Raw genomic sequence first — 144,179 nt, forward strand, 5'->3', positions numbered from 1 at the left:
TTAAAATAGTATAGATTTATTGAAATAAAGGTAATGGACGCCCAAACCCTTAAGACTCAGTTTGGAAGGAGTACAAATACAAATGTATAGAGTGCAAAACCCTGTACTTTGTATTATTTTGTATGTATTTACACTGTATATATTTGTATTTATACTATTTCCAAACTGAACCTAATGGTCACACAAAAATACTATAAAAAAGTGTTTTTTTTTTTTTAATTTATACTGTTTTATTGCCAAATACAAATTTCCGTTCAGCCTAGTTTTTGGCAATGCACGTTAATTTGTATTGGTACAAAAGTATAATAGTGCAAGTGATTTCTCAGATGTTATTTTTTTTTTTCAAATTTTACTTTGTTTTGATTAAGCAAAATGAAACTTTACCTCTCGCTGAGAGCTTGGCTCTTTATAGACTTCGCTTGTGCTATACCTAGGCATAACAGAGGTGAAAGTGGAGAGAGTAATAATAAATGTCCCATGAAGCTCAAATAAAATTGATATTCAACATACATACGGTCGAATACTTCCATCCCTAAGAGAGTCATTATATATATATATTAAATGCGGTTAATTCACCTCAAGCATGTTAATAGAAAAATTGAAGATTGTTCACAAAGCTTTGCTTTTCATAAGTTTTTACGTCAATTTTTAAATGTTCAAACTGTACTTCGATTTTGAAAATATCAAGTCCAACTATGTGCACAACCCAAATGCAGAGAAAGTAATTTGTTAAGTTTATTCATGGCAAAAAAAAGTTAAGTTCAGCTGAAAAAGAAAAAGGAAATGAAAGAAAAAAAAAAGAAGAGTCTCTAATACCTATCAATCCAATTTTTGAGCTTCAACAAAATTTTTTCATTATCTTCCTATAGAATTTTCTTCTCTTATAAATTAAAACTCTCAATATCAACTTCTTTGGTCTCATCCCAACTCCAAACAATAGAACTTTCCCTTACACGGTTATAAGTGGGCAGATTTTAAAATGAGAATGAAGGACATATATGCCCACTGTATACTGGTTAGGCAAAGAGGGTAGAAAACATCTAGTGAAATTTTTAGAAAAAAAGGGCATTCGTTCTTTTATAGGTATAGATATATTAAAGGGAAAGGGGTGGTCTCCCCTTTCGCCAATTGCTAGTAGATTTTCCATATATATATATATATATATAAGATTCTTCATTGAAAATTCTCAAATTACAAGAAACAAACATAAGGAATCTTATATCTTATCTACCACCGGTTTTCGAGTCGAGGATTCGATTGTCTGGTTCAAATGGATGACCCATTCTGACAACAAAAATAAAAAAAATGACAAAAATCCATAGAATGGATCAACATGTAGGCGGTTTGACCACTTGGGTTAATGGGTCATTGACCGATTCAACGGTTTTTGGCCAAGGACTAGGATTGGGGGTAAAACAGAACTAGTTGCTTGGTCAGTTCCCAATTACAAAAATAAAAAAATGGCAGTTAGACTATTCGGTTTAAACAGATAGCCCATTCTGACAATAAATATTATAGACAAAAAATTGAGTTTGTGAGGTCCATTAAGCAGTATCATACATGTTATGTCATTCAAGCGTGTGACTCATACGACCCAAAAACGGAAGCATTATGGCCACCAGTTTCCGGGTCGACGGTTTGATCATTTGACTTGAAAGAATGGCCCATTCTAACAACAAAAATTAAAAAAAAAGGCCAAAAACCATTGAACGGGTCAATGGGTCATTGATTGATTCAATGGTTTTTGGCCAGGGACCGGGAAAGAGATAAAACGAAACTGGTTGCCTGGATGGTTCCCAATTAAAAAAATAAAAAACGGCCAAAATCAATTGAATGGGTCAATAGGTCGACGGTTCGGCCCCGCGGGCCAATGGGTCATTGACCAATTCAAAGGCTTTTGGCTAGGGACCAAGATTGGGGTAAAATGGAACTGGTTACTTGAACGATTCCCAAGTTGAAATGTCTGTCCATTCGAATCAACGATAGTTCGAAAACCATGGTTTTTTATGCTTTTGGATTTTTCAGTATTCAAATGTTTCTTCTACTATGGGCTTTATTTGAACGTGCACGGTTTGTTCCATTTTTTCATTTTCTACTTTTTTTTTTGTGTTTGGTCTTCTTCAAGGTCATCCAAAACGGTCTAGAGTTTACCACCATTTTATTTATTCCCTTTTGTTTTTTCTTTGGATTTTTTTTTCTTATAAGACGGTCTGCTTTGTCTCTTTCTTTGATTGCATGTATATTTAGATCTATCTCAAAGCAAATTTTGGACTCGATTTTTTGATTTTTTTTTTCTTGATTTTTCCAGTTTGGTGGATTTATCACCAATTTTTTTTCTATGTTTAAGGTCACTTTTAATCCACCCTTCCCATGACTATGCATACAAAGTTATTTCGTCTAACTAGAAAAAAACAACCAAAAAATGGAACCGTTCTAGCCACCCGTTTCTAGGTCAACGGTTCGATTGTCCAATTCAAATAGATGGCCTATTCTAACAACAAAAAATAAAAAAAATAAAAAAAATAAAAATAAAAGATGGCAAAATACCAGTGAACAGGTCGATGATTCGACCTCCCGAATCAACAGGTCATTGACTGATTCAACGATTTTTTGCCAAGGATTGGGTTTAGGGTAAAATGTAATTGGTTGCCTAGATGGTTCCCGAACCGAACGGTCCTACCATTCGGGTCAACTGGGAGCTCTCAATGTAAAACAAAGGACAACTATGAAGCAGAACTTAGAACTATCACTATATGATCTTGTTCTTTTATATGAGATGCTTTGTTGAAGCAATATTTAAAAAATGAACACATGTTGATCTCTTTTAAGTCTTTATATGAGTTTCAAAACTAGAGTACTTATAATTGCAAGTTTCTTATTAAGAAACAATTGCCTTTTTTAATGTACCAAATAGCATAATATCATATGTGTTATGTCATTCAAGCGTGTGATTCATACGACCCGAAAACGAAACTGTTTTGGCCACCGATTTTTGAGATGATGGTTCGACCATCTAGTTCGAACGAACAACCCGCTCTGACAATAAAAATAAAAATAAAAAGCGGCAAAAAACCATTGAATGGGTCAACGGGTTGATGGCTCGATCGCTTGGGTCAAATGGGTCGTTAACTGATTCAACGGTTTTTGGTTAGGGACCGGGATTGGGGTAAAATGGAACCGATTGCCTAGATGGTTCCCAATTAAAAAAAAAAAAAAATGGCAATTTGAGCGTCCGGTTCGAACAAACAGCCCAATCTGACAACAAAAATTACAGGCAAAAAATTGAATGTATAAGGTCCATTAAGCAGTAGCATACGTGTTATATTATTTAAGCGTGTAAGCATATAACCTGAAAATGAAATCGTTCTAGCTACTGGTTTTCGGGTCGATGATTAGACCATCCAGTTTCACACCATCTTGTGCTTATATATATATGTTAGAGTTTTCTCTCCAACTATTATGTTTTGTAGTGGTTTAGTTTTTTCGCAAGATGGTGCTCTTTTATTGAGTTTTGGGGAAAGGTGGGCTATGTCTTATTTTCCCATAACTTTCTTCCTTCTGATAATGGTTAATAATATTTAAGGTGAAACTGAGGGGTCTTAACAGAAAAATAAAAGATAAAACATGAAGCCAAATAAAATAAACATGCATGCAAAGCTGGACCAAAATTTGCATTCCTATAATTTGCACTCTCATGCCTAATGTTCTAGTGCTAATGAAATTGCATTACAACAAATAGAGCCTTGAAGTATGAAATTGGGTTTTCTCTTCAATGAAGACAACAGTAATACAATAAGAGACTCGAGAAGATCCTCGATGGGTCGATTAGAGGAAAGAAACGAACAATGTGTAGTCGATTGGCTTTCATGACTGCATTATTTGACCAAGTACTGGAGTATTGTGAGGGTGCTTTACTAAACTAACTAGCAATTCCCTAGTGACTGATGAAACAACTTGGTGTTTTAGTAGAAGTCCATTTCGTTAACAACAACTCCTCGTCCTCAAGCCTCGAGCTTGAAGATGACGAACCCGTGCTAACGAGGAATCTGATTTGAAGGTGTGGAAGCAGATAACAGAATCTTAGATACTTGTTATTGGATTTGTTGATAGTCAATAGGAGCCCGGCCCGTTCCCGTTTGTTAAGTAGGTTGAGTGTGTCCAAAAGAGCCCACACCCCATCATGAAATGGGTTGAACAATGTCAATCCAAAGCCAACATTCCATAGGTTTATTTTCTATCTGATGAAGAGTTGTAACAATGCCTCAATGGCTTGGCAGAACTTCTGGAGGCCAAAATCTCTTGGGGGCCTGGGGTTCAACTGCATTGATGTGAAAAGCAATGCCATGTTAATGAGGCTTCCTTGGAGGTGTTCGTTAATGAAGGGCACGAATTATAGAGACCGGATGGGCTGCACATTTTGTTGTTATTTTGGGGAGATGTGTAAAAGTAATGAATTTTTTTTTCTTTTTTTTTTCAAACAAAAAAATGGAAAAAAAAACATTTATCTTTTAAGTTTTAACCACCGCCCTAAAAGTCTATGCAATTTTACCTTTGTCCAAAACCTTCTGCCCACATCCAAAAGCTCAAAGAGAGAAAACACATGTCTTCCATCCAATGAATAAAGAGAACATAGAACCTATTGAAACGCTTGTCTTCTAACATTCTTGAAGTCATTTATTTCTCAGGTATATTATGTTTCTCCAATCATTTGCCTACCGATTGAGTGAGAAGTCAGTTCCTCTCTATCGATTGTTCAAAATCTTCCTCCCAGCAACACAAACAAAATAAGCTCATATACCTTAATAATTCAGTATGGAGGCGTTGGATGTCTTTGACGTCTCTAAAATCACATAGATTTCTTATACTGTATTAATTAGATCTTATTAAACAATATGACGTCAAAATTTATTATGCCTCTTTCTTGAAACAAGACCCTATACCTTAATAGTTGAGCATAGAGGCTTCAAATTTCTTATACGGTATTAATCAGACCATATTATACAATATCACACTAATTCCTTAATCCCTGATGGTTTGTTGTCTTTGTTGCTTAAAACAATCCCCATACTCCAATAAATTATACATAAAGGCTTTGGTTGTCTTTGCAGATCTTTGAAATTTCATACAAGTTTTACCCTGTTCAAAATCTCATAGAAGTTTCTTGTTCAAGCAACTACTTATGAAATCTTACCCTATTCAAAATCTTCCACTCTAAAAATCTAAAACCCATTCAAAAGATAAGTTTCATCCTATTTAAATCCATTCACCCAAGAACCTTGAGAGAGAGAGAGAGAGCTCAGTCTATGTCTTCCATCTGAAGAATAGAAAAAGGAGGTGAAATGAAAGTGGAAGGGGAGGAGAGAGATGGAACTTTGGAAGAAAGGGTTGGTTTTTGGAAGAGGTTGGGTTTGGTCTAGGAAAGCGGACGGAACGTTAGGGCCATTTTGGGCGGTAAGAAAACTGAAGACTCTCTTCGGGAAGGTACGTCAGAATTACAGAAGGAGAGAGAGAGAGAGAGAGAGAGAGAGAGAGAGAGAGAGGTTCGTTGGGAAGTCCGTCAATAGGCAACGAAGAAAGCGGAGAAGGGTTCGTTTGGCCCCTGAGAGACGACGTTAAGAGACGAGAGAAAGTAGGTATGCATGTGTTTAATCGGGAAGAGTTGTAAAGCTCTACCCGGCGGCAATGGTTGTGGAAGGCCAGATACCAAAAGATAAAAAATAATGAACGGTGAGGCGTTTTGTGCAGTGGCGATCATTAGGAGAATTTTCCTCCGCCAGTTATATAACTGCATTAACATGAACTTCGATGGGGGGCCTCTAACGATATCCAATCTTCTGGTCTTGGTTCTGGTGTTTCCTAACCACAGAGGGGGGGAGTCCTGCTTCGTAAGAGCGATTAATGTTCATCGGGATCGCCCTGAAGTCATTGAAGCTCTGGCTGTTAGAGAAGGGTTGCAGCTGGCCAGCCATTGAGTAATGAGCGTTGCGTGAATTTGATCAATATTCTATCTCCTTTATTCACCGTATGGTATGGTATGGTATGGTATGGTATGGTGAAACACGCTTGTACCATCTCTAGGCCAAATTCTTGGTTACATGAAAGATTCTTTGTAATGAAGCAGCCTGTGCAAATGGCGTAGCAAGTATCTTATCGGCAGGGTGTTGATATGTGCCTTTTTTTTAGGGCTAATCTCCAAACCCCTTGTTTAATGTGTCAACTCATGTTTATATCTATTTTTAAGCCCAAATTTTGAAAAAAAAAAAAGAGAAATAAAAAGCATGTAGTACAAAGTCCAACGCACCCCTTCTGCCATATCGACTGCTACATTGGGTGATGGATGAATTGGTCCAATTCTGAAATTATTATTATTTTAGCTAGTTTCAGGACCACATCATCCATTTGATTTGGAATTGGACATTTGTCAGTTCTGCCTTGCATGGTGCCAAGTGCCGCCAACCAGCGGTTTGGTAAGGTTTCCTGGGTGTAATGGGTTGGGGGATGGCTATCCCCGTTGTATAATTCTTCAAAAGAAGTAAAAAAAAAAAAAAAAAAAATTTATATCATGCTAACTCTCGGCAAAATTATAAATGAAATCTGGATCTTCTCCCACAGGAACATTCCCTACACCTACACACAACACTACACCGTCTATTGGGTCCTGTTGTTCATGGGAAACACTACAGCTATGTACACCAAAGCTCTGCTGATGTGGCAGTAGTTTTTTTATTTGGTGGCCTGATCTATCCCCAAGCTTTTGTCAAAGCCTGATCTATCAATCAAGCCTAACATAAGCTAAACTGAATGCAATTGGGTGGGTTAATCAGGCTTTTAAGTTTTCTTAATTATGATTTGTATTTTAATCTTCATTTGGAGTTTTTAGTTTGATTTAAAAAAAAATAATAAAAATAAAGGGTAAATATAATGATGCAAGAAGCATATGATGCAGGAAGAGCTTTGACAAATCAAAACCACCCGTTAAAGTTTAATGAATACCACCTGATTAATTACCATTTTATGATATTGGTCGATTGCTCATTTTTAAGTTTTTTGCATAAGTCGTGGCCTAAATTAGTTATATACATGTGTAAATAAATTCTAAGATAACATAAGAATGGGAACAATGTTATATGTATTCATATATACATGATATAACATATGACATATTTAGGATAATATACTATTAGTGTTGGGTGAACTATTAATATTGGGATGAGCTTAATTTGGGCTTGAGTTAATACTTTTTTAAAAAGATATACAAAGATTTTGTTGTTTTAAAAAGCCCTAACATTTTGGTACCCACTAACGTGTGCACTAACTGAGGAAGCAATAATATGCAAGTATGTCATGTATTCTCTGGGATTGTAATATGAGAAATTGAGAATTAATGAATGAATTTTGGCATTTAAAGCTTCAGAAAGGGAGAAACACCTGTGTCATTTAACTTTCATTTCCACTGCATTATCTCTGTTTCGCTCGATTACGTAATCAAATAATATCTTATTCTTCTTTTTATTATTTATTTATTTATTTGTTTGGCTAAAAACATTAAACTGCGAAAAAACATTACATGCCCATTTAGTTTGCAGGAAAAGGAGTCTGGAATCTGAATCTAAACGGTTCCGATTTCAACTATTTAGTTGAGCAGAATTGAAATCTCATTTTCATTCTTAGTGAAATGGCATTCTTCTGTTTGAGAGAAGAGAATGACCATTCCCTTCCCTCCCCCTCTCTTGGGAATGGAATCTCATTCCATTGATTTTTAATTTCCATTCCGATTCATGTCTGAACCAAACAAACTACGGGAATAGATCATTCCAATTCTTAATTCCTACAAAAATAGATCCTACAATTAGTATGCTGTAAAGCTTAAATAATAAATTATAGTGGCAATTACTATTCCAATTTCAATTTTGTTCGCATATTATTTACTATCATCATCATTATCATCATAAAAAATTGTCACGTGTAAAGCATGCATACACTAGTTTAATAAAGTATGTAATAGGGGTAATAGAACTATCAATTTTACCCTTAGCTTAAAGAATGATAGATGGGGATTTTCTCTTCACGGAGTACATCTTACACCAAACTCACAGCCCTATCTCACCATGTATTGGGAATATCTCCCAATAAATAACAACACAAAGTATGGAAGATATTCCTAATACATGGTGAGATGGGGTTGTGAGGTGTGCTGAGATGGGGCTGTGAGGTGTGCTCTATGAAGGGAAGATCGACACTCAAATAGAGATATATACAAGCATAGGGAACATCTCTCTCTCTCTCTCCCCCCCCCCCCCTCGTATTCTCAAATTCCTCTGCTTCATGAAAGACTTGAAATAGGACGCAGCTAAGCCGAATAGTCTTTAAGCAATCAAAACAATAGAAGCTAAAGAGCATGGTGAACAAGCCAGACGATGAAATCTCTTCACACACAAAGAAACTGTAGAACAGTAAGAAAGAAAAGGAACTTTGAGAACCGATTAACTCATTTGAGTCACTTCTGGTTCTATCAAAAAAATAAATAAATAAATAAAACAATTCATTTGAGTCTACCTGAAATGAATTTACTAAAATAAGCTTTGGAAATCAGTAAAGAAGTTGTGAAGAGATTTCATCAATTAAATAAAGAGGTTGAGATTTATGAAGAAGCCTTGAAAGGCGTGCCTTCTACCAAGATGTTTTCTTGCATGGATGTTATTAATGCCTGAAAAAGATGATCCCCCTAGATTTTTGGTTTCTGAGTAGCTCCAATCATTCTGTAGAATAAATACATATCAAGTCGTTTCAAGGTATATGAAAAAGTCCCATCTTGCATACTGATATATTTCATTTTACTTGCACCTGGGAAAGTTAAGAGGAAGCGATGAAGATGAAAAACTACCGGGCCAAGTGAAACCTGGGTTTTAAAGCTATGTTTAGTTTGAAGGAGAAAATAGGGAAAAGGAAGGGAAAGATAAATAAATATTTATAAATTTTGTATAGGTTTTCTTAACTTTTTCTTCTTTTCCCTACCTTTTCCTTTAAACCAAATATAGCCTAATAAGGATTTCAATGGAGAGAAAATGAGAACAACTACTATTTGTCTTTGAACTTTTGAGAAATGTTTTGACTAAAGTGACCATATTAGAAAATGAGTTGAAAAGCTCCACTTGGTTGAACCAAATCCAACACTTCTAACAGAGTTGTCTTAGTCGATTGAAATCGGAGCAATGCAACACAAAGTATTCATAACAAAAAGAAAAGAAAAAAAAGAATCAAATCAGTCAATTAAACAACTCAAACATAAAAAGAAATGAGATTAAGAAAGGAAAAAATTTTGACAAATAGAATGGAAACCACGATGAATCCTGTCTCATGCCATTGGAATGTCTCTCAAGATGCTGCAGCTGCAGAAAACCAGTCCCGCAGACATCTTCATTGGCGGAGAGAAACCCTAAACAGGGGAGGATCCCAAATAATGCTAAGCATAAAACTGGTATTTTAAAACACAAATGCATAGATTTAACATTTTCTGTCTATAACGGAAGGGAGAATTACGCATTATTTTTTTCAGAATTATAAGGGAGGTTTTTATAACAGTCAAAGCATACAGGGGAGGTTTTTATGATTGTCAGAAAACTTAGGAGAGGTTTTCATATTTTACCCTTTAGGAAAATGGCTTAAAAACGATTCCCTCTTTTAACATGGCCGTTTATTTGAAAAACGGCATCAGTTCATCCCCAAATAAGTGTTTATACCAAAATGCTATTTGGTAAGACTGTTTATTAAATATGCGTTTTCTCGATTTTTGTGAGGTCCAACTATTAGAGGAAACACTATTTTTAATGTTTCTCCAAACACCCAACCATTTATTTACTATTTAGTTTATATGATACTTAATGGAACCTTACTGTCAAACATAACACCAAATAAATGTTAATCAACCACTTTCTTATTTTTCGAGATAAATCCAATACAAAATATTTATTAAATAAATGGCATACCAAATAAGCTCTAAGTTAACCATCAAACCACAAATACAGGATTGAATTCTTTCATCGAAACAATGAAAAATAAAATCAAGTTTTTGATTTGGTTTTCATAATCCTTTTTTTTTGGTAGTTTCTTCATAATCGATACTATACATAAACACATACACATACACATAAAAAACAATCACAAGAACAGATGTAATTTAGAAAGACTACACGTCAAGACATTGCAACTTTATAAGTGCAAAATATATAAATATAAAAGAAAAAAACAGGAAAAGAAAAGCCATATATTTGAAAATATACATATTGGGGTGAGTTGGACCTTGACTAGCCTGAGTGCTGGAAAGGTAATCCACTAGTATAAATGCCAGACAATCTTATAAATTTATTAAAATTTTTCGTTTTTTCTTTCAGGGAGAGGGGGGTGGGGTGGGGTGGGAGCGGTGTTGAGTGGGCTAGTGGTTGCCTGGTTGATTAGGTGTTTAGTTTGAGGACAGGATTTGAGTGGGCTTCTGAAATCTGAATTTCTCACTCGCTGGGCCCTGGAAAATCCAAATATCCTCAGCTTGGTTGACATTATGCCAGTTTAGGACTGGGCCCATTCATGAGCCAGTCTGAAAAATGTTTATGGACTTGAACCCACTTAGTTGTGGGAAGAGAGTAAATATATCCTCTCAATTATATTATTGGAAAATCTATCACGGCGGAAATACATGAAACGGGAAAGGTTTTGATCAATTATAACCCTCGTAAATTATTGTTCTGTACCCGCCCCTATCCTCGAGGTGGGACGGGTTTTTTTTGTTTAAATGATGAGTTTTGGAGTAGTTATGGGTTTAGGGATTCTACAATTTGTATGGGTACAGTTAGGGTATGGTATTAGGTTAAATCTGACCTTCCATAATCCGTATATTGTTGGAAAGCATATAAATTTTATATACTATGTGTTGAATTTAGTAATATATTTTGAATTTCATGTAAAGGATAATTGATAGTTTATGTGTTTTTTATATACCTTAATCAAATAATTTGATACCTTGATGTTTATTTGTGTTATTTTACTATTTATTGCTTATATATGACAAGAAGTAATAGGAAATTAGATACCAGTTTTAAATACGACCCGCCTCTACCCTTGAATGCATGAAGGGGGGGGGGGGGGGGGAAAGTAGGGTCGGGGAGGGTTTTGCACTTATGCGGAGAGTTTGGATTATCAAAATCCAACCAACAATGTGGCAGCCTCAATTTTCTATTGTTTTGTTTTGTTTAAGCTTTTGAATAGGGTGAATGAGTAAGGAAGTGCGATTTGTTTTGGGTTTTGGGGCAACGAGTACTACATTCTCCATTGTATTATTTTACTTTCCTTTTTATGTACGTTGATTAATAAAATTTTAAGGTGGTTGCCCGTTCCCTGTGATGAATCAATTTTTGGTTATGTATCAATTTTTCGTGCTAAGTACCTCGTCATTTGGTCTACTTTCAAGTGAACGATGACTCAGAGGCCGAAGTGGAGAACTTTTGTTGGATGAGGACCTAGATGCCGGGTTGACCAGGCCGAGCTGGGGGCAGATTAGGTGCCGAGCTGACTGAGCCGAGTTGGGTAGGTTAGGTGTCGAACTGACTGGGCCAAGCTAGGCAGGTTAGGTGCCGAACTGACTAGGCCGAGCTGGGAAGGTTAGGTGCCGAACTGACTGGGTCAGGCTGAGCAGGTTAGGTGCCGAACTGACTGGGTCGAGCTGAGCAGGTTAGGTGCAAAACTGACAGAGTCGAGCTGCATATTAGGTGACAAGCTGACCAAAGTGTCGAGCTGCCTATTAGGTGCCGAGTTGACTAGAGGGTCATGCTGGGCAGGTTAGGTGCCGAACTGACTGGGCCGAGCTGCATATTAGGTGACAAGCTAACCAGAGGGCCGAGCTGCATATTAGGTGCCGAGCTAGCCAGAGGGCCGAGTTGACCAGAGTGCTGAACTACCTATTAGGTGCCGAGTTGACCGGAGTGTCATGCTGGCCAGAGGGTCAAACTGGATTGGTTGTTGAGCTTCGTAGTTTTTTAGAGACTTGCAAGGAATCACTGTCAGAGGAGCCGAGGTGGCTAACTCGGCGAAGTCGCTCCAATGCTTAAGTCAGTACTCTTATAGTAGAATGCGAGCTAAAAATCACAAAGTATGAGAGCTAGAATATGCTTACTTGCCCCCTCATCATTTGGGTTAGTGCCTTTATATAGGCATTGTTTGGTGTGGGCTTTACGCACCACATCCGAGATTTTCGGGAGGTTGCCTAAGTAGCCCGAGATTCTCGAAGGCAACCGCCATGCACGTTGACCACCCTCTGGAACGTTCGGTATGTGGGCCAACTTCCAAGCATCATGGGAGTGTTGGGATATGCATGCCAAATTTTTCGGCGAGCACGTCTTGCAGGTCGCCAGGTCGACGCTTGTGCCAAGTCACTAGTTCGGCGCCTGTGCCAGGCCGCTAGGTTGGCGCTTGTACCAGGCCACCAGGTCGGCGCCTGTGCCAGGTCGCCAGTTGGGACACCATCAGCTTGGCTAAGGCAAGTTGTTGCCTACGTGGTTTTGGGTCCTTGTTGTTTTAAGATGCCATATGTCACAATGTCATTTGAAGGGCCAAATTCACCCTCATCACCCTGGAAATAATAATTGGGGACACTAAAAAAACAGAAACAAATATGATTGTGAATTTTGCTGAAAACCACCGAGTTGGTTAGTTTTGTGATGCCATTAGTTTGGTTATATGAGTTTTTGGTATCATGTCTTTTCAGCATAATCGTCGAACCCGCAAGTTTTGGAAAGGGTCAACTTTTGTGTTCCAAGATATTACATTGGTCTATTCGTTAGTTTACTTAGATCAAGGCTTAACAACCTTTATGATATATGTCAATATTTTTTGCTTTTGTAAACGATGTAAATCTCGGATTAGGGTAAATTGATATATGGAGTGTGAATCTAGGATTAGGGTTAATTTACATTTTGGTTCATTTTTGTCTGAACATTACATTTATACATTGTTAAATAATAGAAAATACATTTTTAATGTATATTTGCATTCTAATGAGATTTTGATAAAAAAAAAGGCATATGCATGCTTGTATCCATGGGTTTATAACAGAAAAGGCAGCACTATCAACAAAAGATAATATTTTTATAAAATAATCAAAATAAAGTCACTTTTTTTTAAAAAATATAAAGGGAGGGCAATGATACTGTTCATCATCTTCCTGTTCCTCTGCTTCGCCCTCTCCTTCTCTCACTTGTCTCTCTTACTCTTCTTACTGAGACTGAAGCTCTGGTGTAACTGTGATGTCTCTCGTAGTTATCTCACCGCAAGCTGATCGATTGAATTCGACCCTGTCTTATAACCTCTTCTGCGAGGACGTTGATTAATCGGATAGCCTTCTTCAGCCTTTTCTCCGACCCCAAATTCAACAGCCGCTTTATCTTCCAGATAAGTGGAGATAGCGACAACGCTCGCTGAGATGATAATCTGGACGCCAAATCAAAGGCCATTGCGAAATCTGAGATGGGAAGTTAGCTCCATGCAACCGGGGTCTAGTCCGAACGAGAATCTACAAATGTTATCGAACGTAAATCTTCGAAACACGTCCTCTAAATCTACCACGCGTCCTTCGCCGGCGGCCGACGATAAGAGCGGGACAAGCCGACGCTTGATCTCGGTGGTGACTATCTCGAAGGCGAATGATCTTATCGAGACGCTACCCAGCTCCAGGCTCGCCGGTTTCCGCTGAAACTTCCATGCATCTCCGTTGACGTTGAAGATGCCACGACCCCAGAGGAAGACGATGAACAGTTCCGTATATGAACTTGCTTTATCTCTGCAAGGGCGAAGAGAATGTATCTCCGTCGACGATGAACTATAACTCTGCTAGGGTGGGAATGTATCTCCGTCGACGTTGAAGATGCCACGACCCATTTTATTTCATATATGTGAATCTCTCTTGCTCATTAAGAAGAACAAGAGAGAGAAGAGAGAGAAGGAGAGGGCGAAGGAGAAGAAGAGGAAGACAATGAACATTGTCTTGAAACTTGCCCTTCAAGAAAGATAGGAAATTTTCACTCATAGTCCACTCTCCTTACCCTTGATTTTGCCCATGCCGAAGAGCGACTGGGCCTTATGTGGTGACGAAATCTTTGCCAGTTCGGCACTTTAGCTCTTACGCTCTGGAAGCGACTCGTAGTCCACTCTCCTTGATCTTTGCTTTTGCCCATGCTGAAGAAGCAACTAAGTCTTATGTGGTGTTGAGGTCTTTTATCAGCTCAACGCCTTAGAGCTATGACAACACTGCATCAGCCTCGTTAGTGACATCGGTTACCCACTCCTACAAGAAGCTACTAGGAGCTCAATCTACGGGGGCAGCACTACTGACTTTAGGTCACCAGCTCGAACGGGAGCCTTGGAAGGCTCGACCGGCAGGGGGTGTCCATGCAGTCTGTTGGCCGCCTATTCCCGCGGAAACCACGAAGATCTCATCTTTGTAGAGGGTACCTTGCGAAGAGGATTGATGAGGCTTTATCCGAGTTAAAATAAAGTTGGTACAGTTGCTTAGTCCGTTGGCCATCAACTTTCTGCATAGTCTTTTAGTTAATAAAAAATGGAAAGTAGAAGGTGAGAGCTTTTAGTTTCTAAAAGGTGAGAACTTAACTTTCTGGAAGAAGAGGACTTAGCCTTTCAGATGATGAGAATTTAGCTTTTTGTAGCGTTTCCCAAAGATGACACCAATTGATGAATCAATTTTTGGTGATGTATCAACTTTTTGTATTTAGTACCTCGTCATTTAGTCTGCTTCCAAGTGGTTGATGACTCAGAGGCCGAAGTGAACTCTTGCTGGATGATGACCCGAATGCCGAGCTGGGGGCAGATTAGGTGCCGAGTTAACTGGGCAGAGCTGGGCAGGTTAGGTGTCGAACTGACTGGGTCGAGCTGGGTAGGTTAGGTGTCGAATTGACTGGGCCGAGCTAGGTAGGTTCGGTGCCGAGCTGCCTGGTGGCGAGCTGGATTGATTGTTGAGCTTTGTAGTTCTTTAGAGACCTGCAAGGAATCAATGTCAAAGGATCCGGGGTGGCTAACCCGGCGAGGTCGCTCCGATGTTTAAGTCAGTACTCTCATAGTAGACAGCGAGCTAAGAATCACAAAGTATGAGAGATAGAATATGCTTACTTGCCCCCCTCATGTCATTGGGGTTGGTGCCTTTATATAGCCATTGTTTGGCATGGGCTTCACGCACTATATCCGAGATTTTTGAGAAGTCGCCTAAGTGGTCCGAGATTTCCGGAGGTAACCGCCATGCACTTTGACCACCCTCTGGATCGTTTGATACGTGGGTCAACTTCCAAGGATCGTGGGAGTGTTGGAATATGCATTCTGAATTTGTCGACGAGCACATCTCGTAGGTCGTTAGGTTGGCGCTTGTGCCAGGCCGCCAGTTCGCGCCTGGGCCAAGGCCACTAGTTCATGCCTGGGCCAGGCACCAGGTGGGACACCATCAACTTGGCTAAGGAAAATTGTTGCCTAAATAGTTCCGAGTGTCACCTAATTGTTCCGAGGTGCCATGTATCACATTATTATTGGAGGACCAAATCCGCCCTCATCAGCATCCAAATCATTTGCACCACCATAGTTTTGCATAGTGCAAACTTATTTTTACAACCAAACTTAGTTTAAGTAAATAAAACTAAAGATAAAAATAGATTAGAGGTGCAGCCAGCTAAAAATATATTCTCCGATCCCATCTCTTGGTCCCTTTGTCTGTCTATCATAGTGTCCATCAGTGAGCCTAGCTTCTTCACACCGACAAACCCGTTCATATGTCGTTCTGTTTTGTTCTTTATTCCATCGCCAATGTATTGGCTATATATAAATGTTGGGTTGGTGAGCGGTGAATGGTCCCTCCCCATGACAACAATTATAATTTATAAATGGTGATGAATTTTTTTTTATTATTCATAAATGGTGGTGAGTTGTACACCACAATGGTGGTCCCTCTCCATGCATGCACGTGTGTATTTAGATTGCATAGTCTATTTTGGTTCATACAAAAATGGAAATGAAAATTAGAATCAGTAGGAATGGGATTTCATTCTCAAGGGAGGAGCAGGGAATGGCCATTCCTCAAATATGAGATTGCCATTCCAGTAGCAATGAGAATGAGATTTCGATTCCACTTAACCATCCAGTTGCATTTGGATTCTGATTCTAAACCCTTATTCCAATGAACCAAATGGGGCCTAAAATGACATTATAGAAAGAAATAGAAATTTTAATAATAGTCATTAATTAATATAATGTTGCATCAAATAAATAGGCATGCCTTGGAAATGGGAAAAGTGTGGTTTGGAGCAATACTAAATTCAATGTTTTCTGAGAAAATGGTGCATTGCTGCCAATGGTGCAATGATGTGGCATCATCTTGGATGTTGGATAATATAGGCCATGTTGAAAATGTTGTTGCGAACATTAGTGCCAAACAAAACTAGAGTTGTTTTCTCAAAAAACAACCTATTTGGTAGCACTGGTTCCAAACAAAAAATAAGCAGCTTAGAACTCCACATGCTCAGCACTGTTTTTCTCAGAAAATGGTGCAATGTTCCCAGAACCGATGCCAAACACCTACTAAAATTCCCATATCAGCTTTGTTTAGATGTTTATATTTTGTTAATTGGTCTTAGGTATGCTAATTTTGCTAGTGTTTTCAAATTTCAATCAATAATTGACCCGGCTGGATGAACCATTCGAGAAGTTACCCAGTCTTGATTTTAGGTATGGTTCTTCTAAAATTTTGCATTTGGTAAAAAAATATTGACATGGTAAATCTTCTAATCTGGCCAGTTGATGAACCATTGATCCATTCAGCCTAGTTATCAGGCCATGGATTGCACACTATATGTATGTACAAATTTTTAGATGCCATTACTTTGTGCTAAATTGTCTGGTTGAGGTGATTTTTTTTTATTTTGGGTAACTTTTTGAGATTTATGCATCCCAAGGCATCTTGCCTCTCTATTTTTGCCCACAATCCATTTTTGGCCTCAAACTTCAATTTTTAGCATTTTTATAAATAAAACTTAATAAAATTAAAAACTGAATTATAAATTCAAATTAAACATAAGATAATACTTATATATACATATATTATATGTAAAAATAATTATACATTATTTTATTGATAAAATACATGTTTACACACACATATACATATATTTATAGATGAAAAATGCTGATGTATCATGATCTAACCTGTTTGACCCAAATGATTGAATTGGTGACCCACAACCCGAAGGCAAAATGGTTTGGCCTCCAGGTTGGTTTTTGAAATATTGAAGTCAGAAAGTCTAAAGAATATCAAGGTTGAATAAGACTGTCTTAGCTAATCTCAATGGTGTCAAGCAAGGTTAAAAAATTCGATATGTATCAGGCCATATCTCGACAAGTTCAAGAGGTGGACAGACCTTAAACTGGCCCCTCTAAACCATATTTGAAAAAAAAAAACAAAAAATAATAAAAAAAAAGCTACCTATACTACCCAATACGCCTCTACCGACATATCGGGCATATCAATATTTTGAACCTTGGTGTCAAGTTATCTGTTAGTAGTAGATATTTGGTTCCTTTTGGATTATATTATTGCCAAGTCTTAGGTGTCCTTTGACTAGTCTTTTTATGAACATACTCTAATAACCAAGATGGCCAAAAGATATAATGAGCTTTTAGGGGTTTTAAATTGTCTTTAAAGATCTAGACCAATGGTAAGTATTTTAGCCTACCATGATCTATAGAGATGTTAACCGAGAGATTTTAGGAGTAAAAACAGGAAGCTTCAAATGAGCTTCCAAAAGCTTTTTAGGGCATAGGTAGTCTTTCTGGCTTCTAACCTTTCATTGCCAAAGAGAGAAAAACCAAATTTCAATCTTTTAAACTTAGCATAGGCCAAAACCACATGAAAATACAAGATTTTGCATCTTATATATCAATTTTTTATGTAGGCATTTGTATTTTAATCAGAGAATACAAGGCTGGAGTGAGTGATATTTACGAGGTAGAATCTGTCACACATTTTAGCATGTGATAGTAGTAGTGAATGAGATTTATGAAATTCAAGGCTTGTGGCCCTTGGATCCAAGGATAGGTTCTATGACTTTGATATGAAAGAACAAGCAAACCTCATATCATAATGACCACCATGTATCGAGGTTTTTAAAATTGAATCGGGCAATGAATCAATAAGGGTCCGGTTCTCGGGTGAAAAGGTCCTGATGAAGGGTAATTTGGCCCGACCTGGTAATAGGGGGACACATGGACATAACCTAAACTAGTAGGCCGACAGCTCACTTTGACACGCCAAGTCCACAATGGATGGAGCTCGGATAACTAGACCACCTCGGGACAAGTCTACCTTGGTGCAAGGTTACATCAAGACCACCTCGGTCCCAAGGCACTTCGGCATTCATATAAGGTCAGGTCTAAAGAGCATGAGCTCAGGCAATGTTGACCAACCACCGCATGACAACCCTAGAGATCTCGTCACCGTACTCCGCGTTTTATGGGATTGTACCTTATAACGGCTATATTAGATCATCCACTCCCTGATTCAGGCGAAAATGTGCAACCTTACCGGTTGGTGGCGTTATCCCCACCTAACACGAAAACGGATCCCATCACAGCGAGGATCCAGGAACTGCTCCACCAAACCCGCGAGTACTCCAGTATATAAAGACCTCACCCCCCAGGGGCGAAGGTATGCGTAATCTCTGCTCTCTAGCTCTCTCACAATCTACTATCATCTTCAAGCTCACTACTAAGTGCTAACTTAACCATTGGAGTGACCTCACCGGGTAAGCCACGCTGGGTTCTCTGATTCATCTCTTGTAGGTTCATCGAGCCCGTCGTTGCTGGTAGCCAGATCATTGCCTATAGAGAGTAGCCGAATTGCGCTACATCAGGTCTGACCATTTGAATTGAATGGACGACTCGTTCTGACAAAAAAATAAAAAATAAAAATAGAAAGAAGAATAAAAAAATAAAATAAACGGTCAAAACTATTGAGCGGTTTGAACACATGGGTCAGCAGTTTGCTGTTCAAATCAACATTTATTTGGCAAATTTCTAGTTTTGGGGAAAACGAAACCGGTTCCCAGTTTTTTCGGTCCAATCGCCCGGTCTGGTCCGGTTTTAAAAACCATGCCTTGTATAGGTGTTCCTACCTTTCCCTACCTTTTCTTTCAAACCAAATATAGCTTAAATATCTATCCATATAAATCAAAACTAGATTAACCCTATTGTTAAAGGATTCTTACCATGAATAGATAAAAGCATTTTTTTAAATAAAAAAAATTGTCAAGGCTATAAATATATAGGAGTTTCCATTCTCCCATGAATGATTAGCTGGTATCCTTTTGAACATGGAGGCCTGGGATCAAATTCGTGTAACTGGCTGTCTCCAAGCTCTTTGTGGTTTGTTCTAAAGTTGATGGATGGATACCTGTAATAATAATAATAATTAATAATAATAATAATAATAATAATAATAATAATAATAAGGGCTGATAAACTTTAAGTGAAATATATGGTAAAAGATAGGGATGGCCACGAAGCTCTTCATGAGTTATTCGAGCTTGACTCAAAGCTCAGTTGAAACGAGCAGAACCAAGCTCGAGTAACTCATGAAGAGCTTCGTGGCCATCCCTATCTTTTACCATATATTTCACTTAAAGTTAATTGATATTCAGAAGATTTTAGAAGATCACCATTTGAAAAATATCCCTTAGGCTGTGTTTAGTTGTAGTGCAATTTTATTTACACTAATATAAATACATGGGAGTGCAAATGAAAAAAAAAAAAACACACACACAAATTCTCATTTAATTTTGTTTTGGGTTTTACTTTAGTCTACTTCATTCCTATTACAATCAAACAGGATAAGGGCTGATAAACTAACATTTAAAATAAAAATAGGTCAGAAGTTACACTCAAATCATTTGTACTGCCATCATTTTGCATCAGTGCAAATTTATTTACATTGCAACTAAACACAGCCTTAACCGTTAAAATTAAAAAAATTTGTTTACTTCTTCTTTCAAAGAAAGCCATAAAATCCTCAAATCCTCTAATCCTATTTCTCTCCAAACCCTAGCTACCTCCTCTTATTGCTTTTTGCCGATATTAAATAATACTAGCGGAATTTCAGAATTGCCACAAAACCCATATATAACCTAAACATATGGCAGTCCTCTCACCCCTAAGATCATTTCTGAGTTTTTATGATAACATTTATATTATTTATGTTTAAAATTAATATATTATAATTAACTTAATATAACTTTTTCAGTATCATAAGCCAAAAAAATTATATAACTCCTTCAAAAGAAAATTCCTGGCCCCACCATTATAATTATATACAATTGAATCTGACCCAAAAAACTGATGAATATTAGTCTATTTTATTCAAGTAGGCTTTTCTAGCCTCTTTAGCGACTTAACACTTTGCATAAATCTACATGATGAAGACAAAGAGTCCTTCGGTTTGGGCAAAGTCCAATTGAACAACTTTTACAGAGTTTAAATCTGTGCCCCACAAGGGGCACCTCACAACGTTCCATAACACATCTCCGCCCTGTATTGTGAATATTTTCCGATAATAATATCAGTTTTAATGATTTTATCATTAAAAGATGTTTCTAATACATAACAGAGATGTATTGTGGGACGTTGTGAGACTCTCCCTTATGAGGGTCAGATGTAAACTCACTTTTACAATCAAATATCTCTATGTATTTTATTTTATGGATAAATATTCTCAACGCAAAGATTATATGGCTGTTGGAATGGTGTGAGCACGAGCTTATCCTGACCCAAGCCGAATTGGAAAACAAAAGTGATAAACTCACTTGTTTTAATAATCTTGGAATTTAAATGAAAGTAAAAAATTTTGCCCTCTATTTATAATGCTTACGGGCGCTGTAACGGCTAATCGTTTTAATTTGCTTAGGTTGAAAGAGAGGAATTTCAGGCATGACAGTAGAAAATCCAGATTCATCAATATTACGGTCTAAGTCGGTAGAGTGTTTATAAGCGTGCCCAAGATTGCTTAAGTTGTAATCGTTGACAATGATGTGACGTTTGCTAAAACTGATTGTACATTTGGGCTCTGAATGGTTACAACGTACTAACTGAATGGTTGTACGTTGAGAATCGTTGACAATGGTGTTTATAAGCAAAAAATATATGATTGTACATTTGGCCTCTGAATGGTTAGAATTTACTTTTTTGCTTTTGGATAAAAGACATAAATGTTTTTGTCATATAGAAATCTAAGTGAGGTGATTTTTCAAACAAAAAAAGTTATAGAACACCTCTTCTTAACAGGCTAAACAACAAAGAAATAAAATGGAAAAAAAATGCCTTGAATAGGCTTCGGTTGGGATTTTGTTAAAACTTGAGTAAGCCCGGCCAAAAGCATGGATCCGAAATAGTGTAAATTAAGGCCTTGGATACATTTTTATAAAAACACGATATAGCGTTTGTTTCATATTGCTTTCATATATTCTCAGATTATGATAAATATTGAAAGCACAAAATCAGCTTTTCATATTTCGTGTTTTTGGTAAAATAGTGTTTTTGTTTTGTGCAAACAGCGAGTCATATGTGATTACCCTTCGATAAAACTCTTGACTCTACCTTTATTCATCACTAATAGAGTCAAACCACCGTCGTTGGTCTTAGACCATGAAACCATTGAAAACCATCCCCAAAAGTATGAACATACATGCTTCACCAGAGAAAATGGTAAAAAGGTATTTTATATGCTTTATAATTTTCAAAAGCATAAAAGTAGAGTAAAGAGCATATGGAACTAACAAATAAACTTTGGGGTCGTTTGGCAAGTTTTTTTTGACATATCTTTTGGAAGCTCTGACATTCAAAAGATGATGTGAGCTTTTGTATCAAGATCTTAGCAGCTTAAAGACCATTTGGTAAGGTGTGTCTTTCTATGCAAAGACGGGTTGGAAAAAAAAAAAGCTTAATTTTAAACTTCATGAAAATAGCTTGAAATGGGCTTTCCCCGTCTTTTCGGGATTGCGATTTTCGGCAGTTAGATATTTTCCCAACCAAATGGGAAAAGACCAAAACACAATCTATTGGGCTTCTATAATGCCAATAGTCCACAAAAAAAAAAGCGCACCAAACTGGGCCTTTTCTAAGAAGTAAGATGCAAGGTTGCACTAATTCAGTACCTGAAAATTCAATAATGGTTCATTTGGTTGTCGAGAAAGGACGGGATGGAAAGAGAATATTTATTTTCTCAATCTTGTCGCCTTGTGTTTGGTTGTTGAGAACAAGGTTTCAATGGACAGACTTTGAACCTTCGCCAAAGAACAGGGTTTTAGTAGTAGAACTTTGAACCTTCGTCGGAGAACAAGGTTTCGGTGGTCGGACTTAGAACCTTTATCGGAGAACGAGGTTTCAGTGGTTGGACTTTGAAGTTTGACCTTCATCGAAGAACAAGGTTTCAATGGTTGGACTCCAAACTTTTGTTGGAGAACAAAATTTGAATGGTCAGACTTCAAACCTTCGTTAGAGAACTAGGTTTTAGTGGTCGTGCTTCAATCCTTCGCTGGAGAACAATGTTTCAATGGCCGGACTTCGAACCTTTGTTGAAGAACAAGAAAACGATAACATATGTCCTTGCCTTTTAGGGATCTGAACTCAACTTGAGGGAGGAAGGGAATGAGATTTTCATTGCACCTCTTTCATTTCTCAATGGGGTTGTACTTATTTGGTGAGACCCCACATCCCAGATTTTGAGAAAGAAATTCTTGTCACATCCCAAATATGTCACCCAAAACAAACATTCATCTCAGTCACATGTAGGGTTGTACACGGGTCGGTTTGGTTCGATTTCACTTACTTTTCTCAACCTAACCGACACAATCGGGATGATTATTTAGTCAACCGAAATCGACCCATAAAAATGTAAAACCGTTAAGCCAATTTTGAATTTTTTGACCGGTTTAATTGATTAACCAAATGAAAGTGTATCCTTTTGTATTTTGTGTCAAATGTCAAATCTTCCGTTTATTATTAGATGGGTCCCACTAGAGGTAAAACTTTAGGTTTTTTATTGTTCAATCCACCCTAGAAATCTGAGCCCCACCATACAGGTGGGATGAATCCTGATAGTGAATCGATGCCAAATGCATAGCCAGGATGGATTTATAGAGGGTATTAATAGATTAGGAGGGGCTGTAATTTCACATTTCTGAGGTGAATTGTAGTCTATTTATCCCTAAAAACTTTTCACTTTAATACTAAAAACTGTCTTGTAAGAACTTTATTTGTTAAAATTGACAAAGCCTAAGATGCCAGACCCTAGGTACTAGGACTTGAGTTTTTTTTTTTTTTTTTCATTTTTTTTTTTGAAATTGAAAATTGAAAAATTGAAAGTGGAAGAAAAGAATGAAGAGATAAAATATTGGGCGGCTCAGAATTTTTACATATAAGATATATCAAAGCATAAAAAGAGTCTAAATTAAAAAATAATAACAAAAGTACATTTTCCTCTATCCCATTAATACAAGAGATAGATGTAAAAATAAACGGTCGAATCGGACAGGTTTGGTTGGTTTCTACTATTTTGTGAACATCCCTAATCGTACGAACCAAACGGACCATAATAATGGATGCCTTGAGTCCTTTTACTTTAATGGAAGCATGAAAAAATAATGGCTGACATATCTCTATTATTTAATTTGTCTCGAGATTGTAAACGATGAGTGTCACTAATTTGTGTATGCAGTTGTTTGGAAACCTTAGCCCACGGAAACATAATGAAGGGCCCATGAAAAGTCAGAATTTTATAGTTCCAAAAATAAAGGGTAAATGCATCCTGACCGTAAATCGATGTTAAATTCACGGGGAGGATGTGGTTTATGGGGAAGGGGAGAATTTGTCCGTATTTGTCCGTATTATTTATTTATTTATTTTATAAATAAAAATGAAAAGAAAAAGATGTCAAAATTGCGTAAGCATGGCATAAGCTGGTTGGTTGGTAGCATTCCCAATATAATAGGTCAAGAATAGTTTGTTAAGAATATATTATTTATCTAATATTAATCGGCCAAATAGCAACGTGTCATAAACAGAACGGGGACCCAGGTATCGATGTATTAAATGCTATGTGACACATGCGACAAAACCAGGCACATGTCAAATGGCCATGGTACATTCTTACTCTTATGTGAATATGATGACTATGTTAGCTAGTCTGCATAGGAATTGAGAACTGGGAAAGGCCATAAATTATTATTTCATTCTCTTTTGTTCTGGGGTCATCCTCCTCTCTCAAATCCCAATACTCTGCTTTACTTGTCCACAACCGACACTGCCATTCCTACAAACCTGACTCTGAGTGCTCTCCTCCCGACATAAATAAATAAATAAATAAAACCGTTGCTCTTCTCTGAGAGTGAGAGTGAGAGGACTCTTCTTATAACTTGCCAATTGTCCCCATCTTTATCCATCATTGAAATTGAATTGAACGAGCCTCGACTAATTAAAAATGTTACTTCATTTGAAATTATATATGCGTGTGAATCATCTTTATCTATTATCTATCTTAGCCTGCGTTAGAGTTGTATTCATTACATATCATGCAAATAGAACCAAGATATATAACCTATTTGGGAGGATTTATTCCTTTGGAGTGTTTTGTTTTAGTTTAATTGAGCTGCCGTGGTTGAACACCTTGTTTCAGAAAAGCTACTTGGAGTAAATCCTCTCAAATGGGCACTAATTATATATTCCGACGTAGATTTTGCCTTAATAATGAAGATGCCCACTTAATTGGGTGGTCTTGAATCTTTAATCAACTACTCGTCACACTCTCACGGACACAGTCAGTAGTCATGCTGGCGCTAAGCCTTCAGCCTTTATGACTCACATGGCTGCCAACTATTCTTGATTTCTTTCTTCTAATGCGATATGGGCAGAAGTGAACTATAGCTCAAATATTTTTTCGATTTGAAAATTAATTTCCAACCCTTTTACATTGAATTTGAAACAGATCAATGGAGTATATAATTAGTAACAAATTAAAGCATTATGAATAGCTCTTTCAGTTTAAGAAAACATTTCCCACCTCTTAATGCATTAACCCAAAATTTTGGTTTTCTCATATTATGCTTTACCAAGCTAGAACAGCATAATGAGTTGTTGAGATGCTGAGTTGGAGATTAATCAGACGAGAAAAATAAAATAAAAATAAAACCTTGGTCCTCAAACCAGTTGTGTTTCTCTTTGAACAAAAAAGCATTGAAGACTATCACTTTATTCTGCAATTCATTGAATAAACAGAATCCACGAAACTAAAGAGATAAAAAAAAAATGGAACAAATGAAACAGAAATTGATCAGAGGTGTGGGAAGGCCGGATTACTGAGTATTACACCATGCGAGATTTATGAAGTAACCTCTTTTCTTCTTCGATCCCCAACTACGTAGGAGGACGTAGGAAGGGGCCAGGAAGGAGTTAATTTTATTTGATAATAATGAAGTAATTACACTTGAGCGAAAGAAGAAGAAGAAGAAAAAAAAAAAAGGAACTGACGATATAAATTAAACCATCCGAATGGAATAAAAATGGTGTCGTCAGTTAATACTTATTATGTAGTAGACTAGTAGTAGTACATACGAGTAGCGCAAAGGGTTAATTTTGACTTGGAGGGATGCATCAGAGCCACAACATATGGTATTGTTGGAGAAGAGCGCTACACATTCAATCCATCCAAGTTGCATCGCTCCAATTATAATAATGACACAATTCCGAAGAATTCTCTGCCACTGTCCCCGACCAAACCCGCGTCCCAAAGTTAATCAACTCCGGCAACTCAATTTCAGCCCAGAAGTCGTCGCCATCGCCATCGCTGTCCGATTTCTCGTTATTGGTGTTGGTTTTCTTGCTCCCAGACATTATGGCTGCGGCTGCCGCTGCCGCTGCTGTCTGGATATCTCTAGCCGTGCACGTGGATGGGCGGGGGAGTAATTCCGCTTCCTCCGGGAAATTGAGAAGCGCTTTATGTCCCCTGAGGCAATAAGCAGCGACGTCGTAAGCCCTGGCGGCCATCTCCGGGGTGGGGAAGGAGCCCAGCCATATCCTAGACTTCTTCCGAGGCTCTCGGATTTCGGACACCCATTTACCCCACCGGCGTTTTCTGACGCCCCGGTATACCGGGTGTCTGGTACCCCCGGACTTGATGTCAGATTTGGGGAGGTTGAGTCCGGTGTCGGGCGATGGTGTGGTGGAATCTTCTTCTGGATACGAAAGGTTCTCCATTTAAAAAGGAAAAAAACTCCAGGGGAGGAACAGAACAGAGGCTTTAGTCAGTGCAGTTCAAAGGATTTATTACTTATAAGACGTTGGAGTCGGAAGTATTTTACGATAACGCCCTTCAACGGAGAAAGGTAAGATCTTTAGCCTTTGGATGGGTACGGTAAGATCTGATTGTTGTGTGGGTTCCATGATGCTCAAATTCTAGACGTACAAATCTGGTTGGAGGGAAGGGTTATACAGGAACACAAACTTCTTCCATCATGATGCAACTGCAACTATATATAAGACAGGACAGCATATGAAATTATGAATAGAATAGAATGTTTAAGACTGGAAGAGGGTGGTTGGATAAATGATCCTAATCAAATTTTTAAGGCCTTCATTTTTTTCTTCGTCTGATTGCTGTAATGTGCATGGAGGATATTTTGAGATTAGTTTTGCCAGTTATATTTGATGAAGAAAATGGGGACCTTTCTTAGAATTCTGGATGAGTTGGAGGTCAAAGATGCTTGGTAATCTTAAAGCACCCGGGAGGGCCCTGATGGTATTCCAGCTGCTGTATATAAATCTTTTTGGGAAAATATGACAGAGTATATTATAGAATATTTTATAAATAAAAAAAAAAATATATATATATATATAAGAAGATTTAATCACACTTTCATAACCTTAATTCCTAAAAAGGAAAATGCTTCTAGACCAATTTGGCTAAATTGCTTGCTAAAAGACTTGGGGGGATAATTTAAAAAATTACTTCTCCTTTCCGGAGGAAGGAATATTATGGATGATGCTATTATTGTTCATCAACTTCTAAGTTTCATGAAAAAAAAAAAAAGTGAGAAGCATCTGGGCTATATTGCAATTAAGATTGATATGATAAAAGCTTATGATAGAAGGAATTGGGATTTTATAAATAATATGTTAAAGGCTTTTGGTTTGTATGAAGATTTTTGTCAGATGATTTACTTTAATTTGTATTTCAGTGGTTTCTTACTCTATTTTGGTAAATGGTTCTGTGAGGGTTTTATTATTCTTTTAAGAGGGTTGAGGCAAGGAGATCCCTGTCACCAGTCATTTCTTGTATATTAGTCAAGGAAGAGGGGTTTGGTAGGATTCATGGTATTAAAATTGCTAGGGAGGCTCCTTCTATCTCCCACCTCTTGTTTGTGGATGATTATTTATTTATCTATTAGAACTTCTTGTGAAGAAGTTCATAACCTTTTGGACTCTATAGAAAATTCTAGAGCCTTTCGGGTCAAGTTATCAATTATCAGAAGTCTAGGGTTTATTTTAGTAATAATATTCGTCACAAGTGTAGGAAGCTCCTCTCTAGGCAATTGACAATGGGTAAATTTGATTTTCAATCTAAATATTTAGGTATCCCTCTTTTTTGGAATAAAAATATGAATGCTTCGTTTGCCTATTTACTGGATAAATTTCAATCAAAGCCGAATGGGTGAAAAACATCAAATTTATCTCAAGCAGGTAAACTAGTTCTTTTGAAATCGGCTCTTCAATTCATCCCTAATTATGCTATGTCTGTTGTGGCTTTCCAAATTAAATGGTTTGAATGAGAAAATTGACGAAGTTTAGAGGAAATTTGGGTGGCTTTTTGGGAAATAATAATAGAGGGCATAGTTGGACAAATTGGAATCAAACCCGTTCACCTAGATCTTATGGTGGTGTAGGGAGTAGGAAGGCAAGAGAAATGAATGAGGCTTTTTAGTTAGATTTGGTTTGGACTTTTCTCAATACTGATCATAGACTCTGGGTTAGGTTATTGAGAAGAATGTCCACCCTCAGTGTGTTTTTCCAACTAAGTTGAAGTCTAATTGTTCGAATTTGTTGTTCAAGGTCTCTTTAAATTTTGTGAATTGAATGTTTGGAATGTTCCTTGGATTTGTGTGGATAATTACTCTACTGCACCCATTAGCCCGGTGATAAGGCAAGCTAGGAATATCTCTTTTAATGATCTTCTTGATTCTTTAGGTAATTAATTGGAATGTAGATGCTATCATTCAGTTGCTTGGTGAAAATTGGGTCACTTATGTTTTGAATGTCCATGTGTTTAGAAGTATCCAAGGTGATAGGTTCGATTGGAGGTTAGCCAAAGATGGTTCCTTGATTGTTAAGAATGCCTCTGTAAAAGAAAAGTTAATTAATAAAGGAAACCTGGAAGTTAAGAATTGCTCCTAGGTATAAGCTATTTCCATGGAGAGTAATCTGAAATTTTGTTTATGTTGCTTCTTTGGTCCTTGAGTTTTTTGTGACAATTCAATAGTGTTTTACATTTGTTCTTCAAATGCCCGGTGGAAAAAGCTCTTTGGTCTTCCTATCCCTGGTGTGTGAGAATTGAGAGTTTTAATCACACTGACCCTGCTGATATTATTATTGAGATTCAGGAGTAATGTTACTTTTATTTTCAGTTGGTCGTTTGTTATCTACAATTACTGACTACTGTGGCTTTTTAAGAGTTCCTTAGGCCTTGTAGTCTCTCTGATAGCCCAAGTGGCCAGCATCGTTCTTAGGATGCCTTTAAAATTTTGTTTGCTATAATTCTGATGGGACTTGGGAGTTCTTTTGCTTCTTCAGGGGGGAAGTGTGCAGCTAGTGAAGGACCGGTTCAAATGGAATTATGGGCTATTTGGAAAGCTCTGGTGTTTGCTTGAGAAAACAAGGCTTTATCTTTTGCCTGTGGCAAGAGCGCCTTTGAACTCTGAATCTGATATTCTCTAGGAGGGGGTTCCACTTCCTCCTCCAGCTTTGTTTTATTTATCTCGTCCAGTCCAACCCACATATACAACGACGAGCAGGGAGCCAAGCCCATCTGAATTTTGACATATTTTGGTTTGATTCAACTAGGTTTTATTTATCAAAATTCATGAATGCATTTTGATTGGTAAGTACCACAGATTTTTCAATCAAATAATTCAGACTCAAGTTTCAATCTCGTTTAATCTCAATTAGTTATTTCATATTTGATTTCCAGCTCAACTAATAATAAATTTGAATCAAAAGCCCGCTAGTCTGGTTTGATTAATATATGCATTAATAAGAGAGTGAGAGAGATCAATATAAAATATATTTTATAATATATTATGAAAAGACTAATTTTATATAAAATATATTTTTATATACTTAAACACATATCATATGTTTATAATTTATAAAATATATTCATTTGCAAGCTTTCAAGCTGAATTCAAGTTCATTGATTATTCAGTCAAATTGAACTTGTAACCTAATAGTATTCGTCCAAGGGAATCCGATTAGAATTTAAGCGGCTGTTTGGCATTGTTATCGTTTACTGGAATAACGGCGTCACATCATAAAAAAGTGTTTCAAGAAATAGGCATTTGTTTGGAACCATTTCTTCATAAAAATAGTGCTAGGAGCCATGCCTCTAAAATCGGGAAGCCACGGCTTGGAATAACGTCAAATTGGCATTTCCTAAAGCTACAAATCGTTGCTGCCAACAGGGCAGTGATGTGGTCATGGTTTTTAAAAACAAACCGGTGATCGAACCGGTAAGGGGTCCAGTTACTGGTTCGAACGGTCGGCCCATTTTGACAAAAAAATAAAAAATAATAAAAAAATTTGGAAAACAGTCAAAACCATTTGAACGGTTCAAACGGTTAACCAGTCGGTTCAGTGGTTTGCTGACCAAAATCAACGGTTTTGGGGGAAAAAGCAGTTTTGGAGGAAAACAGTGACCGGTTCCCAATTTTTCCGATCCAACCATCTAGTCTAGTCCAGTTTTGAAAACAATGGATGTGGCACTAGATAATGGGTATCAGTACTGAAAACGTTTCTTAAAACATTGGTACAAAACAGAAAAAGTTGTTGTTGCTCCAAAAAACGTCTTATCTGACAGCAATGATTGCAAACAAAAATAAAGACATCATTTTTTGAGAAAACGTTTTCTGAGAAAATGGTGCTTCCAACCACACATGAGCAACAAATACACCATCAGTGCCAAACATATACTAATTGGGTTGCACCGTATGATTATAGGGAGGAAAACATGTGACACATGGCAGATATATAGGTGGCAACAGTAACTTAATTTCGAGTTCAAATCAGCTCCCCACTAGATAGTTTCCCACAGTATCTCACAATACATCTCCGCCATGTATTGGAAATATCTCCCGGTAATAATATCAGAAATGATGAGGCATCATCAGGAAATGTTCCCAATACATGGCAGGGATGTGCTGTGAGAAACTATCTTGTGTGGGGCTGATTTCAACTCCTTAATTTCTTCTCATTTCTTTGACTTGAAAGAAAAAATCTTCTCATTTCTCAAATCAAACTACCAATAATTCCGCCGTAACCCCTTGGTTGGTTTCCATCAAAAAATAATAATTTGCAAAAATTTTGTATCAGCTTATCAAAATTTTGCAAAAATAAAATAAATAATAAAACCCTGAAGTTGGCATGCTTATGCATCATATCATTGAATGAAATGACAAACCTCTTAGACCAGAAAGCGATATATTAGTTTTAATTTTTTATTTTATACAGACCTAGGCATAGTATCTGTCTCCTTAAAGGCTAAAACATTTAGAAATGCATCAATATTTTGATCCCGAATCTGCCTAGTTAAAAATAAAAAATAAAAAAAGAAAAAATCAAAGTTCTCTCCTGAATTAAACCGATTTTTCTTTATATTTTCAGTTTTATACAGTCAACTTTCATTATAAACGCATTGGGGAGACTAGATTTACTCATTACAAACGCATTGGGGCAACTGTTGCTGTGGTATAGCTAGGTTGCTAGGCAGCACATATATCGTCGGTGCAACTTGCAAAGGGAAGTACGAAAAATGGAAAACAAATAATTAAACTAAAGACTCTTTATATATAAATACCCTGGAACTTTGGCCATTAGACAAAGACCTCCTCCATTAATATTTAGTCAGTGAATTTCAAAAAAAAGTTTTCATTTAACTATTTAAAAATTTTTAAATACCTAAATTATCATTTTCTAAGTTATTTTAGAAAAAGGTACTGTTAATAATCTTTCATTCTTAAGCGAGGAATGGCAAGTGGAAGAACTCAATAGAGCAATTGTATTCCTACAATCAAGAATTCCAAGAAAAGCAGATAAATTTGAATATGAATGCATTCTCCTTGAAATGACTTAAAACTCCTGGTGGAAGAAAAGAAAATCAGGTCTGTTAATTCTTGGCTAACAATTTATCGTGAATGTGAATGAGTAGAATTTTGGGTCCTGAACTCATATCGTACTGAAACCTCAAAAGCTCTACTTTGTTTATCACACTCTTAATGCACAGACGAGCGACTTCCACATGTTGTGATTCAAGGAATTCTGAAGAATCTCAGTCTTTAACTAAGAAAACAAGAAAGGGGAAGATTGTGATTTCTGCCACATGTTATGATTCAAGGAATACTAGAGAATCTAAGTCTTTAAGAAAACAAAAAAAAAGGTGGAAATTGTGATTTCAGCTATATATATATATATATATATATAAAGAGAGAGAGAGAGAGAGAGAGAGAGAGAGAGAGAGGAGTTCTGTCTTTCTCTTTCTTTTACCTCAGCGCTTTTCGTTCCTTATCTGTGTATTATTTTTACATCATATTTTTAACTTTTAGTTTCGTTTATTATCTTTTGGTTTTCAAAATTTTATTAAAGCTAATAATAACAAATAGCTTGTCGTGCTCAATCTTGTAAACTCCTCGTCGGACGGTTGGAATGCAAAGCACATTACTCAGTGTGGTGGTTGGCAGCCGTTACTAATAGTCACACCAACTCATCTTTATCCCACCATGCAATTAATGAAGAGGGGAGAATTGAGAATTTCTAATAATCCTTTAAACACATCGGTGGGAGATTACAAAACGAACTGTGGGGACCAACTGTGGAACTTCACTTTTTATATCTCAGTTTCGCTTATTGTCTAATAATCCTTTAAATGCATCAGTGAGATGGCAAATGTTTTTTGGTGAGAGTCAATGAGATATTTTTTCAGTCAATTAGGTTTTAAGAGAGAATGACAATAAAAAAATTAAAGAAAGGTTAATAGGGTATTTTGATAATTTTAAGGGAAAAGTAGAAGACACACGATGCAGAATTCTGAATTTCAGCCCCCCCCCCCTCCCCCTTATAAACCACATCATGCCCATGGTTTTTCAAAGTGACCCATCCATAAACATCCCCTCACCCCTATGGTTTCATACTTTATAACTATCTTTGCTTAATTTTAAGTCCCCTATACCACCCAAATATAATTTGCATGAGAGATAAGTTGGATAACGAAAGTAGACACAAATTTAATGATAATGAAAGTAGAACGACCCAATAATAATTGCATCAGTGTACAGAATTGCTCTCTCTCTCTCTCTACTCGTTTTTCATCTTGAACCAATGTGATTCACATTTCACTAGATACGACAGACTTTTCAAGGAGCTGCACAAGATAAGGATAGCTCTACTTCAGAAAACAAATGTCCCTATACTTATTTTCAATCTACTTCCTATGTAGTTGCTAAAGCTTCTGTTAGATGCTCTTCAACCAATGCAATTAATGAAACACCATTTCATTCCTACATTACATGAGCGGTGGCCTTCATGTTATTATGAAGCTTAAGCGGGGTGCATACGTGGCAAAAAATGATTGGCCTTATGTGGTATTTGGAATCTTACTTTATACTGATCATTACTACAATGAAATACATGAAACAATGCTATCCAGAGTAACGGCATATTAATGTTAATTTAATTTTAGGATCACTTAGTAAGATACCCCTCATAGTGATTATTGGGATGAATCCGTAGTTGATCTAATTATAAATGAATTGATTTTGGATGGTTTTGACCAAGTTTGAATTTTAATTTAGTGTTTGTTTGGCATTGATGCCATTGCTCCAGAAAACGATAATACATCAAAATGGTGTTTCAGAAAATGTCTGTTTGTTTAGAATCGTTTTTTCATAAAAAATAATGTTCAAAAAGGGACATGAGGTGGCAATGATAGGGACATGACGTGGTACCGGTGCTGAAAATGTTTCCTGGAGTATTGGTATCAAACAAAAAACATTGTTGTTGCTCCAGGAAACGTCCTACCTAGCAATGACATTTCCAAACAAAAAAAAAAAAAAAAACATCATTATTCTCAGAAAACAGTGCTATATCTGCAGCATCGAGGCCAAACGTATACTTAAATTCCAGACAAATAAATACCATTTACAATCTTAAATACAAGTTTTTATTTACTTTGAACCTTGGAGGTAAATATGCATGCAATTTGAAAGGTCAAAATTTTTCTTGACAAACGAGGTTGTAAATAATTGCCTAACGTTCCTTTTTTTTTTTAAGAAGGTATTAGTGGGTAGGGGTTTTTATAGTTCAGTCCACCCCTAGAAATCTTGAGCTCTACTCTAGGGGTGGACTGAATCCTGACTATGGATTGATGCCAAATCAATACGGTTTATAGGGGCTACTGGTAGATTAGGAGGTGGCTGTCATTTCAGATTTATGAGGGGGAGTATAGTGTATTTATCCTGGTGGGTAATTAAAACTTGAAAGAAATGAAACAATGATGAGGCAGAGGTACTTGCCAGTAGGAGTGGCCATGAAAAACCAAAAAACCAAACCGAACTGAGAAAACTAAACCACAAAATGTGGTTAACTGAAACGATCGGTTAAGTTTTGATTCAGAATTTTTGAAAAACCGAAAGACCAGTTTAGTTTTCGGTTAACTTACGAAAAAACCGACAGTTAACCAAACCAACCAGTATATATATTTTTATATATATTTTATATATATACTTTTAATATATGTCACATATTTTCTATATATTATATATTTATAATATATTATATATCATTTATTATTTATAATATAATACTATACATATATTTATATAATTTATATTATATATAAAAACCAAAAAATCGAATCGGTCAAAAATCAAAACCAACAGATCAGTTAACCAGGCCGGGGTACGATTCTCCTGGATGATCTTGGCATGTTACCGACACAGCAAGCGACCTTGTCACTTTAAGGTTTAGAGCCTATTAGCATTATGTTGCCTCCAATTTTCATGATACCGTTGCCTCTTTTGAAAGCAATTATCTTTTTCCTAACATAGTAAACTAACGCCCTCTAAATTACTTATTTAAACTAATTAAATTAGTTGTAATCTCTTAATTAACAAAGGCTCCCCTGCAACAGTACTAATTGATTCAATCAAAAGATGGTTATTGGAGATCAATTTAAGAAGGAATCCCTCTGTTTATCTATCCAAGTTCTTCTTTGACGCGTTCGCGTGCGGTGGACGAGCAATACTGAATGTGCTGCGGAGAGGTGGAGTTGGGGACCTGGGGTTGTGCCGAGGTGAATTGGATGAAACGGGATTTGCTCCCCACTGTTGGGCGCCTCACATGCACATCCACCATGCATTGGGCATCTCCCGTGAAAAATAATTTATAAGTATGGGAGATGTTTCTAATGCATGACAGGATGTGCATGTGAGGCGCCCTGTGTGAGGAGCAGATCCGGTCTCAAATTGGATGCGGTGGCATATCAAGAACAACCTATGACTCTACAAGGAAATAAGGTCAAAGGTCCCGAGGAAAAACACTCCAACACTCATGTTAGTAAAAGAGTTTGGCCAAGTCGAGCTGGTCCTAGCCAAATTGTACACAAGAGCAAGAGAGAGGAGGTATGTCCTATTTATTTGATACACAAGTGAAAGTTTGGGAGGAATTTAAAATTTGGGTCATTTACTAAAATATCTTTACAGTTCCGTGGATTTATTAAAGCTACCCTAGCTATAGTTTTGTGTTTTACTAAAACACACCCTATAGTTTGCAATCTATTTAATTAATGACCTGTCATTAGATTTGATAACAATTGAAATTGACAGTTTTCATCTTAATGTCTATTTGAATACATTTAATCAAAAGAAAATAAAAATGAAAATACTATTTTTGCCCTAATAAGATACAAGCAACCACACTATATGGTTCTATTTGGTCAATTTTATTTTCTATATGAAGAAATGTTGGGGGAAATTTTGGAATTAATAATTATGGGCCCATGCCCTTGAACATTTTCCACTCAGTTTTGATGATCACATTACTATTTTCAGATGGCAAAACAAACATTTCTTAGTGAAAGGTCAATTAAATAAAAAGATTGTGAACTATAAGATGTGTTTTAATAAAATAAAAACTATAAGGTAGGTTTAAGTAAATCCATAAAATTTTTCATAGTTAGGTAGAAAAGAAAAAGGATAAATTACAAAGGCCCCCATGTACTATGGGGTCAGTGACAAAGACACCCCTATATTTTAATTTGCAACAAACACCCCTTAACTTTTACCGTGTGACAAATATCCCCCTAACCGTTAAGTCAGATGACGGAATCTATTAAATTACCGAAATACTCATCAAAAATTTCTTTATTTTCTTTTTATTTCCCTTTTCTATTAAATTATCAATCCAATCCAATAATTCTTTTTTGGTCCCAAAAGAAATAACAAATCTAACTCTAATCACGAGTAGAGACAGATTTGGAAGAATCAGTTCCGGTCTTCTTTGAAAACAAATTGTGGATGTTGGCAGTAGACACCCCTTGCGATTATAACTGTACCTCTTCAAGTGGGGACTAACAGTCATGATTTCATGGACAAGATCTTCTATGCATATGATATTTCATACTTCCCATAAGAGTTTGTTCAATAATTGAATCGTCGTTCAATGCAATTCTTTGTTTGTTTAGCTTCCCATAACTGTACCCCTCTTATAAATCAATTTATAAACACTCTTCAAGGCTCCACCCGATGCAACATGTTCATTCGCCTGCAGGGTCCATACCTCGGTTCCCTTTTTCTTCTTCTTCAACACTGACTTCTTCACCCATCTCTCTACTCTTCACTTGGATCGGGAGAGGGCTTTCAAATCTGCAACAGGTAGGAGAGTAGCTCAGCACCCTCAAGCCATTTGTTACATCTTAGATTTGTGCCTGAGTGAATGTATAACAGAGTTCTATTGGCTAGAGTAGTTTTGATTCTCTTGTCCATGGTGATTTTGTCCATTACTGGTGCTTTTTAGGTGTTATGGTATGTTTAATGTTTAAGTAACTGAGATTATTTCCTTTTCATGGTGTCAGGAACTTTTGGAGAATGATCCATGGAAATTTGGCCCGTGATTTCTTGTCACAGTTCAAATATACAAGAAAATGGTAGTTTAGCAATTCAAAAAAAATTAAACTGTTATATGAGAATCTTTTTCGAAGTTAATTAATGGAATACTAATGGTGGGGAAGCCTTTCTTTATTAGAAAGTAAGGAAAGGTAGGGAAACCTTTAGAAACCTTGTATAGATTTTCCTATTTTTTCTTTTAAACCAAACATAGTCTTAAGGTTTTGCCATGTGTCTAGCGAGACTCTTTTAGGGATAGAGTTTCATTTTTCTAAGGATTCTCGCATAGTACGTGTTGACTATACCATTTCATAAGTTCTCTTACTTTCAATGTTGTGATTTTTGATCAGCTGATGTGTTTGATTTTATTTATTTATTTTTTTTTTTTGCAAGGGCACAATGAATTTTTATTTATTTATTTATTTGTTTTTGCCATTTTTATAATATAATTCATTTGTCTATCTAATAATGCTTAAGAGCCAGGCCCCTAGTTATAATAGTGAAATAATTAGAAGGATGGTAACAGGTATGCGCTAAATGAAATATGAGAAAAGGAGGAAGGGGTTCTATAATACACAGGTATTTGCTAAAATGAGATATTGAAACAATGGGTCAACGGAAATAGTTATTTCTTAGAGAGAAGAGCCTTAATTTTCTGATGTGGAAAACGTAAACCCTATTGGAAAGAACCATAGTAGATTTTTTAATATTTTAATATATAACAATTGAGCCCTCTATATCTATTAGCCCTTGGGAATTCAGCCAATGTTGTTACCTGGGCATGCAGTTTGGGGCTTTAGAGTCTCATGCATTAGTATATCCACTATCTCCGAAGTATCCCGGTAATGCTGATTACGTATCAAATTCAATTTCTTTTTGAGGAAAAGAACAAAGCATCAAGACTTCTTTTCTCAGCTATAAAAGCACAAAGGTGTGAGATAATGATCCAAACCGACAATTTTATGCACACATAACTGTGAAGTTGTCAAGGGGCAAAACAAAGGTGTGAGATAAAATTCATTCTGCATTCTGAATGTAGTAATAATTGCTTAGCAATCCATGACCTGCAAGGCTCATGGAGGGCATTGCTGTAGGGCTTGAGGGTTTAAGGGTTTATTTTCCAAATGGAGTCATCCAGTATTGCAATGTGAAGGGGTAGAGTATTAGGACTAAAAGTCGAATCTGACGTGACATTTGTCAATCACAACTCAGCAATACAAAGCTTATGGCAGTAATCAATTAATCACTAGTATTAATTAATAGAAGGATGACAATTAAGACCCACGTGTCATATTTATTGATGTTAACATTATATATGAGGATAATCAATTACACCACCATCATATTGGTTGCTCCCAAAAGATGAGGCCACAACTAATTGTTGCCTTTTTTTTATTAAACTGTTTAGACTTTAGAAAGCGGATCCATACTACATGAGCAGATATAGGAAATGAGGAAAAGCAATAATTTAAAGATGATGATGATGATTACTTGTGTCGTTTGTTCCTTCCCTTTTTCCTTTGTTCAATGGTTACTTGTGTCGTTTCCTCGAAACTCCTTCCCCAGATGTCGCTCCCTTTTTCTTTTGTTCAACGGTGATTTGTGTCGTTTCCTCAAAACAGAAAGAATGTATAATCCCAAAAGCCAAAATGCGGTGTCATGATTAGGAGAATTTTGGTAGCGCTTAGGGACAATATGATATTTTATTATAAGTAACATGGCTAATATAATCGTCGTAGACTCTTAACGGTTTGTCAAGTCCTCAAAGGTCGAGAGACACGATTGGGAAGAGAGGAAAGAAGAGAGGGATCTTATTGAGAACCCTTAGGGTTTGGGTTATGTGGTAGCGTTTGTTATGGGAGGATGGCTGTCCTTATTGAGAACTTATGAAGTTATTAGTAGAAGATGTCAAAAGAGATCGTTCTTGTGTCCAGTGAGACTCTTCTAAGGATAGACTATAACGGCATACCCCATGAGCTCCGTAGCTTACCAAGGAGCTCGGTAGCTCACCAAAGAGCTCGCCAAGGAGCTAGACAGCTCTCCAAGGAGCTCGCCACCAAGGAGCCAGGCAGCTCAACAAAGCTCGCCACAATCAACTCGGCATAGCTCCCCCGGGCAGCTTGCCACTTGTAGGGTAGCTCGGTACAGAAGAGTAGTTTGGCGTATCACAGGAAGATCTCCTGCCTGACAACCTGACCCAGACACCGACCCGCCGACTGACACAGGCGCCGACCTGACAACCTGGCCCAGACACCGACCCACCGACTGACGTATGCGCCAATCTGACAATCTGGCCCAAGCGCCGACCTGGCCGCCTGACACAAGCGCCAGCCTGACAACCTCGAGGAGTTCACCACGGTACCCCGGTTCTAACGGGATATGACGAGTCTTACCGTTTGAAGGCTTTTCACCCACCTAACCCACGAGTACACCACTATATAAGGACTCCGACCCCCAAAGCCAAGGGGAGGGAAAAATGATGGTAACCCCTACTCTCAGCTCTCTCATTTCTCTCCAACCTCTCTAAAATCAGAATTCTAACTTAAGCATCAGAGAGTCCCCGCTGGGAAAATACCCCCGGATCCTCTGATTCAATTCTCGCAGGTCCCTTAGCTCCCACCGCCTACAAAGGAGAGGAAATCACCTCACGCAAAGGGTAGTCGGGTTGCGCTGCACCAGGGGCTCCACCATCCTTTGAGTTGCAGGCCACCTAGGAGCATGTCAAATGACGGCTAACTTAGGCATCAGAGAGTCCCCACCGGGAAAATACCCCTAGGTCCTCTAATTCAATTCTCGCAGGTCCCTCAGCTCCCGCCGCCTACAAAGGAGAGGAAATCACCTCACGTAGAGGGTAGTCGGGTTGTGCTGCATAAGGGAGCTCCACCATCCTTTGACGAGTCCACTAAGCAGTTCTCCCCCAGGAAGTTCGCCACCAGGCAGTTTGCCACCAGGGAGTTCACCACCAAGCAGTTCGCCACTAGGCAGTTCACCACCAGGTAGTTTGCCACCAGGAAGTTTGCCACCAGGCAATTCTCCCCCAGGGAGTTTGCCACCAAGTAGATCTCCACCAGAGAGCTCGCCACCAAGCAGTTTACCACCAGGGAGCTCGCCACCAAGCAGTTCGCCACCAGGCAGTTCTCCACCAGGGAATTCGCCACCAAGCAATTCGTCACCAAGTAGCTCTCCACCAGGGAGCTCGCCACCAGGTAGTTCTCCACTAGGGAGTTCGCCACCAAGTAGCTCATCACCAAGGCACGTCACCACCGGGTCAAATAACGAGGTACTTAGCCAACAAAACAAATTTATACATCACAAAAAATTGGTATGTGACCAGAAACGGTTACATCAATTGGCGCCGTCTGTGGGAACACGCTACAAAAAGCTAAGTTCTCATCCTACAAAAGCTAAGTTCTCATCCTACAAAAGCTAAGTTCTCATCTTACCAAAGCTAAGTCCTCACTTTTTAGAAATTGAAGCTATCGCTTTGTAGTTTACATTTTTTATGAACTCAAAGACTATGCAGGGAGGTAACAAACTAAGTAGCTCTACCAACCTTACTTTCAATTCAGATAATGCCTCATCAGTCCTCTCCGCAAGGTCCCCCCTACATAGATGAGCTCTTCGTAGCTTCCGCGGGAGTTGGCGGCCAACATACTACATAGACACCCTTACTGGTCGTGCCTTTCAAGGCTCCCGTGTGAGCTGGCGACCTAAAGTTAGTAGTGCTGCCCCCGAAGGTCGAGCTCCTAGTAACTTCTTGTAGGAGTGGGTGACCGGCATTACGAAGCTGATGCAGCAAAATCATAGCTCGACACCTCACAGGCAAAGCCTACGGGCCACATCACTACTTAAGATCCAGTCGCCTCTCTAGCACGGGCAAAGTCAAAAAAGAGTAGACTATGAGTCACTCCCAAAGCCTACAGGCCACATTACTGCTTAAGACCCGGTCGCCTCTCCGGCACGATCAAAGTCAAAAAAGAGTAGACTACAAGTCACTCCCAAAGCCTACAGGCCACATTACTGCTTAAGACCCGGTCGCCTCTCCGGCACAGGCAAAGTCAAAAAAAAGTAGACTACGAGTCACTCCCAAAGCCTACGGGCCACATTACTGCTTAAGACCCAGTCACCTCTCCGGCACGTGCAAAAGTCAAAGAAGAGTAGACTATGAGTCAATCCCAAAGCCTACGGGCCACACTATTTCTAAATATCCAGTCGCTTCCTCAGTAGGAGCAAAATCAGCAAAAGTGAACTATAAGTTGCCCTAGAGCCTAAGGGCTACACTACTAAACTGGCGGAGACCCCCTCGCCTTACTAGCAGCTCGCCACATACATGCAGCTCCCGAAGCGTAAGGAATTGGATCAGCACTTACTAGCTCGTCGACTTACGGGCCAAAAGAAATCTACTCCCATCGCTGAGTTACTCTCAGCTCGGGAGTGGGGGGCAATTGATGAGGGCAGATTTAGCTCTCTAGTGAAATCGCGACATGTGGCACCTCGTGAAAACTAGGCAAACACCCAGGCAACAACTTACCAAGTTGGTGTCCCACCCGGACACTGGTCTGGCTGGCCTGGCGTGGCTTGGCGCGACCTGCACGCGGCCTGGTGCGGACTGCGTGCGACCTGGCGCGGCCTGCGCGCGACCTGGCCGGATCAGTCTGGCACATGATCCGACCTGCAACCCATAAGACGCCCATCGATGAACCATAACGGCATACCCCATGAGCTCGGTAGCTCACCAAAGAGCTCGCTAAGTAGCTCGGTAGCTCACCAAAGAGCTCGCCAAGGAGCTAGGCAGCTCTCCAAGGAGCTTTTCACCAAGGAGCCAGGCAGCTCTGCAAAGCTTGCCACAAGCAGCTCGGCATAGCCCAAGGAGCTCGGGATAGCTCCCCCGGGCAGCTCGCCACTTGTAGGGTAGCTCGGTACAAAAGAGTAGTTTGGCGTATCACAGGAAGATCTCTTGCCTAACAACCTGGCATAGACACTGACCCACCGACTCACACAGGCGCCGACCTGACAACCTAGCCCAGACACCGACCCGTCGACTGACACAGGTGCCGACCTGACAACCTGGTCCAGATACCTACCCGCCAACTGACACAGGTGCTGACCTGACAATCCGGCCCAGGCGCCGACCTGGCAGCCTAACACAAGTGCCAGTTTGACAACCTCGAGGAGTTCACCATCGTACCCTGGTTCTGACGGGATATGACGAGTCTTACCGTTTGAAGGCTTTTCACCCACCTAACCTGCGAGTATACCACTATATAAGGACTCCGACCCCCAAAGCCAAGGGGGAGGGAAAAAAGGATGGTAACCCCTGCTCTCTAGCTCTCTCATTTCTCTCAAAGCTCTCTGTAATCAGAATGCTAACTTAGGCATCGGAGAGTCCCCGTCGGGAAAATAGCCTCGGGTCCTCTAATTCAGTTCTCGCAGGTCCCTCAGCTCCCGCCGCCTACAAAGGAGAGGAAATCACCTCACGCAGAGGGTAGTCAGGTTGCGTTGCACCAGGGAGCTCCACCATCCTTTGAGTTGTAGGCCACCTAGGAGCAGGTCAAATGACAGCTAACTATGGCAACGGAAAGTCCCCACCGGAAAATTACCTCCGGGTCCTCTGATTCAGTTCTCGCAGGTCCCTCAGCTCTTGCCGCCTACAAAGGAGAGGAAATCACCTCGCGCAGAGGGTAGTCAGGTTGCGTTGCATCAGGGAGCTCCACCATCCTTTGAGTTGCAAGCTACCTAGGAGCAGGTCAAATGACGAGTCCACCAGGCAGTTCTCCCCCAGGCAGCTCGCCACCAGGCAGTTCACCACCAGGCAGTTCTCCCCCAGGCAGTTCGCCACCAGGGAGTTCACCACCAAGCAATTCGCCACCAGGCAGTTTGCCACCCGGCAGTTTGCTACCAGGCATTTTGCCACCAGGCAGTTCTCCCCCAGGGAGTTCGCCACCAAGTAGCTCTCCATCAGGGAGCTCGCCACCAAGCAGTTTGCCACCAGGGAGCTTGCCACCAAGCAGTTTGCCACCAGGGAGCTTGCCACCAAGCAGTTCTCCACCAGGGAGTTCGCCACCAAGCAGTTCGTCACCAAGTAGCTCTCCACCAGGGAACTCGCACCAGGTAGTTCTCCACCAGGGAGTTCGCCACCAAGTAGCTCATCACCAAGGCATGTCACCACCGGGTCAAATAACGAGGTACTTAGCCAAAAAAAAATTTATACATCACAAAAAATTGATACGTGGCCAGAAACGGTTACATCATTTGGCGCCGTCTGTGGGAACACACTACAAAAAGCTAAGTTCTCATCCTACAAAAGCTAAGTTCTCATCTTACCAAAGCTAAGTCCTCACATTTTAGAAATTGAAGCTATTGCTTTGTAGTTTGCATTTTTTATGAGCTCAAAGACTATGCAGGGATGTAACAGACTAAGTAGCTCTACCAACCTTACTATCAATTCAGATAATGCCTCATTAGTCCTCTCCGCAAGGTCCCCCCCTACAAAGATGAGCTCTTCGTGGCTTTCGCGGGAGTTGGCGGCCAACATACTACATAGACACCCTTACCGGTCGAGCCTTCCAAGGCTCCCGTGTGAGCTGGAGACCTAAAGTTAGTAGTGCTGCCCCCGAAGGTCGAGCTCCTAGTAGCTTCTTATAGGAGTGGGTGACCGGCATTACGAAGTTGGTGCAGCAAAATTATAGCTCGACACCTCACAGTTAAAGCCTACGGGCCACATCACTACTTAAGATCCAGTCGCCTCTCCGGCACGGGCAAAGTAAAAAAAGAGTAGACTACAGGCCACATTACTGGTTAAGACCCGGTCGCCTCTCTGGCACGATCAAAGTCAAAAAAGAGTAGACTACGAGTCACTCCCAAAGCCTACGGGCCACATTACTGCTTAAGACCCGGTCGCCTCTCTGGCATGGGCAAAGTCAAAAAAAGAGTAGACTATGAGTCACTCCCAAAGCCTACGGGCCACATTTCTACTTAAGACCCGGTCGCCTCTCCGGCATGGGCAAAAGTCAAAGAAGAGTAGACTACGAGTCACTCCCAAAGCCTACGGGCCACACTATTGCTAAATATCCAATCGCTTCCTCAACAGGAGCAAAATCAGCAAAAGTGAACTATAAGTTGGCCCAGAGCCTAAGGGCTACACTACTGAACTGGCGGAGACCCACTCGCCTTACTGGCAGCTCACCACATACAAGCAGCTCCCAAAGCCTAAGGAATTGGATCAGCACTTACTAGCTCGTCGACTTACGGGCCAAAAGAAATCTACTCCCATCACTGATTTACTCTCAGCTCCGGAGTGGGGGGCAATTGATGAGGGCAGATTTAGCTCTCCAGTGAAATCGTGACACGTGGCACCTCGTGAAAACTAGGCAAACACCCAGGCAACAACTTACCAAGTTGGTGTCCCACCCGGGTGCGACCTACACGCGGCCTACGGGCAGCCTACAAGCGGCTTGGCGCGGCCTGCACGCGACCTGGCGCGGCCTGCATGGCCTGTGCGTGACTTGATGCGAACTAGCGCAGCTTGCGCGCGACCTGGTCGGATCAGTCTGGCAGATGATCCGACCTGGCCGACCTGGCAACCCATAAGACGCCCTCCGATGAACCATAACGGCATACCCCACGAGCTCGGTAGCTCACCAACGAGCTCGCTAAGGAGCTCGGTAGCTCACCAAAGAGCTCGCTAAGGAGCTCGGTAGCTCACCAAAGAGCTCGCCAAGGAGCTAGGTAGCTCTCCAAGGAGCTCGCCACCAAGGAGCCAGGCAGCTCGGCAAAGCTCGCCACAAGCAGCTCGGCATAGCCCAAGGAGCCTGGCTTAGCTCCCCCAGGCAGCTCACCACTTGTAGGGTAGCTCGATACAAAAGAGTAGTTTGGCGTATCATAGGAAGATCTCCTGCCTAACAACCTGGCCCAGACATCGACCCACCGACTCACACAGGCGCCGACCTGACAACTTGGCCCAGATACCGACCCGCCGACTGACACAGGTGCCGACTTGACAACCCGGCCTAGACGCCGACCCGCCAACTGACACAGGTGCTAACCTGACAATCTGGCCCAGGTGCCGACCTGCCCGCGTAACACAAGCGCCAGCCTGACAACCTCGAGGAGTTCACCACCATACCCTGATTCTAACGAGATATGACGAGTCTTACCGTTTGAAGGCTTTTCACCCACCTAACCCGCGAGCACACCACTATATAAGGACTCCGACCCCCAAAGCCAAGGGGGAGGGAAAAAAGAATGGTACTCTAGCTCTCTCATTTCTCTCCAAGCTCTCTATAATCAAAATGCTAACTTAGGCATCGGAGAGTCCTCGTCGGGAAAATACCTCCGGGTCCTCTGGTTCAGTTCCCGGAGGTCCCTCAACTCCCGCCGCCTACAAAGGAGAGGAGATCACCTCACGCAGAGGGTATTCGGGTTGCGCTGCACCAAGGAGCTCCACCACCCTTTGAGTTGCAGGCCACCTAGGAGCAGGTCAAATGACAGCTAACTTAGGCATCGGAGAGTCCCCACCGGGAAAATACCCCCGGGTCCTCTGATTCAGTTCTCGCAGGCCCCTCAGCTCCCGCCGCCTACAAAGGAGAGGAAATCACCTCACACAGAGGGTAGTCGGGTTGTGCTGCACCAGGGAGCTCCACCATCCTTTGAGCTGCAGGCCACCTAGGAGCAGGTCAAATGACGAGTCCACCAGGTAGTTCTCCCCCAGGCAGTTCACCACCAGGCAGTTCGCCACCAGGCTATTTGCCACCAGGAAGTTTGCCACCAGGCAGTTCTCCCCCAGGAAGTTCGCCACCAAGTAGCTCGCCACCAAGCAGTTCGCCACCAGGGAGCTCGCCACCAAGTAGTTCGCCACCAGGGAGTTCGCCACCAAGAAGTTCATGACCAAGTAGCTCTCCACCATGGAGCTCGCCACCAGGGAGTTCTCCACCAAGCTGTTCATCACCAAGTAGCTCTCCACTAGGGAGCTCGCCAGTAGGTTGTTCTCCACGAGGGAGTTCGCCACCAAGTAGCTCATCACCAAGGCACATCATCACCTGGTCAAATAACGAGGTATTTAGCCAAAAAAAAAATTATACATCACAAAAAATTGGTACATGACCAGAAACGATTACATCATGTTGCTTGTGGATATATATTATCGACTTTGGCTTTATTCATCGTTTATCACAGCATGAACTACTATTTTATGCTCATTATAGAGTATTGGTGGCATATTAGGTCCATCACAGGCTTGCGGTGTCATTTTATATTCGCTGCAGGTTTCAGATAATACTCTATAAGCCTTGTGTTACCTCTGTAGAGTGTTGTCATGCTATTAGAAAGGTTCATTGGTTGTCCTGGCTCTGGACATTATTTGTAATTTTACTTTACGGTTTCAATTATAAATTCCATGAAGGTGACCTGCATGTACTTACGCTATCAAGCAAAAAATAATTAGTAGAAAAACTGTAAGGAGAATCTTTGCACATAACAATGAATAGTTGCTTTGACTCGATTGCTTCTTTGAATCCCAAATTTGAGCAATTTGATTCAATAGACAAAGGAATGTGGACGAAATTTGACATTTTGAGGGAAAAGATGTCAAAACTAGTATTCGGAAGAGCACTTGTATGGAGAGAAAACTATTGAGATTGTTGGAGAGCTAATCCTCCCCTTTAACTATTGTCTTAATGAAAGCTTAATGGGGGAATTAGAAAGAAAAGCAAGGGTTTGCCGAGATATATCATTCCTGGTAACCAATAAACAACTTTTGGCATTTCGTGAAATGAACCCATGGAGGGATTCGAATTGTTGGTTAGAATGAGTTAACGCTGTGGTGTGGGAGATTCGACACTAGGACGTGTATCCTTCCCGATGTTTAGGGATGATCATTCTTGGTCCAGCCCAGGAACCTGCCCTAACCAGCCTGCAAATTTTCAGGCCTTGTCCCAGAATTTTGTGTGTAGGCCTGGGCCGAGCCTAGGTCGACATCAAGCCCAAAAAATTTAGGGTCAGGCTTGGCGTAAAACTTCAAACCCAGCCTAAAGTCAGACTGGCCCACTGAGCCTAATACTTCACACTTGAATTATCAATTCAAGTATAAGATTTGTCCTTCCAAACAATGCCTTATATAGATAAAGGCAAAGCCTTAATTCTCATTCCCCTAGTAATGTGGGACTCGGGAAAACATTCAATGGTTGCACTAACTATTTAGTGTTGCTCTAAGTCTCGCATTGCCCATGAATAGGAATGAAGGCCTTACCTTCATCTATAAAAGGATAAGTAATCCAAGCCAAATCAAACCTAACAATTAAGTTTGTTTTTGGTTTCATGGGTGTTTATTGCCTTAAATGTTTATTTAAAAAAAAATATTGCTTTTAATGTTTAATGCTTTTGTTGTTTGGTTGGACATTTCATAAGCATTTCATTTCAAGAAACATTGGAGCATTGTGAGAAACAAGAATTTGATGTTTCTCCAAATGCCTCATGCACATAAATCCAAGTGTTTATATTTTTTAGTGTTTATTTAGTAAACATTGAAATCAAACAGTAATTTATGCACAATAAACACCAATGCCTATGTGACACTGATGTAATGACACTTTTTCGGTAAACACCCATAGAACCAAACAAAACCTAAATGAGACCCATGCCTTATTTTTTGTGCCATAGGGCTAAAGCCTAACCAAGCCCAAATTAACTTTTGGATTGTGTAATTCTTTTGTCTATTATATTTACATATTATTTATTTGAAAATTTTAAATAACTACTTTTTTATTATTTGATGTCAAGGGCCCAGAGTCATTATATTAGGCCCAGAAAAGCTCGTAAGCCTGGCCTGGGCCCATGGAGGGTCGAGCTTGGTCTTACAATCTAGGCCGGGGGTTGGCTAGGCTAGTCCTAGGCCTGATTTAAAGCCCTTATCATGGTGCTAAACTCGACCTGGGCCCGACCTAGCCTGACTCATGATCGTCCTTACAATGTCTCAGGGTGCATTGGAAGTCAGGTTGCAATTGAAATCACATCCTCTGTACCCTTGGTTTTTGCATCCGATTAATAGCAATCTGTCACAAAAACCATTTTAATTTTGAAATGGGAAGAATAGTTTTCGTCATTGGTATGGTACAAAAAATTTTCCATACCAGGGTACAGAGGATGTGAACTCATTGCAATAGTTTTCGTCACTAGTTCTGTTTGACTTGGATCACAATCACGTGGCTTTGTTTGTGTGCACTTGGAACTATCCGGATCATGCTCTTGGGTGGTGTGGATTTATCTAGCCCCCTGGTTCGGAGGGGTTTTTTATGTGTAAGAGTGCAATTTAGGTAAACTCAACTCAAGCTTAGACTGACTTAACTTTCAATTTTACGTGGACTGGACTTGGATTTTAGTGTCTTGAGCCCAAAAGTTTGGGCTTATCTAACGACTAGACTTGGATTTTAGTGTCTTGAGCCCAAAAGTTTGGGCTTTTTTATTTTTAAGTCAGCCTCAAGTTACCCTTATATTAGATTTTAATATGGTCTGATTCATTAACCCGAGCCCAATTTATGTGCATAAAATTTCAATTCAGGCTAGATTTACGTTAAACAATTTAGGCTTGACTTTGGACTCAGGCTGGGCTCAGGCCTTATGCCGAATTGTTAAGGTTAGTGCCTGGATTGAACTTAAACCTGGCTCAATCCATCCGATTTGCACCCCTATTTATGGGGGTAACCTTATATATTTGACGGCGCGATTTGATTTGTTTAACCTAAGCGGATATCCAACTTTTGGACTAATTTGCAAACCAGTTCATTGCTAGGGCATGTTTGTTTTTCATGAAGTGAAGGGGGAAAGTCTGGTAAATGGGATTGACCAATTTACCTGTATTCGGATTTCAAAGATATGTAGGACCCACGGAAAGTTTGATTTTTCCGGGTATCACTAACCCTGGTAAATGAAACCCTTGCGAGACTCGGGTAAGTTGGTTTCCCGAGTAGAGGGTAAGTAGATAAAAACTTGAAATCTCAAAGTTGCCCCCACAATCGAGAGCCTCTCTTCTGCTTCTCTCAAAAATCAGCTTCATCGCTGCTGATTCCCTCAGCTGTTGTCGCTACTTTATCAGGTCATCGCTGCTGCTCCGTCTAGTTACTAATGCCAAAGAGTTTGTCCTCCTACAATCTATCATCTTAGTCATCCCTTTGTTGACGGCACCATTGATCCTCCTAGTTGTCGTTGTCGCTACTCTGCCTAGTTGTCGGTACTGCTCATTGTTTTTTCATCCATTGAAATGGTAAGAAATATTACTATTCCTCTTCCCACCGATCCGTCGTTCCTCTGTGATGCACATAATGCATCTTATTTTTTTCATCTCATTCAAAAAATTGTTTCTCATCTTATTGTTCCTCTTTTATTGTTATTTCATTGATTTCCTTTTTTTTTATTTTGATTTTTTGTTTCCAGAATTCTTGGTAATCCAATTTGTTTAAAGGGTACCAGAATGATTTTGGAGGACATTAAACTTATAGTGAAGCGGAATACACATTTGGGAGTGGCGAAATGAAGGATATGCTTATCTCGTTGATCAATCTAGCCAGATCCTGTTTAGTTGAGATGCTATTAAAACAATCTTACTTAAGGCACGTAAAACTTAGAAAACCAAGAAATCTATCCCAAGCAAATTCTCATAGGAGCTCTAATTGCAGGTTGTTGTGTAACAATTTCGAACATACAACAACCTGAAAAATTTAGCAAAATGTTAGCTTTTGGATGGCCAAAAATATAGGAGATACTTATCCAGTTGACTGGGAAAAAATTAAGAGAAAAATGTATCATACACCATTGTTGTTGTCTTTTGGCGTTTCATAGGATATGGTATTAATTTCTTGAGAAATCAATGATAGAAGTTCTTTTTGTATCAAGTACAAGTGCATTATACACCAACATCTGGATTCTTTTCTTTTCTTTTTTTTTCTTTTTTTTTTTTGTTTGAGCAAAAACATATTGTTGTCAGTTTGGAATAATGAAAATGGGAAGCATTTTTTCTTTTATTGGTAGTTGGAGCAGGATTAAGGTACAGTTCTGGTTCCATTTATTGCTCTTTTCCTTTTCTTGTGTGTGATTTTGAATGCTTGTTTATTTTTTTATGGTTCCATATATTTCGGTTTTAATCTATTTTATGATGCAAAAAAAGGCTTATTCATGTCCGTTTCTTTTGATTATGATTGTCAACAGATTTTCATCCATGCAAAGCATATGCTCATTCTAGTATCAATTTTTTTTTTTTTACATTTCTGTTGGCATAGTGGAGATTTTATCTGTTCTATTGAAATGAATAGAACTTTTTATTGAAAATTCAAGAAATTGAGTCATATCAGTGATTGAAATTATTGAGGTTTGGGTACTCAATTGATAGAAAGGTTATTAGCATCTCTTATTAAAATCAAATCTATGATAGAAGAAAACATTTAGGTGCTTCATTTTCAAAACACCAATTAGTTTCTGAATTTTAGTTAATTAGTTTAGTTTTCTTAGCTTTGTCATTTTAAAGGATCACTACCTAATGCTGGTCCCAGCTATCCGAGTCTTGGGAGGGGTTAATCTCTACCTAAAGTCTGTTGCTTTTGCACAAAATGGATGTTTTCAGCCTCAAACCACCATTTTCACACTTTTCTTAGCTTTTCTCATATGACAACAATCAGGTGAATGATGAAAAGCATTAATAGACTTCAATTTGTCGGAAGAAAATTTTAAATACCTATGCAACAAATGATGTTCATCAGAAATAACAATTCTTCCACTATGATCCTACTTTAGAGCAACAATCTTGATTATCTATATTTATGACCATCAAAAAATTTGGCTTTGACTGATGTTGTAATTGTGCCTTCTTGGCCAACTGGTGGTGGTTCAGTTGGTAGATTAGTTATGTTTAGAATTTTAGTCACTAGATAATATTGGATTTTCTTATAATAATGGCAATTTGTTCTGGCTATTGGGAAAAATCTGTCTTTTGTCCTATGATCACTCCTAAACACATCCCAACCCTCTTAAACTCATTCCTACATTTATCAGATTGGAACAAGTGGTCTCAATGAACTTGAGTACAATCACTAGGGCTTGCCTCATAACTACTTATGTATAGTGGAACTAACATTAGAATTGGATACATAATCCTTGGGTACATGAAGGATGAACATCACATAGTTACTAATATTTAGAGTCACAAGCCTTAGCCTCCCCTAGGTCGTGAGGCTTGTCAATAGAACTCAGTGAGCTAGAACCCATTGTGACTCATCTATATCACTAATGTAATCAATCTATGCATTTGAGGTTATTTAGTTGCAATTATGTGCTCTAAGGTGAATGGATATTTCTATAGCTTCTTTAATACATTTTTAGGCAACCACATACAAGCTTTTCTCCTCTTGTTAGTTAAAGATGCATTTATACTATGGAGTTTCACTTTTTCTTTGATTGTTATATTGTTTGTTTAGTATTTACAGCTCAAAATACCATTTGATTACAGAGAGGTAGTGTACTTCCTTGAAAAGTTATTGCTTATCATGGGCAATATCTCAAAAGACAAATCATTTGATGACTTTTGTGTATAGTGAAGCATGAAATGGAAGTGATGTAGTAATGCAAGTTTGAAATATGATTGATTCAAGCTTTCTATCTCCACTTTAGGTTTCTAAAGTCTAAATTTTCAACAATTGCACCAAATGTGGATATATTTGGTATTGCTGATCCTTTCTCTTGTTGCAATAGAAATATAAAGAGTGACTTGTGTTAGTTCTAAAGACTCATCCTGAAGTTCCCATATTATATTACAGTAAAAAGGAATATTACTTAATGTTGGTCCTAGCTATCTAGGATCTTGGGAGGGGTAGACTGGATATGAACCTAACATTCAGGTTGTCAGAATGGGATTTTAACATTGCACTAAACTTGCCATTGTTGAGTAAGGAATATTAATAACATGACAATTAGCTTCCACCCAATAGATTATTGTAAAGGAAGGTTTTGATTTGAGTTCATTAATTCCCTAAAGCCTTCCTTTACAATTTTCTAACATGGAGGTTACTTTAGACCCTCATCATCATCATCATCAACATTATAATCAGACACAGGCTTCCTCTGTAGTTGTTTGTACTGCAGTTCCGACAAGCTTCTTTCTCTCCTCATCTAAACAATTTTGGCATTTGTTATGGGGTTGAAGGAGAAAATGGTGCACTCTACTCATTTGTCTATAATGCCATTGAAGTTTGATGGTTTATGTAGTGATAGAGCACCTGGTATCATCATTTTGTTATTTATGCTCCATTTGTTTGCAGTGCAAATGCATTGCACTGATACAAATGTATAGGAGTGCAATTTTTTGGTCAATTTTTGCTTCAAGTTTTAGTTTTCTTAAAAAGAGAGTACAATTTTTAAATAACTTTTGTTCCAGGTTTTACTTTGCTTGAGGCTCTACTACATTTGCATTGCAAATGAACAAAACAAAGGAATTAATTAGAACTGGGTAATGAAGAGCCGAAATGATTTGACATCTGTTCTGATTTGGAATTGTTGTGAAAATTTGGAATAAATTGGCGTACTGCAAGGGTGTATAGTGCTAGAGTTCAGTTTTTAATAACAAAACATTGTACTCATAATGCATACTGCAATGGTGTTGGAAGCATTGATTTGGGCCCAAAGGGTAAAATTGGCAAGATATGAAAAAATACCAACTTACCCAGGAAAGTGGATATTGCAAAAGAACATATGAAAGTAAACAATCTCATTTACCTAGGTGAATTGAACTGAACAAGAACGTGGATAAATGCATTTATCCAGGTAAATGTGTTTCCAAAAAATGAACATGGCCCTAGTTTATTTTGTTAGCCCTTGTTCGTTGCTTGTTTATTTTATTAATGGATAGTTGGTAATATTAAAGTTTATGCGATTATGCATGCGATGGAATTTTTCAGATTTTAGTCCATATCTAAATCCGGTCATTTGATGGGAGCAGGTAAGAAACTACTTATTTTATTCCCACGAGGGCAGGACCAACCAGAACTGTTTGTTTAATGTTTATTGCTGTATTGTTGGAGCCTTTGGAGCCTTTAGACTTTGAGCTGTCCAACAAAGTATGGACCAACAATGCGTTTTGGGCTCAAGCAATGGCAATTAAGGATTGCATTCTTTTAGGGTTAATTTCCTGAAACCTCCTTTGAAGCTTCTGAACGTTGCTGATCATCTCTAACTTTTTGACACAGTAGCAACTAGGGCCCTTTTATTAGAGGCATGAAAATGTCTATGATACCCATCCAGTTACTATTGTGGCTGGGTTTCATGAAAAAAAAACAAATTTTATGAACAATTGAAAGAGTTTGAGGTAACAAATTATATAGATATTTCAGACGTTTTCATGCTTGTTATTAGAAGATTCTAACAGGAGTCTACTTGCAACTGTTTTAAAAAAATTCAGGAAATATGATTGCAATTACCAAATTTCAAGAAATGTTTCAACAATGGTTAAAATATTCAGAGAGGAGGTTTCAGCAATTTACCATTTTTTATATATAAAGAATGTGGGCGTTTAGAATGAAGGTTACTAATTAATGCAACTGCATGTGGGGCTATAATTGGATTGGACTCAGATCAGATGCAGTAAAATCCGCATCTGATCCAATTACCGATAGCATACATCCGAATTTGACCCAAAATCTGATTGGATTTAAAGATTCGGATTCAAATCCGAATCCTAACCAATTCAAATCGAATTTGAATTTAATCTAACTTCGTTACAAATTTTTTAAAATATCAGAAATATTAAAAATTTATTTATTTATTAGCCTTTATATAATAAGTTAATAAATATAACACACTACATTTATTATATACATAAATTTACATATAATATAATTATATAACTTATATATTAAAATTAATAAATGTTATATTATAATTGGATTCAGATTTTAATCAGGTCAGATGTGGTCAAATCTGAGTTCGATCCAATTATTAATCAAGTGTAGATTGTAACATCCAAATCTGATCCAATTACATATATACATCATTTATATATATATTCATAAGGCCCCCTTTATAGTTTTACGACCACAAATCTTGTGACCCTAGAACACACGACATTCATCTTTTTTTGAGTATTATGTTAAGCATGAAATTGTCATTAATTTTTCTGTTATTGTCAAGAAACTATTCAATCTAAAAAGCTTAAATTGTCAGGTGAAGATGAGATCTTTATTCTCTAGTAGTTATGTTAATTTATTTCCATTATTCATCATATCTTTCCAATTCATACATGGAATGGAATTGGAGCCATTTAAATTGAAATTTGAATTCATTTTTGTGCTTTGTGCGTGTATGGGTATATCCTTAACCATATATGTACAATCAAATTTGGTCATATATATGATTTAAAAAGGTAAAACAACCATTTGAAGAACACCTTTTGTTGGGTTTCTTGTCTCATTGTCTCACTATGAATTTGTGGTTCAAAATCAAACGTTTGATGGTTAATTTGAACCACGACTATATTTACCAAAACATCAATGAGACAAACAGTCAAACACCACCTCAAAGTGGTATTCTGTTGATGTTAATTTTTGTTTGTTGGTCACAAGTTTGGATATCATGCCTTTGCCTTTCCGGTATCATACTCGAACCCTCTACAATATTGATTTTCAAGTACATAAGATTAATCACCTTTGGCATCTTCAAGCCATAGTTGTGTGGCATTAAGCAATGCGTGGAAGCCAAGGTTTTTAAAAACGAACCGGGAACTGAACCTGTTAGGGGACTGGTTTCCGGTAAAGTGGTTCAACCATCTGGGTTGAATGGTTTGACCTGTGACATCATAAATAAATTAAAAATTAAAAAAATATATTTATAAATAATACAAAATAGCATAAAATTAAATAAAAATAGAAAATAAAATTTTCTAAATAAAAAAATACTACAGTACAAAACACATAGAAAATATAAAAATAAAATACAGAAAAAGACACAAAAAATAAAAAATAAAAAACAGAAAAAAAACTAAGTACAAAAATAACAAAGTACATAACAAATAGGAAATACAAAAAAAGTACAGAAACATTCTAAAAAATATAGAAAAAACATCAAAAATATAGAAAAAATAAGATAAATTAAAATCTATTTAGTCATACTCATACATGTGCAAAAAATACAAAAAAAAAAAAAAACTACATAAAAACATAGAAAATTGTAAAAAAAAAAAGAAAAAACACAGAAAATTGCAAATAAATACAGAAAAATAAAACAGAAAATTGAAAATAAATAGAGAAAAATACAGAAAAAAAAAACAGAAAAGTGCAAATAAATAGAAAAAATTACAGAAAATAAAACAAAAAAAGTGCAAATAAACACAGAAAAGATACAGAAACAAAAACAGAAAAGTGCAGATAAATACAGAAAAATAAAATAGAAAAGTACAAATAAATACAGAAAAGTGCAAATAAATACAGAAAAATAAAACAGAAAATTGCAAATAAATACAGAAAAATACTGAAAAAATTCAGAAAAAAAAAACAGAAATGTGCAAATAAATACAACAAAAATAGTGAAACAAAAACAGAAATATAAAACAAAAAGGTGCAAATAAATACAGAAAAATAAAACAGAAAATTGCAAAAAAAATACAAAAAATAAAAAATAAAACAGAAAAGTGCAAATAAATACAGAAAAAAATGCAAAAACAAAAACACAAAAGTGCAAATAAATACAGAAAATTAAAACAAAAAATTACATATAAATATAGAGAAAATACAGAAAAGTGCAAATACATTGCTTGCAGAAAATACAAAAACCATATGTTTGCAGAAAAAAAAAAAGAGATTTTATCATTCTTTGACATCATCTAATCATCATCATCATTCACATAGCAAATAAGCAAGGAATTGAAAAAAAAATAATTAAGCCAATGTGAGTATGTGAATCTCTGTAATTAATTAAGCAAAAAATTCAAAGAATTAATTAAACTCACAAAAAATTCAAAGAAGTAAGCATTTTATACCTTCAGGTCCTTCACGGTCTCACTATCAGTAATGGTGGTGTGACAGTGTTAAATTCACAAAATTTGCCTCTGGTGGGCTCAGGCTTGGTTGCAGGTGATTTTTGCTGCAGCAACTGTTATTTCCGCTAGAAACCCCTTCTTGCCGCTGCAAAATCATCGGCTGCCGGACCTGTTACTGCCAGAACTGTTACTGTTGGACCTACTGCAAAATCAATGCTGGCCGCCATAGATGAATCTCACCGCTATTGTCGGATGCTGTAGGTTGTAGCTACTGTAGGTGGTCGGTTGGCTGTGAGGGCTGAGAGGAGGGAAGGGTTATAATGAAAATGGGGGCCGTTCTAACCCTAAACATCCGTAAGAGGTGGGATCTGGGATATGGGGGCTATTTTATTTTTTTTGTTTTTGTTTTTATTTTATTTAAATCAACGAAAATAAAGATGATAACTTGCAAACTGCTGCCTGGGTCGAACAGTTTAACGGTTGGGCCACCTAGGTTTTAAAGATTTACCGAATTATAGTATAACCAGACCTGGGGGCTGAACGGTTACCGGTTTTTCTGGTCCGGTCCAGTTTTGAAAACCATGGTAGAAGGTATTACTAATTCTCAACTCTGTGAAACTGAAAACTGCTTATCCTTTGCTGTCATTGGTAGAATTAGAAATGATTGGTAAGAAATCGGATTTGATACTTATACGACCGTTCTCGGTTCTCATACCATTGACAAAAAAAACACATAATTAAAGAGATATTTTCAATGCACGGCTATAAGAGGTTATAAGAAATACTGGGCTAGTTCATCCTCAAAACCCATAATCCTCTCAACTCTTAACTCTCCACTACTACCAGTAAGAGACTTTACCAATCAACCAATTGACATCTTCTTCTATGTAAACACGGTACTGTCGAGCACTGCTTAGGGGTAGTGATATTTAGCCCTCCGAAGTCCGAACCTTTGTTTCGAGATGAAAGGCCCTTGTGAATTTTTGAGTTTTCCCTCAGTTAATTTTATGACATACTTCAATAAATATTTTTAAAATCTTAAACTACCCTTATTGCCCTCCTAATAAAGCTTGGTTTCATTCCGCAGAATTGGTTTTACATGATAAATAGATATGCAAATACGAGGAATTGATGACCGACTGAATGTTATTATGCAATTAATTGCAATTCTAGCAAGAACACGGCGGGCCAGTATTGATTGTTGGAAGTCATACTGAGTATGTAAATAAATCGAAATTCCTTTCCAACTTGTATTCTTGTTCTACCGAAGCCTCTTAATAGCTTGCAAAAATATTACTGTGAATTGCAACAATAACACTGATGGATCAAAAGTGACAGAAGATGATCAAATCTCATCATTTGCATATTTGTTGACGTTATTTGATTGTTGTTCGGTCCATAGAATTTAGAATGGATAATTTAGTAATTTTACCTTTATCATTAAATATATAATCCGGAAATTCAGAAGAATATATTATCAGTATCAGTTATCACAAAGCAACAAAACAAAGGGGATAAGCGTTACCACCCACACAATCACAAGCCATACGTACAAACAGGTACAGGGTGATTATCTCTAGGGCCTTGCGCCCTTGGCAGTATCGAGCGTGCATTAGGATTTAGGAATATCTCCGATTCTTGTTATTTGGAGATATTCCCATGCACGGTTTGGATGGGCTGTGGGGCGCCCATAGGGAACGCTGTGTGGGACGCCAATGTGATCTCATTCCATGCACAAGCCACACGCACCTCAATCGCTAGCAACAGAATTTGTGAGAATGGGCCACCAGCCCACAAGAACCCCATTATTCACGGTGAAGGTGAAGACGTGTTAACACTCTACTTGCTTAGTGGTAGTAATGGGACACGTGTAAGGAAAAACAACAGCTATCACAAGCCTCCAACTCTGTGGACTAGGTCGTATCACCCTCCACCCGTTAGAAATTTAGGAATTTTGGAATTTTGGATAGAAGAAGATAGATTTAGGATTATAGGATACCTCCCCAGTCCCCAAGACCCAACTACTATAAGTCAATACCTTGTTTGTTCATAGCTTTGCTAAACGTGCTTTTAGTTAATAGTTACACCTTGCCAAATCCAAAGTCCAAACGCCAGCTAGCGAGGCCGAGGGCACTATAGACTATAGGTATTTAGTATCTTCTAGAACTAGAAGGTGACAAAATGACAGTGAAACCCCACCAACCACCACTCACACCGCCCCTTATTCTTAATATTTTGACAAATATAAAGAATGGGGCCCACCTCTCCCGTTGTCCTCTTCCCAGCTTCTCTCTCTCTCTCTCCCCCTTAATACTTACTTATTACTTAATACACTGCTAAAGATGAATACACGAACGCGGTTTTGGCGTCATCACGCTCTATCGAACTACTCTACGCTGCTTCTGCCTCCAACGACTCTCCGGCTCCGCCTTTCAGGTGTGACTGAGGAAAGATCAGGCAGAATATTTTTCCACGCTCTTTTGCTTCTCTTCTCCGCTTTGACAAGTCTACACGCAATTGGCCCTCCATCTTCCTCCCCCTCCTCTTTTCAAATAGTATATGTTTCCTCACTTCTTCAACCCTCATCCAAGTATCAGTCGATCACCCTCCATTACTTTACTTTTTCTTTTTAAATCTATTGTCGTCCTCTTTCTCTCCCTATCTTACGGTAGTTGCATTGAATAGGATCACCAGCGTAGTCTCTCAGATTCATCACACAAGAAATATGGATAACAATCAGCAATCTTTCTGGCAATTCAGCGATCAGCTTCGGCTACAGTCGTCAAACTTGGCTAATCTCTCGCTTAATGATTCGATTTGGGGGAATTCCTTCACTGCCAAGAGGCCCGAGGAGAGGCGGAATTTCGATATCAGGGTCGGCGGTGACAGTTCTTCCTCTTCTTACTTTAAGCAGAGGGGCTCCGATTTTAATGTGTTTAACGATGGTTGGAAGATTGGGACTACTATTGGAGTTGGAGCAGCAGCAACCCAAAAGAACGCTGCCGTTAATGGGGTCTTCAACAAAGGGGTTTATTCCAAGCAGCCCGTAAACAACATCAACATCAGTCACAGCAACGGAAACAACAAGAGCAATAAGAACACTAAGAACGAAGACGATCATGAAGGAAAAGGCGGGAAGAAGAATAACAAGAACAACAACAACAACGACAACAATAAGACCAGCGTTGACAAGAGGTTCAAGACCCTCCCACCATCAGAGTCTCTGCCTCGAAATGAAGCAATTGGGGGATACATCTTTGTCTGCAACAATGACACCATGCAGGAGAATCTCAGGAGGCAGCTCTTTGGTATGTACCCTTCTCTTTCCCTCCGTTTTATGACTCAATTAAGAGTATCTCCTTCAGTCAGGGGAAGGGGAAATTTTATGGTATAAAAATAAAAGTTTTATTTATTTAATTTTGCTTAAATTTGTTTACCTGTGATTTTGTTTGATTGTTTGTGTGCATTATATGAGAATGGGAGCTGGGCTGGGGAATTGGAAATTAGAGTCTGATCTGAGTTTCTCGATTTAATTTTCAGGTCTGCCTCCGAGATACAGAGATTCCGTCCGAGCTATAACGCCGGGGTTGCCCCTCTTCCTCTACAACTATTCCACCCACCAACTCCATGGAATATTTGAGGTTGTATTTCATATTATTTTGGATTCCATTTAAATTTTCATTAAAATTAAAAGAAAAAACAACCTTGGTGAACTTGGATTTCTGTAGGCATGAACTTATCGGTTGTCCTCTGTGCTATTCTTCCTAGCTGGAGAAAAAATAAAGGAAAAAAATCCTCATCTATTTATAAAAAAAAATCCATCTAAATTCCATTCTAATTATATCTTAGATTGCAAAGTTTCTTTATTATAGATTTTTTGTAAATAAAGTTTCATATGGATTGTGTTTGTGTGCAACCATATTTACTTGAAGATCATGTTGTGCATTAGGCTGCCAGTTTCGGAGGAACAAACATTGATCCAACTGCTTGGGAAGATAAGAAGAATCCTGGGGAATCACGTTTCCCTGCTCAGGTATTGGGTTATCTCCTTTTTTGTGTGTGTGTGTGGACAACGAATAGATAGGAGGCAAAGGTAGATATTTTTCTGTAAGAACATCTCAAATTGGTTAACTTTTCAATTATCTTAAAGCAGAATAGAACTTGCGAGATACCCATGGAAAATAAAAGAAGAGTTAAGATAAATCTGCCCTTGAATGAGAAGGGAAGAAAAATAAAAGAGGAAGAATAGAATTTCTTACAGAATAATTTTGCTCACGTAGCATACTTATTATTTAATTGGAAAGTAGCCTAGTTTGATCCAGTCCAGTTACTCCGAGGCCCTCTGAATTTCAGTGTGGCTACTGCTATTCAAGGCTTGAATCAAAGAAGATAAATCTGTAACTCTTGGCTTGGTTTTTCTTATTACTTCCGATGTTGTTCACGACAGGTACGAGTTGTGACAAGGAAAAATTGCGAGCCATTAGAGGAAGACTCGTTTAGACCGATCCTTCACCACTATGATGGCCCCAAGTTCCGCTTAGAGCTTAATGTACCGGAGGTATAGTTTGTTTACATATGCTAATTAAAATGATGCGAAGATTGTATGTATTTTATTGGTTTGAGAAGGTAGATTTTACATTTTAGTCTCACCGATTCCTATTCTGTTGTCTCAATCTGCAGGCACTGGCACTTTTGGATATATTTGCAGATAAGAATGCTTGAAGTCTTCCTGAAATAAAAACCCATTTGGCGATGGCGGATGTATTTTACATATACAGCTTTTTATTGAGTGAGAATGACTTGTGCAGGAGAGAGAGAGAATTGACGCTGGTGGTGGTGTGCTGTGCAGTGTGCACTCGTAACCCGTTTTGGCTTTGAGAAGAATCTTGTTTTAGGTTTTAGAGATGATGTTTCTGTATCAGCTTAATTAGTAACTATTTATACAATACAAATACAAAACATGACTGCTGAAGAGCTATGGGCTTATGGCCACCAATGAAGTATGTACAAATAAATATTATTCAGCAAAACAAACACATTTTGTTCCTGAACTGAACTGGGATTTTTAAGCCCATGACCAAGACCAAGCTTGAGTCTGAGGAGAGAGAGAGAGAGAAAAAGACCATTTCCTCGACTTTTCTAATGCCCAACGCAGAGTGACGCTATTGCTGATAGTAACGGGTGTTTCATATTTGAATTGGAAATTTTGGTTTGGTACATTGACCCATTCCGGTCACGACAATCGTCTCCATCTCCATTCTCAACCTCAAGCCAAACCCTACGCCCACGCCCACGGACAAACGACAAACTGTGGTTGTGGTCCCATTGCTGCCCAACTATACACATCACCACACAGACAAGGGTAGTAACTGACGGAATGGATCGTCTGTTCTCTCTCTCTCTGCCCATCTCAGTGTCTTGAGCGACACCTATGACATTACATAATATACCCATCCCAACCTGTGAACAAGAATTAACAATCAACACCCTCCGTTTCGAGTTCCGATTTCCTGCACTCAGTTTTATGTGTGCCGAGGTACACTCACTTCCGATCGAATTGGGATATATTGGAATTGGCACGATTGGGGTGAAAGACATTTATTTACAAGAAAACTTTTCAAACTTAAAAAATATAAAATATAAAAACTAAATAAAAAACAAATGGGGTTGAAAGACATTTACAAGAAATTGTTTCAGGTTCCCATCATTTCTTTTAACGCTATATCAGCATACAATTGTTAGCAATAGTAAAAAACGGGAAAACACCAACAGGGGCATTTTCTTGTATTACACCTTTCCTGATTTTCAAGACATAGTATTGAAAAACATTTTTCTGAAAATACGATCAAGCAAACAGCATGCATTTTCTCAGAAAACGGATTTATATTGTGACCGTTTTCTGAAGAAAAGGCATCAATCCAAACACCAAGATTTCCATTGCTTTAGTTATCATTTATGGAATAAGGAATACTGAACCTTGACTTAGGGAAACCAGGTTTAATATGGAGTACTCATGCTAATACTTTGGTAAAAATATGTTCGACATTAGTATTTTTTTCCTTTTTTTTTGAGACTCACGACTGCTGAAAATGTTCATTAACTATTTTATTTCTGGCAACAAGATTGCATAAACCCAAGTTCTACCGGAAGTGGAGAGGGAAGACAGAGAGAAATGTTCCAGCATTAGAGATTAGAGGGGGAAATAAAGTTGCAGGCGAAATGGCGGTTGAGAAGATGTTCGATAATACAAGAGAGAGAAATCAGTGATTGTTTTTCATTTAAATATTTATTAAATATTTGAAACTGGAGATGGAAATCGCTAACTCTCCGTTCTACATTCTCACATGAGGGATTGATGCTTATGTATGAAATATATTTCGATCCCTGAATGGGATGACACTGAGGGGGGCAGAGAAGAAAAACAGAGCATCTCGTCCCGTAGCTGACGGGGAGACTCTTTCCTTAACAAATCCTCTCCAGAATTCTGGATCATTCATCTATACTAACTAGACCTGTTCATGAGCCGGGCCGGACTTTCACTCTGTATTAACAGATTTTTCTAAGACCTATTTCGAGTCCGACTTGACCATTGGACCTACAACTTGGGCCCGAGCCCAGCCCTTTTAAAAAGCCCAAAGCCTGTACCTAGGCCCGAATCCAAAATTTAGCCCATACTGTTACTACTGCTGAAGCGGCTGAATAAAGAGAGAGAGAGAGGGAGAGAGAGAGAAATTATAAAGAAAATAATAAATATATATATATATATATTAAATTATAAATATATATTTTAATAAACATTATATTATTTATATATTTTATATAATATATAAAATACATAATATATAATACTGAGTCAGGCCGAGCTTTTTTGACAAATCTCAAGCCTGAAACACAGTCAGGCTTATTGTGTTAGGTCCGAAGTCAGGCCTGTGGGCCTAATTACATGACCAAGCCCGACCAGAGTGCAGGCCGGGCTGAGCCATCGGGCTACCTGGCCCATGAGCAGGTCTAATACCATCTATATCTATAGGCCAACAAAAGATTAGTAGAAGAAAAATTCCTGCCGATCTTGTCTGACCCTACCTTATGATTCTACGACTCGACGGTCAAGGAAGTAATTACATAAATGGTTAAAAATTTACCCCAAAAAATTCACTATCATCATTTCGAGGAATATATCTTAAATTGTGATCTTTGGAAATAGTTTTGACAAAAACTTAGAAATATTTGCACTATGAATCCTGTGCTTTTCGATATCCAAAATTTGTTTTATGTCGTTTTGGTCCAAGGGACTGAATACCCGAAGATGTAAAAAACCTTGGCACCAGATAACATGGTTAACTTGAACATTATCATTCACTAGTAGGCCATTCAGTATAAGAACTGTGTTCGTATTTGGGTGAGATCATTCTCGTAGAATTTCAACATATAAACGCTAGCCCATTTATTTTGCTAAGCTTGTTGAACACATTTATCTATATTTCCTCAAGGTTCGAGGTTGGGTTAACCCACCAATGCACTACACATGTCTATTTTGGCAGCCGAAACAACCTATTTGCCACCCCTAGAAGAAATAACACCATCCCACCTATATGACTATTGACAAGTTTGTACAAAAAGAATAATAATAAAAAAATGAATTATAAGGAAAATCTATTGGAAAATGCACTAGGTAACATTGAGCTTACTGAACATAAGGTGGAACAGAAAAGGCCCATTCAAAGACTTGCTCATACTGAACAGCAGCATTATCCCATGTATAATCTCTCTGCATTCCTCTTTTCATCAATCCCTCCCAAGAAGACTTGTGTTCCCTATATGTCCTAATGGCGACTCTCAAAGCCTGCAAATTGCAAATGATCAAAAAAAAAAAAAACCTGCAAATTGCCATATATTGATGTTAAGAAAGTGATATTTCCTCCCTTTATTATTACTCATGATCCTTTTAGCAGTATCAACTAATTCATGGATGACCCCCAAGAATGACAGGAAAGAAAGGACATCGAATTTCTAGCAAGCACATGACATGCACATGTTACAGTTTTTTTTTTTTTTTTTGGCTAATTAGAATATTGACTCAATGACTCATATTTTTGTTAGGCCAATGTAATAGGAGAGACTGGATAATGTTTTTTCTTTCGCAACCAATGCACCAAATGTCATTGAAGAAGTCCATTTCGTAGGTCAACCACTGAGTCATAATTGTCCTACAAAGAGGTAGCTATCATTACCATAATCCTATCGTGGGGTGGTGTGCTAGTACCTAAAATACTTTTTATAGTAAAAAAGTACTTTTTTATAGTAACCAAAATTCCATAATCCTATCATGGCATTTGCCTACAGCAAAGACAACAAATCCAGATCTAAAATGCTCTCTCAACCACCACATTGTTTGGCAATTGAGGTAGTTTGTTGGTAAATTGTAGCTACCTACCATGCATTTAATTGTTTGGCTTGTATTGCTTTCTAATTGGTAAATTGAGACCCAATAAATTTATCATCACAATGACCCACAACTGAAGAAACTTTTCAAGTATCAAGTAATTTAAAAAGATAGAAAAATTTTCATGTAATAGAAGAATAGGAATTGAACTTACTGCCAACATACTCTCTTTGGACAATGGAGAAAAGGTCCACCTGTCAAACATAGTTCAAGCAGTAAGAATGTTCAAACTTGTAAGAAAATAAGTTCCAACCAATGTTGTCAGACCCAGATCAGACTGTACAGACCATGATGCTCTCACTAACCAACTAGCCTATGATTCCATTTACAAAAGATGCTTCATATGGTGTAATTACAGCCATTTAAATAGCAAGTTGTAATATTGAAAACGATAGCAAGTTCTAGAAAAAAGTACATACCCAGTACCCTGATCGTTTCCTTCTTTAGCATACGGGTTGAAATTTTTTACAGTATCCTGCAATTAGGATGAAAATGTCAAAGAGGCAGATCATGTTCACAACTAACAGAAAAGAATATGCCTTTTTTCTTAAAATTGTACTCACTCTAAGCCCTCCAGTGCTATGCACCACTGGGACAGTTCCATATCTCATTGCATACAATTGGTTTAGACCACAGGGTTCAAATCTTGAGGGCATCAATAGTATGTCACATCTGTGAATTTTCAGAAGTTAATGAGCCAATTTTAACTGTAACTGTTATAGGAAAATATAAAGTGTAATCATTGGCCTACCCTGCAGTTATCCTATGAGAAACAGGAACATTAAACCCAACCCAACCGCAGAACTTGTCTTTATAGGTAGATTCTGTTGCTTTCATCCAATCTTCATACTGGGGGTCCCCCGATCCCAGCATAACCTGAAATAGATAGGATAACTCCAACTAGTAATGTCCAAGCAAAGGATAGAAATACGTGCATGTCTCTTAAAGTTATGTTTGGTTTGAAGGAAAAAGGGAAAGGTAGGGTAACCTATACAAGTTTTGTAAAGGTTTCCATACATTTCCTTTCCTTTCCCTACTTTTTCCTTCAAACAAAACACAGCGTAAAGGGCTTAGGATTCCTTGTCGACATCAACTTTTACATTTTATAATAACTCTAGGGTAGTACAGCTATTAAGCAAACATAAGATATATAGCATTGTAGTCTGTACAGCAACATGGCTCAAGTGCATCATGTTTATTTTCACTGACAAATGGAACATCGGATAGGAATACTGCAATCATATCAAAGTACTCAGCTAAAATTATGGTCCAATTTGGAAACATTTCAAGGTGATTCCTGAATTAGTGATAAAACACATCAAGGATGATCATAGCAAATATAACAAAAAAGAAGCTTACAAATTGGATGTCATCTTGCATAAGCTCTGGAATTGCTGACTGAATGAGATCAATTCCCTTTTGATTGTCAAGTCTCCCGATGAATCCAATCTATGAAAGTTCACATGTTTATCATTTATAAAGGAAGTCTGGTCTATACCACTGTAGCCAACAGAATTAAGCATTCACAGCTTAAGCTTACCATCGGACATTCAGGCCTGACAGGTAAACCCAGTTCCTTCTGCAAAGCTGACTTACATTGCGCCTGCAATGATATATGGTTAGGAGAGAGACACCACATTTCTAGGGTAATGCTAAGATGAATTAAAAAAAAATAGTGAATTACACAGACCTTCCCAGCAAGATCATGGACAGAGTAACAAGAAGAAATATGTTCATCAGAAGCCGGGTTCCACTCAATGACATCAATTCCGTTCGTGATCCCTGGTCGTAAAGAAAACAAATTGCATGAAAGAGACAAATAATATCTAAACCAATGGATAATGTGTCAAAATACAGTAGCAATGGCTTAACTGAAGAACTGGGGCACTGGGGAAATAGACATTTGTCAAATGAATTAAGCTTCATCAGAAAAATAGAAAAATGCCCCCCCCCTGAATATATTAGTATAGATGTAACTTGGACATAAAAACACTCCACATTCCACACACACACACACAAGGGGGAGGGAGGGTGTGTGTGTGTGAGAGAGAGAGAGAGAGTGAGAGAATGATGGATATGGATATATGTTATGGTAGCACAGCATATTGGATGCTAAAGACGGACTGTAATAAGGATACATCCTTTAAGTATCACAATGATGTTTTCACACTTAATAAATAACACAACTTCCTGGAACCCTTTTTACATGGTTCAAAACTTCATACCATTCAGGACATTCTTCCTACTGCTCAAGAGATCATGGAGACCATATCCACCTTCAGGAGTTGTAATCTCCCAAGAATATCCCTGCCACAAAAACAAAGACACAAGCAGTAGTTGACACCTCTTGGTCAAAGTACATCCAACTGAATCCACCTGCATTATCTAGTGTATCCATATATAAATAAATAAATAAATATATATATATATATATATAGGTAGAGAGAGAGATAGATGCATGTTCACGAATGCATGGCATGCATAGATATTTATGTACAAATTTTCTGCATGGTTCAAAGTATCAATACACCTTTGGGTATCAGTACTTTAAACCATGTGCCTTTCATATTGCATTAAATATGGACAGAAATCCCCCTGTCCCATCAGTTACTGGAATTTAACTTTCAATGCCTCCATTGCCAAACATAGAGAATGTCCAACAGATAACCCTTCCAGTTCACCAGGTAGTACCTGTTATTGAACCTAAGAACACATTCTAAGCAAGAAAATACATAATCATAAACTTGTCACCTCACTAACTGTCAATATTCGATCAACCGTTACAATTGCACCCTTCAGAAAATTGACGGCTTCACCCGTGTCAAGCGCATGTGTCCTTGCCCAGGTGGGGAAAATCCAACCCACTGCACCATACCATTCAGGTGGTAGTCCCAAGTTACTGTAAGTTGCTGCTGGCTCCACCCCCTTGCATGTGCAAGACAACACTTGTGAAGACTTCAAAAATTATCCTTACAAAAATAGTAAAGTACAAATGAACATAAGAAGTATAAATCTTTGTCTGATAGACCATTAAGTATAATCATAACAAGATTTAAATACCACTCTTTTAGACAAAAAAAAGTAAGAAAATACACATGGCACGAGTAATTTAAAAGTTAAATGTTTAAACAAATGACCAAGTCGAACCTCAGTATCATTGCCTGGTACAACCCAGGCAAAAGTGAATCACCCAGAATGCAAGTGCACAGTCTGGATTTTCTATATAGTTTACAGCAATGGCACAAAATGTAGCTCAAGGTCAACCTGCTTTGCCTGCCGATTGTAACCTGGCTTGTCTAAGACCTGGTTTTTCTGCCAGGTGGTGAATCCGCATCTGCTCCCCACAGCACATTGCAGCCATGCATTGGGAACTTCATGAATGACAACACACAAGTACGAGAAATGTTCCCAATATGCAGCTGCAATGTGTTATGGGGTTGGTTTTGGGGAGCAAATCCGAGTTCCTAGGTGGTGGGTTCAAGGGACCAACCACTGGGACAGGCCTGATCTCATAACACTTGTTGATACTTGAAAGACTGTATTTATGTGTTTGTAATGCTTAACTGAAACAATGAGTATCAACTGCTAGCTTTCCAAATTCCAATTATCTTTAAAACAATAATGATAGACTTTTGACCATAATTCACTGAAAAATTGGTTATAACCACCACTACTTTGAAGAAGCTTCTATGTGCTGTTATTCCATCTTTTCATTAATGTTTGCGCTTTATATCTGGTACAGGGTGCTAAAAAAAGGTGATCCATTTTCTCATTAAAAAATGATTCATTTTCTCATTGCCGATTTCTAGGTTCTTTATATTCTAAGCGAGGAAAAAATAAGGAGATATAAGGTATCATATAAGTAATGTACTGAAAAAAAGTGAGGAAATCACATCCACTTCAGTAGTAATAATTATACCACTTCAGTAGTAATAATTAGTGAATATTGATGACTAGAAAAAACTTATTTGTTAAACTAGGAAACATGATCTGATTGGATAAAAAATTTAAAACAAGAAATTTAATTAATAAATGAAGTGGTATTATGAAAAACATTTGCTTTATACAATTGTAGAAGTAGTTTTCACTATGTCTACCTTCACACTATCTTTCAGAAACATCATTTAGAAGTCTTATTTTCAAGCCATAACACAGATAGTACTTTATACATTATTTCACCATTTTCTGTGATTTTATCAAAATTGCTGTCAACCAGGCAAAAATTATATATTAAATGGTTCAACACCAAGGAAGTAAGGCACAAAAAGTATACCTGATGTGCAAGGTTATGTATGACGAGGATACTGCGAGCATCCTTGTAGATGCCATGCGGTCGATAACTAGCTGCCAAGAGGCTGAACCAAAAGACATGTATCAAAGAATATCAATTCTCCACTGGAGACATGAAATTTAAGAATGGGCATCTAATAAAATAAATTAAGAAAAAGCTCCTGCAATAATACCCACCCACTTTAATTGAATGAAGAAAACAGAAAAGAGGGGGAAACAAATTGAAGTAAAAGGAAAGCATATCACATACACTGGTACTAAGCTTGCATGCCAATCATTAACAAGGAACAAACACTTCTCACCATATGTAAACCCTCCCAATGGAATTACCAATGGAGCCTCACATGCTGCATGACAAAGTAGAGTGAACCGAAACTGCAAAACCAAAAGATATAATTTGTTATTGACAAAAAATGATGCTATTAGTGCTGATAAAAAATGATGCTGTTAGTATGTTAAGCTTAACTACATCACCAGTAGAACTACAATGTTATAGCAGTAGTGGCTTTACCTGATTGTCACCAAAAGCACCATAATTATCACCATATGGATTTCCTGGCCTTTGATAGGAAGGATGGTCAACAAATACCTAAACAGGAAAATAGTCAGCATCTAAGTATTGTTAGCTGGTTTTCACATCTATAAAACTATGTTAAGGACTCACCCAAACTTCTGGCAGGTTAAGAAATAAAATTCCCAAACAAAACAAAACAGGAAAAAAAAAAAAAAACAATTTGGCAAGCATAAAACCAGGTCATCTAAATCAATTCCTCCTATGTATGTGATGAAAACAGACTTACCCAATCAACACCTGCCCTGTACTCATGGAAGAATGCAACTTCCTGCAGTGCTCCAAAGCAAGGGATCTTTATACGGCATTGAACATCATATGCACCAGAAAATTTCTTGTCTGAAGGGGAACCATTCAAATATCTTGGAGAGACCACCATGACACGATGCCCATGGGCAGAAAGTGCAACTGGTAAAGAAGCACAAACATCTCCCAAGCCCCCTGTCTTTGAATATGGTGCAGCTTCAGCAGTTACAAAAACGATGTTATGAGTTACTCTAACTTGAGGTTCCTCTCCTTTAACGCCCTCTATTTCTTCTTCTATGGTCTTTGTTGCACTGGTAGTAGAGTCAGAGTCAACAACTTCCTCATCATCTGTATTGAATCATCAGAATCCCAATTTTAGCAATCAAGTTTCATACTTGTGATTAAAGCAACATAATCATACATGTGACACACATGCAGGGAAGAATTAAGCACTAGAGTTTTGATAAATTGGCACAATCAGATCATCAAACAAATGAAACAAATGCAACATTAAACATGTTATTTAGATATCCAGTAGAAGGTTTTGGTAAGAAGTTATAAAAGATGACAGTTTCAGCCATCAGATATAATTAGTTAACAATGTTCATAGCATAAGTCTCAGCTAATTAAATGTTTTTTATAGTAAACTAAATCTGTCTCTAGTGATAAACCAAATCTGCTGACTCCCACAAATAATGTGTATTAGGACTTTCACAACCATGAGCACATTGATCTGGACAATCCAGAATCTAGGCTGCTCTAAAGAAGGGATTTAGCAAAGTTTGAGGCCCTTTGGATGAGTTACAGCCACAAACTATGCCCATCCCAACAGTCTGTGAGTGTAAATTAGCATTTTAATCATGCAGTGCAACAATACTGTAATTAACCACCCTCTTAACCTAGACCTAGTGATTTTTTTGTTGGTGCGTAATATCCCATCTAAGGAGTCCAAAGTTTTTAAATGATATTGACTGCCAAGCAGATAAACCATAAATGTAATACCCACATCCATCAATATCACGTATGAGCAAGATCTGCACGATTGAGCAACAGCAAAGTAACATAGAAATTTCTATTTCTTGACTCAAGAAATGTCAAGGAGCACCAGTGCTGACATTAGAATTCTAGTACATTGTGTCTCCTATACCTCAAATCAAGCTTGCTGGAAAGATCCCAACCATCTAATGATTTGACGTTTCTTCTGGAACATTGGCTGAATGGTCAATGAACAATACATCTGACCGTAGGATATCAACCATTGAGGTTGCTTCTTGCCATAGTCCAAATTTCATAGGTTGGGTTCTTCATCCTGTGAGTTGTAGTTGCAGGTTCGGATTCATCCACCAATTTACTGGTGAAACTTAGATTCCATCAGTGTGATCATATTAATCAACTCTCTATGCAAATTCAATGAACAGAAGAATTCAGTGATACGTCAAGCTTGAGGAGTGATTATACAAATTGTTTATTGTAAGAGATAGCTTGGAAGTCGGGACAGTGGCGACATCAATTATCAAACATAAAATATAGCTTTCCTTGGGGAATCATTGAAAGGAACAGATAAAGGGAAAAGAGAAAACCATTAGAAATAAGCATTTAGTAATTAAAGAACAAAAACAAGCAACCGAGTAGAGTGAACATAATACAAGGAAACAACATCTGACTACCAGATCTCGGGAAGCAAATGTAGTATAAAATAAGGCGCCAAATCATGGGGATTAAAAGGATTACCAGATTCAGGAACCAGGTGAAAGCCAATAATAGAACCATCCCTCTCTGCTCCAAGTATTATCTCCGTTTTCTCTTCTCCTTCAACAGCAGAAGACCGGTCCCGAAACTCGTCTTCGTTCCTATCATGGGGATTAAAAGGATTACCAGACTCAGGAACCAGGTGAAAGCCAATAATACGACCATCCCTCTCTGCTCCAAGTATTATCTCCGTTTCCTCTTCTCCTTCAACAGCAGAAGACCGGTCCTGAAACCTACGAAACTCATCTTCGTTCCTATCTCTAACCGATCTCGTCCGATGAAGAAAAACTCGACCTCTGCGATTACATAAGGGAGCAAAGCGAACTTGCCCCAGTAGTCCCAAAGTTGGAGGAGTACTGGCCGAGATTAGAGACGATATGCAGGTGGAACTAGTGCGATGGATCTGCAGAGCATCCATTGGAATTTGGAATTTAGAAGAGACCCAATCGAGGAAGGAAGGGCTTCTGAACTCTGGAATGTAAGTGGTAACACAACACACAAGGCATCCAATGATATAAATAGAAGAAAACAAAAGAGCTGATCCGCAGTCAGAAAAAGCGCACAAGGAAAACGGGACTGCGGGTGGAAAGTTTGAGAGTCGAAGAGTTAGTTCGCTTCCCTTGAAACTCGAATTGTGCTGACACTTGGCCCAGGGTCTTCGGTTGTACATGTCCGTGTTTGTATGGAAGATGTTTCCTATGCGCGGCTGCAACGAACTGTGACGTTGGTGTGGTGCGCGCTATGCGAACAGCAAATCCGAATTCATTAGGGGTAATGATTATGTTCTTTTTGAGTTTTTGGTGCAGTCCCCACTGTGGGTTTGGGTTCCATTGCACAGCTAACAAGTTAGGAATCTTAGGAATATCGATCTTTCCTTCTGCAATAGCTCTGTGGAGTTCGAATCCACTACAGTTCCACTCGTAATATGTCTGGCTGACGTGGAAAGTCAAGTTTAGCCCAGATGTGAAATTATAATTGGGAAATATTTTTAATACACGCCCGGGATGTGCTGTAGGACGTTGTGGGGTGCCTCTTATGAGGCACAGATGTGAAATCCCATTAGGTCAGTATCCACTAATTTCATTTCAATGAGAGATGTTGTAATCGACTGTTGTGCGGTGCTTCGGGTACAAATGGAATGAATCTGTATAAATAGTAAGAAAATTGGGTATTTGGGAACCGAAGATCAAGATTGAAAGTATCGATACACACGTATCAGTCCATATCGGCTGATCCCCACTCCCACCCCACACAATACATATATATATATATATAACTGATTAATTAGAGAAATTCAATAGTAATTTTGTTAGTTTTTTTTTTTATTTTTTATTAGCAATTTGTCATTGCCCGTAAACTAAACTGATTCAGTACATTAAAAGTTGGAGTACCAAAAGGTAAAAGGTTTCAAATTTGAGGATAAGTGTACAAAATTAAAATTTCTTGTTTTTGTATACTATTTTCCTTTTTATTTTATTTATGGTTGTTTTTTTCACTATTTTTCCTTCCTACATTAATCACGCATAGGTGAATGTATGAAATTGGTCCGGGGAGGGGGATTTTTGAAATAGGCAGCGTTTCAATGAATGGATCCCATGTATTCGACAAAAGTCTAAAACGAGACCTGTGAACAAATGCATATCATGCCTTCTCACTATCCACTCCGCGACCTATTGCATTATGCGTATGCCCTGCCTTGTAGCCTAGGCCCATATACTATGATTTTCAAGGCTAGGCCTACCCTAAAAACTTCAATCCCAATCATGACCCGACCTACATATATTTAAATATATCAGTTTTTTTTTTTTTTTTGAGAAAATACAGATAACAGAAAACAGGACAGAACAGAAACAAAGAAAATACAGAAAAAAACACACACACCAATCACCAACGCTAAAAAGGATTAACATCCTCGCCTGAACCAAATCCTCTGATCGAAACAGAGGGACATCCACTGTAAGGGGTGACCACAGAAGTCCTGAAAACCAGACTGACCTCTGGCTGCCAACCTGTGCGCTGCACTAATAGAATCCCGCTTTGCTAATATCACCTTAAAATCAACTTCAGACAGATCGAGCATACAAGTTGTGGAGGACCGGCCATACAGCTGGATAACAATCAAAAGATTTTTTGGAGATGACAGATGCAATAATAGAAGAGTCACAGAAGACAGCTACTGAATTTAAACCCAATCCATGAATAAACAAAACACATTCAAGCACGACTGAGGCTTCTGCATATAACGCAGATACAACTTTACAAGGACCACATTTTGCAAAAGTGAAGAGACCCCTTTCTACTGAGACCCAAAAACCAAAGCCACTTCTTTATGCCACATGAATGGCTAAATCACTATCGAACCATGATGCTTTAGCATGATCACACAGAAAGAGGGCATGCATGACAGTTTCTGTTTCTCTGTCATAGATTGTGCAAAGGTCTTCTTCACTAATCTGCCTTCTCATTAAGATCTAATTCACACCAATGCTACTATGGCAGCACTTCCAAATAAAATGCTTCATTTTTGGGGAATCTTCAGAGCCTAGATTCTCTCCTAGTATTTGTATGGGGTTTGGGTCAATTCTTTGACAAACAAGCTGATCCTTACTATAGTCGAACCCATAATATATACATGTGGATATATGTTATTTTATAATATATTATATAATACATATTATAATATTTTATATTATACAAAAATAAAATAAAGTTGTGTACATATTATATTCCATTAAGCCCAACTTGACCTATGATCACCCTCTGTATAAAGCCAAATACAAGAAAAATGAAGGCATTGTTCAAATAAATTGATTTTTTATATTTATAAAGCAAATGGGATACAAACTCTTTGTATTTGAAACTCTCTTACAAAAGAGATAGAACCTATGATTCTCTCTTGATGGTGTTTCTTGCAATTTGAGGATTTGGATTTGAGTTGAAGCCGAGAGTCAAATGACGTGCTCCCGTACTTTAGACAAAAATGGAGATTACTTCATTCAATTTGGCTTGAAAAGCTTGATCAAGAGAAGGATCCTGCTAGACTTAAAGGTGTTGTGATTTTGCTCTTTCGAAGATGGTGTGTGTTTCCTTCTTCCCAAGAGCCTTCTTACTTCATTTAGCTTTTTTTTTGACCAAAAATCTCCTCCTTCTTGATTAGACTTGTTCATGGGCTGGGTAGCTAGACAGCCTGCCCTCGCTCGTCTTGTTATTTTTTGGGCTTGGAGAAAATTTTAGGCCCACAAGCTCAGGCTCGGGCTCGCGCTTTAAATACCAAGCCCAGTTATTTTTCGGGCTAGGCTTAGGCTTTCTCAAATAAGCCCGGCCCAATACTATCATATATAATAAAAAAGTATTTATGTTATATATAATAAACATATAATATATATTGGTTTCTTAAATTATTAATAAATATTAATTTACTATTAGGAAATACAAATTAGTTTTTTAATTTATTAAATTATTACTAAATTAATATAATATTATTTTATAAAAGTACACTGAAAATAAGACATTATGTGTATAAGTCAGGTTTCGGGCTTTATATAAGGGCTAGGCTCGGGCTCACATTTCTATTGATAAAGAGGCAAAGCCTGGCCTGGCCCATGAACAGGTATATTCTTGATGAGGACTCCTATTTAGACTTCTTGTTATAATCTCCTAATCCCCATAATTAAGGATTTGATTAATTCTTCTTACCCTTTTTAGAGAGTGAAAGGTTATAATTACTATCATCCTTGGAGAGAATAATTTATCATCCATTATTCTCTCTTCAATCATTGATTGATTTCCGTCTATGTGAAGGTGTGCCTTGATTGACTAGAGATTTGATTGCCTATAATTAGACCTATTCATGGGTCGGGTGGCTTGATGGGCCGGTCCAACCCGACCCCCAAACGGTCTTGAACATGCAAATGAGCCCGCGGGCTTAATTTCAGACCAAAAATCCCGGTCCGCAATAAATTCAAGCTGGGCTCAGGATTTGCCAAAATAGCCCAGCCCGACCTATAGAATAAACTTAAAAAACCCTAATATCCTAAAAAGTAAGAACCCTTCTCTTTCACCTCTTTCCCCTTAGTCGATCCTCTCTTTTCTTCACATCCTCCTCAGTCCTGTAGCCACACAACTGGTGAGGCAGTGAACATTCACCAACGCAACAACTCCGACGATGAGTCCTCTCCCTCTCTCTCTCTCTCTCTCTCTCTCTCTCTCTCTCTCTCTCTCTCTCTCTCTCTCTCTCTCGTTCCTCTTCTCACTTCTTCTCTTTCAAATCTCAAACACCGGCGAGGCAGCGAATATAGGCATTGGCGGCGGTGAGTCCTCTCTCTCTCTCTCTCTCTCTCTATCTATCTATCTATCTATCTATCTATCTATCTATCTATCTCTGACGCGAACGGACACACTTTTCAGTGTTAAAATCGCAGCTCACCGCGAACTCAGCTCCGGTGAACACAATCACCGGTAAACACTTATCACTTTTACTATTTACTGTTTACATAGCCAAATGCTATTGTTTGTCCTAAAGCTGTTTGTCTAAAATCTGAATGCTATTAGAGATTTGTTAAAGAATGATAAAGATAGCCTGATGCATTAGGGATTCACTACACATATTTATTGGCTTAGTTTATTTTTCAAAAGTGTTGAAACTGTTAGATTTGATTATCCTAATTCCTAAAGCAAAAACATTGTATTTGGCTTTGGTAATGTTGCAAATCTGCAATTGGTTTTCTTTTTTCTTTTTTTTTTTGCAAATTCAGAATTTATATTGAGTTTATATTCTTTTTTTAATGTAAACAAATTCTGATTTATATTGAATAATCTACAATTGGTTTCCTTTTTTTTTTTCAAATTCAGAATTTATATTGAATTTATATTCTTTTTTTAATGTAAATAAATTCCGATTTATATTGATTATTGAATTCAGAATTTATATTGAATAATCTGCAATTGGTTTCCCTTTTTTTTGCAAATTCAGAATTTATATTCTTTTTTTAATGTAAATAAATTCTGATTTATGTTAAATAATTTGCAATTGGTTTTCCTTTTTTTTTGCAAATTCAGAATTCATATTGAATTTATATTATTTTTTTAATGTAAATAAATTCTTATTTATATTGATTATTGAATTTAGAATTTATATTGAATAATTTGCAATTGGTTTTCCTTTTTTATTTTTATTTTTTGCAAATTCAGTATTTATATTGAATTTATATTCTTTTTATTAAATCCTAATCTTTTTATTAGGTCAGGCTTTGGGCTTGGGCTTCGGGCTTTTTATCAGGGCCGGGCTTGGGCCCAAGTTGTAGGCCCATTAGTCGCACTGGGCTCGGGTTCGAGCCTAACAAATTTCTATTCATAAAGAGTGAAAGCCTGGCCCGGCCTGGCCCATGAACAGGTCTACCTATAATTACCTTTGAAAAGAAAATTGGCAATTTACTATTTGTAGAGATAATGATTTTTTTTAATCAATTATTCTTTCTTCAATCATTAACTAGATTTCCATCTTTAAGACCTGAAATAAGCTCTAGTTGGAAAAGTACACTGAAAATAAGATATTATGTGTATAAGTCAGGTTTCGGGCTTTATATAAGGGCTAGGCTCGGGCTCACATTTCTGTTGATAAAGAGGCAAAGCCTGGCCTGGCCCATGAACAGGTATATTCTTGATGAGGACTCCTATTTAGACTTCTTGTTATAATCTCCTAATCCCCATAATTAAGGATTTGATTAATTCTTCTTACCCTTTTTAGAGAGTGAAAGGTTATAATTACTATCATCCTTGGAGAGAATAATTTATCATCCATTATTCTCTCTTCAATCATTGATTGATTTCCGTTTATGTGAAGGTGTGCCTTGATTGACTAGAGATTTGATTGCCTATAATTAGACCTATTCATGGGTCGGGTGGCTTGATGGGTCGGTCCAACCCGACCCCCAAACGGTCTTGAACATGCAAATGAGCCTGCGGGCTTAATTTCGAACCAAAAATCCCGGTCCGCAATAAATTCAAGCTGGGCTCAGGATTTGCCAAAATAGCCCAGCCCGACCTATAGACTAAACTTAAAAAACCCTAATATCCTAAAAAGTAAGAACCCTTCTCTTTCACCTCTTTCCCCTTAGTCGATCCTCTCTTTTCTTCACATCCTCCTCAGTCCTGTAGCCACACAACTGGTGAGGCAGTGAACATTCACCAACACAACAACTCCGACGATGAGTCCTCTCCCTCTCTCTCTCCCTCTCTCTCTCTCTCTCTCTCTCTCTCTCGTTCCTCTTCTCACTTCTTCTCTTTCAAATCTCAAACACCGGCGAGGCAGCGAATACAGGCATTGGCGGCGGTGAGTCCTCTCTCTCTCTCTCTCTCTTTTCTCTCTATCTATCTATCTATCTATCTATCTATCTATCTATCTATCTATCTCTGACGCGAACGGACACACTTTTCAGTGTTAAAATCGCAGCTCACCGCGAACTCAGCTCCGGTGAACACAATCACCGGTAAACACTTATCACTTTTACTATTTACTGTTTACATAGCCGAATGCTATTGTTTGTCCTAAAGCTGTTTGTCTAAAATCTGAATGCTATTAGAGATTTGTTAAAGAATGATAAAAATAGCCTGATGCATTAGGGATTCACTACACATATTTATTGGCTTAGTTTATTTTTCAAAAGTGTTGAAACTGTTAGATTTGATTATCCTAATTCCTAAAGCAAAACATTGTATTTGGCTTTGGTAATGTTGCAAATCTGCAATTGGTTTTCTTTTTTCTTTTTTCTTTTTTGCAAATTCAGAATTTATATTGAGTTTATATTCTTTTTTTAATGTAAACAAATTCTGATTTATATTGAATAATCTACAATTGGTTTCCTTTTTTTTTTCAAATTCAGAATTTATATTGAATTTATATTCTTTTTTTAATGTAAATAAATTCCGATTTATATTGATTATTGAATTCAGAATTTATATTGAATAATCTGCAATTGGTTTCCCTTTTTTTTGCAAATTCAGAATTTATATTCTTTTTTTAATGTAAATAAATTCTGATTTATGTTAAATAATTTGCAATTGGTTTTCCTTTGTTTTTGCAAATTCAGAATTCATATTGAATTTATATTATTTTTTTAATGTAAATAAATTCTTATTTATATTGATTATTGAATTTAGAATTTATATTGAATAATTTGCAATTGGTTTTCCTTTTTTATTTTTATTTTTTGCAAATTCAGTATTTATATTGAATTTATATTCTTTTTATTAAATCCCAATCTTTTTATTAGGTCAGGCTTTGGGCTTGGGCTTCGGGCTTTTTATCAGGGCCGGGCTTGGGCCCAAGTTGTCGGCCCATTAGTCGCACTGGGCTCGGGTTCGAGCCTAACAAATTTCTATTCATAAAGAGTGAAAGCTTGGCCCGGCCTGGCCCATGAACAGGTCTACCTATAATTACCTTTGAAAAGAAAATTGGCAATTTACTATTTGTAGAGAAGGATTTTTTTTTAATCAATTATTCTTTCTTCAATCATTAACTAGATTTCCATCTTTAAGACCTGAAATAAGCTCTAGTTGGATCATTTCCATAAATCTAAGACTTGTAATTGAAATTTGAATTTGAATTTTTAAGTTTATTTTCAAAGTGGGTCCCACATGGACCCTTCCACCATGCCAAGGGGTTTGCAACAACAAAGCTAAAATGTTAAGGCCCATGTACATAGGGGTGATCATGGACTAGGCCGGGCTTTGCATTTATGATAAGGGCTATAGATTAAGCTCGGGCTCGGCCCGACATGGGGTTTCAAGCCTAAAACATAAGCTTTAGCCCAACTCCATACAGGTCGAGCTTGATTCTGGGCCAATATCACTCATATGTAAAACATTACATATTTATATATTAAATGACAACATGCATATAAACTTATTTTGTACATTATATAATATAAAATATTAGATATAATATAAATTATTCATGTTATAACATTTATATATAAAATATATAATATAATGTAGGGTAAATTACAAATACCCCCATAGTATGAAGTCTGTGACAAAACCCCCTATAATTTGTTTTGCGGCAAAGACCCCCTTGTAATATGACCATGAGAAAAATACCCATATTTTTTAATTCCTATACCCTTTAAGAAAAACAATGTTTATCTTCCCTGACGTCACGATACAGGAACAGGAGGGCCGTATTCCTTCACATTTTCTCTGTCTTCTCTCCCTTTCTCTCCCCCGATCTCTCTTCTTCCCCTTCCTCCTCCGTAGACAGCAACGACAACATCAGCTTCAGGAATCAAAACAGAACTTGCAATTGAGAGAGCACCGCCCATGCAAAATCCTGTCACACCTACCTTCTGTGAACCATTTGCCTTGGGCCAACTAACTGAAGCACGAATATCCTTAACAGCACCTTGCCAATCAAGACCATCCATTAAATGCTATGCTTCAGCAACATCTAAACCAACCTTTCCACAATATAAATCTGGGATGAGTGCTTTAAAACCAGGATTCATCTGGGAAATTTTCAAAGCATGGTTCTTGACCTCATAATCAACCCCCCACCACTCTTGCAACACCACTATGCCAGGAGCACTTTCTTTGCCCACCACATAAGCATCAGATGTAATATCGTCTCTCAGAATCTGAATTTTCTTCAATTCGGAGGTCGCAGAACCCGCCATCAAGCAAATTTGGAATCGACAACGAGAAGAAGAAGATGAAGCAGAGAGTGGTGTGGGCCCTCGGACTATGATGGAGGCTGCTTTGTGCTGGTGCTAGATCTGATGAACGAGGTGAGCACAGTTCGGTGTCACCTGTTGACATGCTGAAGTAGCTCAACCGTTGCCCAGACGAGTCTGTGCTTTATGTTTGTTTTGATAGTAAGGTGCTACTGCCGAAACGACAGCTAAGGCCTTGGGAGCCGGGCTGGAACGAAGTGGGGTCAGATTTATTTGGACCGCTAAGATGACGATGTCAAGACAAGAAGTGGACGATCGCGGGGTTATCATTAAGGAGATCGAAGATCGGGTGGCGGGGAGAGGTTTGATTATAAGGGGTTGGGCCCCACAAGTCCCAATACTGAACCATGGAGCCGTGGGCGGGTTCCTGACTCACTGCGGGTGGAACTCGGTGATGGAAGGGATTATGGCTGGGGCGCTGTTGCTAACCTGGCCGAGAAAAATGACTAGTTCGTGAATGCCGAGTTGCTAACGATTGAGAGGTTTAAGTTGCAAATCCTTTTCTTGTCTTTTCTGACTTTTCTCAGCTTAGCTCAGGCGGTGGAGAGAGAAGAGCAAGGAGAGTCTGAAGAAAGGGGAGGAGCGAAAGGGGAAGGGGAAGAAGAGAGATCTGTAGAGAGAGGAAGAGAGAGAGATGTGAGGGAATACCACCGCTGCTATTCCTGTATCCTGAGATTGGGGAAGATGAACAGTGTTGCAAATTTTAATGGAAAACTAATGGAAGGGGGTCTTTGTCTCATAGTCATAGTAAAGGGGGGTTTTTGTCGCGAAACAAAGTATAGAAAGGTCTTTGTAATTTACCCTATAATGTAAAATAACACATATACATATGTATATATTATACACAAAATGTGTAAGTCTAAATATATGAAAGCTGGGCCAAACTTGAAGTATTAAACCCAAGCCCGGCCTTAAAATTTGTAAATCTGATGTGGGCCCGAGCGCGGGGCTAAACTAAACACAAAACCCAGGCCCAAGCCCAGAATTTTTGGGCTAGGCTTGTGCCGGCCGGGCTGAAATGATCACCCCTACATGTACATATTTGATAGTATGGGACATGGTCCAAATAGAATGACCCATACTTAGGTACATGAGCAACTTTGAGTTTATGGGGGTAGGCCCATCCAAAAGCTCATGAAAATTTTAATGTCTACAACTATGATATGCAATTAGGAATGGAAATGGGGCGAATTTGGGTCAGGGATTATATTCCCTGTCCCCAACCCCAATTCTGAAACTAATCCCTATCCCCATCCTCAATCCTTATTGGGGATAAAAGTTGTCCACTATCCCTGATCCCAGACGGGAATGGATTCCCTACGGGGACCCGAATTCTTGAAATGTTTTTTGTTAACAGTATTTTTTTAAAAATAATTTTACTTAAAATAAATAAATATTTTAAAATATAAATAATGTTTTAAATATTTTTTATATATACGAATAATATATATAATACTATATATATTTAAAAAATATAGATATATATTATTATAATTAGGGCCGAGGCGGGGTGGAGACCTCAATTCCCATCCTCTACCCTGTCAGGTCAGAGAAATTGGGTCCCCGTGGGAGATTTGTCTCATTTACATTTACTAAAAGTATAAATTTTGCATCTCAAAAATGGATTTAAAATTTGCACCACCTTCCACCTACCTCAATTCTCGGTACCACATCATTTTGTTTCTTATGACACTCCCAAACAAATAATTTATACATCCATTCTCTTGTATATAAGATGGTCCACACCATTTTACTTTTCACAGCTAAACAACACATGGTTAAATCTGAAACAAAATGTAAACCAAAATTTACACATCCTTGCATTTACACCAATGCAATCAATTGCTGCCTAAGGAATTTTATGAAATTTAATAAGAGCTTTCGCTTAACTTTTTGATTCATCATTCTCGTTCTCTATGCATGAGGCACATTAACCATACCACAAAGAGCTTGCTGTTATGTAACCTTTATCTCATGCCTCCATCTCTTGACTGGTTTCTTTTGCCATATGTATCCAATCCAGGGTCCATATGATCAGTCCTATAGCCAACCTCCTTGTATTAGTTATTGGGATCAGGTTTCTGAATCGCGTCACGTACGAAGTTACCTTGTATGACTCATAACAATTATGCAAGTTAGATGAAGAATGGTGTGGCTTGACCTAACCCAGTCCAGTTTTATATACTCAAGCAAAAACATGCATACACCCTGAGAGCTAGCATCCAACTGCATATCAGTAATATTTCTCATACTTCATGTTGAATTCATGGGAAGTTACTCCTAAACTCGTAGTATATGGTTTGATTCTGTGCTCTCAGGATGTACGCATAATTTTTTTGCTTCCAGAAGATCTCATCTCCACTGCCGAATCATTGATATGCTGGTCTCAAATAAAAGGACGTGATCACTAAAATGTATAATTTTTGAGTAGTCAAACATTAACAGTTCCTTGAACCTTAAAAAAAAAGGACGAAAGGTATGATATGTAAAGAATTTTGACCAATCAAAATCCCCCATGAATACCATCTGACTGGTTACCATTTTTATGTACTGATTAATTGATTAATTAATTATAAGTTTTACCCGCATCACACGTTAAGTGTACGGTATACAGTCCTGCGGTACTCACATTTTCCAGCCGTTCACTCTGTTCATTTTAACATATTTGCATTCCTACCTGATATAAAACTTATACCACTTACCTCTTACCTCAAATAGTCTTCCTCCTATTTCCATTTTTCTTATCTACTAGGAACCAAGACAAAATTCAAATCTATATAAAAGCAGACCAGAATTCACACTCAACCTATTTGCACTCCCATACATTTATATTTACATTTACACCGGTGCAAATAAAAATTATCACAGCAAATGATCCTTAATATATATACATATATGCTTACCTGATCTCGTAACTCGTATATCTATTTGTTTTTTTACATGGAATATCTGTATCAAACATGAATTCAACCACGATCCACGAAGAAGTCAAGTTATTGCCGATCAATGACAAAGAGGACACTGAACTAATCCATTCTCGTTGCACTTACTGCACCTCTCTTTCTTATCCTCTATCAATACCTTACAACTACCTCCGCACTCCAAACACGGCACAAACCTTGCTCCCCCGCACCCCTCACACGCTCGCCTCCCCACTCCTCTAACGATCCCCGCCCACTTCAACAACTTCCTCAGTCGACCTGATTCGTTCAGCTCCACCACTTTATCTATCCCTCCGATGTATCTTCCCTTCACAAACAGTCTCGGCACGCTGCATTCTTCTCCCACTAATTCCTTCAACTCGTTCAGGAACTCGCCATGCAGCGACACGTCCCGCTCATCGATGTCCACTTGCTGCGCTTCCAGCACTGACCTTGCACGGTTACAGTCCTCAAACGTGCGGCGAACCCCACCCAGCGTGGTCGTGTAGAGAACCGCCGAGTCAGCTCCACCAGGTGGGAACTTCTCCGGGTACTCACTCAGTGGGTCCCACCTAGACCTCGCGCTCCCATCGAAACCTCCTGAAGTCCTCCCCTCCCTTTCCCTCTCCATCCTGTCCCTTACGATGAATGCGTTCTCCCTTAGTGGCCTAAACCCGGCAGAATCGACAGCTGGTTTTGAAGCAGGTCGTGACTCCGCGTTAGAGAACTCGGTTCTCTGCAATTCGGCCATCGACTCGGTTTTCTTTAACGGAGTTGGTTTGGATGGTAGCTTAGCATTAGCGTCGAGTTCTTCCACCGTGTGAAAGGATTGGCTCTTGCGTGGGGGAGGTTTCGTGGCTCGGGTTCTGTCTTCCACCTTGGCCTTGGGGGACACGACGTCAGGATCAGCTTTGGTTGCGAGAGGCTTTTGAGGGTCGAGGGTGGGCTTGAGGTCTTCCAAAGCCATGCTTACTTCAGACCATGAGTGAGGGCCATTAGAGGCGAGTTCGAACTTGTCGAGCTTCTCCAGTATGGACGCTGGGACGTGCGTGCTGGTCTTCTCTTGCGGTTGCTGCTGCAGTTTATCACCGGTGATTAGCCAGGGCTCTTCGATGGCGTTGATATCGAAGAGAGCGAAGCTCGTGGGCGCCGGCCGGTAGACATCAGCCTCAATTCGCTTCGAGGAGGTGCACCCCATCCTTCCTCTCTCGTAGCTTGAGTGAAAACTGTGCCCTACGACGAAGAAGATTGCAATCTCGCAGAATCCGCACGAGAGATGTGGTTTTGCCGTTATGTTGATCTTATTGAGATTTGTGAAGGTAAGGTTTTCCTGTAAGCCTCAACTTATTGTGTGGTGTTGCTTTGATGACCACGTGGTTCGATCTGCACGTTCCACTCGGAAATTTGGCTACATTCGAACGAATGATCCGGAAAAGCCACGTGGCAAATGGAGTGATGAATGGTGAGCGTGTGGAGGCAAGCCTTTTAAAGTGGGACTACAAAACAAACAAGCAGTTGTCATGCAGTCATGCTCGCTAAAATGTTGAAAACAACCATTGATCATGGATAGATTCCAATTTCACGTGCGCAGCTCCACCACAAGCTGTTTTATGGCAAATTAGGGAATAATTGAATACTAGTGGGGACCTTTTAATAATAATAAAAAAAAAGCTATTGTGATGGAGCGCAATCCGACCAGTCTTAGCTATCAACGACCTTGCTTCTAAACTGAATAGCAAGGAACCTGAAATGGAGAAGATGAGGAAGCTCTGGGGGAACCCGGTGTAATGGTTCTGAAGCTTAAGTTAGAATCCTTCAAAAGCAAAATAAAACCAGATGGCACAAAGTTTGCATACCTCGTTTGTTGGGGGTAGGGGGCTCTTATAATCACTTCGCGCACTCGCTCCGAGGCCCTTGTCAGGTCGGGTATGATTACCCTTGCGTTTGTCAACTCGGTCGTCATTCTTTCTGTTGGGACAGAACCGTCACTACCTAACCGTCTCTCTAACTAGAGATGGCGGTGTCAGTGGCAGTGGCAGGTGGCCGTTTAGAGTGCGGCCGCCAAGCGTCAGACCCCAAGTCAGTCAGGTGCGGCGCCCTCGGGCACAGACTTCCTTAGTGTCAGGCATGGTACGACTTGTTTGGTTTTGGCGCCCAGAAGGTGATGTGGAGTGGTGAGCGAGGCAAAGTCTTGAGTTCGGAGGTATCTATAGGGCAGGTCAGTTCGACGAGGTGTATCCCGAACTGTTACAAGGCAGGACAGTTCGGCAAGGTGTATCCCGAACTGTTACAAGGCAGGCTAATTCGGCGATGTATATCCCGAGCTGTTACAAGGCAGGCCAGTTCGGTGAGGTATATCCCGAGCTGTTACAAGGTTGGCCAGTTCAGCGAGGTATATCCCGAACTATTACAAGGTTGGCCAGTTCGGTGAGGTATAACCCAAGTTGTTACAAGGTTGGCCAGTTCGGTGAGGTATATCCCGAACTGAAGGTACGCCAGTTCGGATTACTCTGGTTTTGGGCCAAGGGTGAGTTCGGGCCCCTAATAGGGAGTTCGGTCCGCTGGTGTCCCCTTGGTGTTCACGCCTTAGGCTGGCCTTTTTGCCGAGCTGTTGTTTCTGCCACGTGTCGCATAACTGTGAGGTCGGGCCAAATCTTCCTTCATCAATTGCCCCCCACTCCTCGTGCCAAGGGTCTTGCCCTGGTGCGGGGAGTTTCGCGAGGTGGTAGGTGGATTTGTCCCGTCCTTCGAATCTTGACTGTGCGAGTTGCTTTTGCCAGGGTTCTTCGGTTTCCGAGAAGGCGGGAAACGTGCCTACTCATAAATGTTGATGGTTGTGACAATGCGCGTTTTAAATTTCAAAAATGCACGCCGCTGGGACGTGACAGCGGGTCATTCAAACTTGAAAAAAAGGCGCCACTGCTGTACGTGCGCGAGCGGTTGTGGCGCAGTCAGTTTCAGAAAGACGCGTGCCGATGCGACGTCGGTTTCAAGAAGGCGTGCGCTGACGTTTCACTCTTTTTGGAAAGACATGCACCAATCATGTCTCGACCTTATGGGACGTGCGGTCAGCGCAAACGTGGGCCGTCGGATCGTCGGTCGGTTCTTGGTTACTATAGCTATAAATAGTGGGGGACCCCAGTCGATTTCTGCGATTTGCCTACTGAGCTCGCGTCCAACTTTCAGCTTGCGTCCAAGTTTTTTCAGCTCACATCTAGACTGGTTACATAGCCTTCAAGGTTTTTTGGCTTGTTCCCGTCGCCGAAGCCTTCAAAACTTTCTTCCGATGAGTACCTTCCTGAATCCACCTCTTTTCCTCAATGTCTAGCTTTGATAGCTCAGACGACTCTTCAAGTAGGACTGACGTAGGTTCTACAAACCGAGCCGTATCCCCCGACTGCCTCAGTGATCTTGAGGTGGAACTCGAGGACTATGAACCAGTAGGCCGAGCTGCTTCGGGCAGTTTGGCGTCTACCTCTCGCCGAGGTCGGATGCTAGACAAGTTAGGTCCCTCGACCATGACGCTTGGGGGGCTTCAATCTATACTTATGTCTTACAACCTTCCTGGGGGTATACATATTTTATTCCTTCGGGTAGCTTTCCTTGGGAACATGGTCCTGATGAGATCGTGATTTTTCGAGAACAGCTCGTTGCGGGGTTGCGACTTCCTTTCCACCCCCTTCTCGTCGAAGTCATAAACCACTTCGGTGTCACCATTGGCCAACTTCATCCGAACTCTATTTGGAACCTGGTGGGGACAGTTTCCCTTTTTTGCGAGCAGAATTTCCCCTTAGACTTAGAGATATTCTCCTCCATCTTGATGCTGAGAGACAGGTGAGTTCTCTTCCTGGGGGAAGACGGGCGTATTACCTTTCTCCTCGTCAAGGCTTTAAGCTTCTGCACGATCTTCCTAATAAGGTCCCGGCGTGGAAGCGGGACTACTTCGGTGTGCGAAGTGCACAAGGATGGCCCTGTCAGACCGGGTGGGGTGAGGCCGCTCCTGATTCGGGTAGGTTTCTAGCTATGCGGTTTCTTGCTTGCTTTGTTCCTTCATTTTTTCTGATGTCGAACTCGTTTCTACAAGTGTGATGGACGCGGAGAGAACTCGTGGGGGGCGTCTGTTCCAAGGTATGAAGAGGAGGAAGCAGGTCGCCAAACGAACTTGTACCGAGCTGCCCCTGGATGAGGAGCCCCAAGTTCCAGACCACACGCTGGAGGATCTGCCCAGGGAGCCCGAGGTGACTCCACCAATGCATGAAACTGCCAGGGCGCCTTACGCTGAGACCACTCATACGGGCGCTCCTGCATACTCAAGTGCTCATGCTCACTCTGGGTCCGCTCATACGCGGGCTGGGCCCTCGGATTCGGGAGCTCAAGGGGAGTTCAGGAGCGTGTTGACGCCGAACTATGCTCTTCAGAAGAGTAGGGAGGCTACTTTCTTGCAACGGAATAGATAATCTTTTTGCCCAAGTGTTCCTTTTCCCCGAACTTATTCTTTGTCGAACTGAATATGCCACTTTCTCGTCCGGGTTATTATACTTCCACGACCTGTTTTGCCGCAAAGGATTTTGCAGCGAATTGATTTTTTGCCGAGCTGATAATATGCCCATCTTTTCTTTGCTTGTTTATGCCGAGGTTCCTCTTGGCTCTGCATCGTGGCCCATAGGACCTGATTTCGTCCACTTCGCTTGGCGGTTTATAGGTAGTATCGCCTTAAGTTCACGATGTTCCACGCTCGAGGTACTTGTTTGCCTTCCAAGGTTTCGAGTTCGTATGCCCCCCCGAGCGCTTTCTTTACTTTATAGGGCCCTTCCCAGTTTGGTCCAAGTTTGCCCACCTCGGGTTCGGGCACCATAATCTTACGAAGGACCAGGTCGCTGACTCGGAAGCTTCGTTGCTTTACTCTGGCATTGTAGTAGTGAGCTACCTGCTGCTGGTATGCCGCTGTCCGGATGTGCGCGAGGTCCCTTACCTCGTCCAATAGGTCAAGGTTGGTACGTAACTCATCTCCGTTTGTCCGATCATCGTATGTTTCTAGTCGCAATGTTGGTACTTCGATTTTCATCGGGATCACTGCATCAGTGCCGTAGGTGAGGTTGAAGGGGGTTTCTCCCGTGGCGGTTTTTTTTATAGTTCGGTGAGCCCACAAGACACTTGGTAGCTCTTCGGCCCACAATCTGTTAGCTCGATCCAGACGTGCTTTCAGTCCGCACAAGATGGCTCTGTTCATTACTTCCGTCTAACCATTTGCCTGCGGGTGCACGACTGATGTGAAGTTTTGCCAAATCCCCATGTTCTGGCACCACTCTTGGAACTTGATATCCTCGAACTGCTGACCGTTGTCAGAAATTAGTACCCGAGGTAACCCGAAGTGACATACTATGTTCTTCCAAAAGAAGTTCTGTATTTTTGGGTCGTAACAGTTGCTAGAGGTTCGGCTTCTATCCACTTCGTAAAGTAATCTACTGCAACGACTAGGATTTTTCTTCCACCTGTTGCTGGTGGGAATGGCCCCAGGAGGTCGATGCCCCATTGTGCAAAGGGCCATGGGCAGGCGAGGTATTTGAGGTCAGAGGCAGGTTGATGGTGGATATTGGCATGCTTCTGACACTTGTCACATTTTCTGACGAGCTCGACAGCTTCTGCCTTCATCGTTGGCCAGTAGTATCCTTGTCGAAGTGCTTTTTGGGCGAGTGCTCTGCCCCCCAAGTGTCCGCCGCATAGGCCTTCATGAGTGTCGCGGAGTACGAACTCGGCTTCGACAGGTCGCAGGCAACGCAAGTAGGGGAGCGTGTAGGACCGTTGGTATAACCGTTCGTCTATTATGACGTATTTGGCTGCCTGGCGCTGCACCCTCTTGGCCGCATTGCATTCTGCAGGGAGGGTTCCGTCTATCAAGAAGCTTGCGACTGGGTTGATCCAGCTCGGCTCTGCTTCCAGGATGGGAGCGACCTCCTCTGTCCCCCCGAGAATACTAGGCCGAGGTAAGTCCTCTATGTACACGGTTCTCATGTTGTTGTGACTTGTGTTGGCTAACCGGGACAGAGCGTCGGCCTCAGTGTTCTCTGACCTTGGGATTTGCCTGATGAAGTGTGACTGGAAGTTGAGCAGGGCCTCTTTTACTTTCGCCAAATATGCGATCATGGAGAGCTCACGTGCTTCATAATCGCCCGTAACTTGGTTTACCATGAGCTGGGAATCGCTGTAGATGACCAAGTGTTTTGCCTTTACCTTTCGCGCTAGGTCCAGCCTAGCTATCAGTGCTTCGTACTCTGCCTCGTTGTTGGATTCTGCAAACTCAAAGCGTAGTGTGTATTCTAATTTTGTGCCGCCTGGGCCGCATAAGACTATTCCAGCCCCGCCGCCTGGCTGCTACTTCACGGGGTTCAGACTCTATTGGTTCGGGAGCTCCGGGTTCGCCCAAACTAGGGACCTCGGGCTCGACCTGTAGGGCTTCATGGCTGAAAGTGCACTCGGCGATAAAATCTGCCAAAGCTTGAGCCTTAATAGCAGTTCTTGGCTTGTACTGGAGGTCGTACTCGCTGAGTTCGATGACCCATTTCGTCAGTCGACCGGAAACCTCGGGTTTGAGTAAAACTTGTCTAAGAGGTTTGTCAGTCAGGACGATGACGGTGTGAGCCTAGAAGTATGGGCGGAGTTTCCGAGCTGCTGTCACCAGTGCGTATGCTAGCTTTTCAATCTGCGGGTACCTTCTCTCTGCTCCCTGCAAAATTTTACTAACATAATAGATGGGTCGCTGGACCCGGTCTATTTCTTTTATTAGTACCGAACTGACCACCTCGTCGCTTGCCAAGAGGTACAGTTCTAAGACCTCGCCCTCCTCGGGCCGGGCTAAGGTCGGCACACTAGCGAGGTAACCTTTTAGCTCGTCAAATGCGAGCTGGCAGTCCTGGGTCCACTCGAACCCTTTGCCTTTGATTGCTTTGAAGAAAGGTAGGCAGCGGTCTGCTGATTTGGACATGAAGCGGCTTAGAGCGGCTATGCGACCGTTTAGCCTTTGAACTTCTTTTACTTTCCGAGGTAGTCTCATATCTAGAATGGCTTTTATCTTGTCCGGGTTGGCCTCAATACCGCGTCGATTGACAATGTACCCTAGGAATTTGCCCGAGGTGACGCCGAAGACACATTTGTTGGGGTTCAATTTCATGCTAAACTGACGCAGGATTTGGAAGACAAAATCTAAGTCTTGTATTAATTCTTGTGAAAACTGTGTCTTGACGACCATGTCGTCTACATAGCACTCTATCTTCGTGCCAATCAGGGGCCGGAACAGCCTATTTACAAGTCTTTGGACGGTCGCCCCGGCATTTTTTAATCCGAAGGGCATGACCTTGTAGCAATATAGGCCGAACTCGGTTATGAAGCTGGTTTTTTCCTCATCGGATTGGTCCATCCGGATTTGGTTGTAACCCGAGTAGGGTGCGAGCTAGGTCCGTAGCCGAAGTCGGGATTGTGACCGTTTCCTCTGTGGGCGAAGCTCGTTCTCACCTTGCTCCGCAGGCCGCTCTAGTTCGAGGTCGTCGGTCGCCTTGGTTTTTCCCTTCAGGGCGGCAACATAACACTTGCGGGACTCGAGCTGGTCGCCCCGCGCTACCCCCACACCGAAGTCCGTAGGGAACTTCATGGCCAAATAGTAGGTGGAGACCACCGCCCGTAGGATATGCGTGATCGGCCGCCCTATTATAGCATTGTATGTGGAGGGGGTCACGACCACCAGGAAATCATGGTTGAGTCTGACCGCACAAGGCCATGTGCCGACTTCCACAGGTACTGTTATTTTTCCGAGAGGCCTGACTTCCTCTCCGCTGAAACCCACCAGGGGAGTGTTCGCGGGCTTCAGCTCGCTCCTCTATAACTGTAGCTGGTCAAATGCTGATTTAAAGAGGATGTCCGCTGAGCTGCCCGAATCCACGAGTATGCATCTGACCTCGAAGTCGTTGATCCTTAGTTTAATGATAAGCACGTCATCATTTCACGTATGGGGCATCCTTGATTGTCATTAAGATCTCGGTCCGCCTTGTGTTTAACGGCAAGTAATCCGTCCGAACTGCTAGGGGACCTCGAAATGACTGGTTTGGCTTCGGCTCCCGAGCTGGGTTTTTCATGTCGACTGGGTTGGAGAGCTCGCATTCCCTCTTTCTTTTCTCTTTCCCGCCTTCGGTTCGTTGGTTGATCTTCCTCTGTCCTCATGAACTTGTCCGCGAGCTTGAGGAATTCGGACACGGTTGCGGGCTGGTTAGCTACCATGTGCCATTTGAATTCTTTGTGCGTTACCCCTCTTTTGGCCGCCGCGAGCTGCACCGCGGGGTCCAACCGCGGTATCTGCAAGAATGCTTCATTGAATCGCTTGATGTAGCCCCGGATGGATTCTCCTTCCCTTTGGACTACTCTGAAGATGCTTTCCTCTGTTTTGGGGCACCGTTGGTTGGTGACAAAGTGTGCGGTGAAGACCTGCACGAACTGGGCCTAACACTTTATCGACCCGGGGCTAGGTTCCTGTACCAAGTGCGGACTACCCCCTTGAGGGTGGTGGTGAAGGCCACGCACATGCACGATTCGCTGGCCCTGGCGAGGTGCATTTGGGACTAGAATGCGTCAACGTGGTCGTTGGGGTCGAAGGACCCATCGTACTTGTCCAGAGGTGGGAGCTTGAAATTTTTGGGTAAGGGGACCGCCAGGAGTTTTGATGCGAGGGGGGAAGGAACCAAGAGAATTGGGGCAGCTCCTACCTCGTCCGAGCTCGTCTCTTCTTTGCCTCTGAACTCTGACAAGACACGAGTGGCGGTTCGGCGACTTCGCCAGCGCCTTCGTTGTTGAGTGGGCCTTGTACTGGCGCTGCTGGCCTCCGTGTTTCCAAGCTCGATGGGCCCGGAATGCTGGTAGTTTGCCGCCAGTATGCCGAATCGGTTTTCCGTGAGCGAGAAATCGGGCTTGGAGCACCGAGGTGCCGATCTCGCGGACGAGGTTCCCGACCCGCCGGTGAGCTACGAGGCGGGGATGATTTTTTTCTCTTCGGCCTGGGGACGAGGCCTGGCTGTTAGGGGGGTTTTGTGGCCGGGAGGCCTTTCCTTGGTGGGGGCATCCATCCTGCGGGGAGGCCTTGACCAGCCTCGGAGCGGGGTGGCGAGGTGGAAGTAATGGTTGGTTCAGTGGCAGTTGGGGGAACTGTTGTTGATAGTGATACTGGGAGATGTTGTGCAGCACTTTGTGCTAGTGAAGCTGGTGCTGTTGGAACAATTGCATTTGGGCTTGCATTGCCCGCATGCACTATATCATGTCGTCCAACCGGTTTTGGTTGGCTACCAGGGGGACGGCAGTCGGTTCAGTAAAGGTTGTCTCAATAGGGGGAGGAAAGGGGATGCTTGTGGCAGGAAGGTTTACGAGCACCACTGCTTGTGGCGCGTTCAAGCTGGGGATCCCATCCATCGAAAGGGGGATGGTGAACTGTCCAACGCACACCACGGGCACTTGAAGTTGTTCCCCGGTGGTGTTTGTCTCCGTGCCACGTCCGGTGTTGCTGGAGGAGGCCATGAGTGATGGGTTTTTTGAAGAAAAGGGGGTATGGAAGTTTGGAGGGAGGCTTTTTGAAGCGTTCCCACAGACGACGCCAATTGATGAAGCGCGATCCGGCCGGTCTTAGCTGTCAACGACCTTGCTTCTGAACTGAATAGCAGGGAACCTGAAACAGAGGAGATGAGGAAGCTCCGGGGGGAACCTGGTGTAACGGCTCCGAAGCTTAAGTTAGAATCCTTCAAAAGCAAGATAAAACCAGATGGCGCAAAGTTTGCATACCTCGTTTGTTGGGGGCAGAGGGCTCTTATAATCACTTCGCGCACTCACTCCGAGGCCCTTGTCAGGTCGGGAATGATTACCATTGCGTTTGTCAACTCGGTCGTCGTCCTTTCTACTGGGACAGAACCGTCACTACCTAACCGTCTCTCTAACTGGAGATGGTGGTGTCAGTGGCGGTGGCAGGTGGCCGTTTAGAGTGCGGCCTCCAAGCGTCAGACCCCAAGTCAGTCGGGTGCGGCGCCCTCGGGCACGGACTTTCTCAGTGTCAGGCATGGTACGACTTGTTTGGTTTTGGCGCCCAGAAGGTGATGCAGAGTGGTGAGCGAGGCGAAGTCTTGAGTTCGGAGGTATCTATAGGGCAGGTCAGTTCGGCGAGGTGTATCCCGAACTGTTACAAGGTAGGACAGTTCGATGAGGTGTATCCCGAACTGTTACAAGGCAGGATAGTTCGGCGAGGTATATCCCGAGCTATTACAAGGTTGGCCAGTTCGACGAGGTATATCCCGAGCTGTTACAAGGTTGGCCAGTTCGGCGAGGTAAATCCCGAGCTGTTACAAGGTTGGCCAGTTCGATGATGTATATTCCGAACTGAAGGTAGGCCAGTTCGGATTACTCTGGTTTTGGGCCAAGGGTGAGTTTGGGCCCCCAGTAGGGAGTTCGGTCCGCTGGTGTTCCCTTGGTGTTCACGCCTTAGGCTGGCCTTGTTGCCGAGCTGTTGTTTCTGCCACGTGTCGCATAACTGTGAGGTCGGGCCAAATCTTCCTTCATCAGATGGCTATGCCATTTTCAATTTATTCATTTAAGTTCGATTCAAGTGTTATATTTTTGGGTAATGTCTATTTTATTCAATCATGATCTAGTTGCTTTTTAGTGAGAGGGCCAATTTCCTTTTCTCTATATAAATTTGTATTTTTTTATCTTAATGCTAACTTTTACTAATTTTTTTTTAAAAGATTTGTCATTAAATTTTATTGGTTTGTTATTATTATTGTATTTTTTAGGTACAATTATAATAAAAAATCCTATTATGACAATTCTATAAATTTCCTTTCCATTTTGACCCCAACAAAGGCCTCCCCAATAGTTTTGAGGAAAAAAGTGTGAATACCTCATTTCCCTTGGCTTTTTGGTAACAATAACATTGAAATTATCAAAATATCCTTAGTATAGTTAATGCATTATCATACATAATTTAAAGTTTCAACATTATCCTTCACTAATTTATTTTGACTGACAACTTTCAAAGAATAATTCTCCTTACTCTTTTTTTTTTTTTATTTGGAATGCTAACAAAATGAAGGTATCTACACCTTTTTTCAAAACCCAAGAATTGTTAAGGTCAAAAGTGATTCATAGGATTGTTAGAAAACCCAAGGAGGCTTTTATAAATTTTTCTTATTTTTAATTGGAATTTAAATTGAACTTAAATAATTAAACCATATTTAGAATTAGTTTTTATTAAAATTTTAAAATTAATAAAAATCAAATTTATTTAATTGTATTAAGTTTTTATTAAATTTAAATTACTTATGAAATTTAATTAACTATAATTTTTTTTAATTTTTTAGTGGAACTTAAGTTGGTTTTAAATTAATAAAGTTTAATTATAAAACTAATATTGTTTGATAATTTTGTATTAATTTTAAACTGATATTGGATTTTAATTTATCTTATTATTTTTATTATATTAATAAAATAATTTTATCAATAACAATAATTAATTACTAAATTATTTTTTATATGGTTAATTAATTATTATTATTTTTCAATGGAATATAAATGGATTATAATTTTAAATAGAAGTAGATATTTAGCACAATAATATATCATTGAATATCTTAATTTCAAAATAATTAATCTTTACTAAACTTAGTGGCATTAGTTATTGAAGGAGTAGTGGAAATGAGAGAGAGAATTAGTGGCATTAGTTATTGAAGGAGAGAGTTAATGGCATAATTAATGAAGAGAGATTATTATAAGAATTTATGGGGGGAGAGAGAGAGAGTTAATAGTGTATTAATGAGGGGTGTTAAAATTATTAAAGGTAAATGGTCACTTGTGTTATTTTGTTCAATTTTAAAATTAGAAAATTCAAAAATACCAGGAAAAAGATAGGTGCCTTTGAAAAAACTAGAAAAAAAATGAAATACGTTAGAAAATTCCATTTTAATATATAGATATAAATACTTTAATAGCTTAATTATTACAGTTTTTAAGTTTTAGACTTTTAATGCACTTTGCACAGGTTGCTTGGCGTTCAACCCTTGTATTTTGTATTATTTTGAATGTGTTTGCACTCTACATATTTGTATTTGTTCCTTCCAAACCAAGCTTAAATAAAAATAATAGCTGAATCAGTGAAAATAATACAACTTTGTTGATGTTGTAGTCATTTTTGTTTTCTAAAACAAAACCAACCTTGTGAAACCTCATCTCCCAAGTTTGTCAAACCAATCAAAACCACCTTCAATTCTAATGAACTATCATTGATTAGTGGAAAATGGCGGAATGGGCGCCCCACAACACATCCACCCATTTATTGGAAACACCTCCCAATGACAAATATGGAAAATGTTCCTAATGCACGCTGAGGTGCCAATGTAAACTCCAAATGGCCCATCTAAAAATTGGATTGATTTTAAGGTGGCGCTTGATTAATCTAAAAACTTAAAAAGATATTAAAAGTGTCTGAAGTCTGAAAAGAGGTAAAGATGTTTTTCTACTTTTTAGAGGATCTGAATCTATAAGTTAGTTTCTGTTGGATCAACCCTTTACCATCTAAGATTTACTGATTTTACTATTTTGCACCTAAAACATACTATTTGGAAATGTTGAATTCAATTTGCATTATCTCATAAAAAATCATTTTCAACCTCAAAATAATATTGAAACATAAAAAATAATAAATTAATAATTACTAATTAATAAATGAAATGATTAAAATAAAGAATTAAATAATGACTATAAAAATATTAAAATAATTAATAATTTACACAAATAAAAATTAAAATAATTTTTAAAAATTAATGAAATAATTAAAAATTACTAGTTAATAAAATTAATTAATAATTAATAAATAACACAAGTAAATTTAATAAAAAATAATTAATGTTTAATAAAAAATATTAAAACAATTAATAACTAATAACAATAATTAATAAAAATATTATTATTATTCACCAAACCACTTGTAGCAGCGGTGGCGGTGGTGGAAAGACAAGGGAGAGAGAGAGAGAGGGAGCCGCCGCTGCAAGTTGTAGTGGTAGTGGTAGTGGTGGGAAGACAAGAGAGAGAGAGAGAGAGAGAGAGAGAGAGAGAGAGAATAAGTGCATGAGTGAGAGAGAGAGAAGACAGGGGAGAGCCACCGCTGCAACTTTCAATGGGTGGTGAGAGAGAGAGAGATAGAGAGAGAGAGAGAGAGAGAATGGGGAGGGGTACTTTTGACTTTTGGACATGTCTTAAATGCACTTAAACGCGTTAATTGACTGGCCTCAGTCTAAAAATTTTAGATTTGAAAAAAGTTTTCAAACACTATTTCAAATGTAACACCAAACAAAGGTGGCGTCTGAAAAACAACATTTTCATATTCAGACGTCTGAAAAGTGCAATCAAACGCCACCTAAGTAATTTATAGAAAAGAAAGAGCCCAGATCTCCTGCACTCAGAATGATGTGTGTCGGGATGCACTTCTAATCATAAGCAAATACATCACACAGTTTTCATGGACACCCAATTTACATGTGCGGGAAAATTAAACGACAAGTTTTCTGTTATATTAGAAGGAAACTCAGATTGAGTCTTTTGGACTCAAAGGAGAGAAAGAAACACAACCAAACCTTACAATTGGATGGATGCCACCAACGATGGTAGATCTTTCTTTCTTCTTCAAGCTTCAGCTAGGGTGAAAGCCATTAACGATTGCAACTTCAGAACAGACATTTTACAAAGAAAATTGGTTTTTCTTCTCAAATCTTCAATCAAAAGCGGGAGTCATCTGCAAATAGATTTGTCTTTTTGTCTTCAACCTTTAGCTAAGGCTACAAGTCTCACGTTGTTTGAAGCTAATTTTTTATGAGTTACGGGTGTTTTTTAGTGGAACAACTGAAATAGAAAGCTGTTGTTTCTCTAATAATGGTTTGAGATCTAACTTAAGTTGATATTATTGAACAATGGTTTGAGATTTCTTGTTGAAATCTCATGTTATTGGCAACACTCGATGTAGCTTTACCTTGCTGACATTGGGTCTCCAAGTGAGAAGAAGAAGAAGAAGAATCGTTTTTTTTTTCTAATTTGCAAAAGAATCATGTTTTTCTTGTGCAAATAAATTTTCAATAGAACTCCCTATTTCAAATTATTTCTAATCTTAAGTCATCTTTGCTTATTTTTCACACAAATGGTTTTTTCTTATGCAAATCCTACATCAATTGAACTCCTTGTTTCAAAATACTTCCTGATCTTAAGTTCTCTTTGCTTATTTTTCACACAGATGGTTTTTTTCCCATGGATAGTTAATCCAAATTATATTATTTATTTACTTTTCTATGTTTATTATTTAAAATATAAAAAATAAGACATTAATGGAGAGTATTATGAGGACCCTCATACCTAACTGATTGTCATCAAATGAATGGAAGTGCACCTCTATAACAAGTGTTCTCTTCATCACGCCATCAAGTGCCATCCATCCTGCCTACAACCGCCACTCCAGTGTCCAAGTGTGTGTCATGGGTGGGTTATGCATGTACTTTTGTATGGGGGATTGCTAATGGCATTATTGTAATATCGTACTATGATTTTTCACCTTTTTTATGTTTCTTATTGTCACTCCCTCAAAAGCTTAACGTACTCTTTGAGGGGAGGTAGGTAGTCGAGTGAGCTCATAAGCGTGTAAAGGTTAAGCACGAGATTCCATCGACACTGTACTATGTGATTGTGCTTACCATTGATTAATGCAATACAAATAGCATTTTGCTAATTCGTGTTCCATCTTGTTGCCTTTTTGTGTGTGTTTGATTTGTTGCATAGGCTTACTTGCCCCTTTCGAGTGCCGCACGGGGCCCCAACAATTATCTCCGTGACAGTTGTTATCAGAGCAGGAGCTCCTTATAAGCCATTCGACCCGCGATGCGAGTGACAGCATGAAGCACAACAGGGACATCATGGAGGAGATCGAGCATGGACTTTCCACAGCCCATGAGGTCGATGATGCGCCCGTCGATGACATCAACAAGGACAAGGCACCGAAGCCCAGCAAACATGAGAAATCTTCCAACAAGCATGCATCCGTTGAGTTGTGCATGCTGCGTTGCGAAGCCACCGTAGGTGAGATGCGAGACTCGATATACGAGCTGCATCAAAACATGGAAGCCATGGATAGTACACTGGTCGAGATTGAAGGGTGCTTGAGTGAAGTCGTGGACGAGGTCTGTGACATAATCAATGGCACGCTCAAGGAAATTTGTAGCACTACGCGCCAACAAGAAGCAAGCTCCTCCAACTCCCAGGTCCAAGACAGGTTTGACAGTTTCCAAGCTCAACTCAATGAGATGAAGAAAAAGTGGGCAACGTGGAGAAGAAAGACCTCCACATTAATGGTCGTCCAGGCCCAACTAGATGAAATGAGAGCGGAGTGGGCCTCAATAAAGTCCGCCGCATATGCCTCCTCCTTCGACATCCAAGCTCAACTAGAGGAACTCAAAGCCGAATGTGCAATCCTGAAGAGGGTCGTTGCTAATCCAGCCAACACTTCATTTGCACATACTCCCTCCCACATCAAGATTAGGGAGCCAACTCCCTATTCGGGTACCCACAATGCACGAGAGCTTGACAACTTCATGTGGCAAATGGAGCAGTACCTTGCCGCCACCAATGTGACTGATAAAATGACTCAAGTGCGTACTGCTACTATGTATTTGACTGATGTCGCTATTTTGTGGTGGCACAGAAGGTGTGTTGATATAGAACAAGGTACGTGTGTTATCCGTACCTGGGCTAACTTTAAACGAGAGTTGAAGAGATAGTTCTACCCAGAGAACGTGGAGTACCTCGCTCGTCGCAAGATGAAGACTCTCAAGCACGGCGATTCCCTCCATGACTATGTCAAAGAGTTTTCAGCCCTCACATTAGAAGTCACTGATATGTCAAACAAGGACTTATTGTTCAACTTCATGGATGGCCTAAAGCCTTGGACCGAGCTCAAGCTCCAACAAAGCAATGTTCAGGACCACATGACACCTCAACACACACCATTCCGAATGCAGGAGATTCGGAGTCGAAAAGAAAATGCTCCCTAAAGGTTGTGTTTGGCTGCAATATAAATTTTACTTTAACTGGTGCAAATTCATGGACCCATAAAAGATTCGAGTATATATTAACTTCACATCTGATTTCGCATATTTCTTTTGTAAGAAGTAAAATATGACGTAAAATGAAGTGCATGAAATCTGCTATTGGCAACATTGTATATAACACTCTAGGCTCAGTTTGGAAGGAGTACAAATACACATGTACAGTGCAAATATATACAAAATAAGACAAAGTATGAGGTTTTGTGGTATGCACATTTGCATTTGTACTCTTTTCCAAATGCAGCTCTAGGTACACAATTATGATTGAATATGCCAATATTCCATAAACATGGGGCCCACCCTCAAATGAGACTCCTCACATTGGGAACATCTCCCCATGAATAACAACATACAAGTATGACAAAGATTCCTGATCAATATGTGGCTGCAATGTGCTGTGAGGTGGGTGTGAGAACTTCTTTGTGATCATCAAATCGAGTGAGGTAGGAGGGTTATTTGTCTAAATAAGAAGGTAGGATGTAAGATGGCATTGTTCCCAATTTATATGAGAAAGAATTAAGATAGCTAGGAGGAAGGTGGTGTAAATTTTGCATGATGCAAAGATTGTACAGCAAACAAATGCAAATGAGACAAAAAGCACATACACAAATTTGGTATTTGGTAAAAATGCATAGCATGATTACGAACAAATGAAAGAAAAACTGGATCAGATACAATATTTTGCACCCGGTCAAGATTTGCTCCGCAACCAAACACATATCTAAGAATAAATTTCTGATTGGCTAAAATCGTGACATGAACCCATTTTTTCTCTCAATTTGTATCTTTTCTCAGCCTAAGAAGGGGCGATGGAAACAAGTAAACCTGTCCATGGGCTGGGTCGGGCTTTGCCTCTATATTAACAAAATATATTCAGGCTCAAGCTTGAGTCCGACCAAATATTTGGAAAAAAAATATATTTTTTTCCTTTTTAGTTTAATTAAAAACTAATTTATTTATATTAAAAGACATCAAAACCTAAAAAAATATAATGAAAGGCTATTACTTAAAAAAGAGAAAAAATTTAAAGAAAAATATATTATATATAGGGTTTGACTATGATATGGAAAAGTGGTAGCCAATCAGGTGTTATTTATCAAAATTCATGGGTAGGTTTTTATTGGTCAAAATTCTTCCCATATCATATCTTTTCGGCATCATAGATTTTCCCTTTATATATATGCTTTCTTATTATATAAAATATATCTTTATTATAATATATTATATATCAAATTGGGCTCAGGTTCAGACCAGACTTTTTGAGAAAGCCCAAGCCCGGCCCAATATTTTAAGCCCAGGCCCATAGGCCTGAAATCCTGTCCAAGCCCGACTTAGATCGGACTATCCGGCCCATGAACAGGTCTAGATACAACTTTGCTTTCACTCGATCTCCCCTGGATGAAAGGACGCGAGCGAGCGCAAATGGGTGCCAAGGCGGAAGGCCTGGTTAACTTAGACCTCCATCCCGGGGAGTTGGGAAGGATGCATGCGGTCTACACTACACACAATTTTTAAGAGCACAACGATGCTAACTCGAATCAATATAATTCTTTTAGATCGATCGATCGATCGATACATCATTGAGGTGGATGTCAATATGGCATAACCGTAAGGTAATGCATGCATTTGCAAATATCAAGCACTCATCAATATTTGGGTGCATCCAACTAGCCAAAAGCATCATCTCGAGTCACGCCTCCGGCCATGGCTCGTGAAAGGCAATGGCAATGTCTGTTCATCACAACCACTCGAATCTGGACTATAACCTCCATATCTCCTGGTGAGCATGCAGGCAGCATTGCCCTTTGGGCTTGGACTCCTTGGCGCTTGATAGACAGCAGTTCCACCACCCGAACTCAACGAATCGCAGGGCGACCTAGCAACTGTTACTCTCCTTGTTGATGAATTCCACGGCACCGCAGTGGGGATGTGCTGTTGTTTGTTGGCTGAAGCTTGACTTCGTACCTTGGCTTTAGAGGACTGCGTCGTGGACATGTAACTGGGGACATTATCCAACCCCGACTGTCTCTGCTGCCGACTCGTGTAATTGTCTGGGTCCAGCGGATTCCTGCTGTGTCGGCCCATTTTGACTGGATCAGAGCGGGGTGGTGTTACCATGTCCATCTCGACCGTCTTCTCCGACATTTCATCCGTAGTTGTGAGAGTAACGTAGGAACTCTCTAGTGGCGACAACGGACGAGCATTCCATGGTTGTGATGCCATCCAACGTTCTAGCCAGTTCCACCCCAACTGTGGCTTTTCACCCTCCTTGGAGAAGAAGCTGGGGTCGGTACCATTTGAGTCTGACTCCAAGGGCTGCTGATGCTGATTCTGCCGAGAAGAGAACAAAAATCAATGCTATAGATGGGATCAAATGAATTCTAGAGATGCATGCAAATCATCCAAAGAAATATTATAGAGACCTAGGCAAGACAGATCGAAAACATAAAGAACTAGTAATTAAACTGACTGACTTGGTAGGTAAAAGCATAAGCAAGGGCCCTCTCCTTCCTGATCACGGCATCATGTTTCTTCTGAGAGTTTTCCTTGATAGTCTCTAAACTATGGTGTCTCCCATCCCAGCTCCCCACTGCAAATTTTTTCGAATACCGGCTCCTCCTTGTCCCATGGTTTCCTTCTTTCTCTTCGTCTGCGTCTTCTTCATCTTCTTGGAAACCAAGCCCAAGCCTAAGCCCAAGTCCTCGTCGTCGTTGTGGTTGTTGCTTTTGTTGTTGTTGTTGTTCTACCTTTTTCTGGAGTTTTTCATGCGCCAATTGGAGCCGGCGTGCTCTTACTCTGGCTTGTGCACGCACCAAGGATTGCATGCATCGCATGGTCATCTGCGCCTGTTTGCGCACGTTATGACCCCTTACTAGGGCCTGCAGTCTCACCAGGCCCTTCAACGCGCGCAAAGCTCGCCGGGCCTACAAAACAATCAATCGATCGAAGAACACTCAAGCTCATCACCATTAGAGAGGTCTCTGGACATAATGAAATTAGAAGCGGTATCGAACATATATATAATTAATTACTTACAAGGTATCCTCTATAATGGGACTGTATGATGGTGGCAGCCCTATCTTCCTTGGAGTGACGACCGTAACCGGCCAACCGCACGACTTTAGCAGCAGCTTGAGCTGCTGCAGCTGCTGCCTCGGCCGCTGCAGCAGTGGCTACAGCAACTGCAATTGCATGATTTTTATCTTCAACGACGGGAGAAGGAGCTGTACTGCCATCGTTGGTACCGTCCGCGGAAGTCTCAGCCGGCGGGAAGTTTTCAAAAGAAAGAACATCCGGCAACGGAGGGGTGTCATGTCTCCCATTTTGGTCTACATTTCTTTTCTGTAAAGAAAAAACAAAATCCCCATTTTGATATTTCCATTGTAAATGTAATCTGGAACTGGAAAGTAACCATCGTACCTTCTTTGAACGAGATCCGTTATGATGATGATGATGATGATGATGATCTACTCCCTACTGCTTAAAATGCCACCAGTTAGTTCTCAAGTCTCATCGTTCATCGTTCTTCTCGTATTAGTTGCAGACGGATCAAATCATCATCATCATCATCATCATGCCATCATGCTAACTAGAATCATCATCATCATCATTGTACTGTTATTGATGATAGTCCTATTGAAGTAAAGTCAACTTGTAACAGTCTCCTTGTGATTTGTGAGGCGTCCAACAAAATCAAATTAATGAGTCGGATGCCAGCATCACGGGCCTCCTTATCTTAAGTGTGGGTTTCTCACTTTCCTGTGATTTGACAATTGCGTGACGGACAAAGGTCCGTGATCTTGGCAACTCTTCTTATATGAAAAAAAAAAAAAAAAAAAAGAAGGCGGTGAAGGGAGAAAAAGGAAAAATGTTAACTGTCCATGTGAATGGAGCGGTGATCTTCTCTCCGCCCCCACCAAGTAACTGATTATATAACTGCTCCAGCTGTTAACATGTTTTTGCAATGCAATTTTGGTGGAGTTGAAAAGGACATCTTTAGCCATGTTCGGAACCTATGTCGTTTTCTGAGAAGTCTTTTTTTGAGAAAACAGTGGATGTTGTATTGCATTCGTATGCTGTTTTCTCATATATATATATATATATATATATATATATATATATATATATATATATATATATATATATATTATATGTGTTTTTGGATCAATGTTTTCAAACCGTTATTTATCCGGATGGTTGGACAATTCAGCCTTGGAATTGTCTACGCAACCGATTCCGTTTCACCTTTAACCTAATCTTTAACAAAAAAAAAAATCATTGACTTGGTCAACAACCCTTTGACCTGCATGGTGGAATCATCCACCTATTCAATCTGCACAATAATTTTTGACCATTTTTATTTTAATTTTTTTTTTTAATTTTTTATTTTTTAACTTAGAACACACCATCTGTTTGAACCAGACAATCAAACCACTGAACCAGAAACCGGTGGCTAACGAGGGGGAGGAGTTCCGGATCGTTTTTAGAACATTGTTTTCAATAACACATTAGTATACAGTTGCTAGCAAAAGTAAGAAACGAGAAAAAACCAAAAACGAAATTTTCTCAAAACCACATCTTTTCACAAAAAGATTTTCAAAAAGAAAAAAAATCTATACCAAATAGAAGGCGTGGTCTGAAAAAATGAATTGGAACAGGGGAAGGGAAATGTATATGCGACAACCTTAAGTATTAAAAAATACCTAGTGGCCAGTGCAAAGGAGTGTGACAAAGGAAGGGGACGATGGTTTGAAGATTGAAGTAAGAGTCCCCGCTCCCCATAAGGGTCCCCCCATCCCATCCCTGATCTACAAAAGTTAGGAAATTTGAAGCGTCCATATCAATGGTGTACCTGATGATGATAGCAGATAGCTGATGCATATATAAATAAATGATCGATTCTGAAGACTAAACCAAATCATGATTCCAGCGAATAACTCATATATATACAGAAATGTCTAATATCAACAATCAATAAATCGAATGCGGGTAGCCTCAACAAACTTCCAGTTGAGCAAATAAAAGCAGAACAGGGTTGAAATGGAAGGTGTAGGTGGGAAATTAATTGATCAAAAAGAAAATTGTTCAAGTTTTTTACTTTAAATGAATACAATAGAATATAACTTTCATACACACAGGCACACACATCTATCACCATGATCCAAGTGGTTCAATGGAAGGTCTGATTGTTGCAGAAACATAACCTCATGGAAAATTTTCTACACATTTGAGAATTAGTTGAGATTACCTTCTTGTCCAAATCTTTAGAAGAGGACCTGAACACCTTCTTCATCGTCGTGAACCACCTTCCCTTTCTCCCCATTTCTTCCAAAAGCAGAAACTTATCTGAACCCAAGATCGATGTGCATAAATTGGCAAAAAGAAAGTAAGAAAATGTTACCCATGTCCTCAAAATTTTCGGAAAAAACAAAAGAAAAATCAATAAAACCAACCAACCTTTGAAGAGATCTCAGTATGATGATCAAACCCGAAAAGAAATTTCCTGATCTATTCGTTTCCAACTTCTCTCGCTTGCATATATGTGCATTTCGTTGACGGAATTCCAAGAATGCATATGGAGTAGACGATAAGAGACCATGGGAAATGCGCGGAGGAACCTAACATAAGCGAGAGAGACAGGGAGAGAAAGAGGGAAGGGGAAAGTAAAGGGGAAGGAGGGGTCTTACTCTTAGTAACTGCAAAGCGGCGGGATCGCCGTTGTTATTAATCGCTCTCACGGGAGGCGCTTCAACCATTCTTCAATGTTCAATCCACAAGCGACATACAGTTGGCTCTATCATCTAATAATGTGACACGTATGACGTAAATAAGCCTCTGACCTCTCGGGTTTTTCCTTCCGATTAATGTTGGAGCCGGCTTAGAATTGCATTCTACATTCTAGTTGGCTCTTCACTTGTGTCGTTACTCGTTAGTCGTATTTCGTATACTCGTATCCGGCTCCCTGCAACTGGTGCTACTGCCAGTGAAATCGTAAAACTATTTTTACAAAATTCAACTAGGGATTTTTGGATGAAAAATTTTGAATAAGCTTTTATTGTATAAGCACTTAAAAAAAGCTCAAAATTTGGGATAAAAACTAAGCCCTTATTTTTAAAATAAGCACTTATTTTGAACTTATTTCCCAAACACCAATAAGTGCTTAATGGTGTGGTCCCGACCCAAATAAGCACTTATTTTTAAGCACTCCCAAACATGGCCTAAATTGTTATCCACTTTATTATTATATTCAACTTACCCCGGTTAAATACCAGCAAGCAAATGGGGTTTACATGATCATCTATTTAGGTACCGTGTGGCAAGTCTTTTTTGAAGGATCTTCTGGAAGATCTAATAGCAACCCAATTTGGCACGTCTTTAGGGGTGAGAAAGAAAAACCGAAATGAAAAAAAAAATGACTGAAACCGAACCAAAATCCGGTTAATTGAACGAGTTGGTTTGGTTTCGATTCAGTATTTTAAAAAACCGAAGGTAGTAGTTCCGTTTCAGTTAACCAATATAGAAAACCAACGGTTAACCAAACTGACCGGTATACACATATTTATTTATATTTTATATATATTTTATGTATATTATATATATATTTCCATATATTATAAATTAATAAATAATTAAATCTGCATTATATATAAATATATACATATTTATAATATATAATATATTATTTATAACTTAACATGTAATATTTTTTATATATTTCTATTTTTTATTATATATTTATATGCTTTTATAATATATATTATAAATTTAAAAAAATAAAAAAATCAACGAACTGAATCAACAATTAACCGATCGACTTCAGCTATTGATTTTCCAGAAATCGGTAGATTAGGTTGGTTTCAAAAAAAGGCCCACGGTTCGATTAACTGAACTATGAGCACCCCTACATGTCTTTCCGTATAGTCAGTCAGTTGTTTAGAAGCCGACAAACCACGTTGTGGCTTTTTTCCATTTGATTCACAAGAGATATAGCCATCGAAAGACATTGTGCCACAAAGATACGCGAAGCACGTTTTGGGCTATTTTCAGGAAACTCCAAATAGAGGTTTTTTAGTTTTTTTTCAACTTGTCTTCGCATGGAAAGACATGCGAAGCCCATTTTTGGCTACTTTCTAGAAGCTCCAAGTGGAGCTTAGTTTTTTCTTTTTTTTTTTTTTTCAACCCATCTTCGCATGGAAAGATGCATGAAAAGACATGCCTTAACCAAATGGTCTTCAGGCTGTCAAGATCTTGATGCAAAAGTCACTACATGTCTTTTGATTGTCAGAGCTTCTAGAAATTTTTTCAAAAAAGATTTGCCAAATGGCCCCGTAGTGGGCGTTTACATAACGATCTTGACAGCCCACAGATCGTTTGGTTAGAGGTGCATATTATGTGCAAAGATAAGATAAAAAAAGACGAGAAGTTCCATTTCTAGTTTCCTAAAATATACTTGCATCGAGTTTCTCGCATCTTTTTGGACAATTTTTTGGCAAAAAGTTCTTCCCCAAACCAAATTGAAAAGAAAAAAATGCAAATTGCCCAACTTCTAAACAGCCGATAATCCACACACGAAAAAAAAAAAAAAAACAAACGGGGGCTTAGAAAGGAAAAAAACGCCGTATTTCCCCATTTGAATATCAAAAGGGTGATTCCATATTATATGATATGATATGAGTAGAGCGCAGGCAAATAATGAAGGTTAAAGACACAATAAAGAGGTGAAATATGTAAAAGAATAAGATATTTTCCGGTTGCAATTTGCAACAACAAAGTTGATCACACTTCAAATTAACACCATTGCAGGATTATTAACCAATGATCGATCAAGAACCTGCAGGTTTTTCCTCTATCAAAAATAACGACTTACGTTGCAGGTTTTATTTTGAAACAACAAAATATCACTTGACACCCATTAAGGGAGCGTTACATGATGTGGATTGTTTTCAATTCATTGTTGCCGATTTCAAAATTAAATCAAAACCATTGTTTGAAAAGAGATTGTTTCTTAAAATAAAAGTATAAAAAGAAAATGTTTTTAGGTGTGTGTTTTCTGTTTTCAAAACTGAAACAGAAAATATGTTTTTGAATCAGGTTTCAAACACATATTTTCATTTTATTAGTGAACATCATGTTCCATAAATCATATAATTTTTATATTAGACAATTTATTTTTATTTTAAAAATTAATATTTTATTGGTTTCAAAATCAGGCATTGTATTTTAAAACAAAATCAACTTGTTTTTTCTTTTGAAAGCAAAATAAAATTTATTTATTTATTGCCGATGGGGGCAATTCCAAAAACAAATTGATGATTTTGGTGGTGTCCCAATTCCTAGCTATGTCTAAATTGATGATGTTCATGAAGGAAGCTGCTTCACACTCTCCAATGAGGTATGTTAGGCTCCGTCTTGTCCTTTTATCATTCAAAGGGTTCCCTCCCTAATAGCCATTCCAGCAACTTCAGCATTTTCCTTCCATCTTTTTTAATGAGAATCCCAGAATCTCTTTCTAATTGTTTTCTTTTTTTCAAATAAACAAATAAATAAAACGTAACTAAAAAATCAAGATAAGGTCTTAATTACCAAATATATCCAAGATAATTTTGTGGTCTTTACTTGCATACAAGCGAGAAGATGAATTAAATATTAATAAGAACAAATAAAGATGTATTACGAGGGAGAAGGGTCTTAGTTTTAGTTTCTGGCATCTTTTTGATGGAGGGTGGCAAGCACCTTTCTTGGTAGCGTTTAGTCAAGTATTCAAAAATATGAATTAAATATTAAATATTAGAAGAACGGCTAAGGAATGTCTGAACCAAAAGAAAGCAGACATCTGCATTGATAATGTCCTTCCACTCAACGGCTGAGATCTGGCATTGCTACTGATGGGCCTTGGAGCCTATTAAAAAACCTAGGCATTTGTTGGGATTTGCGCATGGATTATGGGCTTCCCTCCCTACATCTTTAAAGCTTGTACCTAACAGAACAATAATTTCGTTTTATGGTAAGAAGGTAAGATGGCATCAGGCACGCAATACACATTTCACGAGAACCTTTATCAAATTTACATAATATGATGAGAACTCCAAGGCATTCTGGAGATCGTAAATGACTGGATTCCAGAAAGAATAAAAGAGGAGATGAAGGCGATTTCAATTCCATCCCAAGCCATGCTGCATGACAACAATATCAGATGGAATTAAGTTGGATGTCAAGGGGTTAGGTGTTCTAAAATTCAACAATATCAGGTGCAATTTAATATTCACTTGAAGGCAAAGGGTTAGCATAAAACAGCATATTCGATAGATTAAATATTTTGGATTTCATGCTTTTTGTTGATCAGAAAGGGTTTTGGTTAAATATCCGGTCGTTTCTAGCTCTCCAAATCACCCATATGTATGACCAATGACAGATGTCAGATATCCTTTCGGTTTTTGAAAAGCCCAAGGGCGGAGTTAGGAATTTTTTATAGAGGGCCAAAACTTATGCATGGACCATATAAAAATTTATTGAATGTGCAAATTTTTGGACCATAAGGGGCCATGGGTCCCCACTATCTCTGCCCCTGGAAAAGACCATGCATCCATTGGAGAAAATTTCCTGTGGTCGGTAAGGGAATTGAGTATTAACTTCATATCTCTCAACTAATATTGTAACTGGTAAATAAATGGATGAGGTCCTCAAGTTCTTCATTACGTATGGTGCATGTTGGGTTTAATTAGGATAATATTACTATGATGAAGTAGAACCGCAGTTCAGAATAAAATATAGGGTAAAATACAAAAACCTCCCTTCAAGTTTCTGACAATTATAAAAACCTCTTTTTTAGTTTCATTTTAGTAAAAGTCTCCCTTAAAATTTTAAATAAATCAACAAAAACCTTCCTTTCATTATTGATCTAAATGGAAAACGTTAGACCCATGCATCAATATTTTCTAAATACCCATTTTACCCTTTTGTACATTAATTTATATGCATTTTGTAAATTATCCTCTCGCTCTCTATCTCTCTACTGATCCTCTCTCTAGGAGTCAAGTGATGGCGCTTCTTCACACTTTGATCCGTTCTTTCCCCTACATCAAAATCTTGATAAGCTTATGCACCGGCATTACCTACAAAAGAATATCAAAATTAGCAACTGAGCCGCATCAAACTGATGGATAGATGTAATGGGTAATGTTCTCAAGAGGCCTTTTGATCCTCCTCAATTTTATTGGTGAAAAAGGGATTGATTGCATGAATTGGGCTAGTCTGATTGGAAAAGAACTAAGGGATGTTCTCTTTGTTGTTTTATTCGCAGAGAGAGATGGCATCCATTGCTGCTATCCGGGAAAACGAGAAAGCATGAGAGATGATGAAACTAGGAGGGAGGGAGAGAGATATGTAATAGTTGGTAGTGGATGCTTTTTGGCATCTTTTTGGTGGAGAAATTGAGATTGTGTGTTTTATGTTTATCATTTTTAATTTCGAGGGAGAACAAGAGGATTCTATGTTTTGATTTTTGAAATCTCAATCAGAAAGTTATAATGGGGAGAGGGGAGGAGCGAATGGGAATAGGGATACACTCATGAAGGGAATTTCTATTTTGAAAAAGGGAAAAGATTGCCAGAGCCATTTTTAGGAGCTACCAATTCAGGTATTTGAAAATCCTGACTTAAGACTATTGACTGGTCCTCTGTTTCTGCTTCAATGCTACAATCATTTGGTTGTTTCAGCAGCAGCAACAGTAGAGGGTTAATGAAACCCTAAAACAATGGGAAGCCATAGAGAGAGTGCCCGTAGAGTAGAGAGAGAGAGATTTATAAAAGGGTAAAATGGATATTAGAAAAATATTGATGCATCGATCTAATGTTTTCTGTCTGGTCAATAACGGAAGGGAGGTTTTTGATGATTTCTTTAAAAATACAGGGGAGATTTGTTTCAGTGAAACTAAAGGGAAAGTTTTTAGATTGTCAGAAACTTTAGGGGAGATTTTTGTATTTTAGCCTAAAATAAAGTGCTAGACTCGGTAAGAAGGTAACCTCCATACTTTGATAGGAAAAAAAGGTTTGAAACCCCATACTTCTCATTAAAAAGAAATTCATACAGACTTATTTCTGACATGGCCACTCTTGTTTGCCCCCCATCCCCATTTGTCTTCAACATGAAAGGGTTCAAATTTTGACATGATACACTTGATACAGGCATATTGTATGGTACTTTTCAAATTTCAATATAAGATATAGTGGAAATTGATGGGATTGTCTTTTTTCCACCATATCAGACTTGTATCGAGCCGTATCATAGGTGTATCGGGGGGTGAATTGGGCATATCGATAGTGTATCGACCGATACACTTCGAAAAAGATATGAGTGAAAAACAAAAATATAAATAAATAAAATAGGGAAAAAAGCCTTATTTCCCTTGAAACAAGCATTCTTTTACCCTCAAATGACTCTAAAACTCCAAATCTCATTCATAAAGTATTTAGATATGCAAGAAAATGCAAAAAAAAATTGAATTGATATTTTTTTTTCAAGTTTTGAAAAATATTACAAAAATATGTATTTTTTTCAAATTTTTTATAATATCTTATGAGTTTTTTCCTTGAATGCTTGAAAATATTTATATCTATGTTTATCTACATTAATTATGTTGAAAATCATTTTTTTATGTGTTATGAGTAGATTTATGGAAATTTTATTAAGAGATTTGGCAAAAATATAAAATAACAAAAAAATTGAAAATGTATCTTTTTATCTGCCTAGAAAGAGTTATTATGTTTTAGAACTATGGATTATCTACCAATTTTTTCTTCAATAATTTTTTTTAGAATTAAAAATAATTAATAATTAATTATATTTTATGATCTGATCACAATGATTGATTATATTATAGATTTATGGACGATCTATCATATCCATAGAACAATTGAAATTTCTTTTTCAATAATTTTTTTTCAAATATATTATATAATGTTTATTTATTTCTAATTTTTATAATTTTTGAAAATAAAAACTAAATAATAATTATTAATTATATTTTCACTTAGAAATTGTGCAAATGCATGTTTTATGGTTGGATAGGATAGTTGGGTTTTTCCATCCCTTGAAAACTTAAGAATTATAATTTATAAACTATAGTTAAACATAGGGTTTTTTTAATGAAATTATAATTGACTAGGATGTATTTCTTCATAAAATCATTAAAATATATTAATTTAATGTATGCACACCTCATTGAGGCCTTATATTTAGTGTTATTGATGTATTTTTATGATTTATTTAAGTATTTATAGTGTTTCCAAGCAAATCTATGCATATTTTATTTTTTCTCCGATACACATGCAAATCCAAGGCGCATCCCGATACGCCTCTTAAAATTGCATTTCTGATACATTTGGTGTTTCCAATACTTTGAACCTTGTCAAATGAGAGATTACACATATTGGAGTAGCATAAATCTGATCTAGGATTTTTTGGGGGAGGAGAGAGTAAACTTCATCATGATTCCAATCTAATTGGTTGGTACAGTCTGCAACATAGACTTGATTATTTCTAGTATATGGTCCTTGGTGTCTTTAAACATGGAGAGGGGTATAAGAGATCCAAGGGTCATTCCAAAAATATGTTGTATTACCATTTCCAATCCTTTTTCTTAGTCCTTTTTTAGGCAATTGAATTGAATACCCTTAACGATACTTCAACATCCCAAGAATAGGGATGGCAATTTTCCCATCCCCGATAGGAGCCCAACTTCCCCAACCCGATGGGTTCGGAGATGGGGATTGAGGTCTCCACTCCGCCTCGACCCTGATTATATATATATATGTATGTATGTATAATTTAAAACTTTTATTTATTTTAAGTAAAAAAATTCAGGGATTTGGGTCCCCACAGGAAACCCATCCCCGTTGGGAATCGAGGATGGAGGATAAATTTTATCCCCAACGAGGATCAGGAATGGGGATGGAAATTAATTTCAGAATTGGGGGTGGGGAATCTGGGACGGGGAATATGATCCCCGTAAGAAAAGCTTGGCTGGTTAGGGCAGAAATCTTTAAGGCCCAATCCTTCATACCTCCTTGGTTTGATTACATGACTCCAACCAACATAGTGTTTAGAGACCTTGCCAAGTAATCCCACAACAATTCTTTTTTCATAAAATCAATCTTGTTAGTAATATATTTTGGCACTTTAAAGGTCTGAAAGGAGTGATTGGGTATATTTTCAACTATACTGATGATTGAGGTATGGCATCCCACTAATGAAAGCATATCTTGCTTCCATGAGGCAAGTTTTTGGTTTGAATTTTATCTAGAAGAAACGAGAAGGAGCTCTTGTTCACTCTATCCATTAGAATTGGCATTCTAAATATTTGTCAAAATTAAATGTAATAGGGATGCCAGAATTCGAAGACAAGACTCTCTTAATTCGTCTGCGAATGTTTGCAGAGGTTATCATCCGAGATTTTTGTAAATTAATCGTTTCCTTTGCTTGCTTGCAAAATTTATCAACATTTTCCATAAGTTTTCCCAACTGAGATACTTTTGATATAAGAAATAAATCATCTGTAAAAATTAAATGAGATAGAAGAGGGGTTTGTCGGGCTAATTTGCAAGCTTTTAGTTCCTTAGATTGTATACTTGTGTTTATTAAACTTGATTGGGTCTCAAGCAAATTACAGAAAAGTACGGGGAGAGCGGTCTCCTTAACGAATTCCTTTTGTTGAGGTACAAATTGGAAAAAGAGGTCTTGAGAGATCCAGAGCTGTTAAAATAGTATCAAAAAAAGGCATACCTCAATTTATCATAAGCTTTTTCTAGATTAATTTTAATTTGTAAAAAGCCCGATTTTCCCTTTTTTTGGTGTTTGAAGTAATAAACCATTTCATGCATAAGCGCATGATATTGTCTTGGGACAAAGGCCATTTTTTGGGACGAAGGATTTCAGACGATTTGTTATGATTTTTGTCACCACTTTACAAATTGTGTTAGATAGGCTGATGGAACCGAATTGGGTGATCTTTTCTGGATTAATTTTCTTAAGGATAAGGACAATAAGTGTTTTATTTAATTCAGGAGGCATATCTCCCTGTTTAAATATTCATTGACTATAGCGCCCATAATTTCCCAATTAGCAATAAAAAAAAGGGAAAAATGCGGACAGGCTTAATGCAGATGTCTGATTCCCACTGCAAAGTTATAAACATTTAGAAAGTCCAAAAACTACATTCAATACACTCATACCCGTTCATAAATTAGCATCAAATTTGAGCTGGCACCTACTCCAAATGTACTTTTAATTTACAAATTCTGACCCTGGGGTTATCCATCATTCTCCCTAAAATAAATTACGCGATGAGACCATCTGGATCAAAAGATTTGTTTCGAGGAAGATGCCAAAAAAACATCTTTTATCTCTTCAGAATTGATTTCTCGACAACAATCAATGTACCATTCACTAAAGGGATGAATGCAAGGGTTCAATTGTGAACTATCTATAGTGGGTCCTGGTTTGTATAAAGACTTTGGAAGTAATGAAGATTTTTTTTAGTTGATCATCTGGTTCTTGAACCCACTGATTCTGATCAGTCCCGATAGCTAAGATTCTTTCAACAACTGAATTCTACTTTTGTTTAAAAAAAAAAAAAAAAAAACTTGTTTTAGAATGGAACTGTACATATTCCCTGTTGTAGTTGAATTTCTAACTTCATAAGAAACCTTGATTCCCTAGTTCTAAGTATTTTAGGATGCCTTTTAAATGATTTAAAAATCAATCTCTTCTGGGAAAAATATTTCCAAATGTGAACTTGTTCCAATCTTTATCCAGGGAAGGAATTCGAATAGTGGCATTTTCTCTATCAGTGTTGGAGAGCTGGGCATCTCATAGAATTGTGGTTTGAAGCGGATACAACATCATCTGGATTAAGGGAGATTTCAAATTGGTCATCGATTTGTTTATTCCTAAGACTGTGTTTGGTTGCAATGCAAATAAATTTGCACTGATGCAAAATCATGGCAGTGTAAATGATTTGAGTGTAAATTCCAACCTATTTTTGTTTCGAATTTTAACTTATTTTATTTAATTGCAGTACAAAAAAATGAATTAAAACATGACGTAGAATAAAGTAAAATCCAAAATAAAATTAAACAAGAATTTACATTTTTTTTTATATTTACACTCTCTTATATTTGTACTAATACAAATAAATTTGCACTGCAACCAAACACAGCCTAAAGGATCAACCGCCATAAAGGTGCGAGCAGCTTATCAAGGAATGCCAGGAATTGAAAAATAGACAATTTGCAGTATTCCCACATTTGGAAAGAAGGAATTCAAGCAGCAAACTAGCTTGCGAATCTCGGTCAACAAAGCAATATGATTTTCTCGGATTGTCCTATGGACATATGGGGTAGGCCAGGGTTCGTTTGGTTTAATCTTTCCATTATATAAAAATAATTACAATATAAAAAGAAGAAACAACTAACTTCCAATCTTAGGCCAAATAATTTCTCATTTGATTCAGTTGTCTAATAAGCTAATTGAATTGGATTGGTTCAGAACTTCAGATATTACTTAGTTATCGGATCGGTATATCCTGATCCTGATGAGGAAAACAGATACTCGATGGAGAGAATCAAGAGAGCTTAGAAGAAAAATTAGGAGTATAGAATACGTAATGGAGAGAGAGAGAGGGCATTAGGTGGAAGCTCGGATCTTCTACCCAAAATGGTCTTATCCACAGGACACTATAGTTGTAGATTGATCTTACCGATAATGGTAAATATTATCTTGTAAATATTTACCCATAATGGTAATTCCTATCCTAGATTAGATGGGAATTAAATCTTGTAAATATTATCTTTGTATCCTATTTAAATAGTAAGAAAGAACAAAATAGTGTATCGGCCATTATTCAAAGATCTCTCCTTTGTTCTTATAGGTCCATTTATAGCGAGATGTTCCCAATGTACAACTATAATATCCTATAGGTATGTGTGGACAAGAGATCTGGATTTTATGGGTGTGTATGCATCTGTACAAAATCTGAACCTAATAGGTTGAGTTATTGAAACTTAAAGTCTACCTTGAATTGAATTGGATTTCAACATCTTGGATCGGATGACCATTGGTTTTGGAATTTGGATTGGATTGAACCAAATCTGATCCATTTAGCATTAGCAGGCCTAGATGCGGCCCATTATCTTCTTAATGAATCAGCTACTCTTCCAAATCATGAGATATAAAAGAAATCTATGAGATAAAAAAGAAGAAAAAAAAAAAAAGGAAAGTACCAATTCATTTTATCATATTACATAGGCTCTAGCCGAATGTTTTCTTATTAAATCAATCACTCGGTGGGCATAATTTCAAGCTAAGAAAATGATGGTGTACATGAACTCCACGACCCAATCACCCTTGAACTTCTTATTCTTATTTAGGAAATAGTGACTTCATTACTGAAAAGTTTGAAATATAGAGAAGCCATTAGCTTGCTTGCTTTTAAATACATGACAGGGTATGGATAGCAACAAAGTGTCTTTGAGAGGGTTTTATAAATTTTAGACGCTATTGCCTCTTTAAACCTCTCAATTCGTACGTGTTCCAAAACGTTGGATTTTAGGAATCTAAATCATATCCACACATGAAAATACAAAACTCTCCCCGTATTCAAAGGTGTAACTAATTTAAGTGTATCTAGGAGACACTAATAAAAGAATGAAGCCTAAATTTAATGCATCAGTAGAATTGCTTTTTAATTTTTATCGTTGGATCTCAAGGATAGAGATACTACATGGGTTAGGTTGGATTGGGAATGTGTTCAATTTTCAATTGATCCAAACCCTAACCCGAGCCTAATAGTTGAAATCTTTTGTAATGGGTTTGTTGGATAAAATGGGATCACTGTAACTTTGGAGGAAAAGCTTTGAGGTGCGTCTAAAGATACTGTCTTTAGAATGTTATTTGCCCCTACTCAGTTTTACTGAGTTTGCTGTTGGGTTACAGGCAAATTCGTTCCTAGGATATAACAGAGCCTTGGGCAAGAATCTGCAACCAGCAAAGTTGAAGAGTCTCCAAAGAAACCTTCTGTGAGACTGTAGTAGACCGAACTGAGAGAGAGAAAGAGAGAGAGTGAGTGAATTTCGAAATTGTGTGTTTTGGAGTCTGATTCATGCTCCTTAAATAATTTGTGAAGATGTATGAAGAAAATGTAGGTGTTGGTTTAGAGAAGGCACCTTGAATAGTCACAATTTCAAACATTGTGATTATTTAAAAAGTAGTTAACAGTTAGTGACTGTTAATTTTGAATTGTACCTCTTGATCACACCAGATCGAATCGTGACCGTTGACATTATCAACGGTGATCAATGGTCAACAATGTACAAAAACCAAAGCCGCCCATCGCGAGCAACGGTGATCGAGCAAAGTGCGCCTCATTGCGCCGCACACACGCACGCACGTACGTGGTATCGAATCCTCATACTCTCCTTTACTAATTCTAAGGAATGTAAATCAGCTCCTATTGAACTACTGAAAACAAAAATTATAATTTTCTAATGTGGGACAAGTTCAAAACTGATTTTTGTAAGAGAAAAACTGAATTTTCAATCAAGTGTACAGATGCAATTTCTCATGTAATTGACCAATCAAACCCATTGGATTTAATCTCTTATGAGATTAAAATCCAACAGGGTTTTTCAATTTATTTGAAACAGGAAGAATGAAAGGATCTTAACAGTAAAACTAGCTAGAAATTACAGTGGGGAACTGAAAGCCGAATACTTTTCCCATTGCCTACTTAAATCTCTCTCTCTCTCTAGCTACATGCACCACAACCTTAATTTTTCTCGGCCCATGGAATCAGAATCAGCTAACACTATATCTTCCTCTTAATACAATTCAAAAAATTCGAGTTCCACATTACACTTACTGATACCAATATTACCAAAGCTCCTCCTTCAGCAAGTACGGCCAGCAATTTTGACCCTAATCCGCTTGATCCATCCAACCCACCCATTTGAATAATGGGTCAATATGAATCGAGTGACCCTTACCGCGTACATTTAGATAGATTCTAATTCACCGCCATCCTCCTCCTATAAGCGTCAGGGCCTTATAAGTTATATCCAATCCATAGCTAATATAGATGCTCCGGGAGGGGGGTGTTTCGTCATGCATGCATTCCAACATCGGAGAATGGAGATTGCAGAGGTCAAGGGAATCAACTCATTTATTTACGGAAAAGAGTCTCAGGCTGTGGTATAGTTTATCAACTCCGAGTAGAACCAGCGGAGAGGCATCGCAAAATTAATAACTAGTTACATGACTTCTACAAATTAATTGGGCCTAAGAATGTATATCGGCTGAGATAAGCCCAACACTGAACGAGTAAAAGTAAAATTCTTAGACTGTGTTTGGAAATGCAAATGTAGTATAAATCCTGGTATGGGATAAATTTGTATTCTGATTCATTTTTGTTTGCGTTTGATAATATTACATTTATGCATTGACAAATGATAGAAAGCACAATTTTTAATATATATTTATATTAATAATAAGATGTAAAAATACATTAATAAAAAAGAAATAGATTTGCATTCAAATTGATTTTTGATAATAAAAAAGGCATATGCTTTATTGGAATTTGTGTTTGCATCTATTACAGCTAAAAGTCTGCTTGATAAGTAGATAAATTTATCAATGCAAAACTAATCCAACTTTGCAATTTATATGGACCGTTTTACACTCTACATATTTGTTTTCACACTTATTTGCAATGCAGCCTTAAGAACTAAGGTTCCGTTTGGGAAGAGTGCAAATGCAAATATGTACAATGCATTGCACACACATAAGATTAAAAAATATCATATACTGTACACATTTTCATTAAAAAGTGCATTATGATCATTTTGGGATACATATTTGCATTTACATTCTTCCAAACAAAGTCAGCGGAGTAAATGATAAAAAGACTATTCATTAAAGCTGAGTTTGGAAGGAATACAAATGCAAATATGTAGTGTAAAACTTTATATTTTGTATTATTTTGTATGTATTTGTACTATATATATTTGCATTTATACTTTTTCCAAACTGAGAAAAATTAGCTACATTTTTCTGTGATGTAAATTTATTTTTACATGGTGGAAGTATGTGATGTCAAATCAAATTTAGGAAAATGTAAAATGGGGACCGGTCATTACATTCATTTACACCCATGTCATTTGGTTAGAAAAGGTAAATAGACGATGCAATTTTTACATGTGTTTGATTGATATACAACAAAATTAAACAGAAAACAGATGTAGTGATCATTGCTTGTCATCATCGGATCTGAAATTTTTCAATCGCTTAGCCTGCATTTGGATGTGATGTAAATCAAGAACCAATGTAAATTTACATCGGTTCGGTTTTGTATCTGTTTGAAAAGAGGATGTAATTATTATTCACGTAAAATTATACTCGAATTCAGTTTTGCATGTATTTGGATAGAGTGTAGTTTTACGTCGATTATCAATGTAAAACCTTGTCAACTCTAAAGTTTTACATCAATAATCAATGTAAAAACTACACCGATTTTATCCATGTAAAACTTTACACTCTTTCACCCATCACTATTTTCAAAAAAGTAATAGTCACTTTTTGGTTCAGTGTAAAATATCATCAGTGTATTTTTACATTGATGACGTTTTACAGTAATTCCAAATGCAGCCTTAGCAACGTAACCTATGGCAATAATAACATAATCAGCAAAGGCAACCTTAGAGTCAATGAAAATCTTAAAAGGATTAGTACAGAAATCAACCTTATTCACAGTTTCGGTGAAGATTTTGATGCCGAATTGAAAGGATTGGTTTTGACAGCGATCTATGAGCTCCATTCCAAGTGCTAAAGGATAATGACATGATCCATACATGCGATAGACTTCATTCTACTTAAACTCTAACCACTCTCTTATCTTGATAGACTCCACACAAATTCTGCATCTCCCTAGATAGAGCTCTATTGTAACTCAGACTAATCTCTATACACAAATTCTAACAGTATATTGTACACAAACTTAGTCTAGTTATCTATATATACACCAAGATTCGATCAATCTATGTATCGAATCATTCTCTTAATAACTCTCCTCCTGATTTCTATCTCCAAGAATCCCTTCAAGGAAATCGAGGAAGTTCTCAACATTGGATGTGGTAGTGAGCTAACCTCCAGGTGCTATGTCGTTGGCCATTCATCCCCGATGAATTTAAGCTTGGCTAGAGAGGCATAGATGGTGGCAGTGTGAGCCGTAGAGCAACTGCCAATGATGTTAGCCGGAGAATATCCATGGTGCTGGAGATGTTCGCTGGGGCAGAAGAAAGAGAATCGGCGGTAGAAGAAGATTCGAACACTATTCTGACAAAGTTTCGACATGCTTTTTAGGTCGGATTATTGATTATACCTTGGTCGTCGACAACAGGGAAGGCAGATCTAGTGACCGTTGTATCGTCTTTGATTCTCCGGTGAGAAGAAAAGAGAGATGAAAGCAAGTTTTTACTATTTATCTCGACAGAGAAGAGAGGAAAGCATGGTTTCCAAAACCTTCCCCAAAATCAGAATTTTGCCCTAAAAAAACATAGATTTGGTCAACAAACCACTGATCCGAACAGTTAAACTGTCTGAACCTTCAAATCGTTCAACCTTTTTGACCGTCTTTTATTTTTTGTCAGAATAGACCATTTCTTCGATTTAAACGATCAGACCATTTGACCTAAGAACCGAACCCCTCACTTCGATTTTATAAATCTTGAAGGAAAATTTTACATGAAAAAATGAGTATAAATATTACACCAATCATTGATATAAAAACTTTCTTAAATAGAATTTTACATTGGTTTACGATGCATATTAAGACCTTCACCAAATGGAGCAAGACCGGACCAGGGTGCACGCTTACAGCAGCCCAAAGTTTACACCGAAAATTGACACAGCCGAAGGAGAAAATTGCACTCTCTTTCCTGGAAGTTGCTCCTTCTCAGGGTGGATAACAACTTAACAAGGCTACGTATCCCATTGACAAGGCTATGGAAGGGTAGCTAAGTATTGAGTTACCTTACTAGCTATCCTGGTCCTATTGGCCTGTTTGGGAGGGATTCTTCATTGATTGATCAGTTTGGGAAAAAGTATATTTCAAAATTCATGTAAACATATTTTTGGCTTTCTGATTTTTTCACCAAACTTCACTTAACCAGGAACTGCTAGTATGGTATCTTTACCTTAGAAAAAATTCAGTGATTTTGGTGAAAACTGGTACAAAGAAATTAAAATAAGGTTAAGGCTTTAAAAAGACCTGACTTTGTAGAAAAGGAGCAAACAAACATGTCTAGCGATTTTTGGTTCACTTAAATACTAAGTTGTCAAAATCGTATAAAAAAGCAAAGCCTTATATTTTGGGAGATGGCGAGATGGGCAGATGGCTCAGAGTATTTATTGGATTGGGTTTAATGGTCCAAACTCCAAAGTATTTATTGGATTGAATTGAATTGGGTTGATTGAGCCAATATCTGATCCATTGATAAAAGATAAAAATATCGGTGCCAATGGACCAGGTTTAGATAAGAATCAATCTAAATTAAAAAAAAAAAAGAACAGATTAAACAGTCCAAACATTAAATTAGATCGATCCAAAATTCTCATTAAATTAAATTAGACCTGATCCCTTAATAATAAACTCACATTGAACTGGATGAGATTATACCAAATCGAATCCAATTGACACCCCTCTCAGAGCAAGAACAGTTGGCATTGGCTAGCATAAAAAAATGGTTAGATGGGCCTAGGCTTTAACATTGATATTTCACTTTTATGCGACTTTTGGTTCAGCAGACGCTCCTAGATAAAGTCATAGTCACATGGATGACACAGTAGCCCCAGTACTGCGGCCTTCTTTTTATCCACACAGCTGGATGGGCTCTGCACCGAATTGATATTTCGTATATGTCAGAATTTCAGAAATGAAAAGGCTATTACTACTCCTACTACTACAATACTCATCTTATTTATACTAATATTAGTATTACCTACCATTACTCAATTCTTTGCATTTAATGCAAGGTGCCAATTGGTTGGGCCTCCTAAAATGAGTTATATGGATGAATATTGTAGGATATTTTCAGAAAAATGAATAATACCCACCTGCACCAAGGATAGGAGTTATGGGTTTTCGGGATGAAAAAAAATTAAGTTGTTGCATTTAATTAATATTAATGGCCGTGCAACTCATGACAGACAGTTTGTTGTATTAATACTCGGTGAAATCGATCAGTCACAAGCAGGCCGCCGCTAACAAGGACCATTAAACTATTAATTGGAAGTTACGTTTGTACCCCCCAATTTGTTTGGTCATGACTCGTGAATCCTCCTCTCCCACTGTCCCACTACCACCAATCTCATCGCTACGGCGCTACGGGTTAGAAAGCGTCTTCAACATGCTGGCGAGCTATGTCATGTCTCAGCGCTTATGATTCAGAGAGCGCGTTCCAGATCACAAAACTCCAATTCTTCCCGTTCCCAATTATAACCCACCGAAAATAGAAAAATTTTTTATGCGTCTTCGAAGCTTGTACTTATACTTTTTTACGGTGGATGATTCAGCCATACTTTTTGTTTTGTTGGAAATCTTTTATTGTTTATAGTAGATAAGGGTAAATTTTGGGTCCTAATATTAATAAAATAAAAGTAATGTTTTTAATAAAACTTAAAAAATAGTTAGTTATTTTTTTTTTAATAATATCAAATAAAAATAAAATTATTGTTTATATTCTTCTTCTTACATATCATATCATTCATCAGTACCACCACCCCTGTCACCTCTGACAACACCTCCATCCACTTTTGCCTCTGTCCAACACCACCACCTCTACCTCTGCCTCCGAAGAGGCGACAATGCGGTGCTAGTCTGTCCGTGCATGCATCCACCACCACCTCTGCCCACCTCTCCGCCTCTACCTCTACCCAATGCGACAACGCTGGATAGTAACTGAAATTCAAATAACTTCTTGAGCTTTCAAACCTAGAAATCCAATCAATTTCAACTCCAAAGAACTACTCCACGTTGAAAAAAGTTTTACAAAAGAAAAAAAAAAAGTCACTTGGCAGGAAAAGCAAAAGAAAAATTGTGCTTACAGAAAATTTTTGAATTTCAAGAGATCGATAGAGTTGTTGAATCGACGTTGGTCGTCTGAGAGCCATCTGCTATTTGAAATTCTGCTAAAGAACAAGGTGATTCTAAAAAACTTTCATTTTGTGATCTGAATGCTATGGTTGGCCATCCCTTGCCCAAAGCCTTCATGAAGAACATTGAAACACCTTGTGAGAACTAAGAAATAGTTCGCACCTGCGAGAGCTTCCAAAAGTGATGCAGTCGAAGGTTTTTGTTTGAAGGGTTTAAGAAGGAAGGATATCGTACTATGTTACATTTTAGAACGTTAGTGCAATGTGCGATCGTTGACCCTGATTTTGAGATACACATATTTGAACCATCAAATGGTGGGCGGAGTTGGCGGTGTTGGGCAGAGGCGGAGGCATTGTCGGAAGTTGTCAGAGGCAATAACACTGATGAATGATTTGCAAGAGGGAGAAGATGAACAATAATTTTACTTTTATTTGATATTATTTTAAAAAAGTTAACCTAATTTTGAAATTTTATTAAAAATAAAAAGAGTGACTGATAACCCAGGGTCATAATTTGTAAACTCAAAGTACATTTGGGGTAGGTGCCAACTCAGAATTGATGCCAATTCATGGGTGGACATGAGTGCATGGAGCGTGGTTTTTGGATTTTCTAAATATTTATAGCTTTGCTGTGGGAATCAGAAATCTGCATTAGGCATGTTTGTACTTTTCCATTAAAAATATTACTTTTATTGATATTATGGCCCAAAAAATTGTCCTTATCTACTATAATCCCGATTTAATGAAGTGGCTTAAAAGGAATGGAATCTACTCCTCACATATGGGTAATTCACAGACACATCCACCGTACATTAAAAACATCTTCTATGAATAATAACTTATAAGTACGAAAGATGTTTTCAATACATAAGAGAATGTGCGTGTGAGGTCAGTGTGAAACACCCTCTGGAAGGAGAAAGGCCAAAGTATGTTTTGCTTCAAATATGTTTTTCTGAAGCATCCAATATCCCAAAATATGTGTATTCTCACTTATATTTATATGTGAAAGTAAAATATAAAGGTAGGTATCAAATTCCGATTGTCTGAGCTTTACATGTCAAAGATGATTAAGGAAAGAGAAAACAGTCTTTGAAAAAAGAAAACTCATCATTAATTGGGGTGGTTAACGGGATGGGGATGGGCTACCCCACTCCTGTAGGGGTGGCTGAATTGTTTTCTCGTGACTGACATGGCCCCTTCTTCATGGTGGACTTTCATGATATTTTGTCCATAATTTCTTTTTTATATAATTAACTCTATTTATACTCTGGCGTAACTAATATGCATGGTCAGATTAAATCAAAATCTGATCCAAAGTCCAAAGTATCGGAATACTTGGACCTAACGGAATCCAATCCGGATCGGATCCCATTACAGACGTAATATTGCAATGAAGGTAGGTTATTGCCAGGTGCCTACTAGATCTGGTCCGCGAGTTTAAATCAGCCCCCCACAATACTGCCCCTTATAAAGTCCAACAGCACATTTCCGCCATATATTGAGAATATCTCCTGATGATGACATCATCCCAGTCATTATCATTCGGAGATGTTCCGAATACCGGCGGGAACGTACTGTGCGACGTTGTGGGGGTGATTTAGAGGACAACTTTTGTCATGAATATCAATAAAAAATAATATTTTTATAAAATAATTAAAATAAGATAATTTTTAAAGAAATGTATATCAAAGAAGAGGAAGACGATGAAATCATATTTTTTCGCCCTGAATAAGGCCCTTATCTGCTAGAAACCCATTACATTATCCATGAGACCATGACTATGAGTGAATAGGTGATGGATGGAATGACTCTATTCGCCTCTACAAGAGGAGAGCAAGACCGGATGGATGGATGCCCTTTTAGTTGCAGAGTTCTGGTTGTAACCAAAAAAGAAAATTTTCATGTCTGTCGCTGATGGAAGTTATGGAACAGCGGCCGATCCATATTCCGATTACATGATTGTTGTATCTACGATAAAAGTGCAATTTCTTCGGACATCGTCGGTATTAGACTACCACACACCTAATTAATAGCTTTTCCTCCTAACTCCTTAGTCCTGCTTATATGGAGCTTTTACTACTTTACTAACTACAGATTTGCAGTGGAGAATCCAACACGTCGGATTTATTCATGCCTAGTTAAAGAAGACGATGAATCCGACGGTGCTGAGATTCGGAAAATTTTGGACGAGCACAATGGAAAAAAAATGTAAATTTGAGAAATAGGAGGTAATAGAAAATCTCGCGTTGCCGGTGACGTTGGGAACAGTCTGTGGACACTCTGCGTCGATGTAAAGTGGACCTTTGTTAGACCAAGCGTTCAAGATCTGCTGATAATCAAGCTTCAACGACAGGCGACCTTGCAGCGGCTGATTCTGATGGTGATACGCCCATGGTTATAGGTCAGCAGCGGCGGCACAGCTACTAATCTCTTCGTCCTTAATCTCCACCACTCTGAATAGAATACCCACCTCTTCTCACCAGCATTCCTACCCTGATAATGCCTAATGCCGTGCGAGCAAGCGAACTCGCTCCCTCATCACTATTATGTGTCCCACGGCTATAGGCATAGGTTAGGGAGGATGGGGACAAGGAGTCCTCATCAAAAGACAACACTACGCTACTCCCATCCCCGGCACACCCGCCAAGGAGACCGTTCAAGGTTGCTCCGCCTCTGTCGTCGTCGTGGAAGAAATATTTCACGTTGTGTTGATTAAGAACGTCTTTCTCTTGTAAAAGATTTTCTGGGTGTAATGGAAAAAGGTTGAGTTGAGGATGGCTCATTTCGCAGGATTCCTGTGATTATTCCCGTAAAAGTTCACTCTCAAGAGGAATTTGGATTTCCTAGCTGGTTTTGGAGAGAGCAGCTTCCTCTCGAGAGAGCAGTAGAGGAAGACGATGAACAGTATTACTGCCATTCTTCGATATTTTTCTAAAAGAATTACCCTATTTTAATTATTTTATAAGTATTACTTTTTTTTATATGGAGGGTAAATTGCCCTTATCTGATATAACACTTTATCTTATTCAAGGTGGGCTCATGAAAACAAACCTGATAAAGGAAGATTTGGTACGACCTCATAGTTACGTAATACGTGGTAAAGGCAACAGCTCGATACAAAAGCACGCCTAAGGCGCGAACACCAAGGGGAGAAACCAGCGGACCGAACTCCCCTACCAGCGGTCCGAACTCCCTACTAGGAGCCCGAACTCTCCCTTCGGCCCCAAGCCAAATAGTAACCCGAACTGGCCTATGTAACAGTTCGGGACACACCTCGCTGAACTGGCCTGCCTTATAGAAGTTCGGGACACACCTCGCCGAACTGGCCTGCCTTATACCAGTTCGGGACACACCTCGCTGACCTGGCCTGCCTTATAGCAGTTCGGGACACACCTCGCCGAATTGGCCTGTCCTATAGCAATAAAGGACATACCTCCGAACTCAAGGCTTCGCCTCGCTCACCACTCCACCACATCGCCCCCAGGACACCAAAATGAAACAAACCGTACCATGCATGACACCGAGGAAGTCCGTACCCAAGGGCAGCGCACCTGACTGACTTGGGATCTGACGCTTGATGGCCACACTCCAAACGGTCACCTGACACCGCCATCTCCAGTTACAGATACGGTTCCAACAAAGAGCAGTGGCAGTTCTATCCCAAAAGAAAGGACAACTCCCGAACTGATAGAAGCAAGGGTAATCATACCCGACTTGACAGGGGCTTCGGAGTGAGTGCGCGAAATGGTTATAAAAGGCCTCCCACCCCTAGCAACAAGGTATGTGAACTTTGTGCCATCTGGTCTTTACTTTGCCTTTGAGAGAATACTAACTTGATCTTCGGAGTTATGTCACCAGGTTCCCCCCGGAGTTCCCTCATCTTCTCTGTTTCAGGCTCCCCGTCGCTCCTGTCAGAGGTGAAATCGTTGACAGCTAAGACCGGCCGGATTGCGTTCCATCAATTGGCACCGTCTGTGGGAACGCTTCTAAAAGCCTCCCTCTAAATCTCTCTTACCTACCCTTCTTTCAAAAACTCCAACACCCATGGCCTTCAACAGTGTCGGACGTGGAACAGAAACGACCACCACCCGAGAGCAACTCCATGTTCCCGTGGTGTGCATTGGGCAGTTCACCATCCCTCTTTCAGTGGATGGGATCCCTAGTTTGAATGTGCCACAAGTAGTGGCTCCCCTGAACCCTCCTTCGTTGAACATCCTTCTTCCACTCCCTATTGAAACGAACTTCGCTGAACCAACTGCTGTCCCACTAGCAACCCACCAGAACCAGCTGGACGATCTAATGCAATGCATGCGAGCAATGCAAGCCCAAGTGCAACAATTCCAGCAGCACCAACTCCAACAACACCAAGTACTGCACCACCTCTCCCAGCACCATTACCAGCAGTAGTTCCCTCAGCTACACCTAAACCAGTCACTGCTCCCCCCCCCCCCCGGCACCCTGTTTCAAAGCCGGTTAAGGCCTCCCCTCAAGGTGGACGACCTCACCGAGGAGAAGCTTCTCAACCCCAAAATCACCCCCGCCTCAGCAGCTCGCGCCTGTCGCGAGCTCCTCTCCACCTGGGCCGCTAAGGCGTGAATAGAAGAGTTCACCTACCAAAAGAAACAAATGAGCGACAACAACAAGAAGGATAGAAAATGAAGAAGGCAGACTAAATCTGACTTACCACCATAGCATGAGTTACGGCACGGCAGGCGACCTAATTCAAGGGAAGATCGATCCACGCCGCGATCTCCTCGGGGAAAGTAGCCTCCCTACTCTTCCGGAGAGCGCAGTTTGGCGACAACACGCTCCTGAACTCCCCTTGAGCTCCCAAACCCGAGGGCTCAGTCTGCGTATGAGCGGACCCAGAGTAAGCAGGAGCACTCGAGTAGGCGGGAGCACCCGTGTGAGTGGTCTCGGCATAAGGGGCCTCTGCCGCTTCATGCATCGGAGCCACCTCGGGCTCCCTGGGCAGATCCTCCAGCGTGTGGCCTGGAACTTGAGGCTCCTCATCCTGGGGCAGCTCGGTACGAGTTCTCTTGACAACCCGCTTCCTCCTCTTCATGCCTTGGAATAGGCGCCCCCCATGAGTCCTCTCTGCGTCCATCACACCTGCAGAAAAGGGTTCGGCATTAGAAAAAACGAAGGAACAAAACAAACAAGAAACCTGAGCTAAGAAACCTACCCGAACTCAGGTCGGCCGCAATAAGCTTGGCCTCCGTTAAGTACTGATGGCACTTTAAACCTCGCCATGCCCATTGCCGGAGGCCCTTCACCGTCTCTTTATCGAGAGTGACACCAGAATCAAGAGCGGCCTCCCCCCACCCGATCTGAAAAGGCCACCCTTGTGCACTTCGCACCCCGAAGTAATCTCGCTTCCACGCCGGGACCTTGTTAGGAAGTTCGTGCAGAAGCTTGAAACCCGGGTGAGGAGACAGGTAATACGCCCATCTTCCCCTGGGAAGAGAACCAGCTTCCCTTTTGAGCATTAAAATAGAGGAGAATATCTCCAAGTCTAAAGGGAAGTTCTGTTCGCAAAAAATGGAGACTGTCCCCACCAGGTTCCGAATGGAATTCGGATGAAGCTGGCCAACGGTAACGCCAAAGTGGTTTATGACCTCGACGAGAAGGGGATGGAAAGGCAGTCGCAGCCCCATAGCGAGCTGCTCTCGAAAAATCACGATCTCATCAGGACCGTGTTCCCAAGGAAAGCTACCCGAAGGAATGAAATATGTGTACCCACTAGGAAGATTGTAAGAGATGAGTAGAGATTGGAGCCCCTCGGGCGTCATGGTCGAAGGACCAAACCTGTTTAGCATCCGACCTCGATGAGAGGTAGATGCCAAACTACCCGAAGCGGCTCGGCCTACGGGTTCGAGGTCATCCTCAAGCTCCACCTCAGGATCACTAAGGCAGTCGGGGGATATGGCTCGGTTCGTAGAACCTACATCAGTCCTACTTGAAGAATCGTCTGAACTATCAAAGCTAGACATCGAGGAGAAAGGGTGGATTCAGGAAGGTACTCACCGGAAGAAAGTTTTGAAGGCTCCGGAGACTGGAACAAGCCAAAACCCTTGAAGGCGAAGTAACAAGCCTAGACGCGAACTTAAAGGCCTGGACACGAGCTGAAAAGTTGGACGCGAGCTCAAGAAGCAAACTGTAGAAGTGACAAATCGATTGGGGTCCCCTATTATTTATAGCTACAGTAACCAAGAACCAACAGTGCATATCAAAGCCAATCCGACGGCCTGCATTCACGTTGACTACACGTCCCCTGAGATCAAGACGTGATTGAAGCACGTCTCTCTGAAATGAATGAAATGTTAGCGCACGTCTTTCTGAAACCGATGACGCGCCAGCACACGTCTTTCTGAAACTGACAACGCGCTGCACACGTCTCTCTGCAACTGACAACTGCCAGCACACGTCTCCTCAAAATGGCAGTGGCGCGCTCTTTTCAAAATTAAAAAGACCCGTTGTCACGTCCCAGCGGCATGATTCTTTGAAATTTAAAATAAACGCACAATGCCACATCCGTCAACATTTATAAGCAGTAGACACGTCTCCTGCCTTTTCGGACACTCCAGAAAACCGTAGAACCCTGGCAAAGCACCTCGCGCTGTCAAGATTTGAAGAACGGGACAAATCCACCTACCACCTCAAAAAACTCCCCATGCCAGGGCAAGACCCTTGGTGCGAGGAGTGGGGGCAATTGATGAAGGAAGATTTGGCCCAACCTCACAGTTACACAACACGTGGCAAAGGCAACAGCTTGGCACAAAAGCACGCCTAAGGCGCAAGCACCAAGGGGAGAAACCAGCGGACCAAACTCCCCTACCAGCGGTCCGAACTCCCTACTAGGAGCCCGAACTCTCCCTTCGGCCCCAACCAAACAATAACCCGAACTAGCTTATGTAACAATTCGGGACACACATTGCCGAACTGGCCTGCCTTATAGCAGTTTGGGACACACCTCGTTGACCTGGCCTGCCATAAAGCAGTTCGGGACACACCTCACCAAACTGGCCTGCCCTATAGCAATAAAGGACATACCTCCGAACTCAAGACTTCTCCTCGCTCACCACTCCACCACATCGCCCCCAGGATGCCAAAACCAAACAAACCGTACCATGCCTGACACCGAGGAAGTCCGTACTCAAGGGTGGCGCACCTGACTGACTTGGGATCTGACGCTTGACGGTCGTGCTCCAAACGGTCACTTGCCACCGTCTCCTGACACCGCCATCTTCAGTTACAGATACGGCTCCGACAAAGAGCAGTGGCGGTTCTGTCCCAGTAGAAAGGACAACACCCGAACTGACAGAAGCAAATGTAATCATACCCGACCTGACAGGGGCTTCGAACTGAGTGCGCGAAGTGGTTATAAAAAGCCCCCCACCCCCAACAACAAGGTATGTGAACTTTGTGCCATCTAGTCTTTATTTTGCCTTTGAGAGAATATAAACTTGAGCTTCGGAGTTATCTCACCGGGTTCCCCCCGGAGTTCCCTCATCTTCTCCGTTTCAGGCTCCCCGTCGCTCCAGTCAGAGACAAAATCGTTGACAACTAAGACCGGCCGAATTGCATTCTATCAAAGCCAAAGATTTCGATTTGATTGCTTCAGCGCAGGCTACAACATGTTTTTGCCACCATATAAAATCAAAGAACTTGCAAGCGTGAGAACACATGTTAGAGTCTGAGGGTAAAGGCTACAACATGTTTTTGCCACCATATAAAATCAAAGAACTTGCAAGCGTGAGAACACATGTTAGAGTCTAAGGGTAAAGATCAAAGGATGCATCAATATGGACGATACGTTGCTCCATTCTGAACTTCGAAAGAACTAAGCTTATGTTTGGTTGTATGGGAGTTTCCTGAGAGGAGGTTTTTTAAGATAAATGTTTATCTCTAAAAAGTTATTTTAAACATTTTTTTGCTTTTTCCATTTGGTTTATGGGTGTTTGAAGTGACATTTTACTTTCCACCTCAAAAAGAGTGTGTCACATCATCATTTTAATTCAAGAACATGAATTTGATACATACTCAGATGCCGTGTGCACATAAATGAAAGTGTTTCAATTTTGTGGTATTTATTTGATAAACGGTGAAACCAAATAGTGATTATGAATCCTTATTTGACACTGATGTGATGTGATGGTGTTTTTTGCGATAAAAGCTCATATAATATACTTAAAGTATTTCAAACCATGAAATATGTTATTTGGAAGGTGAAGCTTTTGAACATCTTCATACTCCCGGCTTCAAATATTCATGTATTGTCCACCTTGAAAATCGATACACTGTACAATATTAAACCCTAGATAACAGGGAATCAGGGCGCAACTGCAAAATTTTGAATGGCACCGAACCCAAAGCAGTAGAAAATGTTAACTTGGGCTAACCTGAATTGTACTCGCACCCATAACTGAAACCAACATTGGGTAATAGCCTTTGGTTAAAGACCGAGACTTGGCCAATTCAATAATGACTGCGCCACACCTCTGCTCTAAATTCTCGACTTAGAGTCCCAAATCCAAGAAGTAGAGATGAAGTAACACTAGGAGTTGTGACAAAAATTCTTGTGGCAAAGACTTCTAAATCAGCAAAAGGCAAAGGGAACAGTAGATAAGTAGAGGGACAGAAATACTGAAAATGTAGCAACTGTACCCTAAAGAAAATGGATTGGACCCCATTTGAAATGTCGTTGTTTCCCGCTAACTGTTGTTATCTTTGAGCTTCGTCATGTCTATTTCTTTTTATTGTATTATTATAGTGGATGGGATCAGTCACTATTAACTAGCTATCCAGATAAAAACTGATGCTTCCCAACGTTCTAATTAGCAATTACACTACACATGTCATCGCTCAAAATTTTTCAAAAAATACAACAAAGCAGACATGACCTTTCCAACAGCAAATTCTGTCTTACTATCCTCTCCACTTATTGTTACAATTTATTTTTGTTTTAAGATTCTTTCTCCCAGAACTCCTTGGAAGCTTGTTAGTTAAATATATATGCACCACAACCCAACCCATCCCCATCCGACTTTGGGATACTTTGTTGGGGTGGATCGATCGAGTAGTGAAGAGAAAAACTTAAAAGAAATATGGGTAACTGCTCTCTCAAAGGGGTGGTGACTGGAAGTGGAAGAAGTAGCAATCTTATCCGAATAATGACGGATTCCGGGGGGATCATGGAGCTAGAAGGGCCGATGCTAGTTCGAACCATTGTGAGTGATTATCCCGGGTATGGAATTTTCAGGCAGGGTCACATATCGACGCCCTTGTTCCATCATGATCTGCTTCTTAATGGTGAACTGTACTATCTGCTTCCTCTCAAGATTAATGAGACAGGAGCTCCAAACGGCAAGTTCATTAGGGATCAATTGAACAGCAATAGGGTTGGGTCATTAAGGTTACCTGCAGGGACGCTTTCTGATCTGGTGTTCAACCCCACCATGGAGCCTGCAGCTCTCCAAGTTCTGCCTTCCCCAGGAAAGGGTGTTTGGAAAGTGAAGTTGGTGATCGATACCAAACAATTGGAGGAGATATTGTCGGAACAGGTCAACACAGAGGCCTTGATCGAGAAGATGAGGACGGTTGCAAGCTTGTCCACTGCCGCCCCCAAGCGAACTAAGGGCGCTTGGAATGTCACCTGGAGAACAACTCTCTCTGGTGCGTGCAGAGTGCCGCTTGAGGACCTCATCATGTAGAGAATATATGTATATGAATGCTGATTGATTTGCTGCCTGCCTCAACACCTTTCATTCCTCGGATTAATGGCTTCAAGGCTGAAGCAGGTCTCTGTTCATTGCGTACTACATCCTTTCAACTACGTACTATAATATATATTTCCAAAGAAGCCACGGATATATAGATATTACTGTTAGTTTTCTCATCTGATGAATGTGAGTGAATAGATGGAGCTTAGCTAGCTACATGCTCTACCACTTCTGTTGTACATAGCGCGTTTGTTGTTGCGATGGTGTGTTCTTTTGTTAATCCTTCCGTGTATCGTTTTCCTGTGGCTATTGCCTATAGTCGTCTGATCTCTGAACTCGTATGTATTCCGTTGACACATATGGTTAGGTTACCAACTAGATTGTTCTTTCTCGCTGTTCAATCTCTCAACTGGGCAGAAGTTTGGTACAAATTAACAAGTCCTCGCTAATATCTTTAATTTCTTTCTTAACTTTCTTTAGGCGAATTCAAGCGCCAGACCCATTGATTACCCTATCTATGTTTTGCTTTTTTGTTGTTAATAAGGTTCGTTTTGCTAGTATTGCTATTGCTCTAATTCTTAATTAATCACAATAGCATTAGCAGCTTTCTGATCAATTGATCATCGCCAGGCTTGAGGCTCCAGCTATCCAGTTCTATATCGGCATATTGGGCCTCAACAATAAGCCCTGTCACTGTCCAAATAGCTGTAAGCCTGGGGTTACCCCACAGGCTAGTCCTGGCCACGTGCACCCCGTCAATAATGCTGATAGATGGGTTGTCCAGAGGATGTACAAATACAATACAAACATTGCAACTTCATTCATTTCAGGTCATCACATTTTGTTTTCTGGTGCAACTTGGAAGAAGTTTACTATTTTGTACATTATGCTTTTGATGAACACCAAAGAAATAAAAATAAAAAAGAAGAAGAGATCGTACACAGTACAGACGCAGATGCATGAGATTCTGTGTAAAACTGTAAACTCACTCAATTATTAGAAGAAAAATGAACATACGATTTGCCTGTGTGAGTGGTGTTTGTTAAAAAGAAATGTGTAGGACAAAACACAGGAAATGAAGGGAAGGTAGGTTCTGTACAAGTCTTAACCTTCCATCTTCAACCAACCCTTCTTTTGGATGGATAACCTTCACTCGTTTTCATGATTTCATCTCAAGAGAATGCTTTGAATTGGCCACAGTGAACCACCGTTCATTGCATTGCATTGAAAGTTGGAACCTACCCCTCCCCTTGTTCACATCACTGTGTGGCTACAAGAAGCAGCCATTAGCTTTATACTAGTTTCAAATTCAATGTTGAATTAGTATCCTGATAGAGTTGATCCTTGGTGGGTCTGTCATTGATTAGGGAATCTTATATACTTACTAATTAATCCATCACAGCAGCAAGCATCTTTGTATTGGCAGTGTCGAGCATCATTCTCTGCTAACTGCTACTCGGGGTCGTTTAACAAACAAAACAAACAATCAACGAAAAGCTCCCGCTAATTACCTCTGTAAATGGGACTAATCGATCTATCAAAAACCGTGTCACTGAATAAACTATCTTTCTCAAACCTTCCTTGGACGGTAGACAACGAACCCACGTCATCCTTGTTATCATGTGAAGAATCTTACACTCTGTCTCTCCTCTTACTCCTGATTTTACATTACTACTTAAACCTCTGCCATTGTTTCGCAATTTTATTCTGAAACCTACTCAGCCTCGAGTAGTCCAGATCTGCTCCTCACAGAGCATTCTTCACACCAAATGTTATTGGCATCTTTCTCCCCATATGGGAAAATTAGTTACACAAATGGAAGATGGGTATCACTTAACTTACCTGAATAAATTATATCCAGGAAAATTATAGACTCCACATAAATTTGAAAATAGAACATGTGTATTTTGGTCAATAAGAACTAAGGCCTTATTTGGATAGACTATTGGAAAGTGCTTTCGTACAAAAAACAGCACATCGTGTTTGGGTAGCATACTTTCTACTTTGACTTTCATGTTTTTTAAAAACACAAAACCGCCCTAAAAGTGCAAAGTTGACTTTTATTACTTTGTGCTTTTGGGAAAGTTTTGCTTCCATTTTGTGCAACGTATGACCACCCTTTTGAGAAAACCCCTCAATTAAGGTTCAAAATATCAATATGCCCGACATACTGGTATGGGCATATCGAGCGAATCAATATAGCTTTTGATGCCTTCTTTTTTCCAAAACCGGTTCAGGGGGCGGTTTAGGGCTCCTCCACCCCCTGAATCAGTCAGACCCCCAATACACCCACTGTATGGGCATATTGAAAGGAGTCCCGAAATGATACGTATCGGACATTACGTGTCAACACTTTGAACCTTGCCCTCAATCGAGACTCCCCCATTTGCTTGTTGTCTTCAAGCCCTAACCTCTTTGCCATTGTGGGTTCTTGCTCTATCGTTGCCCATCTCCGACCACCATTGCCACCGAAAATTATCACCAAAATCGCAGGTATGGATCCCAATTTCATATGTTCCCCCATTTTTCCCCATTTCATGCACTATCTTCATGATTAATGATATGTTTATTACATGTTGGCCACCACTAGAATCATTGTTGTTGACTTCTTCATTTCCTAAACTATTTTTGAAGCTTAATGGAATGTATATTGCTTATTTGCTGTAATGTTACAGATAGCATTCTACCTGTACAAAACCAATCATGAACTGGAGTGTTATAGCTATAATACCAATATAATGGAATGTTTATTGCATGTTCATCAACTGTTTGTCGACAAACTGTGCCATGTGTGTATCTTTAATGTATACAAGTGGCTAATCATGGGTAATATGGCATTTGTCATGTGTAAAATCAGATGAATCACATGAGTGATAGTGTGCTTTTGTCAAATGGAAAATGATTCTTCTGTTTTCTAAAGCATACTTTACAAAATTTTTTTACCCTAACAGTTTTCATAACAAAAATACCGAAGTAAAAGTTTTTTATGTACTTCGTACTTTCATACTATTAAAAATACAAAAATAAAAGTCTATCCAAAGCCTAAAATCCCATTAACCAACCATCCCCTTTTCAAAATCCAAAATACAAACAGGCCCTTAAACACATGTTGCAGAAACCAGAAATTAAAAGCAACGGACAATAGCTTTGTCACTTGTTTAAATAATTAACATAATAGAAAGAAACCAATTAGAGCACACCACTTTATATCGAGTTGGTATTTTCAAACCCTATCTCTTAACAGGGTTTGTTTGTTAACCGATTGAACCCAAATTGCAACTGGTCTAACCAAATAGGTCAATAATGGTCGATGGATTGCAAACATCGTTCAGTATAATGAATTTTTTTTTAACTACTAATGGACAACCAATAAGTCAATTCAGCCCATACGTTGTTATCTAGCGGCTGCTCATTAGTGATTACATTATAGTCTCTCGTTAAGAGGTAAATCAAGAATAAAAACTTCCCTTTGCTACTCAATAATTTTGTTATATTACAGTGGCATTCTACATGTGTGTAATGTTATTAATGCACGGGACTTCGTGTAAGGACTACGTGTGCCTTAAGCGTATTTAGACTACATTTGGTTTGAAGGAAAATGTAGGGAAACCTATACAAGGTTTGTGAAAGTTTCTTTAACTTTCCCTTCCTTTCCCTACTTTTTTCTTCAAACCGAACAAAGCTTTAGAGATTGTTCGGCAAATGATTGGCTTTACTTTTCAAAACAAAAAACAAGTTTTACATCAGCAAAATTAAGGCCCCTTCGGAAGGGCTGAAGCTTTGGTTCGAGGCACATTTATGGGTGGCATCAACCGATACATCAGCGTGCAAGGAAGTCACGAAGTGGTGCATATAAACGAGACAGACACAGATTTGCCCATATTCCTTTCTCTTCTGTGTAATGTGCCATGCAAAATAATCTGATAATTTCTCTGGCATGCGGCTGCGGGTTACTAGAACTCTTGTCGAATCGAATGCTTGCACATTAGCCGAAGATACCAGTTCAATACAATGAGTGACGCTAGCCCGGAAGGAACCAACCTATTTCCTTGGAATAAAATTTTCCCATCCACAAAGCCAACAAAAGGATGATAGTTTCATGTGGCGATCTCTTATACAACCACCACCTAAGTGACTAAACCAAAAACCTGAACATACACACACTAGACTTTTCAAGGACAAGTTTCAAGGCTTACTTACAGCTTACAGGATCCCCTTTCATCATTCTCTCAGCATTCAAGACAAGGTCAACACGTCTCAGTCACCTCAAAATGGGAAGGTGAGCCTTGGCCTCACCTCAACCTTGACTCCATATTCTTGATGGCGTCTTCAATTGCAGGGACAGCCTTCCTGAAGGTTGTCCATTGTTCAGTTGTCAAGCTAATTCCTGAAATACAAAAGAAGCATGCGACTTTAGCATCAACATTTGGTTCGTATAAAATAAACAACTATTCTCAACTGGACCTGCAGTACACGCCTAACGCTCAACTTTAGTCTTCATTTAATGGGTATAGCTTCATTAAATGAGTCATCACTCATCAACAAGAAGCCAGTCAATCAGAAAAGTTGTCTTATTATTTCTGATCAATGTCAATCAGATTGTTAGCACGTTAGAATCCAATTGAGTGATTTTCTTGAGGCATAATGTCAATCGATGGCCTCATCCATTCCAATAGAAAAATATTTTCTTTCCTGCATCCACAGAGATTGATACCTTATGGGATGGGCCAGTCATCAAGCATGATTTGGACTAAGCCGTCTCACAGGAAGATGCCTAATCATGCAATCCCCACCGGCCCCATCCTCACTCCCAAGAAAAATTAATAATAACAATAATAATAGTAATAATAATAATGATAATGATAATAATAATAATTAGTGATAAGAAAATGAAAGAAAAGAGAGGGAAGGAGGTGATCGAGAACAGAAACTTTATTAACAGGGGGAAAAGAAGATTTGAAGACCTTCCAAAAAAGGAGGTAAACCATAAATACAAGACCCATAAAAAAAGATGCTATCCACAAAAAATTAATTTTAGTTTTTGAACATGCAGAACACGGTACATGTTTCAATTTTCAAAACCATTTACATGCAAGCATCAGATATCCAGATTCGAACAAAATTCACAAGAACAACGACAACAACGACAATGATAATAAGTGAACAGGCATGTGAGAGGGAGAAGACAAACGGGGAAAAACATGAAGGCTTCTGGAATTTGGTAGACCACAGGCACCAAACCACTTTACTACCAGAGAGAGAGCCTACATTAGAATTCCATGCTCAACTAGAAAGTAGCCATGCTCCCTCTGCTTATACACCACTAGGGAAAAATAATAGTCTAATGCAGATTGAAACAATCATAATTCCCAACCAAATGATAACTTGACATGCATTCTCAAACCCAAAGAAATAGCTTGATAAACCATTTAGTAACGAGTAATGACAACTAAAAAACTCAGTATTATACAAGTTACCCACCTCAAGGAAACCATAACCAATCTCCATTTGGTGCTACTCTAGAGAAACTTAATTATAATAGCAGCAGAGCCATAAGCAATTTGAGTATCATCACTATTTGAGAAAGTGGGGAGGGGTGATTAGAGATGGATTCCCCTCGTATTTTGAACTCTCTTTCTTCTTCCCCTAACTTGTTGGGGTGAAAGTGGGGAGGGGTGATCATCTGAAGATTTGAGGCTTAAGGAGTCATACACCTTTATTCTTTAGCTCATTGCTCCCAGCCTCAAAGGAATTTCAAGGTTCAACACTTGAGTCTTAATTTGCCTAAGAAGGAAAGTCCAGAGCATTTTTGTCTCCCCTTGCTACCGCCATTGCATGGGCTCCTGCTCCTACACCATGTGGATTGACAGGATCACATTCTAATAGTAGCTCCCAAAGAATCCCAGCACCACTGGGCACAAGTTTGGTATTTCATAAACCTGATGGACGTCTTCTATGGGCTTTTAGTGACCCCTTGATGATGCAAATACTCCAGAAAAGACCTATCTTGCCCTCTTACAGAATTTTGAATTGCTAGAGGCATGGTTTTAATCCTTACTAAAGAGGCAAATGTTTCATCTCTGGTAATGGAAATCAATTCAGTAAATGCCACAATGTGAAGCCTAAGTGTGGGAAGAGGCTCATGGTGCCTTGCTCATTACCAAAATAAAGTCAGGATCTTCTTTTTTCTTTTTTGAGAAGAAATAATGAAGTAAGAATCTTTGACTACTATCGCATCTGATGCTAGACAGATTCCAAGAGAAGTCAATACGGTGGAAAAAAGGTAGCCACCAGACCTCAGGTGCAAAAGGGATTTAGTGACATCTCTTTACCTACCATTACCCTTTCTTTAAAAACAGGAAAAGGGAAAAAGATATTTGTGAGGACTGCTATTCCATGATTTGTTTAGAACAAAAGAAATGCCAAAATCCGCCATTAGGTAGAAACAATCTTTGGAAATTCAAACTGGCCTGATTGCTATCTGGGTGGCACTCTGGATTGTGGACCTGCAGCGGAGGAGATTTTGAGTTCTCTATAGATAATACAGTGAGAGGACAGGACAGTCCCACTCAGCTGTGTCATCAACTTCAAAATCTCTAGCGTTCGGTATTTGGTCTTCACCCATCCAAGGGGCAATCAAGTCAAACTTTCATGGTTTCTCTCCTGGCATCTGATATTAAACCCTTACTTCAGAGGCTGAATTGATATGTTCCATGGTCTATTCTCAGGTATGGGTCAAGGAAATTCAAAAGTTGTAATTGGCTGTATGAGGGATGAGGAGGGATTGATTAGCTATTTTTTCTTTTTGATCAGCAAGAGTTTAATTAGCTTTTGAGACATTTTATAAGGTAAGTGAGATATTTGGCAGCTAGAGAGAACATTTTATTTTATTGTATCCAAAGATCTCATAACTTTCCAACTGACAGATTGGCAAGGACGGTGCAGATATTGGGTGTGGCTCTTAAAGGCATCATAGGTTCTGACTGGTATTGAGACAGTCTCCTTGTACACTATTTGACATGCAGGAAGACATGGGTTCGGAATGTCATATTAATGCTGAATAGAAAAGATAAAGAGTCTGTTTTATGTAGTTTCTTTGCATGAGTTAAAGCCTCTAATGGAATTGAAGTATCAGTTTTATATACTAATAGATATTGGCTTCATGGTTGTGGCTTTCTGTCCTTCCAGTCATGGAAGGTCCAGTTTTTTATCGTCTTCTTTTACATTCCCTTACTCTTCTTTGCATCATGAATAGAGTTTATGAACATGAAGAAGAACCCAAAAAGTTTTTTTTTTTTTTGTTGAGAAATGGTAAAGCAATTTTATTAAAACTGATCAAGAGATTACAACAGCAGCCCCAAAAAAGGAGCCGAACACACCAGAACAAAGCTCAAGAACGAATTACAAATCTAGCGAACTTCTAGATCTCATCTGAGCACCAGAACCGAGGTCTGGAGACCTTTAGCAGCCGCCAAGGTTCAAAATATCAATACGCCCGATACGCCCGGCGTATCGGGCGTTTCGATACTTGTTTTTTTACTTTTTTTTTTTCAAAACTGGTTCAGGGGAGCCGGTCTAGGACCCCTCCATCCTCTGAATCTTTAACTTTATTCTGGAAGATCCTTCTATTTCTTTTAGACCAGATAGTACTAATCACTGCTGCAGGAATGGCACTCCAAACACTTTTAGTCAGCTTGGATAAACCTTGTAGATCCCAAATCCATAGCAGGTCTATAACAGAATTCGGCATGACCCAATTAAGACCCAAGGCAGAGAGAAAATGTTCCCAAATAACAGAGGAAACAGAGCAATGAATGAACAGGTGGCTGCTATCCTCTTCAACTTGACCACACAGAACCCAAAAAGAATTTGTATGTTCCTAGCCTCCAAAATAATTGGTACTCTTTTGGAGCATGTCAGTAACTCTATGGTTAAGTATACTAGCTTTTACAACCCAACAAGAATTGGTCGATGGTAGAACAAGGCCAACCGATGAATGAAAAATACCTGATAGAGAGATCTATTAGTTAGACTCTTTCAAGTGACCATCACTTTTGTCAAGAGTTGCCTAGTCACCCACCTAGGTTGTTGCCTAGGCTGCTAGGCACCTTTGGTTGGACACTTGACCTGAATGCCATGACTTGTATCAAAAAAGCACCTTTCTAGGGGACAAGGAACCCACCTAAGTGATAAGGCACCAGCCTAGGTGACAAAAACACGAGGTGGGCACTTATCGTGGTTGAGCCTTCCAAGCCACCTTCAAGGAAGCAGCACGCAGATGGTTCTCTACGCTCCCTCCTCGGTCCATCAACTCCTAGGACCAATTTGCTGACCTCTTCCTCGCCCACTTCATCAGCAGTTGACGATGCCAGAAGGCCGTCGTATCTCTCACATTGATCAAGCAAAAGCGCAGAGAAAGCCTCCGAGCATCATCGACCGATTCAAGCGGGAAGACCTTGAAGTAAGAGACCTTGATCCCTCGGTGTCCATGCACGCAGCTATCAACGGCCTCCGGCCCGAACCCCTCAAATGTTCCATCTCCAAGACCTCGCCCAAGAACAAGGCAAAATTCTTGAAGAAGGCACAAAAATACATTGTTGCCGAAGAAGTCGAGGCTAGTGAGCACCTCCATGAGCTAGAGGCCGGCCCCAACCGAGGGGTTATCAAGAAGAAGAGGAAGGAAAGAGAAGGTCGAGGCCACGGCCACACCAACAAGGACAATAATGAAAAGAAGCCATCGTCCCCTTTAGCAAGTATACACTACTCAACTCCACCTAAACGCATATACTCATGTAAGTAGGGAAGGAGGAATACATGAAGTGGCTGGCCAAAATGAAGAGGAACCCCAAAAGGGGTAACCGCAACAAATACTACAAATACCACCGCGGCACCGACCACGACACAGAGGACCACTATGAGCTCAAAAACGAGATGGAGTCCCTTATCCACCGCAGGCACTTGAAGGAGTATGTTGGGGCGACGTCGACGCCTCGTCCTCACAGCAGCAGCAACAACAACAACAACAGCATTAAGTCGGGGCCCAAGCCCATCCTGTTCTACGACACCTTTGAGAAGATGAAGTTGACGCCGGATCGATTGCAGCCGATCGATGTGCCACTAGCCAGCTTCTTCGAGGCAGCCGTCAAGCTACAAGGGAAGATCGTCCTATCAGCCACAGTAGGGACAAAGCCTCGGCAAGTCACCAAGATGACCGAGTTCTTGGTCGTGAAGATAGGCTCCCCATACAATTGCATCATTGGAAGGGCCAACCCTTCATCATTGCAAGAAAGTCCAGGGGAACCAACAAGCAGTTAGCCAGTGGTTTATGGCGGCACTAAAAGGCAAGAATAAAGAAGCTTTGCCGTTGGAGGGGCTCGACCTCAAGGACGAACCAGCAAGCCAAGGCCATCCGGCCGAGGACCTCATTTAGGTTCCCCTAGACGAGGTCGAGCCCGAGAAGACGATGTGTGTCGAGTCACACCTTCCTCAAGACACACTTTCCAAACTTGTAAGCTTCCTCAAAACTAACGCCAACGCCTTTGCTTAGTCTACTGCTGGCATGCTAGGAATTGACCCCTCGATAATTACTCATAGGCTAAGTGTGGACCTGAGTTGTAGGCCAATTCAGCAAAAGAATAGGAACTTTGCACCAGAGCATTGGAAAGCCATCGGAGAGGAGGTAGATAAGCTACTCGATGTCAACTTCATACGAGTGGTACATTAACCTAAATGGTTGTCTAACGTGGTCATGGTTAAGAAAGCCACTGGGAAGTGGCAAATATGTATTGACTTCACAAATATCAACAAGGCCTGCCCCAAGGAAACTTTCCTTTGCCGAGGATTGATCACCTCGTCAATGTCACCACAAGATACGAGATGTTAAGCTTCATGGATGCCTTTCTGAGTACAACTAGATCAAGATGCACCCCGACGACGAAGAAAAGACCTCGTTCATCACTGAGCACGGAACCTACTACTATAAGGTGATGCCTTTTGGAATGAAGAACATCGGGGCCACCTATTAGTAGTTGGTGAACAAGGTCTTCAAGGACCAGATGGGGAGTAACGTCTAAGCCTACGTCGACGACACGGTGATGAAGAGCCTAAAAGCTAGCCAACACACGGACCTTGGCAAGACCTTTGAAATATTGAGAAAATACAACATGAAGCTAAACCCTAACAAGTGTGCCTTCGGCATCACCTTGGGAAAGTTTTTGGGCTTCATGGTTACCCAACGAGGCATAGAGGCCAACCTTGAGAAAATACAGGCCATACTTGGCATGGAACCACCTCGGTCCATCAAGGAACCCAGAGACTCACCGGCTAAGTGCAGCTCTCAATCGATTCATGTCAAAGTCAGCCAACCGTTGCATACCCTTCTTCCGAGTTATCAAGAAGCTGAAGGACTTCCAATGGACTAAAGAGTGTCAGAAAGCCTTTGAAGAATTGAACTCCTACCTCGCCTCGCCTCCACTGCTCGTGTGGCCCCTCCCGGAAGAGACCTTGCTCTTATACCTCTTGATCGAGGACGCAGTTGTCAACTCTATTCTGGTACGTGAAGATGGAGTACAAAGTCCAATCTACTATGTCAATAAGATCCTCTACAACACCGAGACCAGATACTCTGAGGTGGAGAAGCTAACATTTGCATTGGTGGTCTCGGCTAGGAAGCTAAGGCCCTACTTCCAGGCTCATAGCATTACAATACTAACTAGCCAACCCCTCTAGTCAATACTCTCCAAACCAGAGACCTCGGGTTGGCTGACCAAATGGGCCATCGAGCTGTCAAAGTTTGACTTGCGCTACCAGCCGAGGCCCGCAATCAAAGCACAAGCACTGGCAAACTTCTTAGTGGAATGCACCTTTAACAGTGCCCTCGACCAGGCCCCCAAGGAGAATGAAAGGCCTTGGTCTACCTGGAGATTGTGGATGGATCCTCCAATGCCAAAGGAAGCAGAGCAGGCATCATACTTCTCACCTCAAATGATAGTGAGGTGGAGTATGTGCTACGGTTCGACTTCCCTGACCCCAACAAAGAAGTCGAGTACAAGGCCCTACTTGCCAAACTACAGCTCACCAAAGAACCTCAATGCCAAGCACATTGAGGTTTGCAATGACTCACAACTGGTTGTGAACCAAGTGAATGGGGAGTACGAAACCAGAGAATCAAACATGGCTAAGTACTTGGCTAGGGTTCGGGAGCTAACCAACCACTTCCAACACATTGCCCTACATCAGGTCCCATGGGCCAAGAACGCGAGAGTCGACACCCTATTTTAACTGGCAAGCAGCTCGAAGTCGACCCTTGGCCGCACTGTACATGTTGAGAAACTTGCACAGCCCAACATTGAAGAGAAGCAGTTGTACCCCGTCCAAGCCTAGTCCTACTTGATGGATCCCATCCTCGCCTATCTACAGCACGAGCAACTGCCCTTCGACAAGAATGAAGCAAGGAAAGTCCGATGGCAGTCAGCGCATTACACCCTGCTCGAAGGCAAATAATACAAAAGGTCCTTCACCTTGACTTACCTTAGACGCCTCCGCCAAGAGTAGGGCAAGTACGTACTCCAAGAGATCTACAAAAGCATCTACAGCAACCACCTGTGAAGTAGAGCTCTAGCACAAAAAGCACTAAGGCAATGATACTTTTGGCCAACCATACAAAAGGATGCCGCCAAGCTAGTGCAAAAATGTGATCGATGCCAAAGACATTCTAACATCCCTCATCGGCCTACCACGTCCCTCTTGAACCTCAACAACCCATGACCCTTTGCGAAATAGGGAGTGGATCTCCTCAGACCATTCCCTCAAGCCACTGGGAACAAGAAATGCCTCGTTGTCACAATGGACTACTTCAATAAGTGGGTTGAAGCCGAGCCCTTAGCAACCATCACGGCTAAGACGATCCGAAGCTGCTTCTAGAAAATCATCATTTATTGTTTTGGCATCCCCCACATTCTTGTCATAGACAATGGCCGGAAATTTGACAATGCAAGGTTCAGAGAATGGTGTACAAGTCCTGGAATAAAACAGCAATACACCTCGGTCAACTACCCCCAAACCAACGGGCTAGCCAAGGTCACCAACAGAACCATCCTAGAGGTATTGAAGACAAGACTGGACAAAGCCAAGGGACTTTGGGAAGATGAGCTATACAACATCTTATGGACCTATAGGACAACACCTCAAACCGTCATAGGTGAGACCCCATTCAACTTGACATATGGGACCGAGGTTGTCATCCCAACAAAGATCGGCCAGTCAATGCTTCGGACCGATGGGTTCCATGAAGCTGAGAACGATGATGAGTTAAGAAACAATCTAGACCTGTTCGAAGGCGTCCAAAAGTATGCTCAAATCAGGGCCACGCCCTATCTGCAAAGAGTTGCCAGATACTACAACTCCCGGGTGAAAGAGCGTCACTTCAAGGAAGGTGACCCTGTCCTCAAGAAAGTCATGGTGTCTGAGCTCGGCGTTGGAAAACTTGGCCCCAATTGGGAAGGGCCCTACAAAGTCAAGTAGGTGGTCGACCTCAACACCTTTCAGCTGGAATACATGAGTGGAAGGCCAGTACCTCGTACTTGGAACTCCGAGAACCTCCAAATGTACTATCAATGATGTAAAAATGATTAGCGAAAGTTTTGAT

The 144,179-nt window shown here is 39.5% G+C and overlaps 6 protein-coding genes, 3 long non-coding RNA genes and 1 pseudogene across 10 annotated transcripts in view; 4 read left to right on the forward strand and 6 right to left on the reverse strand.

Annotated features, from left to right (window-relative positions):
• Positions 1–25,458: 25,458 nt before the first annotated feature.
• Positions 25,459–26,449, reverse strand: LOC148864421 (ethylene-responsive transcription factor ERF023 pseudogene; annotated as a pseudogene). The gene has a single exon (XR_016109197.1). The product of XR_016109197.1 is annotated as an ethylene-responsive transcription factor ERF023 pseudogene (transcript).
• Positions 26,450–48,331: 21,882 nt separating this feature from the next.
• On the forward strand, positions 48,332–49,513 carry LOC148864422 (uncharacterized). The gene is made up of 2 exons (XR_016109367.1): positions 48,332–48,756; positions 48,927–49,513. It is a non-coding gene; the product is annotated as an uncharacterized LOC148864422 (long non-coding RNA).
• A 4,513-nt stretch (positions 49,514–54,026) lies between these two features.
• On the reverse strand, positions 54,027–55,867 carry LOC148864423 (uncharacterized). Its single transcript, XR_016108939.1, has 2 exons — positions 55,507–55,867; positions 54,027–54,317 (listed from the first exon to the last, which is right to left on the reverse strand). It is a non-coding gene; the product is annotated as an uncharacterized LOC148864423 (long non-coding RNA).
• Positions 55,868–57,844: 1,977 nt separating this feature from the next.
• On the forward strand, positions 57,845–60,557 carry LOC148864424 (DCD domain-containing protein NRP-B-like). Its single transcript, XM_088975747.1, has 6 exons — positions 57,845–58,096; positions 58,192–58,814; positions 59,047–59,147; positions 59,456–59,539; positions 59,954–60,064; positions 60,187–60,557. The coding sequence occupies exons 1-6, from the start codon at positions 57,849–57,851 to the stop codon at positions 60,226–60,228; spliced, it is 1,209 nt and encodes a 402-aa protein (XP_088831873.1). The 5' UTR covers positions 57,845–57,848; the 3' UTR covers positions 60,229–60,557.
• Positions 60,558–62,925: 2,368 nt separating this feature from the next.
• Positions 62,926–71,522, reverse strand: SS1 (glycogen/starch synthase, ADP-glucose type). The gene is made up of 15 exons (XM_088975748.1): positions 70,788–71,522; positions 69,040–69,404; positions 68,751–68,828; positions 68,490–68,614; positions 68,223–68,304; positions 66,701–66,874; positions 66,175–66,256; positions 65,640–65,731; positions 65,490–65,552; positions 65,309–65,398; positions 64,701–64,825; positions 64,513–64,621; positions 64,369–64,424; positions 64,104–64,143; positions 62,926–63,349 (listed from the first exon to the last, which is right to left on the reverse strand). Exons 1-15 carry the CDS (start codon positions 71,473–71,475, stop codon positions 63,191–63,193), a joined length of 2,328 nt encoding a protein of 775 aa, XP_088831874.1. The 5' UTR covers positions 71,476–71,522; the 3' UTR covers positions 62,926–63,190.
• Positions 71,523–82,325: 10,803 nt separating this feature from the next.
• On the reverse strand, positions 82,326–83,762 carry LOC148864426 (Glutaredoxin family protein). The gene has a single exon (XM_088981704.1). The coding sequence runs from the start codon at positions 83,648–83,650 to the stop codon at positions 82,535–82,537; it is 1,116 nt and encodes a 371-aa protein (XP_088837830.1). The 5' UTR covers positions 83,651–83,762; the 3' UTR covers positions 82,326–82,534.
• A 16,358-nt stretch (positions 83,763–100,120) lies between these two features.
• On the reverse strand, positions 100,121–104,604 carry LOC148864427 (protein IQ-DOMAIN 21-like). Its single transcript, XM_088980388.1, has 5 exons — positions 104,070–104,604; positions 103,861–103,958; positions 101,649–101,954; positions 101,087–101,536; positions 100,121–100,943 (listed from the first exon to the last, which is right to left on the reverse strand). Exons 2-5 carry the CDS (start codon positions 103,933–103,935, stop codon positions 100,293–100,295), a joined length of 1,482 nt encoding a protein of 493 aa, XP_088836514.1. The 5' UTR covers positions 103,936–103,958; positions 104,070–104,604; the 3' UTR covers positions 100,121–100,292.
• Positions 104,605–123,522: 18,918 nt separating this feature from the next.
• Positions 123,523–124,593, forward strand: LOC148864428 (uncharacterized). Its single transcript, XR_016110544.1, has 2 exons — positions 123,523–123,814; positions 123,906–124,593. It is a non-coding gene; the product is annotated as an uncharacterized LOC148864428 (long non-coding RNA).
• A 6,391-nt stretch (positions 124,594–130,984) lies between these two features.
• LOC148864429 (uncharacterized) lies at positions 130,985–131,524 on the forward strand. Its single transcript, XM_088976317.1, has one exon. It carries the CDS (start codon positions 130,985–130,987, stop codon positions 131,522–131,524), a length of 540 nt encoding a protein of 179 aa, XP_088832443.1.
• A 3,971-nt stretch (positions 131,525–135,495) lies between these two features.
• Positions 135,496–144,179, reverse strand: part of KELP (transcriptional coactivator p15 (PC4) family protein (KELP)) — a 13,793-nt gene continuing 5,109 nt past the window's right edge. Inside the window, exon 3 of the mRNA XM_088976714.1 lies at positions 135,496–135,920. Coding sequence (XP_088832840.1) covers positions 135,826–135,920 — 95 coding nt within the window. The 3' untranslated portion in view covers positions 135,496–135,825. The remainder of the gene's footprint in view (positions 135,921–144,179) is intronic.

The sequence above is a fragment of the Nelumbo lutea genome, chromosome 3 (genome assembly GCF_056320005.1).
Source record: "Nelumbo lutea isolate HS-2025 chromosome 3, American lotus-T2T, whole genome shotgun sequence".
NCBI lineage: Eukaryota > Viridiplantae > Streptophyta > Magnoliopsida > Proteales > Nelumbonaceae > Nelumbo > Nelumbo lutea.

What these genes read in the sequence shown, in the direction of transcription:
- LOC148864427 (XM_088980388.1), bottom strand. Translation starts at nt 103,935, where the DNA reads ATGGGGAGAAAGGGAAGGTGGTTCACGACGATGAAGAAGGTGTTCAGG. An exon ending in CTAAAGATTTGGACAAGAAG is followed by an intron (nt 101,955 to 103,860) that starts GTAATCTCAACT and finishes TTTTCTTTACAG; the next exon opens with AAAAGAAATGTAGACCAAAA. An exon ending in CTTATGCTTTTACCTACCAA is followed by an intron (nt 100,944 to 101,086) that starts GTCAGTCAGTTT and finishes TCTTCTCGGCAG; the next exon opens with AATCAGCATCAGCAGCCCTT.
- LOC148864426 (XM_088981704.1), bottom strand. Translation starts at nt 83,650, where the DNA reads ATGGGGTGCACCTCCTCGAAGCGAATTGAGGCTGATGTCTACCGGCCG.
- LOC148864424 (XM_088975747.1), top strand. Translation starts at nt 57,849, where the DNA reads ATGAATACACGAACGCGGTTTTGGCGTCATCACGCTCTATCGAACTAC. An exon ending in TCTCAGGAGGCAGCTCTTTG is followed by an intron (nt 58,815 to 59,046) that starts GTATGTACCCTT and finishes TTTAATTTTCAG; the next exon opens with GTCTGCCTCCGAGATACAGA. An exon ending in AACTCCATGGAATATTTGAG is followed by an intron (nt 59,148 to 59,455) that starts GTTGTATTTCAT and finishes GTTGTGCATTAG; the next exon opens with GCTGCCAGTTTCGGAGGAAC.
- LOC148864429 (XM_088976317.1), top strand. Translation starts at nt 130,985, where the DNA reads ATGACGGATTCCGGGGGGATCATGGAGCTAGAAGGGCCGATGCTAGTT.
- SS1 (XM_088975748.1), bottom strand. Translation starts at nt 71,475, where the DNA reads ATGTACAACCGAAGACCCTGGGCCAAGTGTCAGCACAATTCGAGTTTC. An exon ending in ACAGGGCAGGTGTTGATTGG is followed by an intron (nt 68,829 to 69,039) that starts GTAAGTCTGTTT and finishes TTTCCTGTTTAG; the next exon opens with GTATTTGTTGACCATCCTTC. An exon ending in GAATATTGACAGTTAGTGAG is followed by an intron (nt 66,257 to 66,700) that starts GTGACAAGTTTA and finishes TTTTTGTGGCAG; the next exon opens with GGATATTCTTGGGAGATTAC.